Below are 102,732 nucleotides of genomic sequence, written 5' to 3' on the forward strand. Positions count from 1 at the left end.
GTACAATTTCAGAGAGATCCATAAACTTGAACACAAGTTATTGTCTGGAAACTAGAAAAATGCTTATTTTTGGCCCCTTTTTGGCCCCCAATTCCTAAACGTTTCGGCAATTACCCCAAAACTCAATTCCAGCTATTCTTTGTGATATGGAACCTTGTAGTACAATTTCAGAAAGATCCATACACTTACACACAAGTTATTGTCATGAAACTAGAAAAATGCTTGTTTTTTGCCCCTTTTTTGGCCCCTAATTCCTAAAATTTTGAGGCAATTACCCCCAAAATCAATCCCAGCATTCCTTTTGTGATATGGAACCTTGTGGTACAATGTCAGAGAGATCCATACACTAACACACAAGTTATGTCTGGAAGTTACAAAAATGCTTATTTTTTGCCCCTTTTTGGCCCCTAATTCCTTTACTGTTGGTACCATAACCCCCAAAATCAATCCCAACCTTCCTTTTGTGGTATTGAACCTTGTGGTAAAATTTCATAGAGATCCATTCACTTAAACTAAAGTTAGAGTGCGAAAACCAATGTGTCTTCGAACGACGCCGGACGACGCCAGACGACGACGACGACGACGACGTCATACCAATATACGACCACAAAAAATTTTTTGCGGTCGTATAAAAAAGATGGTAGATTCATAGACTGTTTGAACTCATGGGTGTTGCTACATTACTGTATGTTGTGTGTACTCCCAAAACACAGGTGGAGAAGTGTTTTAAACATAAGTAACCAGCCATTGACCTACTACAATAATTTGATCACACTGATAGTAATTTTGATCCCCAAGAGGCAAGACAACCCATAAAATATCAAAACTAATGACCCAGTAGCTTAAAACCCAAATCAATTTCATTAAATTTGGAGTAAAATTCAAAGTGCTATTGAAGGGTAAGCATTGATTACTATCAGTTGAAAGGAGTAAGTTCTGTAAAGGCCATATTCTACCCCAATTAATAAGTTCAATATTCCAAGAAGAAAAATGTTTTTAAAGTGATGAATAGAAAAGTTGAATAGAACTCTTTATGTACGAGTTTTATTTAAAAGCATTGATTTTAACATCCAAAATAGACCAAAAATAGAGATTTTTGCAAAATTTGAAAAAATGTCTAGATTTCAACCATATTAAGGCCTAGGAAACACAGCCCAGGCGTCGACGAACAAAATATTTTAGTTAGATCTGTAAAATGTCAGCAGACATTATGTGAAAAGATCTTTTCTGTTGACACATGCACTCTATTTTGACCAGTTTTCGTTGAAGTTGTCGTGGAAAATCAAAATGAATGCTATTTGTAACGCCATAAATAATACGCAAGTACGTAAATTTTCATCAAAAAGACTTATTTCCTATCCAGTCATTTTATTAGCTATGATTCATTGTGATATTGGTCATTAAATCCTTATTCTAAATTGTAGCTAGAAATGGGGGCTACTTTAGGGCCTTATCGAACTTACTCCAGCAACAAGTGGAAAGGAACAGGTGAATTGCCACCAGAAATGCTGATTTATTAATTTGTTTTTGTCCTGAATAAGCATGGTTAAATGTATAACAGCATTCAGCAATAAACAAGCAGTAAATTATTAAATGGTCATCTATTTACAAGTGTTTAGTATCAATATCAAATAGTTTCTATAATTCTAATCTGAAATTTACTTTTTACTTTTCAAAAGGCAGGAGTAAACATCAAATTCTCCGTCATCAAACTTTACTCTGCTCAAAGAACAAAATTTGTGCTCAGAACACCAAATTCAGTACTTTGGTTGATATCTATGTCCTAGTAAGAAGTATGAATTGTACTAAACATTTTTATGACTAGTAAAAGGCTAGGTAGTCATATTTTTTGTTTGTTGATAGATTGATGTCTGTTTAACAACAAATATTGCATACACATTCTGAATGGGAAAAAGTAATGTATCCTGCTTTGTACTGGACTTCATCATTGAGTTAGATTATTATCATTTTAACTCACAATGTAACATTCCTCAAGAAGCAATAGGGGTCTCGGTGGCCGAGTGGTCTAAGCAGTCCAACTACTGTATCACTAGCCAGTCAACACTGAGGTTGTGAGTTCTAATCCTGCATGGGGTAGGTGCAAGACTCCAATCTTAATTTTATAGGATTGTCAGTTTTCCTACCAAAGGTCGGTGTTTCTCTCCGGGCACTCTGGCTTCCTCCACCAATAAAAACTGACCGCCATGAAATAGTACAAGAGTGTTGAAAGTGGTGTTAAACACAAATCAATCAATAAACAATATTCTACCTGAAAACTTTATTCGTACTCTAGCAGACTAGCCTGCTCTTACTCCTTAATCCTATGTGGCTGGTGGAGAAGCAAATACCAATTTTCAGGTTTTGGGTTTGACCCAACCAAGGATTGATTTATTGACACCATATGCATGTCATCAAACTACCATGTGCTCACGAGATTAAATGACAAGTACAACACAGATTTAACAAATGACACTGAAGCATTAAACTAAAGGAGAATAGGCACATCTCAGAAGCACTCTCCTAAGATAAAATATGAACAATCATCTTTCAGAGCTTTTCAGTTCTATCTGATGTTCCAAAATGACCAATAACGACTCAGATTTTACACATGTTACTGAAGCATAAAATTAAGGATCATTGGAAAAAATATAGAATACTGTGGATTCATTATTAACGTTTGTTGTATACAAATATTGTGTTGATTTCATGGGTATAGACAAATTGTGAATATAAATGTTCAATGAAGTATGAAATTATCATAGGCTTGTATGCAAAAATTTGGCAAAACTGCAAAAATGAAGTGTAGGCAGAAATACAATTTGTCATCAATTCACCAAACTTGAGTCCAACATATTATCATTTGTACATCTTTCCAGTACTTCCATTCCTACTGCTAAGTAATATCTATTTCTTGTCTTCTTTGTACAAGTGACGCAGCCAATTAAAAAATAAGAAGACATAATTGCATGGTCTCTCTGATATTTTATTAACATCATATATATATATAGAGCCCTCATCACTACAGTTGACACAATACACAACATTACAACACAGACGCTCCTGTGTAAAATGATTTTTATATTACAATATTGCCAAATTGTCTTTTGATTGTGAAATGTGTTTGTGGTTTGTAAACATAAAGAAAAAAAAAGATATGATGATGATGATGATGATGATGAGGGCTTCGAAAAATAAACAAAAGAAAAACAATGATTTATCTCCCTTTACATCAATGACGTTCATAAAAATATGTATACGGCAATTTACAAAGCATTGCAGATCTATAAACAATGAGTAATAAATACAAGTTTTGTTCAACAAATATATATATATAAACAAAATCATTTATCATCCGTTAGTGTTGACAGAATTGCATTTGATATGCTTTGTATGTTTTGTTTTTTTTTTATATAAAAAAATGATTTCATACAAACAAATGGCGTTGGTCACAACTTAAAATTTAATGATGCGAATTTGGTCATTTAACTATTCTAACTGTCTGACATGAATTATGATTCTTATGACAAAATGCATAATTTTAATAGCTGCAATAGTATCAACATTAACCTATGATAAATGTAAACAATCATCACATTTCTATGACCTAAAAATAAATAAGAATGGGAGACAACTCTTCAGAGACTTTGCGTAAACTATGGTGCAGTGGATTTCACTGTATGTGGAATTTGACAGAATATTTAAAATTGAAGGTTTTACTACTGAAAAACCCTCAATATGAGGTAGTCTTCTTATGGCATTATATTGGGTATGAAATTTGAGGCCTAGATTTTAATAAAACCATTACAAAATGAAGCGTTGGAAAAGTTTTTGAATTATAAATTATATTTACCTATATATAGAGGTGAACTGTTTTCTGGTTTAAAATGAAAATTTAACTTTTTTTTTAAATGTCAAATTTAAAGTAAGAAAAATGGTTGTTTGTGGCATTTTATCGAATAAACAGGGATGAAAATCTAGAAAAAAAGAAATAATGACATTTTCTAGATTTATAATTACACAAATTTTTGAATAATAATAACATGAACTGGCAATAACTCATTTCTCCAACCTTCTAGAAACACAATAAATGCTTGTTAAATTAACATTTTGTTTTCAAAATTTGTGGGCAATGTAAAGGCTATATTATAACTTAACAAATATAAACATCACAAATCTTCATCAAATATTAATCATAAAAAATTCTGTTCCACAGATTAATTTAAAATTCATCCAAATTATAATAATAGTTTATCTGAAGTAAAATCAATTTTCTGATATGTTGAAAAGATTAAACTCCCATAAATAAAAATTTAATAAATTGGCAGTTCAACTGGATTATTTGCTATTTTCAAATTGTGCTGTTTTCAATTCCCAAAGCCTATATGACACTTGTAAAAATATCAGGGATGACTGTCTTCACAGTTTTTAAACAGCACTACTGCTACTAAATGGACAACAAAAATGTAATGTCTACATGGTTTTTTTCCATAATCAAATATGACACCAAATCTACAGTTACTATGGTAACACAAATGTCATTTGTACATATGTTGTTTATAAAAATTTAAAAATTCAGAACATTTAACTTCACATGAATGTACAAGTATTGCAAATGTAACTACATGAGACTTTTACTATAAATAAACACGATGCAATTTCATTCTCTCATCTTTTATTCCCTAAATCACAACAACTTTCTTCCTATCTGATGAATGATTTTCATGGTACAAATATAAATACACTCAATATGAAATTTTATTCATACAATCGTACAATGGTTATCTGACACACAAGTTAAGTCATCTGACCAATGTCACATGGGAGATCACATGTGATGACAGTCACATGATCCATAGAGTAACATGTTCAATACATAAATGTAAATATGAAAATTCCTTACAACCTAAACAAAAGAAAACTGCAACCAAGATCAGTACAACTTATAAATTGTCTTTAGGTCACATTAAAATGATAAGGTGAATTATAAACAAGTGAATATCAAATACAGAAGTTGATTGGGTGCCCTAAAAGTAAATTAAGGATTTATATTATTTAAAAAAAATTAAAGGCTTTAAAGAAATAAAAGCATCATCGTTGAGATTCCTAAACTAGCACAGCTTAAGGTAAAGAAGTAAAGTCTTTGGTTTTGAAATAAAAATAACAGAAAAAAACAACTATTATGCCAAAATGAGATACCATTATTCAAATTACAACACATTTTGGAAATTTAATGATTTCATATAAACAATTGTACCAGTTCAGATAAATGACATATTTATGATTTCCCCACATTTAAGTCACAACCACAGATCTTTAACAAAAATTCGCTACAATGTTAAACCCACAGATACTCAGTAAAATTCAAGAGCTGTGGTTTGGAATAAGAAGTATAGACTATAAAGAAGTAAGTAATCCAAGTTAAATATTTAACATCATTAGTAAGAAAGCAGTTTGGTCAATTGCGACAACTACAAAAATATGTATATCAGTATTTAATTAGTTTCATGAGAGGTCAAATCTATTTTTGATTGTTACATGGACTATTTAAAAAGCTGTTGAAATAAAATTTAGTCAGCTGATTCAGGTGAAGAGCCTTAATCTAACGTTCTGTCCGAGTAACTTTGACATCAACAGCTTTCATCGGCTGTCTACTTTGACCTCAACAACTATCAAATTGAACCTCCACAGCTCTCAAGATGGACATCAACAGCTTTCAACTTACATATCAAAATTATTAAGTTAAAATAGCCCAGCAACAATCTGAAAAATAATTTGCACTCAAAAGAAAATGTGTACAAGACTGAGAGGTCTTTGCAAAGAAGGCTGCACAAGAAATAAATATCTTGAATCTTTCACAAATTCCTTACAGTAAATAAGATTAAGTACAAAATATTATCTTTCTGTTTAATTACTTTTATCCATGGTGGTTTCCTATCAGAGCAAATTTTGTGGCCATAAAGTACAATTTTCTAAACAATCAGTCGGTAAAAATTATCAAAAATACATGATTGTTTTAGCAAACTTTACAATAACATTTGACAAATTTTATCTGAAACATTAGTCAAATATCAAGGTAATTTTTGTTTTTACCTAATTCTCAATTGCATCAGAAAAAAAAGAGAATTTAGACTTACCTTGACAGTATTAACACCCATAAAGATGGCCATGATTATCTTTCTTTACATTCTTTGGTTCCGTTGGGAGGAAACAACACCATGGATAAAGTACAACACAATATAATCTTATAATCAGTCTACTTAAAGTGCAGATCGGGATAAACCAGGAAAATATCGTACAAGTCAGATGTTAAAAACCAAATATTTTTTGTAAAGTAGTATGCCCTTCCTATGTTGAACCCCTTTCAACTTCAAATAATTTATTTTTCTTATTTGACTTGTAAAGAGTGCACTTGTAAATTGACTTTAAAAATCTTTTGTGTTTTAAAAAAAAAATTCTACTGTAAGTCACTATTCCCTGTTAAGAACTTGTATCAGGATTGTACTCTTTGCCTGGTTTATACCATTTTTAGGATGTGCAAACCTAAGAATAATCTCTAAAGCCAAAAGCCAAGTGTGAAGATGGCCATCAAATGGCATATTAGTAAATAGGAAAGCTGTAAAAAGTGGAAAGACTATCATATAGTAGTTAGAAATATGTTTTAACAATAGCAATAATTATCTGTGGTCTATGTCTTGACATCATGAATTTCAAAACATTCACACTTTCCAAACTTCAAATAATCAGCTGGAAATAATGATTATTTTTTTTTTGCATCATACCCAATTTTTCACATGTCCATCATTTTTACACAAAGCCCATGAAATGAAGGGCTTCATCATCAAAATGGTCATGCAGATTAACAAAAAAGGAAGAAAATGAGTATAAAATTCTGTTAAATCATGTTAATACTAAAGCAAAAGACATAATTAGCTTCTACAAGCTAAAATGATATAACATAAAGGCAGCTTTGGCTTAAAAGACTATTCCTTGTTCAAACAATCCTGATGTTCCCTTATAAAATAACCTGACAAATTCAATCTTGTCCACTTTAAAACCTTTGAAACCTTTTACCCTTTGCTTACAATGCAAGATTTGACCAAGATAAGGAGCGAAATAATTCGTAAAATGAGTAGTTTTATGAGTTATAAAATGCATTTTTTTTCTTGCACCAAGAAATTCAAACAAAAGCACCCTACAAACCATACACCAATGAAATTTGGCAGTTCTGAAAAAATATGATTTAATATAAAGTGAATAAAAACAAGGAGAATAGCACTTAAACAAAAGCGTTCATGGTTAGGCACGACAATCAGGCGCTAACGACTAGAAAATAAAATGGTTCAAATAAAAAATTTCCAAAAACACAAGAACAGGTGTTAATTTTGACTTATTTGATTCTAAACATGACTTTTTTGTTCGTACTGGAATGATGTGTACTAGGCTCCCATCTTTAGTAAAACCATCCAATTATGTAGCAAATGATAAATGGAACAGCACCATAGAGATATCATATTTCCCCCCTACCCAAACACATACATTACGAGAAAGAAATGCATGCTTAACGCGACTGATAAAATGTCATATGTGTACAAAAAAAATTATAAATAACAATTATAATTTACATGACTATTGTTAACAATTCTACGCGAGATTTTTTTATCATGGTGCCATAAAGTTATATTCTGGGTGATCGTCTTTTTCAAATCGTTTTGCCTCTTCCTGCATAGATTCTTTTATCTTTAGGATTGCAGCAGATTCATTGTGTTCCTGCAAAGGTACAACAGATCTATCAGTTGAGGTCCCACACACCTGTCAAATGCACCTTATAGCAGGTTGAATCGAGTGCACCCATCAATAAACTGTGACCAAATGTGCAAATTTTGATAAAAACAGTACTCCCCTACTGATAACTAATTTTTGAACAATTTTAAGTTTCTTTTTTGACAGGTATGTGAAAGTTTAAAAATTATCACCTGTCTTACTTTGGCATGCTGACAACAAATGATTTCTACAGACGTTAAGTCATGCTATAAAATATACCAGAAGAAAGACAGTATACTGGATGATTTGAAAGTGAGAATTTTCAGATGACTTTGGATTAGGATGAGAGATGTATATTAGTTGGTGCTTCAATTGACATGCTTGCACGACTGACTTGAGAGAAACCAGCACCTTTCTGTTTCTAATTGACTTTCTCTTATGTGCAGACATGCTCTTTTGGTGATGTAAACATGTGTGATTTGATCAGCATTCCAAGAACTGACGACCATACTAGAAAACATTGGGCAACAATTTCATGTTATAGGTGTGGATCCAAAACTTCATCTACAAAAACTCCCTCTAATCCACTTCACTCCATGTTAGTCCTCTATGTCGTCTTGGATCCACACCGAACTTTATCCATCAAGATTGTTTGATTATATTCTGTCTTTATTCAGATTAAGCAATATAAGTAAATAAAGAAACTAAATGAGTCAAAAATATAAAAAGAGGAAAACAAACTGAAAATGACAAGCAAGTTATGACAGAAAGAAGCTATTTGAGATCTGGCATGCAAAGAGATTAGGTAGCCGTTGGTGAAAATGAAGCATGTGTTGTGATGGTTAAAGAGTCATACACACAGACAAAACACCGTATATACAGTAACATACAATAAATAAAACAATATCATCAATTTACAATCAGATTAGTACAAAAGAAAGAAATTCTTTCATCAGATCTATTTTTAAAACGAGATAAGTGCCTTCTGAGCAATGTTGATTGAACTGCGCCTACTGGGAATCAAGCCATACCTGCAAATATGGTTGATTTCATTCATTAAATGAATTTATATGCAACTGTAGGTGATTTCATCAGATCTGTAAAATGTACATGATAATTCTACAATCTTTGATGATGTATCTGTGCTTGTCCATAAACCTGGCAATTCCCTCTCAATTATTGCTTAAGAACCGGTTCCTGACTATATAAATACAAAATGAACTACTACTATTTAAAATGCTTTGATATTTTCCATCTATTGAAAACACCTACAGATGCACAAGTAAACTGTAGATTGTCCGAACTAAAAGTTTGATAAAAACAAGAGAAGGTATTGAATGAATGGTTGATACAAATCACATGACAATCATGTGACAAAACATTGGAATTATGTCCCACATCATGGTTTTCTTTGAGCATCTTGTCAATTCAGATCTTTTTTTCACAAACTGATCTGACTTACATTATCTTGGTATGCTAGATTATATGCACCCATATCGCCCGTCCCACTTACAGGAGGTAAATCATCCCGCGGCGTTCCTGGACCATTTACTGGAGAATTTTTCATTCCATCTATATCACCTACAAGGGAAGAAAACATACATCCAACTTGCAATTAAACTTCAATAAAATTAAACTTGAAGAAACAAACATTATTTCAAACAAATTCTTATGCTAATTCGTTTTTTTTTGTAGCTGTTAAAAAAAGCCCCATGTCTTACTAAAGGCTTTTCCAACATTGATTGTGGTGGAGGATGGGAGTTAATGAAATTAATTGATTGTGGGAGGTTGAATTTTTCTTAGAATTATGTTAGAATAAAGAATAAAATGTACATTTTATATTATGGGTGGCTTGGGTCCAAAAAAGTGCCTCCCATGCCAATATTTTGAAACATTTACCATTATTTCATGTGTATTAACATTTGCATTTAGATCAAAATGTTTTTAAAACTAAGATGAATATACTTGCTCACTTTGAGGTTGTTACATTTCTTTTAAAATCAATATTTTGAGATCATAAAAAATATCTTTAGTAGTTGTGTACATCCTCAAACAATGCATTTAATATAATGAAAAACAAACACCAAAGTGCCTAGGAAAGTCAATTTAACCTTTCTGATAATGGCCCTTACAAACACCAAAGTGCCTAGGAAAGTCAATTTAACCTTTCTGATAATGGTCCTTACAAACACCAAAGTGCCTAGGAAAGTCAATTTAACCTTTCTGATAATGGTCCTTAGAAACACCAAAGTGCCTAGGAAAGTCAATTTAACCTTTCTGATAATGGTCCTTACAAACACCAAAGTGCCTAGGAAAGTCAATTTAACCTTTCTGATAATGGTCCTTAGGCTGTTAATTATCTTGCTCAAGTAACTTGGTTAAGGTTTTTCATTGGGATGACTATTACCGGTATATCTGTCACACTTACCATTCATAACATTCATTTCTGGACCCATCACTAAACTACCATCGGGTCCTCCTGGTCCCATCCCTGGAAAATGCTGAAAACAAAAAAAATATTGATCTAGAGAAGGGTTTCATTGGATTTGTTGAGACCAATCATTAAAATAAATGAGGTGTGATAAGAGCCATTATTTGGCCCCTGTAATTGCAAAAATAGTAAACTTATTCAAACCGTTCATGATGATGCAAATTTTTTAAATGAACAGGTTAATATAATCTGGATACTAAAGCACAGAAAGGCCACTTGTGATGTCACTATGATGTCCTAAAAATGTCAAATTTACTTATTTGGCCTAAAATGACCATCAAATTCAAGGAGCCAAATCAAAGTGCTTGTAAGCACTGTGAGGTAAAGATTGCTTTTATTTTGCAATAAGAATTTAAAATAAAACATTGAATTGTATTTAGCAAGGCAAATCATAAATTTGAATTTGAGTTATCTTCCTTTGTTCATGATTGTACATTTGTAGTTAAGCTCAGATTCATGTGCACAACAGAAGTTTTCTTGACAAGTAAGGTTAATCAAATTCACATCATATTGTAATTAAAATATCTGATATTAACATATCATTAATAAATTGCATGACATTAACTGGATAGGAATGTTAACTTCAGTGCACTATTTTGCTATAAATATCAATGGAAGTGATAAACCCCAGAAGATAAAGATATCAAGCCAGTAGCGTAAGGTGGCCTTAGCATACTTTCACCTTTTACTGAGGATTTGTTAATTTATTTTATTAGGGAGTTGTTAATTTGATTGAGGAATTGTTTACTGGCTCCAAAATAGTATCACTTAGTAAATAATTTATGATTTCAGGGGGGTGCACTCTTGAGGTCCCTTTTTTTACTTTTTGAAAATAATTACTGTGACTGTTGATTTATGATTGAAGATTACCTGTTTATATCCAAAAATATTTCAATTATTTTTTTATATACAAATCATCAATTTATGATTTCATAGATTTAATAGCATGGTCTTATTTTTTTTCATTAAAAAAATCCTAAAAACCTAAAACAAACAAAAATCAACCGGGCCTTGCTATGTTTTCTTAGCATCAGAGCTGAAGTATAAATTTACCAGTACAGACAAAAGGTTGAGTTTCTGGGTATAAATTCATCTATTCAACAAAATATCTGATAAGAAGGGCATTCAGCTACATCCAAGTCTATAGGGTAACCTAACAGATGAAAGAAATGAAATCTTACCCCTGGCATGCCTGGCATACCTCCTTTCATCATACCATACATTCCATCACCTGAATTTGTAGAGTCTGAAATAAAAGAAAAATAATTCTCTTATTTTACGTCTTATTACTTTCTTTAAGATAAGGGTAAGCATAATAGGATTTTGTATAATTGGTATTGATTTCTACATCTTTAGCAATTAAAATCTAAAATTTGGTCTGCTTAAAATATATAATGAAGACATATATAACATTACTCAATTCATTCTAGTATATCTGAAGCTGATTCAGTTTTATCATGTAACAGGGAAATACTGAGTTAATTGTACAGATTTGTACTGACATAAAAAAAAAAAATTTCACAATTTACTTTTCAAAATTTAACATAAAATAGTCTAAACTTTCTTCATCTTTGATTCAAACAATTTTCTGAAGTTCCAAAAAAACCAACAAAAGTTAATAAAAGAAAAATATGAAACGAAAGAGAACTAATTCTAATCTATTTAAGTGTAATTTAGTACTTCCATTAACTGTATTTTTAACAAAGAATTTTAAAAAGAGGACTACTGACAGAAAGTTATCCCAGTGATCATAACAGCATGTTCAAATTCAAATAACTTGAGTTATCTCTCTTACAATAATAAATACATTTTCATTTAAAACAATTCAAACTCCAACACACAACATTAATTATTCAGTATAACAATTTTTATTTATTGAATACAACAACACCAAACATCAATACAGGTCTTGTTTATCTTTTAAAAATCATGTAATAAAGAATCACATGAGGTCATATTTCTGTGATTATTAATAGAAAATCAAATAAATATATAAAGAAGATAGCAAAATTGTTTTATCATCTATTACATATGTGAAAAAAAGAGAGAAATAAACAAATAAAATTATGGATTTATTAAATAAATATCATACTACTATTTGCCCTATTCACCACATTCCTAGATCACACAGACTACAGCTAACAGAAACATTTCCAATTCTCATCTCATATGTCTCTTAATATTTTTTTTTTAAATATATAAATTAAATATAGGCATCAGTTTAAATGACCGTAGGAATAATTTGTGCAAAACATGGTTTTTGTGCCCTGAAGCCTCATAACTTGTTGAATGAAACACAAATTAGTTATATACAATATAAAATATTCAATTTTTACAAAGCATATTGGAAGAAGGAATTAAATACTATCCATGTTTGCATAACAACCAAGCATTAATAGTGCATGCACAAGGTATAAGCATATATTATTAGTTTACTTGCTACATATTTTTTCCTTTCTTTTATGTTTCATTTTACTTCCTTCTGACTTATTTACTTTTACAACAATAAAATACAAAGCACATTTAATTTGGTTTCTACTTTTTTATCCCTTTGAAGTTACATTATTTACACAATTCCCATTATAATGCTAATTTCAGTAGACATGCAAGTAGGGTATTGTGGTTTTTATTCATGCCATGCCAAGTAAAGTCTGACTCCAAACCCAAAAGACAACATAGCACCAAAGTGTTGAGTGACAGCCTTACCTAAACAGAGCATCTTTTGGGGTTCAACATCATCTGAGCATAAGAAAAGAGGAATGAAAATTTATATTTATAGTGACCAATCACAGCACAGCATTTTTGTAGAAAAAAGAAGCATTCTTTAATTTCTCCAATATTCATCCATTCAAGATTATTTTGAAATATACTTTTTAACCAAGTTTCCAAATTGATAGTTGACAAAAAAAGATAAACTACATGTATATAAATCTCAATTTTCTTTGATACTAAATCATTTGTTTGTTTTGAGATTGAAATGATGAGAGCTACAAATTTGAAGTTCAGAAAATCTGTCAATCTAGAGCAAGAACAGCTTTGCTTCATAACCAGAAAACAATACACAATAACATCAGAACAGAAGATAGTCTACAGTGAACATAGAATGAAAAAGAGAACAAGTGTTCCAAACCAGTGGAAGGTGCCCCAAAACATGTGTTAGTATTTCATAATTATATAACACTGTTACCTTTATATTGTTGGAATATAAGAGCTACCAACATTTTTAATTTATTTTTAATCTGGCATGGCCATCTTCTTTTATTGTTGTCATCACAAAATTTTAATATTGATCATTTTAAAATGGCGGCTCTTCTACATTTAAATTTTTTAACAGCATTTACTAGTACTTCTACTACAGGAGTGCTTAAAACCTTGACTACCCATGATGGTCTCGTACAGTCAGATTTTGTAGCATGTTCTTGCTTTTATATTCCATTACATTATTATTAACTGATTGAATGAAAGAAGTTTAATGCTGCACTCAGGTTCACATGTATTATGAATTCATAACCAATGTCTTTAAGCTTAAAAGGTGACCACAAATTAAAGCAATCCACTAATTCTAGTTTAAGTATATTACGTTAATTGAAATATCGGGGGATTGTTAACAGAGCTTTCTTAGTTCAATTTTGTATATATTAAAAAGCCAGTAGCTAACAGCTTACTTCTTGTCTTTCAAGCATATTACAAAAAAACATTATTCATGCTTGTCTGTTATTTAGGGTTTGAGACATTAACTTTGATTCTTTTACAAAAATTAAATGCTTTTCTTCATACTCTGAAGGTACTAATACTTTGATGAGAGAAAAATCGAAACTATAAAATGTCTAGTCTCTAATCATTTGTATTCTTCTTATACCATGACCTAACTTATGAAGAATAAGGGAATAAATAAAGGAACATTGGGCAAAAGACAATATATTGTACTTGATTTGAATTTTTCAAAGATCAAGTATGTCCCGTTTTTTCCCCACCTATTCTTGTGTAAATTAGAAATTTAAATTCCATTTAATAACTGTGTTATATTTTATTGTAAGTGCGTAACAGAATTTTAAAATATCAGTCATTCTTCGGATAACTGAAGTAATCCTCAAACATCTAATGTTTTCCTGAGGTTAGACTGCATGCTTACGTTAATATAATTAGACATAACAAAAGTTTCATGCTATTTTAGCTTCATGAATACAAACAGAATGTTTTGCCAGCAGTGTTTCTGATCTTGTGATTTCGATGTTCAGTATTTCATCCAAGAAGACTTTATTTAAAGATTGTTTGTTCTATACAGATGTCACTGGCAAAACAAATGTGTATTAGTTTTTTTTTATAAGTACAAAGTATTGTGTCTGTTAATTCTTACTTCGTAAGAGCAACCAGAGGCTGATCTTACTTGACATACTGTTATTCTGATGACGAGGTATACGATAAAGTGCAACCGTAGCCCCGAAACTGATAATGATGTTTACATATAACAGATCTGGCCATATTTCTTTTATCGTAAGATGCATTCCTCATTAGGTGTGCTAAGCATGGCACTAATAGAATATGGTCCCATGCTACCAGATTTTCATCTTTCCATTTTGTAACTTTCAAGATTGTCAAGTTTTAATTGTCCCCTTTTCTCAACTTTATATTAGTGCAAATTTATCTGTAATAATTATTTTTATTAGTATAACATGTGATTTGTGCGTTTTATGTTTTTAGAAGCTTATCAGAATTTTGTCAATAATAATCATTAAAACTAAAATAAAAAGAACAACAGATGTAAACTAAACTATTCTACAGATAAAAACAGAAAAAAACTAAAAAGTGAAACAGTTACAACAAAAATAAGAACACTCAAAAACAAAAATACGGGGTCAATGGGCTTTTGTTAATTTCCCTAAGTATCCCCCAGGGTGGGGAGAAAAATCTGAGAGCATGGTAATACCCTGCATACTGTCGTTATAGTAATCACCTGGTCTGGAACCCATACGCTGGTGGCTGGCAGGTGAAAATGGTCCTTGAGACCCTAATAAAATATATGTACCATTTCATTTTTCAAGACAATGATTATTCAAACAACATTTAAAATCAACATTTCATAATAAACTAAATTAAGCAGTGAAACTCTTGGATAATTTTTACATATAATATAAATAATTGCACAGGAGCGCCAATCTACATGTATATCATTCTGCTGCTTGGTAATTTCTTGCTAAATTTTAAAGATGAAAGTCCTACATATCTAGATCCACATATCTGAAATTCTTAAAACCTTACGAGAAAAGGTCAATTCAAGTTATTAAGTAGACAATAATGGTTAAAAATTCAGGAACCACAAGTCTAGCAATCCTTAAGATTTGAACGGAGCTTGAAAAAAGTATGATTGTGATGTTTTAACTTTAATTTTCAAGAAATATACAGCTTCACATATTAAATATGACTTTGCATCATATAACAAACTTGTACTTCTCTGTATAACCTACAGAGCTTAAAAAAACAAGAGTTATCTCCCTTTGATCATTAGAATAAAATGTCATTAGAAGCAGTATGCAGTTTGGTGCATTTATGATGATCTTACCCTGTGGACTTGGCATGATAGGTGTACCTGGTGCTCCTGGGCCCTGAAATACAAAATTATCCGTAAATACTGTGTCCACAAATTCAAATATGCCAAACTTTATTTCACTTTCATTTTTGCAATACAAGCATTATCATCTTAAACAAATTTTCTAATAACTGGCAAGCTAAAAAAATATGACATTTTTCAGTCATGAATAAATTTAAAACTTTAGCCACTAAATTTATTATTGGAATTGAGAAGGCTTAATCTTCATGGATGAAAAAGCATCCTTTTCAAAAAACTTATTTGTCTTATGAGGTATACAAAGTGAAAATCTCCATGAAACTGATATTCATGGGAAAAATCAAAAGGAATACTTACGTTATAACTACCCGGCGATGCTGATGAGTAATTTATCTAAAAACGAAAATAAATTTTAATGGAGTCATTGAAAATATATACATGTTTGTGCAGCATATATTGTATAACCAAATGGACAATATCTATTTCAAACTGTTGTCGACAATAGTCTTTTTTTCTGTGCTCAAGTGATGTTTCTAAAATGAATAAATTACTTGTAGTCGTGAAAGCAGTATAGATGTTTTATAATACCGGTACTTGTTTTGGGGTCTTTTTATTTCAATAGATATATCAAACAAACATTTCCTATCCCTAATTGCTTCATAAAAAAACATTATATTAGTTCACATTTTCCAAAAAAATAATATAGATTAAAAATTATCAGTTCCAAGATTAAGTTTTTTCAAATTTACTCCCATAAAAAAATACATTTATTTTACAGCAGATTCCACAACTGAACTATTAACATGATTTCACAGCATTTCCACCCTCAAGTGATATAGTTAAATATTTTATAAAACTGGTCCTATATAGTGTGTACTTGACTGTCCTAACCATTACACAATGTGATTGACTTACTGATGATGTTGTTGGTGGCCACCGATTTCCCGCTCCACCAGGCCTGAAAAAGACAAGGTGCCATAATAATGAAATATTGTCTTCAATAAATGTCTTATCCTTTTGTTACTGTTGAAATGAGAGTTACCTCCCCTATTCTATAGTCTATTTGGTCATTAACAAGGGCAGATAATTGGTTTATCCTGTCATTTGGATCATTTTCAGCCGACATCCTCATAAATATACGTTATTCAAGACAAATTTGTAAGCTTTGTTACATAGACAATTCTTACTATTACTGATGGTATAAAAGAATAAAATCAGTTATGTCAGCCAATGTAAAAAGTCCTCTTTATATTTCACCTCCTACTATACACATTATGATCTCTTGACTAGCTAATATTAATATATATATATATATATATATATATAGTTAATATTCATATTACATTAACATGTTCTCATCTTGAATATGCATATTAATTTGCCACTGGACATTAAGCAGCCATCCATCATCATCATCATCTTGACTAGCTCATCAATCTCATATAGGGTTATAGTTATAGTTATTTATAGAACCAGAGTCTCAAAGTTAAGCCGTTGGATCTTCATGAATACTATACAAATAATCAGCATGTCATTTTGAACATTAATTAATAACTGGGTTCACTTATGTTTGTGTGTACAAAATGAACCAACTTTTGTGGATCGATGAAAATCTGATACTTGATGTTGTGGTTTCAACAAATTTTCCATAAAAGTCTAAAAATAAATGATTATATTTGTAGTCAACATTGACCGATGAAATCTGCAAAAATTAGTATTCCATGAATAATTGTGTGTCCAAAGTATCTGAATGGACTACTTAGGTACTTACATTGACATTGGTGGCATCCCACCTGGACCTGGACCAGGTCCCATACTGTTTGGTGGTGGTCCTCTCATTCCATAATTAGGCATTGAATCATACTACAAAAAAAAAATCGAAATTGTCTTTTTTTTTTTTAAACATAAAACCATAACTGTAAATCTAATATTGTCACTGAATTATCATGTAATTGCCTGTTTCAAATCAAGATGAAGGTGCTATTTATAAATAAGCCATTGTGTTTTTCTGTTCCTGGATTCCACAACACTATCAGCATGCTCACTGAAAATGACTTATTAATTACAAGAGAAGATACTTCAAATTGTTCCAAGGGTATGGGTATGCATTAAAAGTAGTATCTATAAAGCAGACATACATAATTGCTTACATTTACTTTATTTGAACTGTTGTCTTATTGGCAATCATATCACATCTCCTTTTTTCTATATACAGATTATCGAATGAACCATAAACATTAATATTCTTCTTTTCTCAGTTCTTTGTTCATTTTTATTTTTACACTTCCCTGTGTTTTAACTTTTTAGGCAAAATGATAATAATTTCGTAGAACTTACAGGATTCATTGGACCTGGCATCCGTGACCCTGGATGTCCCATCCGTGGACCCATCATTCCAGGATGACCTATTAAAAAAAAAGCAAGAAATATTAAATGTGTATATACAACAAGCATTTTTTTGTTAATATTCATGGTCTTCATTGAATTGTTGAATTATCAGCCATGTGCTGACTTTTCATATAGGATCAAATGCTTTTTTTTCTGGTGTGTAAATATTGGATCGTAAATTGGTCCAGTTAATACAACATCAATAAACTCTGAAGAAAATACTTAATCTTTATAGTTCTTTATCCTTTTTTTTTTTTTTTTCAAAAACCCATGTGTAAATATTGTTTGCATGTTTCGTATCTGTAATGTCTATTCATGGAAGTAATATTTAAAAGGAATAACAACGACTAATTAGCATGTATTAACAACACGCAGAGCTCTGTACTAAACTCATATGATTTTATCCAATTATAGTCTCAGCGGCAAGACCCCTTTGGTTACTATCTGTGATACCGCGGTTGTAAAATGGCATCTGGAATTTCTTATCAGTCACGTGATTTTATCGAGTCCGGTAATTATAAAGCACCTGTGTGAAATCCGAGGTTTATTAATAAGAAGGTGATGCTGTATCATATAAAACCTCTACCTTCAGAAAGAAGTCATATGGTGTAAAAAACTTGAAAAACGGACGAGAATTGTTCAACCTACAACAGTTTAGCATGGAAAATTGTATTTAATTTAGCATATTTTTGCTTTTTACCGTTTGTTTTAAACTGTTCTAAAAGTGTTTTCCGGTTAAAAGCGGATCCCGAGTAAAACAGTTAAATACCGATGAATGGATCAGGTTTCACATGATGTTTAACAAAATAATGTAGACAAATCTAGACATAGATTTTTTTACTGTTGAAATGTGCAAAGTTTATCGAGAAGTATTCTAAATTTATGTATATGTCATAAATGTCATTGATTACATTAATGAAACTGGACAGCTAAAATAGGGATATGTTCGTAAACATATATTTTTAAAAAAATGTTTATTGTGGAATACTTGTATTAATATAACAAGCTACAGCAAAAATTAAAACAAACCGACAAAATGAGCTTGACGCTATCTGTCTTACGGCAAATTCATTTTTACACGAATTAGTTTATGTATCAAGAACTATAAATTAAAGGATAGAACAGTTTAGAATTGTGAATATTTTAATTGACTAATACACGAAAGACTTAGATTATTCGTATTTATTAAAAGGGGGTCCAAACGTATTTTTTGTACAATCATCTTCTTAACTTACGGAAATGGCTTTTCAACTGTCTGTAAATATTAAAATTGAAAATGACCCAGCCTTGTTCTCCAATTTCATATGTGATAGCTGTCGGTACTATTAAGATCGAACTATATATATATAACCAGAAATAGGAAGATTGGACTAAAATAAAAATTGAACGAATGACTCTATTCGGCAGCGTACATCAACGGAATGTTACGAATGGACTATTCGGGTTACTTCGCGCCTATATACGACAAAAACTTGTCTGTTCGTAGTTTTCCGTGAACACGAAAACGACCGAAAAGTGTCAGTGATTTGATCGATCACATGCGGAGAATCAACTTTCATGCCAGATATTAAACCAATTAACGAGTTATCGAAAGATGGACAGTAACGCAGATGAAACCTTTCGAAGTGACAACGCTGTTATTCCTTTTAAATATTACTTCCATGGTCTATTCAAGTCACTTGATCTTCATATTGGTTACAAAAGTAGTTCAGTAAATACAGTTTATAGAAAAATACCCTGTCATAAAAATCACTACTGTACCTGAAGCTCCTGTAACCTAACATATCAATCATTCCAAATTATGCAAGTTATATAATTATTATCTGATAATTAATCATTCATTGCACATTTATATTGCCACTGAAATGTCCTACAGAAAAAAACTATCTTGCACAGAATCTCATGTGTGGTCTTCAATGAAAGGGAAATAACTCTAATCCTTTAAAATAACTGTAATGGATTATATTTAGTATACATATATGCGAGTGAATTTCAATTTGTGATTATATATAATAATCTGAAGTACTCTCATATGAAAATGTCCTTAATATGATATCAAACAAACCTTTTCATTGTAAGAATAAAGGAAATTTTATATCTTCAGTAAAAGCTCTTAAAACTGATGGATTTAAACCCCATTATCAAATCCAGTAGCTTAGAATAAATTGGTTTGAAATTTTACGATAACAAATAGATGGTTTTAAAAAGAGAGAAAAAAAAATCGGCATGTCAAAACGACATGATTTAATCTACAAGAAAATCCCAATAATTTCATTTTGCACTAGTCCTTATATGAAACAAGACGGAAACCAATTACACTACTCCGTAGGGGATACCAGGATCTTTTAACATTATTACAAAACTATTCACAGTACTCAGTGGAAGTGACAAAACCTATTTTCACTGTCTACAGATCAACTATTTCAAGATAAACAGTGTTTGTTTGACAGATTTTTCATAGATTTGGAATTAAAGTTATAATAATGGGATTTAATACGACCAAGGTGTTTTTCCATTCTTCTTTTTCATTTCCTGCAAGTAACAAGTTAATAACTGATAAAAGTATTTTTTTTGTTTTCGTAATAGTTATTTGATGAAAATGCAGCATGTTGTCTTGACTGAGTCTTATCTTACAGGTAGATTTGCGAGTGTAATTAAGTATTATTATAGAAATTTCATCAAGGAAAGCAATCCTGCAAGGCAAGAGTAATTTACATTACAGCTTCATTAACGACAGAATGACAGCCTGAAATGCCATGTAATTATATGAACTGCCATGTCTGTGTGTTCTGCATGCAAGTCATATATACTTATATCTATATCAATAGACAGAATTAAATGGAGATATCTTTATTTAGTTCAGAATCACAATTGCTAATACTAGATAGATCAGATTGCATAAAACAACAGGAGACATAGAGCAAAGGAAAAAGATGGAGAAAAGATGGATTTATCAGCTGTTCATTGCTTAACATTCAGTGGCAAATATTTCACAGGCAGCATCAAAGAGATCATAAGGTACCATGGGCTATTCAACACCAGAGGACTACTGATTGATCAGACAAGAGACAGGTAAAATTCTTTTAATGAAATCCAATATTCATTTTTATGCCAAAAGGCAAAATTCATATATTTTAAGAAAATGAAAAAGACAGAAACATCAAAACTTCAGAAACTATAATGATTTTGATAAAGCAAAGCTATAACTTCAACTTTTTAGGTTTGTAATTTTTTATGAAAGTATATTAGTGAGCAATCTCACACATACCCCATGCTACAACATCAATAACAATGGGGAACCTCTCTTCAGCTTTTCCAAAACATTGGTTAGCAAATTTCTGTTTTTCTGTTCATTGATCTAATTCAATGTTTAAAACCTAAAAGCTGTACACAATGTGATGAGAGATTGATTGACAGGTGAGAAACATTTAAAACCAGCTCTCCATCTTTGTTGCACATGGTGTAAAAATCTTTTTTCACCATACACATTCCGGTTGCATCTTTGTACTAGAAATAGTTTTGATTACTAGAAGAATATATATCAAACTTCACACATTATTGCTGTACAATTCAACACAACAGTTGTTGGTTATCCAACACTAATCACTGTTGACAGGCTATAAGCCTTTGAAATCTAAAGCTGAAACTTGTTATAATCTATTCCAGTATCATTTATCAATTCTGAAAAAATACATTTTTCTTAACTTCAGATATTTATTGCCATTGAGGGAGAAATAATGTATTCCAAGTTTTACAAAATTGTGAATCAGAAAATGTAAAGATAAAACGAATCATTAGGGTCAATACAAGCATTCTCCATTTAAATTGGAAATATGTGTTCAATTTATTACATTATCATATAACAAACAGTCAACAGCTTGTTACAAGGAGCCCTCATATCTAAACAAGGATTTCCAATTTACCAAAAGGAAAAGCACACCAGTAAGTATTCTTATTTCATATTTTTCAATTATAGTTTTCACATAAGGATCCTCTTGCACGGAAAATTAAATTATAAAATTTCAAAAAGAGAACAAGTTGGTTGATTTATTATTGAAATCGGAGCCTTTCATATTCACCGTCTCCAAAAAAAATGTGTACATGATGAAGTATAAAATGATATCATTTTCCCAAATTTAGCATTAATACGGAGAGAAATGAAATTCTATATAGTACTTGTTATCCTTCTTTCAATAAAATCAAAGAGAGATTTGTAATTTATATTTTCAAGACTTTATAATGAAGCATACAGGATTTAATTTTCTTTTTTGAACAGGGTATTCTGACAAGACATCTAAAACGACGTGACAATTATATGACATGAAATATCAAACAATGGTATTAAACCCGACTCTAAATGATAAATTTTTCAAAAGCTTTGATATTGGTGGACTTTTTCTGTAACCGAGAGACAATCTGTTATCCAAATAATCAACACCAAACTCATTTTAGTATTAATTTTCAAATGGTAGTTAATAGTCCGTGTTCACCAGATACTGCACTGCTTTGAGATATGTCATGTCTCCATTTTCTTAATCTGTTCGTTTAATAAAAACACAAGAAATTCATTGTAACGCAGGATATTACCGAGGATCAGCAGGCTAAACAATCTCTAAACTTAATGACATTGCCTTGGCACAGACAACAAATTTTCATAAGCAATTTTCTACTGTCAACATGCAATTACATTGAAATATCCTCCATCATGTGGGAATAGAGAGTGGATTTTAGTTATGTGATTACTCTATTGTAATTGTGAAGGACTGTTATAATTCTTCTTCATTAGACAATATTTACAATGGAATGTTTAACAAGGGAACAATTTCACAGGTAATATATTTTTATCCCTTTTATTTTTCATATTATTTATCATTGCACAGACTAAAAATAGTGATTGAAGATACACATTCATTATAAAATTTGGATAGATTAATAAAAAAAAAAAAACTCCCACTGCTTCCGTAAAAAAAAGGTGTAAAATATGTACTTTTGTGGAGAATGATGGATATAATGACAAACGTGTGTCAAACTTGATGCATTTTGCTCAACTCAGCATAGATATTTCAGTGTTGTGGCACAATACTAATTCTGGTTCTAATACATTAATGGGATTTTTCATGTTGTCTGAATTATTGGAGAAAAAATTGGAACAGAGCACTGTGAGTTAAAAGCAAAGTTAATTTATGATTTCTATTAACGTCTTATTATAGTAATAGTATGGATATAAAATTCATGCAAATCATTAAATGTATGTGCTGCTGGTCCTTAAAAAAGAACATTCATTACCAGCCTGAGCTCAAAAGACCAAGCATGATATTAATAAAGCATCTGAGCTCAGGGAGGAGACAATTTCATGCTTCAATGAATTTACATTATTAATAATACCACAACATGTTTGGAAATATTAGGGCGACTTTATTTGACATTAAGAGCTGGATATTGACTGCATCCACAAGAACATATTCCATCAATTATCTGATCAGAAACCATCAAAAGACTGGAAAATGCAATGCAATATATTCCAGGAGTTGTCAAAAGGAAACCATCAAAAAGTTGGATCGTTCTCAGTAAAACTAATACCCTACTAGAGAGATAAGAGTTTTCTCCTAATTCATCAATCACAGAATCGTTCTCTCCAAGATCATACACTTCTGTTTTCTCAATAAACATATTGATGTTTTTTTGTAGAGGGATAATTTTCCAACCAGATTTAAGTATAACCCAGGAGGGTTGCCTTTGTGTATGTATTTATCACTCTGTGTTGCTTTCATTAACCAACGATGTAAATTAAGCATGTCTTCATGTAACTGTCTTGTACATTTCATACAAAGTCTTTAGTATGAGTCTAGATCTTAAGGAATATAACATTTATCAAACCACAACAAACATGGCTCTTTCGAGAACTCTTATGACTTTTTTGTTTTTCTTAACAGAAGAATTGCATTACTAGGGGAGATAACTGTCTGAAGAAACCACCAGGGAGAAATGGATACAAATGAAGAACATTATAGCAATATGAGTAAGTATCTGCATGTATAACAGGGTGTGAGTATGCCTTCATTCTTAAAGGATACATGATAAGCTCTATAAGTAAATTTTTAGTCGCTTTATATTATTGGGTTGCTGTTTCATTGACATTTAATACTCTGCCTTTAAAATTCAGATTTTGAAAATTATAAAACTTCTCCAAAGCATCCTCTCTTCTTCAAAAGCGTAAGAATGGCCCTTAAACTAAATTTATTTTGATGCAGAATTGTTCCTGCAGCTTGTTTGTGAAACTTTTTTGTTAAAGAATTTAATAACTATTAGTTATAACACAAAAACCATTTACAAAATCCATTAGATCTGACATTCATCTAAAGTCCTAATCTTTTGAGTATTGCATATAAATGTCAAACTAATCAGAATTTTTGAGTATTTCAGATTATAGTTGTTTTTACAATATGTTATTACTATGAAGGCAGGTCCTCAAAGAGCATTTCAAATTTCAGTTAATTGAACAAATCAGGGCGGTACATGTACATACAAAACATTAACACTAACAATATATCTTGCATTATGTGAAATTAGAGAGTCTTTCATGAATACATAATAGGTTGGTATTTATTTTTTTTAAAAGATTTTTATCATTGGACCATATAACAATAATTTTATTTGAGCTTTAGAGAATGTTTACCTATCGTACAACAGATAGATGTCCTATCCAAAACAGATCCCATTTCTTGGCCATTGTCAGCGATGTAATTTTAGAATGATAAGATTAATGGATAACCAACTTTCAATACTTGCTTGACTCCTCACAGAGTCAATTTTCTTATTCACGTTTTTTTCCCTTCAGATTCTACATTAGAAGACAAACAAGTCAACATTGTGTTTGGACATAAAAACCAATGTCTGACTGGTTTTTTGTAATAAAAATTTGTTTTTATTACATTAATATGGATGTCTGTCAGTGCAACATGCAAGTTAGTGAATTTACAAGCCAGCTGGAAGACTGAAATATCTAGTACTATGATTAAAACAGTAAGAGAATATTTTTAATAAAACTTCCAATTTTTAAAAAGCTATTATGCTACGGCTTTCTCCCTTCAGGATAGCATTATAATACAGACATATCTTTTATACATCAAATATTTTAATGTGTAATATAAAACAGCCAGAAGTGTTATATCAAGTTCATAATTGTTTTACGATAAATGGTACAGTTTCAATTCGCGAAGCAAAATTCACTGTATTAAATCCCTTTTTAAAATAGAACATGATCGTAAATTATCTTTTAATAAATCAGCTTTTTAAATTCAATATAGCCAATATTCATTGCATGGGTAAATTACATCGTACTTGCATCAAATGAGATATCAAATAGCCCCAGTAAGTGCTTTGAAATTGTTATCAATCTTAAGTGATACCGACCCAGTGGGATATCAGCTGAATATAACAGACAGGATTTTCATTTCCCTCCATAAACGGGGAAAAAAACTTAAAGGATGCTTCAACCATAGAGGAGCTGAGACATTGGTCTGTTAAAGGTGCTATCAATGATGTTATAGTAATGCATGTTAATTATAGATACCATGTAATTTTATTGGAATTTTGATGGTTTGATAGGACATTAAATAGCTTTGATATGATGCAGTAGTATCAAAAGAAATGAGAAACATAAACATTGGGATGCACCATCAATTTTATAGGATTGTTCATACACACAGGTAGGACAATTTTTATTTCATCTTTTTTCACAGAAGATTCTTTTAAGAATATGTTTAGAAAGCACAGTTAAGACCAATTATTGTTATCTCAAATTAAATAGGCAGCCACTTATGTTTCTATGAATATTTTAGTTATATCAGTTTTTCGACAAACAAATTACACCGAAAGACCCCATAACCAAAGCTTTTAGCCTTAATAAAATTTATTTCAGTTTCATTACGAAAACCATCAATTTTTATTTCACTCCTCTGGGATGTTCAAGGCTTTTAAGTAACTTCATGCAGTTTTAATTTAACAACTTTCTTTCATTCAATCTTAATAGTTTAATAATGCAAATCTTTCCTATAATTACAATCTTCATAAAATCTTTCCCTTATCCCATCGAGAATGTCATATGACCTTATCAAAGCTAGTTGAAATGCAATGATGATAAACTGACTGAAATTGACTATGGTTTTGTATACAGACTAATTATACCTGAAGAAGCTATAGTTATGTCACTGAAGGATTGTACAATTCTGTATAGATAGGACACCATCTTAATTACCTCATTTCAAAAATAATTTACCAAACAGCTGCTTCTCCATTAATCATAAAAACATACAATTTCATTTTTTTTTTTCTAATTTGGTTTGGTAATGTTATTGCACATTTGACATGCAGGCTTGTTACATGTGTTTCATTAATTAGCTTCATCATTATAGATATGGAGGTTGTTGTAAACACTTGGGAATTCTGAAAAATAATGGAACTTTCAAAATACAAGACTCATATTTCTTTTCAGATAGATTTTTGAAAAAGCATTAATTTCTTCGCAATGAATAAGAACTTCAAGATGCTGAACTGATTAGGCAAACATTACCATTTTGATTTTACAGTCATTACGATTAGGATGTCAGGGAAAAATAAAACTTGACGAAATGGCCAATGTACAAAGCACTTCATCTGTACACAACTTTACAATTTAACACCATCTAAATTATATCAAATTTTGTTAACGACAAGTAACTGTTTAGCTCAATTATACATTAAATCAATGACTATACAGGAACTGCTTCTAGCATGTACAATAAACTTCCCAGTCATCCTCCATGATTACATAAAGTCAACATGCAAACTCATTATTTCTCCATTTATCAGTAATTACCCATGCCTTTAATCAAGGCAGATCAGAATACAATGATAGGATATCAGGTGGGCTATCCTATATTTCAAGGGACTAGGCTATCACTTCAAACATACAAGGTATAATGATATTGAATGGTAAACTTTATATAAAATCATATTACATTTTCTCTCTTCCCCTAAAGTAATCAAAGTTTTTCATGTTACATGCATGAACTCACTTAATTACGGATAATTTACCACGAAATTTATGATAGTGTATATAAAGGCTTTGAAACAAGTTCAAAATCAATTTATTATGTTTTGACATTTGTAATCACAAGGACTTCATTTATTCTAAGAGAAGTATCAAATATTTATACAAACATGTATTTTCCCAGTCTCTGGTTTCTTTATATTGACAGAACTGTTTGAGTGAAGAGGTGTGCTTAAGAGCCGTTCTTTACCAGACATGGCCATTGTAGATTATGTAGCTATGAGGATTTTTCGATGAATAAGAATTTCTAATAACACTATAATAAATCTAGCTGAAGGATTTATTCAGACCGAACAGACTAATATTTGGTGCAGATTTTATTATAAATTGGAATGTTTACATTGTGAACTAAGTACAATGCATATAGATGGGAGATATCGGAAACCACAAAGTACATTTGGCGACATTTTTTCTATATTGATGTCACAAAAGTCAGTGACAAATTGACATAATAAACGTCATTATGGTTATTATAATCTTCCCGATTTGTTCAGGACACAGTGATTATTTCATAATGCTATCAGTCATGCTGTATATGTGTATATGCATAGCAAAGAAGCAGGACCTCAATGGAACAGGAAATTCGAAATTCTATCAGGATGTGGATACAGAAGCCACCGGAATACAAGCATTTATGACATTCTGTATGCACCCTAGCAGTGAAACAGAAATGGATAATAACAGACTGAAAATCTCGTCTAAGAACCTGATCATCACAGACAAGTAAGTTTGATGGACATAATCAACCATTTTATCACTACTACTTAAGCTTATTAATTGAGAAATAAAGTAACCAGAATCATAAACGTCTGTACAAAACAGTCATCTTTGATGTGCAGTTTTATAGGAGAAAGAAAAAAAGATAAGTTTTGTTAAAGTCAATTTATCTTCATCAAACATTGGGTAAAGTAATGGGTTATTATAGGAAAACTGTTAGAACTATTTACATTTAGATAGGCTTGTGTATAAGGCTATTTATTTCATCTAATGGATTGTGGGGTTTCTATAATATAAACTATCTTATTTCAAACTCCACTATATAAAGTAGACTGCTTACAACTCTTAAATTCAATCAGGAAAAGAAATATTGGTAAGACTATGGTTTATAATTTAACAAATGTGCTTGGGCAATTCAAACTGAGCTGACACCGACTTTTATAAAAGAAGAGATATTTTTCCAATTTAAAGGCTCAGCAAATATTTTGTAACTCGATCATTACAAAAAACTAACAATTACCAAAACAGGACATGCAATTATGTCTGCTGGGAGACTTGATTTTGTCTGTTTATTAATAAAGAGCTGTGTAAATTGAGTTTTGAGAAGAACATTGTTGTAAAGCAACTCTGTGGAAACCAATGACATGAAGATGTTCTCCCACATGGTTTTGGCAATTGTATCAATCAATTCTGTTATCAGCTAGCACTAACTTAGGATAATCCCAGAGAGTTCGTTAATTGACAGGTTCCATTATAAACAAGAATGAGACCAAAAATACAATCTCCTCGGAAATATGAATAATAGGAATACTGCTATACATCAACAAGATAGCAACCCAACAACACAAAAAATGTTTTTTTTTCTCTCAAAATATTCCTATACAACATTTTAATTTATTTATTTTCATGTGTACAGATTTTTTGAATATAGGAAAATGTTTGTGGATACTTTATTTCATTGTTCTAACAAATTAAGCAAAGAAGCCTATAGAAAACTTGTTATTTGTTGATGATTAGCCTTAAACCACCAAATCAAAGAAAATAAATACTCATAGAATAATATTGAATGGAAAGTATTGGCTGATATTAATCTTCTTCACAGAAGACATGAAACAGTTCTATTAGCTTCTAAACAGATGTCCATTGTCTATAAACCACCAGACAAACAATTCTGTATATTACTACACTAACAAACTTCTTACATCCAATTCATCTCTGTATAAACAATCAGTCTACTTTTCATGGATAATAAATGCTGTTTTCAATATAATCTTTAGAAAAGCTGTTTTCAAAGCTTACATCAGGATAACAGATTCTCATTAAGGGTATTAAGAAATCCCACTATGTAAAAAACATCACCAACTTGAAACTTTAAAATGTTTATCAGATTTTATATATACTATAAAAAATTTCCAATGAAGCACTCCCGATTCTCCTTTCTTAGTTTCTTTCATTTGAATGGTAGTTGGAAGTGACATGAACAGCTACAGGGCTTTACCGATCAGGAAACAAGATTCGTTTATTTAAATGTTTTCAACACATTTCAGCTGCAGTTATCAGAGACAAACAAATGGGTTTTAGTTCTAAGGATTTTCAATCACTTTACCGATGATAAGAATGGAGTATTAATGGCATTCTATATAATTGAAATCTTCACTCACAATCCAATGCCGCTCTCGTTTGGCATCAAAAACTCTCATATAGGATTTATCTGGTGTTTGTGAAGGCCTATTGAGGCAAGTATAAGACAGATATAAAGAACAGGACTAATTGATTTGCTTCTTGTATTTTATGTCTACAGGAAGAAAGGATACTCCATGGAGAGAAGCAAGAAAGTGAAAGTTAAGACTGACAATGGGTAGAATTGGTTCAATTAGGTTGGGAATTTACGAGTGTCAAGTGATGATCACGTCTTGTCATCAATGATATGGTGAGATCATACAACATCATGGAATACAACATGACACAGGCAAGTTCAACTAATTTGTTTTTCTTCTAATTTTTCTAAAATATTTCTTTTGTAAGAAACTTTGCATAAATATGAGAGAAAGAGAAAGAGCACTGATGACCTATTCAGAGTTAATTCAGTGACAATATAAATGCTGAAAAATAAAAATCAAGATGTTGGGTTGAATCTCTTAACCTTTATAAAATGTTGCTACTGTAAAACTGTTTTATGTTACATGTATTAAAATATTTCCTGAAAATCAGGACAGCCTATTTATATAGTCACTTCCAACCTTTTTATCTTTTAGAGAAAATATTGCAAGAACTTCTCATTTGCTATAAAACAGTTTTCACAAATACTTGACTAGAATGGTACATGTATTACTCTATATATGTAAAATTTCCTGACTGTGGTATAAATTGAAAGGATTTTGATTTTGGTCCCTATTCATCTGGTGTTGATGGCTCCAAATGGTTCATTTGTTTGTTTGGCCTCAGGTATTGAGAACTTACCTCCTTAGAAGTAAAATGTTCCATACGGTAGTTGATATAAGCTATGAACTACCTTAGCTGTGAATCTGTTCACTTAGACTGGACAAGAACCTCATCTAGCGCTGGTTCTTGTACTATGAACTTACACGATTATTTCATCATTATGATCATTAATATTAACGATGGCAGACTAACAATTAGCTGTGCAGGTTATGAACTTAAATGCTCAATGCTTTCTACTGCAGCTCTGGATAGAACTCCCCTAACATAATTATTGAGGTGCTATGAACTTACCTGGCCGAGAATCCATACTGTTCATTGGAATTTGACCTCCACCTCCTCCTGGTGGCTACAAAAAATATAATATTTCATTAAATTCAAAACTTCTTTACTTTAAGGATCCCAACCGATATAGAGCTACACTAAACTACCCTTAACCCTAAACCTTACTCTAAATCTTTTACCTAACCTAACCTAGAACATCCCCTAACTTAACCATAACCATAAATGAACCTTTAAACTTTACTGCAATTCTCCATGTAAATTTATACTTTAAAAGTTTTTTATGATCAAAGCGTAGCCTTCTTCTGATGTTGGAAAAATCTTCTTCATGTTCTATATGTTATAGCAAATATGTAAACAATGATTTTACAGACCAATGAAGGTTCAATATATACATGCTATATAACATTCATCAAACAAACACTGAATTAACTAATAGATTCTTTTTTCTATCAAAAGTCACTTTGAACAATCTGTTTTTTATTGTATGTAATTATGTAATTATTAACTTCAGACAATCCAGGCAGTGGACCTGAATCAATAGCATGTTATTTCACAGCTGTTTATTTCACTAGAATTTGATTACAATCAAATGCCCATAAGAGAATAAACTACTCTTGGTTAGACTGATAGATATCTCTATTTGGAGTAATTATAGGATGTATGACTGAGTAAGAAATCTCTTGTCAGGAAACCAGACAAGTTACTTTTGATTAACTATGCTCTCTCGACAAAACTACTACTGTTTATAACCTCTCATAAAACATTTTTTTACTACTCATCTTGAAGAGGTCTTGAATTCTTTCATATCTGCTTAGAAAGACTTTATTTTTTGCTTTACTCTGTGTACACGGAATAAGTATTTACAATTTTATGGTTCTGAGAAGGTTCAGTCCACTAATAGAGCAATTTTGCGAAAAACCCAAACCTGTTTCATAATCATTTTCAACATCTCATTTTCCTCGCAGGAAGTTCAAAGGTTTTCAGAGGCTTAAAATTTCTTAACTTTTTACCTTGCAGATACAGATATATAAAACACTTACATTAAAATCATTTGGTGGCATCCGCACTGGCCCAGGACCTCGTGGGCCACCTGGATATCGTGGGGACATAAATGGCTGAAAAAGAAAAAGACAGTGGTTTAATTATCTAAAGAGCCTAAAACTTTTGCCTTATTCAGTCAAATATGACTTTTAAATTTTTCAAATTATGATGGTTGTTTTGCCTTAAAGTGAATCACCATTTTGGCAGTTTCATACCCCTAAACCTTTCAACTAATTGACCTGTTAACCTCTTGGTTTTCTTATGCCTCATCATCACTCTAAACTTGTGGGGATGAAGCTATATTGTTACAAGCGGTCATCGATTTGGCGCAAGGTTCTGTTACAGACCTTTTAGATATCTGCAGGTCCAAGACCAGCCAATTATATAATTAAACATTGTCTCATGAACACCCTCCTCATACCCCAACCTACCTAAAGATATTTCTACATTTTCTACATAGCAATTCATTCCAAAATTTCTAAGCAAATTGAAGACACATATGAAAAAACACTTTTTAATTTATAGACAGCTGAAGTGAAGTGTTTTCTCTTCAATCAAGGTAGTTTATGATTAATACGATGAAACGACAATCCTAACAACATCTAAAGGTATACAGAACATGTTTAGCATTCAACACAAATTACACTACATAATACAGGCATGTCAGTGAGTTTTATCACCTGCAAATGCTTAGAAAAAAGTAGCAAAAAAGATCCAAATTCTATTCAAAACTGACAAGCAGAATAGAACATTTAGTTCTTTTGATTTTTGATGAAGATTACATGTGCGCTGTTGGAGTTAAATGAAAAACGTTCCATTCTGCTAACAAAACTTGAGCTCTTTTGCTATCTTTTCTTAAGATTAAGCATAAGCGTCTATCATCTATCACCAATATTTCAAATCTTGATAATTTGAAATTTTAATTTTGTAGATACTTATTTTTTCCCCTGAAAATCCATGCACTTTGATGATATTAATATCGTAAGATTAGATTTCCTAGAACTTCCAGTCCCTATATATGTTAACCCTTTGACATTTTCAACTTAATGAAGAATTTTTGTGATCCATCAGACAGACAGAATCTTCTATAGGCATATTAAAATCATTAATTCAAATTTTCTGATCAAATATAATTTTGCTTTTCGATTCTGTCAGTAAACTAGAAGCGAACTTAATACAATAAAAAACTGAGTCAGAGACATTATGTGATCAGCAACCTTTTTTTTTAAAAGATAACTCTGCCTTTGAGTCCTTTTTTTTTTTTGAATAGCAATAGAGTTAGCAATTACACCAGTGATCTTCTTACAAAAAGGGTCCTTATTGAAATTGTCTGGTAATGAAAGATGGACTTTGGTGAAAGTTATCCTAAGTATAATAGATCTCATATTATAAAGTTAACCTTAAAACCTAGATTTAAATAAGTGTTGGTCCCTTACAATACAAGCAAGTTTTGCATGTTAATCTGTAATAAGAGAGTCAAAATCATTGGGCATTATGCATCTGAAAAGTGCAGTTAGTATAAACTCTGTGCTGCTTTAGGTACTTTTCCCCAAAATACTGCAAACAATTACCAATCTATTTATAAGTCTATTGGGAATCCAAAAACGAAATTAATTCATATTATTCTTATAAACCAAAAACTTCCCCAATTGAATTACACAAAGAAGCTTTCTGTACAAGTATACAAGTGAATCCATGCTAGGTACAAAAGAAGAGTTGATTTATTTCCTCCTGTATTAGATTGAAATTCCACTCTTGCTTTGCATGACATATTAAATTAGTTGACAGGTTCTCATTTTCCATGGATCATATTAGTTAGACAAAGGTAGGTTTTTATTAGTTTTCAACAAATATCAGCTTTAACTCTCCATTCTTTATTATGACCATTAAATGTTCAATATTTGAGAAAACTTCAATCTCTCTTGAAAATAGATTTTAAGAGATCATATTAAACTATGACATTGAATGCTTTTAGCAAAATCGGAAATTCAATTTCATTTTTTTTTTTTACTCACTTGAAAGGCTTAAATCATTTCGTTTGAAAAAGCAATCACTTGAAATGTTCTACAAGAGTCTTAAATGTCTTGCACAAACACATGTTTAAAAGAGGTGTGTATTATGATAAATTATCCAATACAAATCCATAAAAATGTCAAAGTTTTTCAAAAGAGACGTTGAAGTGTACATTTCTAATTTCGTGAAATGATTCTGCTACACATTTAAGACAGCCAAGCATAAAAAGAAATTTAAATGCAAGTCGTATTCCACAACAGGCAATTGGCCACTTGAGCTTGTAAAATTAATTTTAGTGGGTTGAAAGGCTCTTCAATTTGGAACAAGGATCATCCTCAGAGTGATTAATGAACCAACTTCTAAGTAGTGAGCAACTTGTGAAAAAGCTTACCCTATCATTACTGAACACCTTAAGTCAGTCACATACCTGGCGCAAGGAAACTAAACAAGTCATTATGTAGTTTTAACATGCAACCAGCTTTTCTGTATGTTTATCACATGGAGTTGCCTTTCAAGTTTTTTATCGCTAAACCAGATAAACAAACAAGGAAAATCTATTTTCTCTAGCTTTGATGAATTACATGTAATTTTTCCAAGAGAAATTGGTTTTTGTGCTTAAAATTAATAATGAGTACCTTTGAACATAAAGCATATCAGGTTAAAACGTAGATTCATTATGTAGCTAGCCTGAAGGCAAGTTATTGTGCAGCATAATTGTGGCTAAATTTCATTTTACTTTTAACACAGGATTAACAAAACCAGCAGGGAATCAGTGACAGTATTCATTGGAGAAAGAAATTGTGTCTAAATTTTCTAAAGAGTGGAATTTCCTCTAAGCTGTGATAGTGTTCCTATTCTGAATATATATTCAATTCTAACAATGGAATTTGATTCGACTTGGATCTATATATATATCAGTAATGTAATAAACTGACAAAATGCTTTCAAGGATTACAATCGGAAGATCTAATGAGATAGGACGGCCTTCAGGTAAGACAATTTTTATTATCCTTTCAATGTAAAAGATGATGGGACAGAAAACCATCAAATTAATGAGACAACTTATATTCATAAGCAGCAAATAGGTAATGAAATTTTGCTGTTAAATGTACTGACAGAAGTGTCATCTTTTTTTCCCCATCTTGACACCACAATGCACTAATCAATTGATACAAATCAACTTATTGATTACTGTAACTATGTCACCTATGCAAGCTATGTATACATTTTCTAAATTTAAACCTCCTCATAGTAGCCAAATTTGTGTCAGGTAGGTATAAAAATAGCTGTTATATTATACAGATTCTCATCTATAGGGGCAAAGCAGAAAATCCTGTCAGATGTCACTGTTTAAATAGTTTTATTGACCTCTTGCCATAAATTCAGAAAGAGGAAAAGACAAAATTATCCTTTCATGTAACATTTTGTCATTTATGTTAAAGAATAAAATGATCAAGTAATTGTGAGAAACATTTTCATTGGACATAAGCTTAATAATTTGAGGTAACTGTTGCAGGAATTTCTATTGTTTGCCCCTATAAATCTATTGCTATATATATAATTGCAACTTAAATGACAAAACCTAATTCATTTGGATCCATCGATAATCTGGATATATTCACTGTATCCCATCACGAAACTGTCCTACGACAATGCCTTTAAAATTGATGCTGAAATTTTGATTGGGAAATCCAGTTTGCCCAATGTGGGTGTTTGTAAAAAAGTGCAATCCATCTGAGGTGTAGTTTTTATATTTACTTTTATAATTCATGCAACAAATCTTATATGAATGAAAAATGCATGCAAGATTTTTTTCCATATCTTCAGTTCGTAACAGCTCTTAGTGCTGCAGTTACTAAAATTCACAACTCTGTGTGGCCATTTTTCACTTGGGACTTGTTTGGGGTTACACTTTTTGAAAGTCTAATTACATTATAATCATTCTGACTAAACAAAGCCATAAAACTGTCATAGCTTGACATTAGCTTTAACTAGCTGTACTGAACTGCTTACCAAATACATCTTACAACTTGTTTACAAAGTACATTAAGTACTCTCATTAAGATATGTAATTACCACTAAACAAAGTCCTGTGGTTAATCTTCTTCATATCATAACAACAACTGGTGAATCCTGAGTGGGGTCCCATCCCAAATACATATTCATCCAAAATCATAATATACTGAGTTAAAATAAAGCCAACCCACTAATTCAAAGGATATCAAAGACCCTGGCCTTGCTTCTTTCATATGTGATTGAATTAACCACCAATTAGGCCAAGCCTATTGCATTATGCCAAAGATCTACAAAACAAAAATTTGGGGGAGGCGTATCATCCCCTATGTGCTGACAGCACCAGTTTCAAAATTTTTCTTTTGAAAAAAAAAAAATCAACCAGATAAACCCCCCCCTTTTTTTCCAATTAAATAAATCCAATATTCAGTATTGCCAATAACATTTTCAATTTATACTCATAGTTTGTCATGTTTCTAAACAGTTTCCTGATAATATTACTCCCTGGAGATTTGTTTAAATTAATTCTACCAAAACCCCATCATAAAATTCTATCATTTTTCAACTATTTTATCAATATTTTAAAACATTAGTGTACATTGGGTGTGTTTGATAACAACATTTGCCCAGAGATATGCATCATATTGAAATGCAAATTTTTCAATATTCAGCTTTGTTATCGCTATTTTAAAGCTTTAAATTACACATTTAAGATACTGTAAATTATAATAAACACTTTAATAGTTATATCACAATTCATCAATTAAATGTCAGTGGTAATGAATGGACTGATAAAGACTTCTAATAAGATAAAACATTTCACAAACTCATAGAACTTTGTTTTATGAGGGTAATGTTAAACATAAGAACCAGTGTAGGGTTCTGCCTCTGAATTCTTTTATGCAACTGTTGATAATGAAGATGACAAACGACCTAATGATGGCTCTATAGATCAAAATCATACTTCAAAAGCTTTCATATCCAGTCCAGCTGTTGCATAGCTTATTATGATGGATCTTTGCCTTTCCAAAGATTTGAAGAAGAAATATTGCTTTACTGATAAATATGTTTATGAATCCAGTTCACCCAGTAAAACTTGGTATTCATTATCTCTCATATACTGAATATGCATGTGATATTTGCTACTGGAAATTAAGCAACAAGTGTCCCTTTAATTTCAGTTCACATTGTTTTACAGCTTACACCTCAGAGCAGATCATGTCATTATGGATTTTTTTCAACTTGAACAGGAAGATCCTTATTGTCTTGAAAGTTTGGTTATTGCAGCTTTCCAAAAGTTACTCAAAGACTCTTGAAATTCTGATATCATGTCTATTGTCTGGGTATTCCTTGGTCAACCAAAAAGAGTTTTAAGAGCTCCTGTCATCATAAAAAGTGCACCTCGACCATAAAGCTCCAAAGGGACAAAAAGTAATTTTTCTTCATTATCATTTCGTTTTGTAGGCAACAGACTATAAAACCCACATAAAAGAACCATCTTCATCAATGTGTACCATAAAGTGCAGATCTAATGATTTATATCTGATTAACAAGACCCACATTAAAGGATAATTTTCCTCTATTATTAAAATATGTTGGAGCCTTATTTGTATTCATCATTATGTCTTGGGTAACTGGTACAAAAGACTAGTCTTTCTGTATTTTTTTCAATACTTTTTCTAATTAATTGTCCATGTCATAATTTCTATAATTTACATTCCAACCAACACTTTATACATGCACCTGACACAACAAGATGAATAAATTAAGTACTAAATCATAATTTTTTAATTTATTTTCAAAATACTATCTTCATATTTCCATACATACTGAAATTACATCCGCAGTGAATAATTAATGTAATTAAACTCATAATTCAATTTTTGTAAACTTGATCAAAATTTTTTGTTATACCATAAATTTTCTAATAAACACTACAACATAAATTTTTGTAAGCCTTGTATAAATTCTGCATACTGTATATCTTCCAATAAACACTCGACATAAAAATTTTGTAAACCTCTTAAAATAATTCTGTGAATAGTTTCTCCTCTAAAAACCATGAAAAAATGAAATATTATCCCCACTGAAAAAAGCAAGGATATATCATGTCCAAATATATTGTTTTTTTTGTTTTCACGACATTGACAAACCCATGACGGCACAATTTTATTGAAAAGCAAACTGTTTATGATTTTATAGAAAAAACAAAATTCTGAGCATTTCTGTAAAAATGTCTTTTGCAACTTGACCAAGAAAATTTTCCTAGACTGTTGTTAAAGCCAGAAAAACCATCCATATGAAAAGCACTAGTCTTCAAACTTAAAGTAACTGGGATCTTATTTTAAATTTGGCTTTGTATGTAAATTTAGCGCAAGACTTAAAAGACGGAATCTAAATCAACAGATCTGCCAACGTCTTAGGCACGTCTGTACTACATGTGCTATCTGTATTCTCTCTTGCTTTTCTTGCCTTCACACCTGTTCTTATTTTCCTCCCTAACCATTATCGTTAATTAAATGTTTAAATGTATCGTTTACACCTGGCAATCACTATTTTTTTTCCTTCCAAATTTGACATATATTGTAGATATAAGTGAACTGCAATCGAAGATATTTCCATCAGTCATTAACAACTACATCAAACTTTTGATAATTATTGCCAGGTATTTTACCCATCATCATTTTAACATTTGTTGCATGCCAGTAATTAACGAAAGTCGTAAAAAGTTAATTACAGGTACCACTGTAGATTTCAGGATTGTACAAAACTTATCTTTCAAGATGAGAAAAGATAGATTGTAAATTGTTCATTACGATTGGAATGAAAAAAAGTTTTGACTGAGTAACTTTGAAGTCAGTGGTAACAGAAAATATCAATTTTAATCTTTTCATTACAAACGGAAAGACGCTAAAAACTGTTTTGTTCCTAACTCTCTCTTAGAATTCAAATTAGTAATCTTCACAATTTCTTGATTAAGTTTCTTGTTTTGATAATTCTTTTATATCTTCTTACAAATAAAGAGTACATGTGTCAAATTATTTGAATTTCTCTGTCAAGTCCAAATTACATTATTGTGGGACTTCAGTTAACATAGTTTCCATTCCCTTTAATGTAACATAAGCACTTGAAATAACTGAACTAAGTAGGTTAACATTCTCAGCTGTATAATTTGTGGAATCTAACCCAGTTAGTACAGATATTACTTTTGTGACTTGAAGCAGTATTATTTTTCTAGTATTCGTTTTCAGAAGGCATTCAATTTTTCTCCATACGTACCCGACCTTAAAAATAAAATAAAAAATTCCCATATGACCTAAAAATTGTTCCAATCTGGGTGAATTAAAACCCTTCAAATTTTGACTTCATGACCTAACTAGTCTGTATGTCTCCTTTCTAAGTTTCTCAGGTTTTATTTCTCCTATCTGTAACCAAAAGCAGTAAATATTTCTCCTGCGACTCCAAGAAGATGGTACTTCTCCTTAAATTCCCTAAAGCATTTCATATTTGCAGTTTTAAGTAACTGACCTAAAAAGTAAAATTTTCCTGTCAGATCTCAAGCAGTTCAACTTTTTTTCTTCTGTATACCTTAAAAGCATTGCAGCTCTAGCATATTACATAGTCTTTTATATTCTCCTTTCTAACCCATGTAGTAGTTCAGTTGTCTACTTATTATAAGTGGATCAGTTTTTCTATTTTGTCATGTTTGTGTTATGTTCTATTCCGTAATACATGCATTCCCTAGTCGTCAAAGTCAATCATAACTTCTTTGACAACTTAAATTGTATTTATCAAAGATTTTCTTTGTGACACACATGTAAAGCAGACAAGACTTGTTTTACATATAAACAAGAGTTAAGATAGTCAAGGTGCAGGATTTTCTCACTGTGTTGAAGACCCAATGATGGCCTTGGGCTGTTTTCTGCTCTTTGGTCTGGTTGTCGTCTCTTTGACACATTCCCCGTTTCCATTCTCAATTTTAAGATCTCTCTCGAGTGGCATGTCAGTAGTCCTGCCCTTTTTTCTTTCCATAATCCTAATAGTTCACATCTCTCTCCAATGCAATCTATTGTAGTTCAGAATCTTTTCTTTATGCAATAGCAATCAGTTCCTGATATATCTCTGATGAGATCTCAAGCTGTTTTACTGTTCTAATTACTACTGTTTGTTATGGCAGAACTATTTCTCTTTCATTTAATTTCAAATCAATATTCATAAAGGTAAAAAAGACATTCTAGATTAATCTTGCACATGCATTTCAGCCTTTTAAAGCTGGAATAATAAAATTAAAAAGTCACTTGTAAGTTAAGGCAGCCTTGATTTCTTTCTCAAGCGGGATTAAACAAATCAGGCCTCTGGCTTATGTGATTTAAAAAAGAAATGCTTCTTAGTATTAAAGCTGACGTTATCTCATGGTTTTGTGTGATTTGAAGCAGAACTTCTGTTTTTGTGGGATGTAAGCAGCATTACTTCTGGTTTTGTAGGATGTAAGCAGCATTACTTCTGGTTTTGTGGGATGCAAGGCAGCATTACATCTGGTTTTGTGGGATGTAAGCAGCATTATTTCTAGTTTTGTGGGATGTAAGCATCATTTCTTCTGGTTTTGTGGGATGCAAGCCAGCATTACATCTGGCTTTGTGGGATGCAAGACAGCATTACATCTGGTTTTGTGGGATGCAAGGCAGCATTACATCTGATTTTGTGGGATGCAAGGCAGCATTACATCTGGTTATGAGGGATATCATTGGCAGAACTATTTACAGCATCATACAACCTATTGCATTACTACATCTGGTTTGTGAGATCCAAAGCAGTACTACACCAAGTTTTATGTCATATAATATGGAAGCACTTTCTTCTTTGTTTCTTTTAGTAATCTTATATATATATTATAGACAGTACTACATCTTGTTTTGCCTGATCGAAAGGAGTATAATAACTTTCTTTGATTGTAGCAAATGCTAATTTATGTGTTATTACGTAATGTGTAGTTTGTTAGTCTGAGATTTCTCTGATGTTTGGACGACCTTTTTGGGTGTTGCTGGGGCCCTAGAAGTTTGAACGCATTGTTTTGACATTTTAATGTCTTTCTGAGGTGTTGCTGGGTCAATGGGACACACTTCCCATAGCCCATGCAAGTACCTAAAAGCTGTCAAACCTCAGATGAATCTTGGGACTATGATTTCTTGTCATCCAAACCAGTACTATTTGTGGTTTTGTGCATCCTTGACAATACTTCATACTTTGTGTGATGTGGGGCAGAACTTCTTGTTTTGTGCATATTATTACATCATCTTTTGTATGATGTTATGCAACATTGCTTATTGTTTTGTACCAAATTATTCCATTGTGTCAGTTGAGCCAATACAGATTGTTTTTTTATGTGATCAAATTTTGCTTATATTTAACATTAAGTTGACCTAAACAACTTCATATACTTGTCTTTAAGTGATCTTTGGCAGTATAGATTGGTATGAGCCTTGTATGATGGAGGCGCAATAAACAATCTATCTTTGGGTCATTAAGGAACACCAATTTTGTTAACGTTATTTATAATGTTACAGTATAGATTTTTGCTAAATCTGATCATTTTCAGCAGTTCATATTCTTAGGATGGGACAACTACAACTGTTTTAAGTGTCTACAGTATGAAAGAACCAACTCGTTCCTTCAATAATTATACTTGCAAAAACTTAATTCTACAGTTCTACCACTGAAACAAAGTCCGCCTTAAGCAATTTTCTGTTGACAAGACACCTTTATTTTAAATTACTCTTTCTTTATGCCAATTTCAAATTAAATTGCTTTGTGTGTTTTTACATTACTTTGTTGCATAACCCCAAGTTGACTGCAAATGTGCAGACTTTATTTACACCAGGTACAGCTTTAAAAGAAATATCAGTTAAGGTTTAAATTCCTTTGAGGTTTTGGATTTAAGCAATCTTTTGAAGATATTTATGTACAATGATTGCAGAGTTTTATTATGTAGATAATGATAAAGTCAACATAATATTGCAATTTAACTGATACATTTCTAGGTGCATTGTTCACCCACACAGCATGATATGAGCATAATCAATTACCCGCTCATTTTAGGCACTTTGGCTCTTCTGAAGAGGATCTCAGACTGCCTCTGATATATTTATATATGAAACTTTTTCAACTGCTGAATACTTTCTGTCAAATAAAAAATGAGTCCCAACTTTTTCTAAATTGAAGTCAGATGCATCTTTGTTTCAAAATTGTTAGTCACTTTCTTAAATGTTACAGTGAATAATTACCATGAAATTCAACACACTGAATACTGTGATAATTGCCTCCTTATTAAAGGTTGGGGCAAGAGAACACCACTTATCACACAGAAATATTGTCTTTTATATGAATTTTTATGGTTGGGTGGATATGGATTTTGTTCAAATCAGCAAGTGTGCATTTTCAATCAGATTATATGTAAAATTATGCCTTGCATTGGAAGATATTTTGGATGTAAATTTCAATAAACCTTATCATTATGGGTTTTGCTCATTGTCGAAGGCAGCATAGCGAACTGTAGTTGCTTTAATACCACATCATTAAGACTCTAGTGGATTGGTGTGACTGTCTCATTTGCAATCATACCACATCTCTGTATTTTATATTAGCATCAAAGCTTTTCTATGACTTGTTTGACAGTTTCTTTCTGTTTTGCCCAAGAAAACATGTATTGTCTAACTGCGACTTACTATTTCTATTTTCATTCTTAAAACTATGACCCTTTTAACCTCCAAGTCCTGTTCTATTCAAATACTCACATCTTTACTTAAATGTAAGAAACAAGAGAGTAGTTTTCCTTTAACATTATCTTTATACAGTATATAATACAATAATCTATCGTCATAAACACTACCGTAATCTTTTGACAGATGATTCTCTTGAGAATTTAAGTCGCCTTTTGTTCTTGACGGGGATTGAAATGTATACCAAATAGTACAGCTCGATTATTTTCACAAACTTTATTTTGAAGTATATGAATTAAGTACATTCAGTCAAATTCTCATGTGCTCTATCTTGCACAATTTGTATATTCAAAATAGATTTACCAGTTTTGTAGATCAGTAAACTTCTAATGCCACTTGTTTAATGAATAATTCAAATCTATAAACAAATTTAGGGTAAATATGTCCTAGTGTTTTGAATTTTTGACAATAATTACACATTATATGAAGTATCCTGAATTTTGATAGCTGGTGTATTTTTGCATTTTTTTCATCAGGTTACTTTTGATCATATTTCACCATGGCCCAGGTTTTTTTTAAATTGATAAATCTTTTACTACCCTTTTAACCATGGAATTTGTCAAGACTTGTATCTTTATTTTTTTCACCTTTCAGAGATGCTGGAAAATTTGTGCGCTTTATTGACTACAGATAGTCAAAGAATAACTGAATGCTTAAAACTAAACCATCTCTATTGATATTTGTGAAATTAAACAGATATATTATGTTCAGGATTTTTACAGATATCACTTTTGAGAAGAAATTTTCTTCACCTAGAGCCTTTGAAAATTTTATCTTCTCCAGTCTGGTATTTTTCACTAATATCCCTCCTGAACATAATTTATCTGTTCACTAGACCAAATTTCTCTATTGTACAAAGCATTACAGCTTATGATATAGGTTACATCCTACTTTACTGAAGGGTGCACTCAATTCACTGTTGTGTGAATAGTTTGCCAGATTTGGCAAACATCAGTTAACTCTTGCAACCAAAGAGTCGACCACTTGATGCTCCAAGAAGCCTGTTTGTTGAGCTAAATATGGTGCTCAACATTCATAAATTTGCTTGTTTGACCATTTTTATATCTTTGATTTTATCTGTTTTGAGAAGAAATTTTCTATATTTTTGACATTTAAAAGAGATAGAAACAATTGTTAAGTTTTGTTTCCTGTAGTTTTCGCTGTTGGGAAGTAAAAGTTTTCAAGTTAAATCCTTTGAATTTTTGTTTATGAGTTACCCCAGTATTAATTTTTTTTATTTTTTTGATGTGTTACCTGTAACAAAAAAGTCAATGTTAATCAATCAAAAGGAAATGGTCCAAGCATAAGATATGAGAACCATATTAATCCAAGCACTTTAAGCAATTTCCTAAGCTCTACATCCCAAAGGAACAGACTTTTCTCATATCAATAAGAATTCTGTTTACGCTTCAGGTCTTTAATTTACTTTAGTTGCAAACTTCAGTTAAGCTTATAAAAAAAAATGTATTGTTTACTTATTGAGGGGTGATTGACCCTTAGTAATTTAGATTATAAGTTGTGACTTATTGCCAATACTACTATGAAAATTTAGACACTGGACAAAAATACTTGCACAGTGGGGATACAGCCAAACCAAACATTTTTCCTTCCCTAAAGGCACTTGTTTATAAAGTATTTTTTGAAATTTTCCAACGTTGTATTTCAATTTGACTCACAGATTTTAGTTACGGAGTCAGTGGTAAATGAATCAATTACTAGACTGCTCAAAACTATGAAGTTTCCCAAGTAGAATTTGTCATGCAAAAAGAGATAATCTAATTACCAAAACCCAACAAATTTTCAGAAAGATAATAGATTGCATTAACATGTCATAAGCATAGACTAGGGCTGATGTCTTCTGCAAATGGGTTAGTGTTTGGTTTTAAATGATCACAGGTTGATATATGGCCACTTCCACAGATATGCAGATATATCATGCCCTTTAATTGATTGTTGGTGTTTAAAGCCATTTTCTGCACTATTGGCTATATCCTGGCAGTGAGTTTGTATCGGCGAAGGAAGCCGGACTGCCCAGAGGGAACCACAAACCCTCAGTTCGATCTCATAACCTAAAGTGTTGACATGCTAGTAATACAGATGAACTACCAAGACCACTCTGTGTATAAGGCCCTTTAACCAAAGTAATTTTTGATTGGACACAAAATGCCTTTCAGTTTTAGGTGGCTTTTTTTCAAATATTCATAGAAATATGGATTGCTATAAATATTCCATAAATTAATTTAAAAATAGTAACATCAGCATCGAAAAGCAATTCTATAATCTATTTTTCCATGATAAATTTTTTTTTACAAATATTTTCCAATATGGACACCATGGGAATGTTACAATCTTGAAAAAAAAAATGCTTTGAAAATATCTAGTGAAATATGAACATTTATCCTATAGCCAGCTGGCTAAGTCGAAGATTCAAGCAAGCTTTAAATTAGGACTTTTATCTTTTTAACATCCTGCAGCTGTTACCCTGCAAGAAATTAAGTGTTAACATTCAAAAGTTAACATTCAATTTGAGCAGACGTCTGCAAAAAAATGGTCAAATCTCTATGTAAAAATAACACATCATGAAGTCTCAAATGAGATTCAAAATGTATACAGGTATGTCACAATGATCAATACTGATTTCTGATTCAACAATAATTGAAGTGAATAGATGAATTAAACATGTTAAGTAGCTTGTCAAGAAAACGGAAAGCGTCTAACCAAGCATGTATTGCAAATTAAACTTTTGGCCTCCAATGTATGTGCCATCATTCATCAAAGAAAAATCCAGTCCTGAATCTAAACCCTTGCATCCATAAACATTCTTTCCAATATAACTACACACAGATCCCTTTCAAGTTTCACATCCAATTAATTTTCTTTTCCCTAAGAGCATGGATAAAGTCGTTTTTCAATAAAATATAAAAGAAACCTAGTGTAATATTTATGATATAATAAACCCATATCTTCAGACGACTTTTTTGAAAGAAACTTAATGTTCCTTGGTTGCTATGAATTTTCTATATGATGGTTTTGACAAAAAATACAAGATTTATTTGTTCTTGATATAAATTTCATTTCTGTCTGTTGTCACATGGTATAGCAATTTACATACAGCTTTCATGATTTGTAATCCTAGCACACATCTAAGCAAAAATTGATATTATGAATCTTAATAGAAACCAAAATGATTTGTGGTTGGATTTATATCTGCCAAAATTAAGCACTTTAAGTAAAACATCTTCTCAAATTGAGAAGTGTTCATCAAATGATCATTTCTCTGTTTGTCTGACAACAACACTTATTTATAAATGTAGGCATAGATCCAGAAACTTTCAAAGGGGGAGCTAGAGATTTCTATTTTGGAGATTCTAAGATTTCTGTGTGATTGAAAAGAATATCTAAAGGAGGAGGGTTGGAATGCCCTAGGATTTAAACATTAAACTTTTCATCCAAATTATTATCTTATTTCTGCTGCAAGGAAGATATTTTATCTTTATTCACATAATAGAAAGTAACAATACATATACTATTCCTCTAAATTGCATAGAGTCCAAATGACAAAAACTTAGTCTAACTTTATGACAGAAATTACATCTTTGATGTTTAATTTTCTAGTGGCCTTGACCGTTGACCCATACTTGATTAAAAGTATCGTTCAGTTGACCTGACTTCTACGGAGTCCAAATGACATGTAATTTCTTAACCAAACTTTCCGCCAAGGTGTTAATGTTCAACTATCTTGTGACCTTGAAATTTGACTACTAATCAATCAAAATCTTTAGTCCCTATACTGGACTGTTGATCTTAAACTAGATTGTGACCTTGACCCAAACCACCTTGTGACCTTGAACTTTTTGACTCTCATTGATTAAAATCTTTACTTCCAAGACTTGAAAAATAGATTAATTACTGTAAGGGTTTGTAATACATTTTTTTTTCTCTCCAAATTTAAAAAAAGTGACTTGTTTATTACAGCAAAGAGTTTTTCTGTTAAATATCTACATTGCTGGATTACTAAAGATAGTAACTTGTATTGTGGGATTACACACCCTTAAGCATCTCCACATTTCTCTTGTATTCAAGGGAAATCAAATATTTTGTTCACAACTACTTACTAAACCTCCATCATAAACACCAGATTAGATCATAACTACCAATTGCCCTCATGTAAATAATTAACTAGTAACAAAGTTATCAAACCCTTTAACTTCAAACAAACCATGCAACATAACAATGACTGCATGGAAATTTACTTTTAACAAGAACAAATACATTTTCTGACCAATTTAATAATTCCATTTCCTTCTTCCCTGACAACAAAACTATTTCAAAAGATAATTAATCTCTTTAAATGGCATGCATGCAATATTTAAAACTAATAATGCATTTGTTTGTGATAAACTAGCATTTCATAAAATTTAGAAGAATGTACACCATGTTCTTCGCAAATCTCTTAAGAATTTGATTTAACAAGGTGTTGAACCTAGGATCCTTCACTAGAAAAAAAATCTATTGGATCTTCATTATTTTGACAGCCTTTCCTATGATCTGATATGGCTTAATGACATTTGATATAGGAAAAAAGATCTTAGATCATACATCATTCTTCAAATCAAATTTTTCCTAATCCCAATATACATATTACAGCACAAGATTATCATCAACAGCAAAAAGCAAACCATACTACAATTAAAACCCCAAAATCCACTGGCTTAGAAAAAATCATCATTCCATTTCAAAATATAATTTTAATTCTTTTACGGACAGACATATAATACACAATAGTTACCTCATACTGTGGATTCATTATTATTCGTTGGATACCAATTTTCGTGGGTTTCGTGGGTACAGACCAACCACGAATTCAAATGATCAACGAATAAAAGATTTATGTTGGCTTTATATGCAGTGATTGGCAAAACCACGAAATCTGATATCGACGTAAACGCAACTTTTTATCAATCCACGAAAATTGGTACCCACGAAAATAAATGAATCCACAGTAACCATCAAGTAGTATGAAAGGTAAACATTTGTGCAATTTTGGCGGTTTTTTTTTTTGTCTGCCTATGAGAAATAGAGTCTCAAGCAAAGCCATATAAGTACTACAATCCCCTTTCTTCTTCCAAACTGCTTGTGTAATTTTCTAGCTTGAGTAGGAATGCCAGACCAATACCATTATGATGCACTAATGACAAAAGCTACTTTTCTAATCAGACTATGGCCATTTTGTGATCAATTACAGGTAAAGGTTTGACATCTAAGGTTTTAACAACAGGAACTCCATTTCCTTTGTGTTCTGGTTATACAATAAATCCAGGACCATATGCAGATGGGCTGTCATGTAAACTTTAATTGGACAAACTACCTCCTCCACAAACTGTATGCATAGTAATTGATTCCACAATAATCTATAAATATTGGCAAAACAAGCACTTGTTGGCAACTGTTATTTGATATCAAGTCTCATGCATGGTCTAGAGAGCAAAAATTGTGCAACAAGTTGTCTAAGTGCTTACTCTAATCATCTACTAAGTTTTGGTGTTTGTTGATGTCATATAAACTTGAATATACCTAGAGTACAAACAGATATGTAACTTGACAAGACTTTCTCAATAGGGCACTCAGACGTAACTTCACATCCAAGACAAAATTTCAAACTATACTTGCAACACAAAAACTCTAAATGAAAAGCAACAATCATCAATATGTTATAAACCACAAATTAATCCTATCTTCTTGATTTTTCAAACAAAGTGTCTACTAGATAAATTTAACTTGTTGCCTTGACCTTGATATTGACATTCCAATAATTGAACCAGTCTGTGACATTGACCTTGTGGGTATTTGCTTTTAAATCCTGTTAAGAACACTTATTTCAAGGACCATGGACAGTCATACTCTTTGCTGGCTAAAGACCCAAGAAACAAAGCTCCATAGGGTTCAATGAATGATCTGTTATAAATTTTGAGCATGAGAGTTCAAGAGGAAATTTTTCCAAGTATTGATGCCATTTCATGGGCAAATCCAGGGGCTGGTCAAAGCCAAATAGTTGTGTTTACTTTTTACTTTTTTTCAGATTTTTGACTGCTTTCCTGTTTTCAATGGGAAATTGCTGCATCTGCATCTGCGTTCAAACTCAAATTATTATGTTATGTTTCAGTTTGTATCTTAATATTCAGACTATCAACTTGACTTTTAATTAGGGCATTCTAACATAGTGGCTACAAAACTCATCATGAATCCAGAAAATTACTGTCCTAGATATTTCATTTTCCAATGAGATTAAACCATGCAACTTATAAAAACTAACTCAATTTAATTCTGTAAATTTACTGACAAATTTACCACCAGCCTAAACATGTAAGTTGTAACCAAGGTTTATGAGCATATCTTTGAATGATAACAACCCATCCTTACCAATTCAAAATAATTAACCATTCTACTCTCAAAATTCAATCATAATGGATAAATAAAAGTAATTGACATTATGTAATCAAATATGAAGACTCAACAACTCAAGTTCAAAATATCAACTTAAACGAGATGCAGTTAGCTTTAAAGCTGATGGATCCCATATACTATCTTTCAAATATCTGATTTTTTTGCTTGACTTAAGTCCTATCATTCAAAAGACAGATAATTCTAGTCAAGATGTCATCTTCATTCATTAATATCAGATTAATAAAATCTTTTGATGTGTTCATACATTTTTCTTGGTCTTCCTTTTATACTGAGAACCTATAGATTTGCCATTAATAGCATTACACAGGTCCAATTATTTTTTCAAATGGATTTTCTTTCAAGTTTTGTGGAAAAGTTCTTATTACTTTAAATAAAGATTATTTCCTCACTGTCAGAGCTGTTAAATCTGCTAGGATTCTACTTCAAAGACCTTTACAAAAAGATGTAATTAGTTCATACAACTTAAATCTAAGTGCTACAAAGCAATGCAATGTCTTTTTGATGTAACTTCAATTACAAGCCATGTTGTAGTCTCCATAAACGAATACTTGACAAGACCTGATATCAAACTCAACTAAATGCTATTTTATTACCATTATCATGCATTAATATTTACTCAATAGTAATATATCTAAGTGAATTTATATGTAGTCTAAGTGTATTTTGAAATCACAGTTCTCTCTCCCTATCTACCTCTATAATTAACAAAACAGTTTTATGTTCACATATTGAAATATAAATTATTACTATTCATATCAATTCAATTCTGTTAAAACCAGATCATTTTGTCTTGACAGGTACTCAATTTATAGTTGCAAACAAAAATTGGCTGATATTGATGTGTTACATGCATGTCTTTATGTGTTGTTTTTGTTGTTGTTCTCATTGACATCTTTTATTCATATGATGTGTCATGGTTGAGATTTTATATTCCAGTTCTGTTTCATGTTTTGCATGAATCCCATTCCAATATATCAAATGTTCACATCCATTTTATATGCCTATATTTTTAACACTGTCCTTGAATCCATAAAGATTGATGGCTCTTAGTGCTACTGTCATTAGTCAGTCAAGACTGTCCATTTCAGTTGCTTTAAAAGTGATTTTGATGAAAAGTTAACATTAAATATGGGTTGAATTTCAGTATGAAAGTTATATGTTTGACTCAAGAGATGCACAATTCTTCAAAATATTCCAGGAACAATCAGGTTGCTCTTGTGAGGTGACATCATCTAAGTTTCTGCTGAGGTCTTTTATTTCAAAGATTGCAACAAAATTTGTATAATTAGAATGAAAATCTTGTTTGAAAACTATTAATGACATTGGGATAGTACTTAATTTTTACCTTTCTGCGTGTGGTTTCTGCAGATTGTTTATACAGACTTTTTAAAGCTTCATGAGACAGACAGTAGAAGTCTATTAGATATTCATATGCTGTATGTTCATTCATATTCACAAAAACATCATTTTTCAAGACATAAAACAATATAACAAACTCATTATGATATTTTTTATTTTATTTCATACATATTCATTATGATCTGTAATAATAAAATAATAAAACTGAGACAATAAAAAACAATATTGAATCAGGATCCACCAGGAATTAGACATATTGTGATACATATATCAAGTGAATGGATCAATAATGGGCTACCAAACCTTCAGAAAATTCTTTACTTTGCAATTAGTGTGAAAGATTTCTCTGTATAAAACCTATTTGGTTGATAAATGAGATCAAAGGATTGTAAATGTACAATAAATAACTAGATGATTCGGTTATTAAAAACCTTCCACTGAATTCTATTGACATTACATGCAAACTTGAGGATAAAAGACTGAAAATTCAATACCACCTGTCAAACTCAATTAGATCAAAAGGCTTAACTTTGTAACAATATAGCTCCTGTGAAATCTTATAGGCAATCTCAATGCATATAATGCTGTCAGATGAGATGATGGAAATTATTTTCTTATATTTTCAGGAATATGAAGAGGATATATTCTGGAATATGAAAAGGATATTTTCTGGATCCATTTACAAATACGAAAGAAAGGTAAATTATTATTCCATATTATAATATAAGGCTAATTTTTCTTTTTTTATCATATTTATATATATATTTATATCAACCCTTGTGGTAAAGTCAAATGTACTTTAAGTGAATTCTATGGTATTAAATACAACTGATAAATTATAATAACTTACCTCCCTTCTCAATAATGATTAAGGTATACAGAGTTGCCTCCCCTTTTAAATATGTTATAGGTTGACTGGAGTAGCCTCCCATGGTGTTAGAATTTATCAACTATGATGTTAAATTTTAGTAAACTACCACAACAATGATACATTTCCACACAAAGCAAAAAGCAATTGTTAAAATTTTAAAGAAGATTACAAGAAGAAAGGAATGTAAAATGTGAAAACAAAACAAAAATTCATAAATAGTAATTATTTTGTGTATTTCTTGGTATTTTCAAGTGCACCTTGTCTCCAGTATGTCTGGTGGTATAGGTAAGATGACTTGAATTTTAGACATATATAATAATTTAGAATTTTTAATAATTAACAAAATAAAATGTCAATCCAAAAAAAAAACAAACATTAGATGCTTATTGCAAGTGAAAGAAATTATAAACAGAATGGTATGACTATTTTTTTCAAGATCTACATAAGGAATAAGCATGAATAGTAAAATAGGCAGTGAAGCTACATGTAAGTTGCAGCTTTACCACAAATCAATTTTACAAAATATGGAGTAATTTCAAAATTGTGGTGTTTCCAAGGACTTCAGATAACTGGTCCACTAAGTATCAACAACCTTTTGCAGCCAGGTGCAGTGGTCAAAGTAAACATGAAAATTCTATCATTGGTACCCATAAGTTCATATTGGTCAAAAGTGACGACTAAGTCTATTTTATAACAGACTTATGTGCAAATACAAAAATGTATGTAACACTCAGTCCTTTTCAAAATTGATAGTGTTTTAACCAATGTTGACCGGATATCATAATTGGATGGTATTTTCCTATCTTTTTTTTTGACAGCATCTGGTACATATATCCATAGATGTTCCTCATTAAACCACTAAACCACAAGCTTTTCCACTTTAAGTGCTGTATCTGATAGCTGCAACCCTTTTTAATTTTTGTAAAACTGATTTGTCATAAAACGCAACTCACACTTCACTGCTTGTAAGATGAGAGAAGAGGCAACAACAAGATGTGACAACACTGATGTATAGAAATGTATACATTGTTGTTTACTCACTTGATTTGGCCCCATCATAGGGGGGTGAGGAGGCTGTGAATGGGGGGACGGCTGTGATGCTGGCGGCTACCAATACAAGGGACCAACATTATTTGATGGTGCTTTAGTGCAAGTTTAGTGCAGTCAATTTTAAGGCAATACAATGTCACATGGAATTAATCAAATTTCTATTTTATGCAAGTCCCTAGTACAAATGTACTTATAAAGCCCAATGTAAGTTTCTTATTTAGTATTACTGAAAACTTCCACCGTTATCATATTATCACACACAAACACACTGTCACACTTATAAGATAATTGCTATGAAATTATATAAATTCTTATTTTTCAAGATAAAAAGCTTATTTTTTTATTTTGTTTGAACAGGAATTCAGCACAGACCAAGATTATGGAATTTGCATACAAAGGGAGTTAACACCATCACAAAATGTTAATACATATAACAAGGAAAGCAGAGTTGTCTCCCATGCCATATTATTCAGCTTATGTTAAATGGGATTTCTTGATGAAATGATGGATGAAATTTGTGTTTATCAAATGTGTTTTATCAAAAAAGAATGGAAGAAGAAAAATACTTACAGGGAAAAAACCAGGAGGCATTGGCCCCCCTGGTGGCATTCCATCCTGTGGGGGCATTTGTCCTAAAGGACTTTGTGCTGCTGGATTCTGAAAAGAGATAAAACAAAAAATGTAATAACATTAAAAGAGGGATATATTAAGGATAATATATATTTGATAAAAGAAAACAACCTGAGGTTGAAAGGATTATTACTCCTGAAGGAAATAATGTGATTTCTCTTATGTTGTAATCTGAAAATTAAAAGAATGCAGCTATGTCTAAACTTCTTGCTTATGCCATGAAATGTACATCTCATAGAAAGTGACAAATTCAACTATTTTTTATTAAGTCTATTCTGCATATATTCAGCAACCATTTCAATTTGTTAGCTAAACCCAGTGATAAGCAATAAAGCAAATGTCTCCGGAATTTAGCCTATTGGATCATCTCCTTAAAACAGTAAGCACACATAATAAAAGGTTAAAGACACATGCATTTTTGTCATGATTTAAATGATTTCTTTAAATCACAACCCTTTCATCTGGATGAAAAGAAATGTTATGAGAATATTCTACCATGTCCTGTTGATTACAATATTCATCCACTCAAAATGGTAAAATCATCAGTTAATGTTACATTTAAGTTTCAAAATTGAACTACCAAGAGTGGATAAATATTGTAGTTAAATGGGTAATGTGGTAGAATCTGTTTTCTCTGCTGATCAAATGGAAAATGCTAAGTGCAATATTCCGAATATGGTGGGAAATTACACAAAAGAAATAAAATTAACAAATGGTGTATCAAGATTTATCAAATAGTCCAGAACCGATTTTATATGCATACAGAAATCAAGAAAACTTTCATATGCAATGTATAAATTTCCTGAATCTCCTAAAATCCATATGCATGTCCAACTTAATTTATGAATTGTCAAGGTTGTTTTTTTGGGTTGTTAAATATGAAATGAAGCACTAGCTGATCTCTGTTTAAAACACCTCCTTTCCTATTTTTTTTAAAGATAAGTTAGTTATTCTCATTTGAATGCATGTTGAACCATGATATTGAAAAAAAAATATGTCTTTTTTGATAGGATTATTGACAAAGACCAAAAAAAAACTCTTTTGAATCACACAAATTTCTGTTTTGGTAACAATTTGGTAAAAAAACATCAACTGCTAAAAGGTATGGTACTATAATTTCAATGTCAGCATGTATAGACAAGCAAATTTAAAAAGATAAGTAAAATATGTGAAAAATATGCATGGTAGTGATAAGAAACTTCATAATTACATGAACTAATATAAATTTTTTTTTCAATCATTTCATATCTGTACTTTGCTTTTAGTTTTCTCTTTAAAAAATATGACAAAAATTTGAAAAAAATAAAATAAAAGCTACACACCACCACTGTTTGCTTTAATATGCTCAAACTGCACTTAAATATGCAATACTTCTTTTATTAAAAAGAAATATATGTGTCTTATTTTCAAGAATTGTATGCATTGTACATGCATAAACACTAAACCTTGTAGATTATAACCAGTACATTTGACTTGAGCTATAAAAAATTTCAGAGTTTGAAATTTAGAATGAAATTTCTTACGTAAATTAAGAATGAAAATTTCATGCTTTTTTAATTCATACTGAGAAACTTAATAGTTGTTTCCCTTGTTTAAAATTAAAGTTATTCCCCTTTGATCAATTGCTGACTGATCTAGAAGTTGGTTTTTTTTTCCCATTTTTTCATTTTCTTTAAAACTATTGTAATTAAACTTTTTGACCCTTTCCTTGATTATTTTTCTTGGTTTTTACATCTATAAACATTTTTCAAATATAACACAAGTATTGCTGAAAATGCTACATTTGGTTAAACCTCTGTATCATGTCTAGCAGTTATCATGTCTCAGAATATTCTAGAAATGGATGAATGTAGTACCAGAAACAAAATTCCATCTTACTCTACATGTTACTAAAAACAGTCCATATCTGAGAAAGACCGATACATGGAGTAAATCAACTAAAGATTAAATAACAATATGCACTTGTTATAAAACCAGGAACTTTATATCATGATCATTGACCATCATTTTGACCTGATGTTTTAACTTCAAGTTTTTGCTATTCATAGTTGCATATGTAAGTACTGTAAATTTAGAAATTATTGCGTGCATTTATAATTGCGATTTTGTCATTTTAGACTAAAATGCGATTTCAATTTTTGCGATATTGAGAAAAATCCTGTTTAATTCATATAAAAAATTTCAAAATGCAAGTTCAAATTATTGCGATTATAACCAAGTCGCATTTTTCGCAATAATAAAAACATCACAATAATTTCTGAATTTACAGTAACATCATTTGTCTTAAGAAGATCAATGCCTTACCCTTACAAGGTTTTATTTTTAAATTGTCAGATTCATCTTAAGTATAAATTGTGATAAGGGTGTTAATTGGCCTAATTTTTCACTAAACTTTATACTTTTAATTTCAGAATTCTATTTCTACATGTGTACCTACATATTTAAGATGACATGATTTACCAAAAAACATTAGGAATAAATGTACTTACAGTGCATCAAGTCATAGAAGCTCACTTTTGAGCCTTTTTCATGCAAAAACTTTACTTAACTATATCAACTTGCAACAAACAAAATCTCATCTTTAATAGTCACAGTTCAAACAGAATGTCCACTTTAATAGTGCTTATTTGTTTTCAAAGGTGGGTTTGTCTGAACCCCTCGAACCCCCTGGCTATGGGCCTGGTTTTAATTTCAAACTCTGAAGTTTTAATGAATAGCTCAAGTCAATTGAACAGTTTTTTACAGTACAAATGCACTGGCTATCATCTACAAGTTTTACGCTACAATTCATAAAAGTAACACCGATATTCCTTTTTCAATGTCAATAGCCTTTACAGTAATTATAAACAGTTAAAACTTCAACAGGACTAAAAATGGGCCACTTTTTACACCTTATGGCATTTATTTCTTTTAAAGACAAAGTATATGATTTGTGAAATTTTCATGACAGAGGACAATACAAATCGAGAATAAATTGTTCTTAACAATGTAACAGCTGTCGAATACACGATCAATGTTATTCCACACTATACATGTGTCTGACATCCTCAACTGTCTGCATAAGTGTATTAATGATAATAATAAACCAAGTTTCATAAAAAAAAAAAAGTCCTGACAAACTACCGTCTTCTATCTTCATACTGTCTACTGAAAAAACATAGTCATGACAAAGAGTTGAATGAAAATATGTCTGGATCAAAAGATTCAGCCCACAGAAAAAATGATGAAACTTTATTTCCACTACAACACAAGGCAAACAGAAAAACATAACTGTAAACAAAAAATTCAAGAGGCTGTCAATATGACAGAAAACCAGGTTTTTATTACATTTATAAGTGTCTTTGTTAATGCAATGAAGTGCAAAAGTAAAAATCCTCATTATATTACTTCACCTTGATATTGTCATCAGTAACTAAACATTAAACTTTGAAAATCATTGGTTGAACCATTTTCTCAACTTATTGAACAGACACAACAACCATGTGGTTGCCTATGGTTGCTTAAGTCAGTTTCGTTTGAGTTCTGGTGGATGGTTGTCTGATTGGCAATCATACCAAATCTCCTTATTTTTATATACAATGCCCTTTTCCAATCAATCAAGGACCACAACTCCTAAATGGCAAAAGAGAAAAACATCCATATCAAACTTTACCTCAACATAATAAAATTTAAAAAGCATTGGTTGAACCGTTCACAAGATATTGCATGGAAACAACTGGAGCTGTCTATCTGTCCACCGACCTACTAAACAACAAATGCTGTCAGAAAACCTGGTTAACAAAGAAGATATAAATGTATAGAAAAAAGTTTCCCTTGACCTCTAATGAAACACTAATATGTCAAGTTCTGACTGTATACTAAAATTGGAAATGTAGTACCGATACATTTCACATACACTGTTACCAGGACCAGACAAAAATATATGAGGAAGGAATGAAAAGTGAAGAGACATGATGAGCCAAAATGTAAATAGAAATTTTTCCTTCGGCCAAGAAAATTGGTACCAATGAAAATAAATGAATCCATAGTATTACACACTTAATTGCACAAAACTTGTAGCTGTGTATTCCTCATTTGTTCAATAAGCAGTACAAAGAAACTAAATGTGTACGAACCAAATGAATGCCAAAACTACAGCAAACTGGGGTTTTCTTACATTTATAAGGGACATTCTTAAAGCAATCAAGAGCCATAACTCATGAGTGGCAAAAGTCAAAATTATCAAAAACTAATCTTGACCACCATTTTCTCATTAGAAACAACATATGACAAGTGAAAAAGAATTTGATTCAGTGTTCTGAAGTAATCACACATAATTGACATAAAGTCCCATTTTCAAATCAATCAAGAACCATAACTCCTAAACAAAAAGTGTGAAAATTGTATTCATCAAACTTGACCTCTTATGTTCTCAAGTTACAACTTACTGCATGGAAACAGATTGACCTGCCTGGCTGCTGTACTACCCCAAATTTAAAAAAAACAAGATTTTAAAAAAAATATGTAAACATTTGAAAATTTCATGAAATTATATGGGTCATATTTCTGTCAAAATCATATTAGTTTATGCAAAAATGTAAACTTGATGTTTACAATAAATACTATTTAACTACATGTACATATCAAAATGTAGCCTAAATATCTGCAGGCACAAACAAAAAATCCAGCAAGTCCTGACATATATAACTTTCATGAATTTTCAAAGTAAAAGCACCATTATTTACTCATAAAAGTATATAGAGTGTGCAATGAATTTTGTATAAGAATAGATCAAAATTCACCTCTATATCTGCAAACTTTATATAACTTGAGTTATGTCATTTAAGGACAGAATGATGGACATGGGTCAAAACATATGGAGTGTACACTTAAGAAGCACATTTTTTTGCTCATATCTTTGTCCAAAATAAAAATGTTGAAGTCTTTTGTTTATCTTAATATCCCTCGACAATCAAAATATAAAAGTATAAGACAAAACAGGACATGATTTTTTTTTGCAGTGACACAAACTATATCAGTTCTTACAGTACAACCAGTTCAAAGGAATTATAATGATGGAAAATACAACCTGACAACAATTTTATTTTTTGTAACATAAATGTTATGGCATAAATTATTTTCATGATCTAAATATACCTTGGAATTCTTAACCATTCCCTTTGTTATAATTCATATACAGTCATGTGATTTCAGATAATTCATCCTACAGTGAAACCATTTTCAACTAACTAGGTTATTCCTGTTGATGATATGTAAACATTGATCTCCAAGATCAGTATTTTTGTTTATAAGAATTACACCACTATATAGATTTAAATTTTGAAGCTTTGACATTTAAACACATACACACAATACCAGCTACTGATAATGCAGGTTGTACTATACCTACAAATAAAATCAAATACTTGGGAGGCTCACAAAGGGAGAATTCTATTCTGACAACAGATGATTGTTGGAGTTCTTGGCAAACAGCGATAATTATGCAATCAATAAAACAAACAGTAGAGACTGCTTGCAGAAAGACTTTTTAAACATCTATATTGAAATGTATCACTTTGTTACTTAACAGAATATAAAGTTATCAACTTCCTTTTTACTATAGCTATGATCAGGCCATCCCATTGATATACTTGTGTATTTCCTTAATATTACGGTCACTTATAAGTTGTGCCAAATTTTGTGCATTTGAAATTGATACAGGTAAAAAATAACAGTACATGTATTTCAACACCATGAAAGCAGCCAATTACCTTCCAATTTATAGGAAAAAGTTAGGTTTTGATAGAGTTGAGAGCAATTATCAAATTGTTACTATGAATAGCTACATTAAAACACCTTATATCTCAAAATAACAGAAAGCCAACTCTGGCTAAATGCTACATTTTAAAATCCATAAAAGTTTTGCTTTGCTTACTAATTATATAAAGATAATATGGTTCTAAGTTTTTCAGAAAAAAATGTGGAAAATAAAACTTTCACCAGCTGTTATATAAAAAAAATTCTGATCCATAAAATATCTCAATAACTAAATAGATACAGGTTTGTTTTGTGTTACATTATTTTTTGTATAACCATAAAAACTTGACTATCCAACTAGTAATGAACCATTTCTGTATTTCATACAATAAATTATGATCAAGTTTTTTATCAAATTAATGTAATTTGACAAATCTTCCATGCCTTTAGATCCTGTCTGATATACCAGGATTCGTAACAGAGCTTTCATAAAATAACAAAAAAAAAAATTATTTTTTTTAAATTTCATAGATATTTTATTTAGATTACTTCCCCTTTTACAACAAATGATTTAAAAACAATTGATATCAGCATCTTCACCCCTCCTTAACAAAACATTCTTTAAAAAAACAAACATCTTCAATTTTTTACTTTTTGAATTTAAATAATAATTCTCAGTGAAATAACCTATGTTGACCTCATTAAATATCCAGTAATCCTGAGGTCATTTCCAATACAACAGGTTTCCGCATGTATTTAAACCACCTAAAAACTACAATGAATTTGATGGTACATTACTTAAACCTCCCATGAAGAGCCCCAATAAAATACCCTACATCCTTACATCAATGATCTTGGCTATTGATTTTGTTGACCCAACCCATGAGTGAAAGTGACAAACAAAACTGTGTAAACATGTTTATGTTCACTCTTTGTTTTGTTCAATAAATCAATATTCTTAATAACAGGGGCCAAATACTAAAAAGTATGGATTATTTCTAGTGCAAACTATTGCATACCTGGCCATATGTACTATAGTAAATGCCTATTGGTGGTAGCACATATAAGCCTTCAAAAGAAATTGTCAAGAATTGAAATTTTGGGCCCCAAGACAAAATCCAACCAAGCATAGAAAGTGGGTCAGAAAACTTCTTTTACAATGAAATGAGCAACAACGAGTCTTTCATATAAATAGATATGATAAATGTCATTAAAATATCAAAGGTTGGAATACCCACAGCCCTAAGTACTACTGGTTCTTTATTCACAAAAAAAATCAACTAAGGATGCAGCAAAGGCAGACATTCATTTGTATGTGTTTTCAATACTGTCTTACACCAGCTCATCAGTATAAAAAACAGAGCTTGGATTAAAAATTAAAAAAAACAGGAACAAGATACTAAGAGGGAGAATCAAAACTCATAAGTCAAGGAGAGATAAACAGAATCATGGCAAAAAACAAAAATACAATAAACTCTTGACACAGAGATATGTCTCGCCTGTCTGCATCAAATTCAGAAGACAATCTGATGGACAGCAACATGATTTGTTATTTCAGTCCCAGGACCATTGTCTAGTAGGCAGGGCCTGGAAATAATTGACAAACTGATATGTACTGATAGTAATGCAACTTTATACAAAATAGCACTGATCTATCACAAGTAGTTCTTATCAAACTGACTTCAGCAGAAAACTTAACTTGAAAATTGCTAATTAATTCAAAGTTGCTGGACCATGACCTAGGGGGCAGGGCCTTGAAATAGTTGTCAAACTAATATGTACTGATAGTAATGCAACTTTATATTAAATATCAATGATCTATCACAAGTAGTTCCTATCAAACTAACTTAAGCAGAAAACTTAAAAATTGTTAGACGGCGTCGCCAGAAAAGCAATCCCTATGTCTCCCTTTTTGTGACTTTCCCACGACTTTCATCGCAGGTGAGACAAAAAACTACATAAAACATCAAAGATTGACCAACAGGTACTCTACTAAAAACCTAGGTGATCTCATGTGCTCCAGAAGGGTTAGGATCTCATGTGCTCCAGAAGGGTTAGGATCTCATGTGCTCCAGAAGGGTTAGTTAGTACCTTTATTTGATCATGACTTTTCAATATGAATATTAATCTAAATACATTCCAGAAAAGAGGGTTTAAGTTTTAACAGGTCTTTTTCAGAAGTACTATGGAAACATGTACCATAGGGTCAAATCGACTTATGGTTTATAATAGACACCTTAATAATTCAACATCTATGACGTTTTTCAAAACGTTCTCCTTGTGCCACCTTGGATTGTCCATTGCAATAAAAATTCCCAGAATGCCATATTGGACTGTCCTTTGAAACGACAATCTACCATGATGCCTCCTTGGATTGTCCTTTAAAAACAAGCATTCTGAGAGTATTGCATGGCAATACATAGTCCCCTTAGTACCGGGTAAAAATTCATTTTACTGTAACAAAATGCTAACTTGTTCTATAACTTGTCATGGCGTAAACAAAAAGTAAATATGATATGTCAATATCTTCAAGCATGACTAAAAACAGTGTGGAAAACTGATTATATGAGTGAAAAAAACATTAGATATGATTAATAGTTCTCTAAAATTAGATATGATGTAAAACAGTGTATATCTATTTTCAAATTATAATCAAATATAATTAATAGTTCCAAATATTTTTTCTTTCATTTGTTACAAACTAATATAGATTTGTAACTTATCTATAAAATGTCAACAACATTTATCTACACAATGTAATGTATTGAAATATATACATTAATAAAAATAGATTATTATCATAATTTTTTTTTATATCTATAGCATTCAGAAAATTAGTTTATACTAAATAACAAACAAACCTGCCAAAAAATTCTTCAAATAATTTAACAAAGAATGCCTTTTAAAAAATGAGTTATCTCCCTTTGTACAGAAATATGGTTTAACATAGTACTCAAACATTAGATATGGTCCAGAGTTATGGTCCATAACTCTGGATTAAATCATCAGACCGAAACAAAATTCGAACTTGATCTATAACTTGTCATGATAAAACTATATACCAAATTTCAAATCAATATCTTTAAGATCGAAGAAAAAAAGTGTGGAAAGCTGATTTGCCAGACTGACGGATGGACAGACGAACAGATGGACAGACGGACAGAGTGCAAACCTAAAGTCCCCTTCGACTTCGTCGGTAGGGGACTAATAACTATCTCCCACAATGCCATCTTGGATTGACTTTTGAAATAATAATCTCCGAAGAGTTTCCTTACAGGAATTATAAGTGTCAAAATATCTTATATTTAGATCATTACAAATACAACTATCTCCCATAAACTCTTCTGCAAAATTAACTTGGAAGGAATCGGAGAAGAAAATGCAAACACCAACTATGAATGATACAAATTGATCATGAACACTAATTAAGTCCTTTGGACCAGGTTTATCTAAAAGGTCTAATTTGTTAATCATTTCCCCAAAATATTGAAGTCTAAAAGTTTAACACTTATGCAGTTAATAATCCTGCAAGACTTCTCAAAAGCAATATGTATAATAAGTTACTGTATTTCCATTCTATTTCTTTTTGCAACTGCAATATCAAAGAAAATAGGTACCAACTAGTGCACATCCTTGCACTCTTCACCAACCAGTTGACCTACTTTACAAATTCCATATCAGTGTAAATAAACACGGTGAAGATGACATACTTTACAAATGTTAAAATCACTGTCAGTAAGTTCTGAGAGGAAAATCTTCTATGTAACTGCTAGAAAGTAAGGTAATGTGAAGATATTAGTTATGAAATGACCTAGTAACACACAAATATTAGCAGCTGTACCAGTTAAAAAACATCCAAAACTTTTCTTATGCTAGTGATTAAGTAACCTAATTAGTACATTTAATATACTAAAAATCTTGCCTACTGTCTATAATATTAAGTGCTATTTTGTGTGACCTTGTACTTGGTATTTGCCTACCCAATATATGGACACAAATTTGCAAATAATAGAAACCATTCATGCAGAGCCAAACAAATCTTCAGACACTAAAACAAAGGGAGATTATTGCATTAATATAAGCAGTGTACAAATAATACAAGAAGTTTCATGGTCTGATGGATAAGGGCCAAATTTAGGGTGGATAAAGTCCAGATAGAATGAGCTTATAGTAGGTGGGATATTAACATGTACAAAGTCTGATTGACAACGGCAGCAAAAACTAGACCAGAAATGACTGAATCGGTGTATTATCTAAAACCCAAAGAGGCAAACATGAAAGTAAAACAATCACATAAAAATTCTCAAGAAAAACAAAGAGAGCTTCAAATGTGTTAAACAAGAACATGTGTCCTTAGGACACCATGCATAGCTCCAACTATCGCATTTCCATGTTCAGTGAAACAGGAAATCTGGGTCAAATCATAATTTGGCATATTTTTTAAAAGGTCACATCATAATGAACATATATGTATAAAGTTTCAAGTTCCTTGAAATGTACCTTGATCAAGCCAAACAGAATAACAGATGGACAGACATGAAGACATGAACATAATACTACACCCCTACTATAATAGAAAGGGCATAAAAATCAGAATCATAATATAAAGGATAAGACTAAGCAAAAACTGTCTAGTGTATAGTCAATAAAGGAAGAAAATAGGAAATACCAACAGAACATATTCCAACCTAAAGCTGTAGAAAACTAGGAGATTTACGAGAAGGAGACTTTTTACACGATTGAATGTTCAAAGTTAAATAGAATACAAATAAAAACAGGTAAAACATGAACAAAGTGAACCATTTTAAATAGATATCAGCTTATGAAAGTTTTGATAATCCTCCATCCTAATGCTCAAATAAAGAACTAGATAGTATCTATAAACATGGTACTGATAAATCAGTTAGAGATGAAGAAAAAGTAGGTCACCATGTCCTAGATTTTGTCTTGATTCTGACTTTCTCACTAAAGCTTTTTTGTATGAAAAATAAATGGGGAATGTGTCCATGGGACACAGATAATGCCCCCGCTTGCATATCATATAAAGTTATAAAGGGACATAACTGAAGAAGAGTAAAAGAGACGCTACCAAAATTTGTACTTGATCTGAGTTTTGTGGTAATAAATATTGTGTATAAGTCTCATAACATTTGGTTGAGGCTAACTTAAGTTAGAGAACAGAATGTAAACAGGCATAACTCTAGAATGGTAAAAGTGACACCACCAAAATTCATACTTGATCTGTATTTTGTGGTAATAAGCATTGTGTATAAGTTTCATAACATTTGGTTGAGACAAACTAAAGTTAGAGAACGGAAATGAAAAATTCAGCAACTTTTATGTTTATAAAGGGGCATAACTCAAGAAAGGTACAAGTGATGCCACCCAATTTCATACTTGATGTGTTTTATGTGGTAATAAGCATTGTGTATAAGTTTCATAACATTTGGTTGAGGCAAACTAAAGTTAGAGAACGGAAATGAAAAATTCAGCAGTTTTTATGTTTATAAAGGGGCATAACTCAAGAATTGTAAAAGTGACGTCACACAATTTCGAACTTGATCTGTATTATGTAGTAATAAGCATTGTGTATACGTTTCATAACATTTAGTTGAGGTAAACTAAAGTAAGAAAACGGAAACGAAAAATTCAGCAATTTATCTATTTGTAAAGGGGCATAACTCTAGAACAGTTATAGTGATGCCATCAAAATTCAAACTCGATCTGTGTTTTGTGGTAATAAGCATTGTGTATAAGTTTCATAACATTTGGTTGAGGCAAACTAAAGTTAGAGTAGGGAAACCAACTTTGGGACGTACGGACAGACGTACAGACGTACAAGGGTAAAACTTAATGCCCCCTCCTCTATGACGGGGGCATAAACTAGAGGCTCTAAAGAGCCTGTGTCGCTCACCTTGGTCTATGTGCATATTAAACAAAGGACACAGATGGATTCATGACAAAATTGTGTTTTGGTGATGGCGATGTGTTTGTAGATCTTACTTTACTGAACATTCTTGCTGCTTACAATTATCTCTATCTATAATGAACTTGGCCCAGTAGTTACAGTGGAAAATATTTTGTAAAAATTAACAAAAATTTACAAAATTTATGAAAATTGTAAAAAATTGACTATAAAGGGCAATAACTCCTTAAGGGGTCAATTGACAATTTTGGTCATGTTGACTTATTTGTAGATCTTACTTTGCTGTACATTATTGCTGTTTACAGTTTATCTCTATCTATAATAATATTCAAGATAATAACCAAAAGCTGCAAAATTTTCTTAAAATTACCAATTCAGGGGCAGCAACCCAACAACGGGTTGTCTGATTCACCCGGAAATTTAACGCCAGATAGATCTTGACCTGATAAACATTTTTACCCCATGTCAGATTTGCTCTAAATGCTTTGGTTTCAGAGATATAAGCCAAAATCTACATTTTACCCCTATGTTCTTTTTTTAGCTATGGCGGCCATCTTGGTTGGTTGGCCGGGTCACCGGACACATTTTTAAAACTAGATACCCCAATGATGATTGTGGCCAAGTTTGGTCAAATTTGGCCCAGTAGTTTCAGAGGAGAAGATTTTTGTAAAAGTTAACGCCGACGACGACGGACAACGGACGCCAAGTGATGAGAAAAGCTCACTTGGCCCTTTGGGCCAGGTGAGCTAAAAATCAGATAAAAAAGATACACAGTATGCTACTGTCAAAGTATATATTACTGTACTATCTGGAGACTTAACGCACACACATGCATCAAAGGAGTAACAATAGTATCTATCAGTATCCTGATGTCATACTGTCATACAGAAACACTTGCAATTGATCCAGGTTATAAAAGGCATCAAATTGTGGAAACGGTGAATGATGCATGCTTAGAGGTACCAAAACCGTATACAGAATTGTGGTGAAATTAATTATGTTTGAATAAGAGAATCAGAAATGTGTATTTATAAGGTACATATAGTCTCCCAAAGTCAGGAAGTGAGATCATCAAAATTTTGAAACCTGAAACACATTACATATTCAATTGTCACAAATATTGAGATATGGACAACTCTGACAGAATGAAGACTATTGTTTTCAAACAGTTTAACAAACAGAACATATTTTAGACATATATTACTAGCTGAAATTTCACTTGAGATCTGAAAACAGGACAGGGTCAAAACTTTCGAAAGTAAGCAAGTACTTCCTGTTAGAACCTCATTAAACACACTTCTGAAACTGGTGTCCCATTTACAGACATCACCATGTTTTCCTGAAAGTTGACAAGGACATAGTATTGTCTAGTCTTATTTAAATTAATGAAAGCACTGTACACAAGTGATGAATCTTACAGAAAAAATAAAAACCAAAACACCCCTGATGATCTTGAGATCTCCCAATGCCAAAACAATGTCCACTAGTCCTACTACAATGAGAAAATGGTGGTAAATATAATTAAGGCAAAATACTTGTAAATATGGTTATTTTAAATGTCAAATGGACAAAAAATATCACTGATTTTCAACATCAATATTTGAAAACCTTTCCTCTTCTTACAAAACCATCCCTGATCAATAGATGCAACTGAGGCACACAATTGGGGAGTTAAGTATTACATCTGCCACAAATAAAAATCATCACTATTTGACTTTCAGATGTTAGACTGTCCAGTTTTGTTCCATTTCTTTTGCATAAGCATCTCAATTGTTTTATTTTTTTCTCAGTTAAACCATTTTCACTTATTTAAATTAAAGCAAATTAATTCCTAAGAATTATGCAATCAATAATCCTTGGAATGATAAATTTTATAAACCCTTCACATCTCCCCTAAACACATTATGTACTGGTATACAGAGTGAGGCTAACTAAAGGAAGTTTTCATTCTTTTTTGGTTTAAAATCTATCTAAAAACTGCCTAATTAAAATTAAATAGATAAATTAAAAACATTTTTTGTTTGTTTGTTTAATCTATAAGCTTTAAAAAAAAATACTGGACACACCAAGGTATTTTCATGTTTTTAAAATTGTAAACAAAGGTAACCTTAACCATGTGTTCAGTAGTTCTGTATTTTAACTCATAAAAATAGCATGGAGTGGCCTATATCTCTTGTACATTAATTTATACACAGGTATTGTATAGAAATCTTTCCAATGGCCTACTTTCAAGAAGCATTAATCATGTTTAATTTTTAAATACATTTTCATCATCTTTTTTTAAGTTCTTACATGCATTAACAATTATATTCCTCATTTTACAAAACAAAAGTTTTATTACAAAGAATTCCTGTTAGAACCCCCAGGGATTCCTCAATTCTATTGATTTATCAAGTGAGTAAAGTTTCTATTCATAGTCCAACTTCAACCTGCTGAAAATCTGTAAACATTCTATTATTCATGCATGTATACACCAAGGCTAGGGTAGGGAGAAGATCCCCAAATTTGGAGCATTAAAATCAATTAGCCTGGCTGGTGTTTACTAATATTATTTACTACATACCATTGTAGTATTGGTAAATATTCGGTAAATAACAGATATTTGAATTTTACAATGGTGTCACATTTAACCAGTGAAGCATGGCATAGCAAATCTTTTTATCACCTTGTTCGACCCTTACCTTTAAAAGATTTTTATCATGTATCTAGCCTTCTGTGACAAACAGCTCGGATCATGGAAAATTATTCAGAAATTCCAATAATTAAACGATTTTAAATGATCTATATGGTCCATATTACTTTTAAAATTAGGGGGAAACTGCAAAATCAATTATGAAATTAAGTATTTAGTTTTTAAGTCTTACTTCTGGTCAGTTGTAACTGGTCATTGAGGTAAATTTCTAGTTGTCCTTATATTCTGTAGAAATTTTTTAAATTATTATTCCTTAAGGTTCATCACATTTAAAAATTTGAAAATGATTAAATGAATACAAGTGCAAGAAATATATTCAGAATTAATAACCTGTCTCTGATTTGGCAAATAAAGTGTAAGAAACTATCCTAAGTTAGTCACAAATAAGTGACAAAATGATTTAACATGTCCACATCATTTTAAAAATGCTGGTACATTTGAGCTATATTTTACTGTGATGAATTGAGAACAACAGATTTCAAGTCTCTCTTTTTTCAACACAAACTTAGGATGGGACAATTAAACTAACTGTGATAACCACAATTCTAGTATTTCAAAGACCCATAATGACTCTTAAAAAGAAGAAATTAAGCATGTAGATTTGGACCAAGTTCCACGATAAGTTACTGTTATTCTGGTTTGATGAAATATTTCAGTTTGAGGTGTGATTGGCCAAAATTGAGCTTAAATTTGACTTATAAACTTAACTTTGCTATTTTCAAATTTCTTTTGTTTAATTTAGTATATCCATCCAAGATATCAAACATTCCAGGTTTCTGTCAAGTTTAGCAAAACACTGCATATAGTGAACAAAAATGTACTAATTGAAATAATAAACTTATTTATTGTACTTACGTGTGCCATGCCATTGACACCGTACCCTGAATTTACAAAACCCTGAAAATAGACAAATAATTTTGGTTACAAGAAAAGTTTGTAAATTACAGTATATTGATTCTAACGCATATGAATAACAGAAGAAGGGGATACACTTCATTCAAACAGCAACCAAATGACAAATATAACTAAAAGACATCTACAGACTGCACAGTCTTCAACAATAAACTGGTATATATCAAGCTCTAAATCGTCCCTTAGTCTAGAAAAGTTGTGAATTAGTTTTTACAGAAAGAAAAATCAAAGATCTGCCATTAAAACTCAATTCTCCAAATACAGAAAAACAATAAAATTTGACACATGACAACTACTGGCTATGTTCCTGACATGGTAGGCATAAGTGTGCAATGTTTTCCACACATTAAAAATGCTTTGAAGAATAACAATATCCAAATATATAGTGATTCAAGAAATATGTACATGAAGACGGTTAAAAAAGAGTCCTGCTTGCCTTGATTGTGACAAAACATTACTCTGACAACAATGCCAAAGACAAGCTGAATATAGTTGATGCTGAGTATTTGTATGTTATGTTACAAATTAAGAGATATACCTTAATAGATTTGAAAGCAAATATACAGGCTCTATGACTGTATTCGTTCAGTGTGAAAACCATTTAGTATTTTTGAGCAAGCAACATGTAAATTGAACCAAATAATATGTTTGCTGAAAGAAAATGGCCCTTCATTACTTTGTAATTTTATAGTCAAATACAAAGTGTTTCAGTTAAAAAATCACTTATGTTGGTGATTGAAGGTGATAAGAATGTAGCCACAGCTCCCTGAAATAATCATTCACCCCTTATTTTCAAACTCATCCTAGATATTGCTGATGTAAATCTTTGACATTATTATATTTCACTCTGATGAGGAATGTAGGTGTTAGTTGATTTTACATATTATTTATGCTTCCAGGGGCAATTAAGTCCCAAAAACATAATTGATCTGGCCGATTTAAAAATTTATCTCAGATATTGCTGATGTTAACTAATCTGACATATATTTCATCGAGGTTAAAAAAAAAACATTGGCATGAGGGCACTTACAATGTTGAAGCAGAAGAGGTACTGGGAGAGCAAAGCTCAGAAAAATAAAACCCCATCCCTTTGTATTCATCTTAATATACAAAATATTAAAAGAAAGATATTGTCTTCAAGGAAACCAAATTATACAGCTGTCAAAATTTGTACATTTGGACAAGTTAGTGACCTTGACCTTCCAGACATTTCAACCTTATTTGTGATATAATCCATTGGTGGGCAACACTTACACAAAACATCATTTAAAGGTATTTTATAGTTCTGAGGCAGACTGGAATTTGTTTATTTGAAATAATGTTATTGACCTTGCAAACATTCCTGCCTCATTACATCATCATGCTTATAGCCCTTGTTGCTTGTAAAAATCATTCCACATATCCACAATATCATCCAAGGCAGCCATAATTATACAGTGGTCAAAAGTAGTACACCAATCAACTCTGGATATTTATGACCTTGATATTCCAAACAGACATTCAAACTTTATTAAGGACATACCCTCTGGTGGTAGGTATAATTAATATCTTTCAATGCACTCAAAGTTCTTAACTAAACAAAACTTCCCCAGCTATAGACAGACAGAGTGATTCATAAATGCCCCCCAACCCAAACCCAAACTCAAATTTCACCACCATTGTATTCATGTACTGGCATCCCCCATTTTTAGCAATCCATAAGTAATACATTTACAACTTAAGATTATTGTCTCAAAATTAGAATCACAAGAAGTTAACTTTAAAGGTGGGAAGCATAGCTATGGATTTTTTATTATTTGTTTATATAAAGACCAGAAAACAAAAAAAAATAAATCGACTTGAAAGGTGAACAAAACATGGAATTTTCCCTAATCAGTTCCACTGAAAATTCTAGAAATAACCAAATTCTATTCATCCTGAAATTAGAAAAAAATATTGATCTTTTTTTATAGGTGAAAATTTCATCTTATGAACATATTCCCCTTTTTGTCAGTCCATAACAATATAGCCAGATATTTAATATGAAATAGAAGCATTACTTACACAGTATATAATTTGTTTAATGAAACTACAGGCAAATTGTAAATAAAAAAAAATATCTATCAATCTCCCTTCTATTAAACTATTTTTTTTTGTCAACACTAGACTCACCACACATGCTTTCTTCTGTTGTAATTATAGAACTCACAGAAATCGACGAACACATTTAAGTTTAAAAATCTAACAATGAAGTCAGCAAGCAATCAGTTAAAAACAAATATTTAAAAGTAAAAACAGTTTTCCCCACACATCCTGTCTTACATAATACCAAATCTTCAATGTGTACATACATGTACTAATTCATGTGCCAACGATAAGTGTGATAAGTTTGGGGAAGAAAACAGTTACAGTTAGGACCCTTACACCTTGTTTAGAGAGATGTCACATTCAAATCAATAAACACTACACACAATACCAGTGTGTATAGATTTAAAGCTCAGATATTGATTTTTAGCTTTAGAATATGTGTTACCATCTTTTTTAAACATCAAGGAATAATAACTATCAACAAAGCATGAAATATCATTAAATAATTATTGTTACTTAGTAGGTAAATAGGAAGCTGTACCTCTGTACCTACATAACAAAGGGGTACAATCCATGTATTCACAAATTAATCTTTAAGTGACTTAAAATGCGCTTAAATAGTAAATGTTCCTTTCTAGAATATTCTAGGACAGGTGTCCTTGTAATCTTTCTGGTAGATGCTTTGTTCTCAAACAATGGGATATATATATATATATATATGTGAGAAATTGGTTGTTGCTGTTTTTCAAGTCCATTGACTGTCCTATAAGATTAACTATTTTGAAACACAAGCCTAACAGCATCACCCCTAAAACCAAACCATTCCCCACAAAAAAAAATATATTGCAGGGCCTTTCAGCATGTTCAGATAAGAGGATTTGCAGAGTACCTATCTTGTTGGAGTCATTCTAAACAGAATGCCTTCCCATCTAGTTTCTTATTTTTATTTTAGCTTTTCCTGTCATACATGTATAGACAATTACCACAATAGTAGGGCTCTAATAAATATTGAATGCTAATTTAAAGTCAAATGTCTATTTTCAACTGACTACATTCTGACAAAAATTTAGAGGCATTGGACCATTATGTCTTTTTTCAGACCTACCATTGTTTAAATATAATTTGATTTTTCTGTCAGTACTATAAGAGATGACCCGTTTTGAGCTTTGAGTCTCACTGGACCAAGTGCCAAGTAATCAAAAAAACTTTATTCAGGACCATTCTTGTTTATCAGGATGGCCACATTCAAATCTGCAAAGCCTTTTTAGCAATCTTTACAGCAAATGGCCCTTCAAAAATGTGTTCATTGATTTTTTTCCCATAATACTTAATATTCATTTACCATGATGAAAATGCTTGATGGTGACTGGGGTCAATTATCATCACCCTTTCAAGAAAAATTCATATGTACTATTTTCTTAAAAGTTTGTTATCACTCACTATATTTGTCATGTTTATGGACTCTTCAAAAGTATCATCGTATAAATCCCAAGATGAAATAAAGACCTCTATCACAATCACTTTGTTATTCCAAATAAGAAGAATTATCAAACTATGTTTGAATAAATACAAAATGTATGTTTCAAAAGAAGATATCCCTAACCAATGTGATTCACACATTATATTTACTGCTGCATTTAAACAGACCTTACACAGCAACCTTAAATCAACATAGATTTTCCCTTACCAAAAGGACAGAAAACATCAAGATTTGTTGGAATATGGACTGAATGAAACATGTAATTCAGTCTTGGAAAATATGGGTTGTCTTAGTTGAAATTAGCTAAGAACTATTTTTAGCTTTTAGTGACAGTGAGTACTTTTGCTTTTTGTGTTTTTTGTTATGTGTAATTTGTTCTACTTGCCAATCTGATACATGTAAGTCAAATCCTGTTTAATGAATTTTTACAGTTTATTCTATGTTGTACTGTTACACCACTGCCATAGGAAGGAGAGGATTGTGTGCTCATAAACATGTTCACCCTGCCACATTCTTTTTGTGTCTGTAATTCAGTTGGTTGCTGTCTGCTAAATTTGGTTATTTGTTTGTAAAAAGAGCTATTCTCTTTTGATATGTTTCCATTTGTCATGTTAGGGTTTTAAACTTACTATACAGTATGGGTTCTGCTCATTGTTGAAGACTGAACTGAGACCTAGAGTTGTATACATTCTAATCCTTTACTCTCTGGTGGGTACTTCATTGGCAATCATACCACATTTCCTTATTTTTATAAATAAGTCACATGCGTTATATATGATGTTCGGTTCTGTTAATAAGCAGTTTATTTACAGAGAACATTTTTAGTTATGAGCATACCTGTGGATTATTCTAAAAATAGCAAAGACTTAAATTCATGAAAAGATGCTTATACAAATAAAATTTTCTCAGAACTGATCACTTATAGCTGCTGTGACCTTGATCTTATACATATATACATGTATACTTAGTTATCTCAAAATCAATAGAGGTTCTCCTCCTATAATGGGGAATTATCCTTTCAAATTTGTAATAGATTGTAATAGATTATGCATAGTTATATATAGTTAATGCATGATTCAAGACTTTATCTGGAATTTCCAAATACTAATGTACAGACAACTATTTCATGGGTTTCATTATCTTTCATGTTGACTGGTACTTTCCCCATTTGTATGTGGTACTTTTCATTTTATTCCATGAATACTTTATATAAAAATTCCTATATTTAGGAGGTACTTGTCAATAGCTTAGGTGGGTAAAAGTACCGGGTACCGCCTCCTAATGAATGGCCTGCTATTTGATCCATATACTCCACTTGGGCCCAGACTCCCAGACTTTAAGCTGTCATCATAGTTAAAACCCAATTTGACATCTTTTAACTATAACCTAAGTTTAACTAATACTTGTTAAAATCATTATCTTAAAACATTATTAAAAAACTTCAATTGAAATCAAGTGTAATAGAATCAAAAGTTTTAATACACCTTTTGGAGCATGCTTCTGTTTTTTTATTTCAACAATTGATTCATCTTTCAAACATCATTTTACATTGTTTTTGTTTTGTTTCTATTTTTTCAAAATTTGATTATACATTTAACATTCAAATATATGTATATAACACATGTAATCATCAACTTCTGCCTATATTAAAACTAACACCAGTAAATGCCTTAATCTTTTGGTACTTTGTTATCTGGGTTGTTTTTTTTTAAGGGGGGGGGGGGGGGGGTTTAGTGCTCAAGCGTCTTGCAAAAATACTATATCTCATACATTGAAATTTGTGCTCAAAGATGGTTTTGGTACATTAATAATGTCTCTTTTCAACCAAACTATCCAATTTGACCATATTAACCAATGTAATGCAGCATTTATTCCTTCACATTTCAACTCTAATCATGGTTCCAACATGTTCCCATGGCTAAGCACTTTATAATACTACTTATCATGTGGATTTTACCAGGTTTTTTCAAAAGAAGGCAGTCATCCCTTCTCAGATAAAGTTTTTATCTATCATTTTAAAAACAAACAGATTAAGGGTATTGCATATATGCGATACAATATCCCCTACCCGTTGCAACATTTTACTTGGATTAATTTACTCTTACATGTATATAAAAAAAGCATTAAGTTGCTACTGATTTAGCTGTAAATTTCTATCTAATTATTAATTGTGTTTAAAAATTAATTTAAAGATGTGAATATTATTAATTAATGCAAGACCAACTTAGCCTGTGAAAAGTCAAATTTTTATTCCTTTAAAAGCTCATATCTAAAGCAATTTTCTATCTCTAAGAACCTCAAATCCTAGAAAATTGCTCAACAAGGAATGAAACAAAAATTTTGAGTGGTTTGGAGGGCAACCTTGCGATCTGATGTCACATTTCAAATGACCTGTGACATTTAAAATGTTCAAAACTAACAATTAATTTCAAATTTGCTTAAAAGAAACCTGATGATCTGAAGTTATTTTAAATGTGAAATTGTAACCTGAGGGGGTACCCTACTAAGCACCAGTTAGGGGACTAAAAAATAATGATCTAAAACTACATCGATCAAATTTACTGATCAATTTTATTATGAAGTAAATAAACTTTATTTCTACTCTGTATTGTGGACACGTTCTAACAACTTGAAAGTGCTCTTCATCCTTTGTCCAATCTGTATTGTGGACAAAGTTAACAACATGCAAGTATTGTCCATCATGTCCCTACTCCAAATGTGGATGAAATTAAAACTTTTCATCTAAGTTGTTTAGTAAATTACTTTAATGAAGGTTACATACAACAAGATTGATGAATACTGACTGATTCATTTCTCTTTTTTTGTTTGTGTACAACTTTTTCTTCAAATCTTTTTGCGTGACTGTAATACACAATGTTCCCTAAAATCACTGTTAACATGTAGGGTGTCATCACATATCCTCAGTAATAATCGGAATTTTCAAGAACTGTTATAATCAAATTGGTAATATAAAACTCTGTCCTGTTACATGTACCAAGATACTCATAAAATGACCTTGAGTCAAGGTCATGACACATCCTTTGTCATTGACAACATGTGTGTGACATTCAACCATGATACAAAGTCATTGACTCAAAACCAGGAACCTTGTCAGTAGTTGTATTTAGTATTCTCCTAATATTTTTGTTGTCCTGCAGGGGAATTTTAGTATTGATGGAAGCTTTGAAAACTTTATTTTCAACTTTTCTAGACTGGAGTAGATATAGAGCTTGACATATTGCATAAACAATTGTCTAAGTATGTAGACCCTATGTTTAACTATAAATGTCTTGTGGGCTGCCGTTTCACTGATATGTATCCCAGATATATTTTTATCCATTTGAAATTGGTTAAGACCCCAAAAATGATCTTTGCACAGGGGAACAAAAATTGGTAACACATAAAACACAGAATAAAACAAAATAACGGCACTCCATCAAGAAAGAATACCCTGATGTCAACTCCATGTGTACTTCGTAGATGAACAGAATAGGACCACACACCTTAAGGCCCTGGTTATGAATACTTACATAATCATGAAATGCTTTGGCTTCACTAGAATGATCACATGTGTCCCTTCGTTCTGGAGCTGCACAATATAAATCCCAAAATACACTGAAATGTAAAAAAAAAATATGTCATTTTCATTTAATTTCAGACTAGTTGCACATAAATAACCAGAGCTCGGTTTTTCAGTCAAAAGAAAATTTGAACTTGTATGAAAACTTCAACCAATAGTCAAATCAAAACATATGATGCTCAACAATAAGGATCAAACACAATTTCATGACCAATAGATTTCTGCTACTACTTTTTCCATAAATGACATCGTGGAAATTTATATTTTCAAAATAAAATTGAGAATGGAAAAGGGTAATGTGTCAAAGAGACAACAACCCTACCAAAGAGAAGAAAGCAGCTGAAGGCCACCAATGGGTCTTCAATACACATGAAAATCCCGCACCCGGAGGCGAGCTTCAGCTGGCCCCTAAACAAAAATGTGTACTAGTTCAATGAAAATGGACGTCACACTAAACTCCTGATTTAAACTATCAAACTTTAGTAACAGTATGAAACGTAGGGTTATAATTTTGATGGATTGAGGTGAACAACAAATCTAAGTTTTCCACAAAATACAAATTTCCTATCTACATGTAGCAGTTTATATACAGCATTTCCAAAAATCAGAAAATCAAGTACCCATTAAATCTCTAGTTTTCCTTAATCCACAAAAATTGGTACTTAAGAAAATAAATCAATCAACAACAATTGATGTATATAGAAAATTACCACAGGAGCCATCTTGATCTTAATGAAAGTTGTGAACTTTTTAAGTCATCTTAAAAGAACTCCCAGCCACTTTCATGATGAAGAACAGCAATTAAAGAGTCATTACTATCATGTATTGATTATTCCTTTGCATTTCACCAGTTTATTGGCTCGTGTCTATCAAAACATTTCACTAGTACAAACATGCACATAAACATGTGACTCAAAATATGTATAGTGTTAACAACACACATGTTTCTGAAACAACCTTCATCAGACACACTCAAAACTAAAAGTTCAGACAATCAAACAATATATTTGAAAACAAAAAAAAAATAAAATGGCCAAAATCTTACACGGTCAAATTTGCCAGAGGAAGCTGAAACCTAAATTTTATCACATTTACATAATTTAATAAACCTGAAATTTTCAGTTAAAATATTGAAATATGGAGTAAACAACTTAGTAATTGTTTGTTTAATATGACGCACTGTTTTATGAAAAATGAAGAAACTTCGTCATTTAAAAATACACACAAGAAAATTACCCAGCTAGACAATTTCTAAATCTGTGTTTACTTAAGAAGAATTATTTTGTCTTTGTGATGACCCAAATAGCATACCATTACTGTCATGACTTAGCTTTGGCCTTGACAATAATAGCTGTTGTTTGTTAAGTAACATTGCTTATGGAGCTTTTTTTAATGACTCATAGAAAATCATGTTAAAAATATGGCAGTTTCCACTGTAACTAAGTTTAGGACAGTGTCAGGTTTTACTGCTAAGCAAAACCATTGACTATTGCAGATATGCAGGTGTACAAGATTCTGGTTGGTTGACTGAGGAAAACTATAGCAGCTCTAAAATCAATACTATCACAAAATCAATATGTCTTCTTTAACCATCAGTTTCTATGGAAAGCCCTGCAGGCCATAACCACTCAGCCATGTCCCTCATACATAATATATACAAAGTTAAAATTTCAATTCTTCAAACTTTCATAAACTGACAATGATGTTATGTCCTTGGGTTAAATATGAAGTGGGACGGTCACTATAGAAGACCTACATTCTTGGACAAAGACTTGAGCCAATTGGGAAAACTTCTACACATGTCTAAAACTCAGAATGAAATTTATAACAAACGCAAATATATTTTTTAAATATTTTTATAAGTAATTCATTTCATTTGCATCTGCATCTGCAATACATATATACAATTTACCTTTATACATGTATGTAACATTCTATAAGACTATATATTGAATCTACAAACCACCAGAAACATAGATTATTACAGTAACTGAAATGTGTATTCCATAAAAAATGCACTTGATGAAAGCCAGGTGGACTTTGTGATTGACCATCAAACTTAGTGAAAAGAGACCAGAAATATCAACAGAAAACTGTATCACTATTTTTCCACAAAAAGATTTCTACGTGTGTAAACTTAATTACATTAACCTGATAAATAAGCTGCCTTTTTTGCAAGCACAAAACTTGACAACTTTAAATTAAAACAAAAAAACCCAAAATGTGTACATAAATCATGTTTGTTACATCTGTAACTGTTGTATAATATACATGTTTTACATTGATTTTTTTTCTGAATCTGAAGGAAAGGTTCTAAAAGGAATGTATATCTATAAAATGTATTTTTTAGGATTAGGAGGTGAATAAAGACTCAAAGAGTAATTATCAAAGAGAAAGCCCATCTTGGAATCATTAACTTATGGACTCAAATTATTTATCATTTGAAGCAAACTAACTTATAAACATGGCAAGGTAGTATTGCCAATTTCTCCTTAATTATTCTGCACTTGGACCATTTTCAAAAAGTCCTTCAATCCAATTTATCACAGCTCTAAAGTTGCAAAAAATTATAGTTTGTCATTTTCCTGAACATGTAACCAAATTATTAATTACATTTTACCTAGCATAAAATGAAAGATTTTAACAAATTTGGAGTATTTATTCAAAATTCTTAGCCAAGATCAAAATTAAATTGCATTGTCTTTTAGGAATAAATTAATTCAAATTGGTTATATAGGTCTGCCTATCATTGAAATTTTTGCAAACCTTTGATATGATATGTTTGCAATATTGTAACAAAGTTGTCTTCAGCTGCAATGCATAGTGCCCAATTTCATTTCAATTTAATGGAGATATGTATTGTAAACTTGATAGAAATCTTTTAAGCATATTATGTGTAGACTTTAATATCAAAGTTCCACTAGGTTTTATCACCTTTCTAATTTTTAACCTGCGAGTGAAACATATTTAGGCGAAATTGGCCTTTTTGTATTAAATACTGTAAATCAAATTATTTTCGGGGGTATTTTAGTTAGCGTTTAGCCCTTTTCTGCAGCAATTTATTTTTCTAATTTTCCTGATGTATTTATAGATGAGAATACCGAAAGTGTTATATTTTTGCAACAATTTTTTTAGGGCGTTATATATATTCTACTCCCAAGATATGCTTGAATATATTGCAGTTACATTTATTTTTAGTAAACAGAGTCCATGTTGAAGTACAATTATGTACAACCATGTACACCACATGCATAACTTCACCAAAAAGTTCAATATTTTGTCATTTATGGAAAATTTGAGGAAAATCAAAACCCTGTTCATAATATGCACACCTTTAATATATTTATTAACACTCAGTATGATATAACAGTTATAGCTTGAAAACTGTAGGAGTTAGCTGGACAAACGATGAACCCTGTATGCATTTTTTTACAGAAGTTCAACAGCCTTTCATTTGTGGAAAACTCAATAAATTTTAAAATCCTGATAAAAAGGACACTCTTAATAAATGTACAAACGAATCAGCATTTTTCTCCAAATCTAGCTTGAAAACTAGGGGAGTAAGCCTGACAAACCTTGTACCCTATGTGGGGTGCATGGAAAACAGACAGACAGGGGTTAATCAATATGCTCAAAAAAATAATTGTTGAGGGGGCATAAAAATGACTAGATTACTGATTATATTTTCCTTTTTTTTAATTTTAAATTGGATGAGCGTGAAGTTGAGTATAGGGATGGTGGCCATGAACTTGAACGACAGGGGTATTATATAGAGTAATATAGAATTTCTAATAGGACTGATAGGGACAATATTTGACTCAGAGCTGACGTAAAAGAATGGTCAAGACCTGTGAAGTAAGTTAAAATGTTGTGAATAACAAGAAAGACGTAAATAAATGGTAAAGACCTGTGAAGTAAGTCAAAATTTTGTGAATTACAAGAAAAACAGTGAAAAATAAATGCCATGAAAATTATCACATTAACAGCTTATATATATATATATATATATATACATGTACTTATATGATATGCTTATTGTAACTTCTGGATCTATTTGACAATCAATTGATTTATCAATATGCAAAAAAATTATATCTCTCTCTCCACAGTTTATTGACGACAAAAATTTTGATTTTTAATATTTTTTTATATCTGGGCTTTTTGCATCATACATAGCCAAAAACCCATACATTTTTGTCTTGTCAAATTTTGAGACAAAAGTTCTGATTTATAATATTCTTTTCCAGGAAAAGTTTTCCTACTTTCTTTTTTTGCATGACAAAAGGCCATACGTTTGTAAAGTCCTTGTATCATCCCTTTCAAGTGTTTAATATGGTTATTACTGCTTTTCTTATTTACAATGCAGAAAACTGTACATGTGCAACAAGACTTACATTCATGAAATTATTATTCATTGTTTGGAATTTTGAATGATTCTAGTCATAGATTTGATGCTTTGAATATTGCAATACCAAAATCTGTTGTAAACTTTAATGTCTTCATTTGTATTAATGGGCTGGTAATGTTTATGCAGTAAGACGTAATACCCTGGTAAAGCCAGAGAACTTCCAAAGTTATTTGTTTTGACATCTAAGGTGGACATTTTACTTACACAAGTCGTCAAAACTGTCTGCTTTAAACTTTTCAGCCATTTTGCACATGTAAATAGTGCTGGCTGCTCGTGTTGGACCTTACACGCTATACATGAAGGACACTTTTATATAGGAAAATTAGGTGGGTACAGGACCGCCTTTTATAAGCAGTTCCCTATTAGACCAGGTTTGACAGTATATGTTATAAATCAATTTACATGGTTTTGATCTTATCAGAAATTCTTTGATCTCCTCGACAGACTTCATTTTACAAAGGAGGCTACATTTTTCTCCGTTTGCTTATACCAAGGCATTTTTCAAAAAGCAAATAGTGCCAATAAAGCACATGGGTCACAAAACTTCAACTACATGTATTAATAATTGACTATTTGATATATTCTTCTGTTTAGTCCTCTTCCAGCAGGCTGGCACATGAGGCCATCACCAGGTTATTAATGGATAAAAATATTAGTTGAATCTGTATGAACTGCCTCAGTGGTCTAGTACATGTGGTAGAATGCTTGACTTATGTTTGAGAGGTTGTGGGTTCAATCCCTAGCTGAAGCAATGAAAGACTTTTAAATTGATAGTTTCCGTTTCATTTTCAAGCACTCAGCATTTAGTGTAAGAGCAAAGACGTGGTCAACTCATGACCAGAATAATGTGTGCGAGGGAAGTGGTATGTCTTCCTGCATACCTTGTTAGCTAACAAATTTAAAATCTGACTTAGCATGATGCAAGACTAGTATAAAACACTTGTATATTCATAGAATCATATCTCATTGACATGTTATCATCCTTTAATAGTATGCAACCATCAATCAATCTCATGGTGTATATGTACCTTTTCATGCCACTCACAAACCAGACAAAGTATAAACAATGATACACATGACTGAATAGAACACAAAAACTTATCCCGTCCCATATGTGGCTTGTGATGTGTTGCTCATGGTAAGATATACAAATTTGATGAAAGTGCTCACTCACTGATGTCACAATCAAACACACAAGAAAAGGATTGAGTATATTTTGGCTGACAATATTAGTGGTCACAGATGTAACACAAACTGGAGTCTACATGAAGTATGACTGCAACTACAGAGAAATATTTCAAGGTGCTAGTTATGATGGAATGTAATTACAAATGAATACAGAGACGATAATGCATGTCTCTTTTTCACATCAAGTTGATAAATACTCCTGAAATTCCAATATTGGGGAATCTCCATAATTTCGCTGACTATTCTTGTCCCCTAGAGATACATTGTACATGTAAGAAATGTCCCCTAGAGATACATTGTACATGTAAGAAATGTCCCCTAGAGATACATTGTACATGTAAGAAATGTCCCCTAGAGATACATTGCAGTGTTCTTCCTACAAATTTCATATAGCATCCTGGTAAACAAAAAACCCATGAAATACCATCTTGTTTCTAGAATTTATAGCATCACATCCATAACACTTTCTATAAAGGAAACATTTTTAATAGCATCACATTCAAGCAATATAGCATCACATTACCATGATGCTAAAAGGCCCTGGGGAGAACACTGCATTGTACATGTAAGAAATGTCCCCTAGAGATACACTGTACATGTAAGAAAGATTTAGTTTCTCAATTCCTACATGAAATTAAGACTCAACAGAACATTTGTGTGCTTCGTGCAGATCTGATGAGCCCAGTACTTTCCAACTGTGTTTTAGTTTGTTCTAGTATTGTGCTGTTTCACATATGTCCCAGACTCCTAGATTAGGGGAGGGTTGAGAGCTCACAAACATGGTAATGCCTCCACATCCTGTATGTGCCTGTCCCAAGCCAGGAGCCTTTATTTTTGTGGTAGTTGTTTATATTCATTTTTCTCTAACAATAGGTGGATAGTCATACTCTTCAAAATCGCTGTCTGTCATATTTGTTTTTCGTTTGTTGTTTTAATAATAAATCAGTGGTTGGTATTTTTGTTTTACTTTTTTTGTCAATGTCTGTTCTATAATAGCTCACTTTATGGAATATTTTGCTCATTGTTAAAGGCTGTACATATATATCAAACATCAACATCATTTGGTCTGATAATTATCTTATTGACAATCAATACGCACCTCCCCTTTTTTATCTGTCCAGTAAAAAATGTGGCAGCCAGTTGATCCATATCTATAGCAGTATTTATTCAAACTCAAAAACTTCAAATACAGCTGAAAGTTTTGATCTCATCTGAACCTCAACATCAATTTCCAGGTTCATTCTAATCTTGAAGGGATAAACATGATCACCTGTCATCAAACTTTTAATCATTTAGAGACAGGGTTCTCACTCAGACAAATCCTATACATTTTAACTCATGAAAAATAGTTTGGAATCAAAGACTGGTCTAGTAACCAAGTTATAAGTATCCCGGCTACAATGTACATTTGTACATGTAAAGTGTGACAGAAAAAAAATCTCTCAGTATTTCTCCTGTTGTCTCACAATGGAAATTGGTGTAGATTGTTTTGACATTACACTCAGTACATGTACAGAAGACACTGTTAAAGCATACTTTAATCACAGTCATATGAAGTGTATGTATAGATTATCAGGTTTTCTACATACTGATATCATAAAATATCACCCGCGAGCCACAATATAGACCTTTTTTGGCGAGTGAGTGCAGGAAACAGACAAAATGGCTTTACATTGTGTCAAGCGGTTGATATTTTTACGATATTTATACATAGAAAACCTGATAATCTGTTTATTGTTCTATTACTGGTCTTTTTCCCCTCCCTTCAGGTCAACACTTTTACGCTAGAGAAAAGCAAGCTTGATAATGTCTCCTCAAAAATTGAGAGGTCGTTGATAACTTCTCAGACATTGTGATGTTGCTGATAAGGCCTGCTCACATCTCAAAGCCGTGACACAAGAATTACGGAGGGACAGAGCAGGATGATATAGGCAAGGGGAAGGACGATTAATGTACTTACCACCACCAGGAATGTAGAAACCCAGGTGGTTCTCCTAATGTTATGTTCTTTTCCCATCGTATCTGAAATTACCAATTAAAATATCTCAATATCATTTTTCACTTATTGATTATGACATTATTTAATTGTTTTTCCACATTTGAGAGTTGATTTATTAAAGGTTTACAAACATTAATTCAGTCCCATAGCTTTCATGTATATCTGTTTACTATTATCTATGACAGAGTGAAATCTAGAGTGCAATCTTGCAGCATTCCTACATTTCTCCGAGTCTGAACATGGATTGTTTGGGCATGTTAACAAAGTTGGGAAAATGTCAATCAATTGCTCTCTAAAAATTTTTTGTCTACACCACACAATATGTAACAGAAGGTTCAAAAAATCACTGTTGGTGTAATAAAGTTATAAGATAACTAAGAAAACAATATATTCAGAGAAATATCTGATATATACAATGTATATTAATATATGTACCTTGTGGAGTGAACAATCATCTATTAAGCTGTTTCAGGGCTGCCAAGTCTCACGCATTTAGCGTGAGACTCACGCATTTTCATTTGATCTATTGTTTTTTCTCTTTGATCTTTACAATTTTGGCCAAATCTCACTCAAGTTGGCAGAACTGCTGTTTGGTGATTTCTTTTTGATGTAGCATTTACATGTATATAGGACATTGAAATTGCATAAGCATCAGATATTTGAGAAATTAATTTCTTATCATAAAAATATAACAAAATGATACTACTATTCGAAAATCACATAATTGTCTTCATCGCAGCTCTGCACAAAGGGCTGGACATACATAACATGTATATGCTCCCAAAGTATTGTCATGAGTGTTTTATTTAATCTCTGTGCCTCTAATATTCTAAGAGGGTAAATTCTCTTGCCATGATTGTATGGGTAGTCTTTAATAGGCTGGCTTCAATACCCTTTTGTAAAAAGAAATTTTAAAACAAAATTGCCACAATGGCAATCCAAACCAAACTTGTATGCAACCCTAATTGAAGAAGTGTTGATGTAGATAGGTAAATGATAATTTGTTGTTGTTTATATAACATTAAATATATTCATACCTCTGATAAAAACGTCTGTGCACTTTTCTGTGCTCCAACGTGTAACAAATATTCATATACATATAGTGCTAATCTGAAAGAAAGTAATATTTTTATTTTCAAACTGGGCAGACATTCAGAATCTGTTTCATTCATATGTTTATTGGACACAGGAAGTTGTCGTGAATTCATTGTTTACGTGTTGTGTGCATCGTAAATTTGTACATTTATTCATATGTCAACAACTCTAACAGTCACTGGAGTCTTGGACGGTTAAGTACCATTGTTATTTGTTTAAATCATGAAACATGCATTTGTATTGTTGAAAGTTTAATAACCGGAAGAGCCGTGTATAATACACAGTGAATGGGGCATCCCCCAGTACAGGTGGAAAACGCTCCGCTTCACGGAATCAAATCGAAATTGCGCCCTAATAAAATTCTTATTTCGTATGAAAATGATTGCTTTCTTTCTTAGATATGTTATATGCTTATAAAAACTTACTTTTCTCTTGCTTGAGCGTCTGATGGTACCGTTGATCCTTTCCCCTTGGCGTACATGCTGGGAGCTGAACTGTCACGCACCTGTCAAACCATCAAGGACGACACTGACCCCGTCGTTGTGGTAACATCAAGTTGTGCTGTCCAAAGAAGACAGTTGATTAGTCAGTTATTTTTAGAGAATGAGAGGATCTAGAAACTGATCAACTAGAACTAGTGTGTTACAGCGACAAAGAGTAGTTGGCACAAAGCCAAATACAAAAGACGTATATTTTTGTACAAGTTAGCGGCGAGAAAAAAAATAATGCGTCAATGAATGTTTACGTATTGTTAATCTAATCGACATCGCTTAAAATTAACAAGCATTGTGTGTTAATACACATTAATTGCAATTCCTTCTAATTGTAACATTTTTACTTAATTTTCAAAATTATGACTATTTCAGCTTTTTTTTTTTAGTTTTTTCCCCTCAAAATTTTAAAAGACATAGAAATAATATGATAGCAGTTTTTGACTTTAAAGAAATCTTTAGATTAATTTTATATTAATTTCTATATAACAAATTTTGTTTTAAAGCAAAAATGTTTAGATGGTCATCACTTTATACAACAAAGGTCCCACAGCAGGCTGTTGCAGAGCACAACCTGGAATTTTCACCAAAAGTTTCTCCTAAATATTATCTTTCAAACCTTAAAAATGATTGTAATTAAAACATAATATCAAAATTTTCTTCAGAGAACAAATGAAATATTCGTCTCTATTAAAATCGACCAAAACTTTATGAATTTATAATTTAATTCCTGTTGTATTTTTGTAATAATTTTTGTCCAAACTAAAAATTCGCACATTTCTATTAAAGCTATTAACCTTTTTAGTAAAGTTTTTCTTAATTTATTATTTTTTTCTAAAGTAAACAAAAAATGTTATATACGTGGTCAATAATATGTATACAAAAATTTTAAATAATAATGTGATATAGTGTTGACCTATTTGCAGCAAGTTAACTCAATAGATATGGGGATCTAGAAACTCCACAGAAGTCCTGAGGTTTCCTAGGGGTACCCAAATAAAATACTTTTATATATAACCAAGACGTATTTCTGTCTTAAAGCAATTGCACATTTATCAATATCGAAAACAGTGAAGAATCATCCAATTAAGTTACCTAGCTGAAAGTCTACATTTACAAACAATAAAATCAACGTGTTATTCACATTCGGCCTCTCGGTAAATACACACACACTACATCGATCGACCTGTATTTTTTGTGTTCTACGCTTGAATTTAACTCCCACGTATAAGACCAGATTTATGTCATGGCGGCAGGTTCAATCTCTGGTGATGAATTTGTAAAGTTAGCACATAATTTCCTTGTTTTGGCTGAAAAGACAAAGGATTCGTGGAAAATAAAAGAAATACCTGTAAGAAAAATAAAGTTTCAATAACCTGGAAACTCTTTGTCCTATTTTTGGTGGCTGCAACTCTTTAAGTATAGCTCCACACTTCCGTTATGTTCGTAACACTCTTCATTTAACGTACGGGTTTTCTCATAAATGAAATATTCTGTTTAGGGGCTTCCCAACGAAGAGTTGAAAGAGGGTTTTGTAAACGAAATAACGAAATAGGGGAATACTTTTTTTTTAAATATAGATGAATTTTAACAAGCACGTTAAGCTGGTTCAGACCTTCAAATAGATATACAAAATAAAGTCGTAAATTAAATAAGTCCCATGTCCATGATCCATGATCCATAGATGAGGATTACCCCTGACCCAAAAAAAAAGGGCTATGTTTTCTATTACAGGACTAAAAAACTATTTTTAAAAAGTGATATTTGTATTTTTTTTAGTGAGATTGACATTTTTAATTTCCCAACTTCTAAATAATACACACAAAAAATATTGGATTATACAAACCAACAACTTATAGGCCCCTGAATATTTTTTTAAGTTCTGTCTAACATTTTTAGAAATTAAAATAATATTTTCTAAAATTTCATTTGTATTGCTGTTATTCCTAAATAGACCTGTTGAATCACCTGGGAGCACAAATTATAACAACTGAAATATTCTGCAGCAAAATAAATTATTTTCCAAGACATAAATTAAATCATGCAGTTTATATGAAAACAAATAAATTACTATGATGTGAAAATTTTTAGTGTTCAAGTAAAAATAACATACTTCTTGTCCTCAAGATGTCCTTTTTCTATTGTGTGTGTCCTTGCTTTGATGTCTCATGGATGCATATTCCACAACTCCTGATTTTAGACAATTAAAAAATGCTCAAATAGCGAAGATTTAAATTTTCTTTGCATTTTTGAAAGGGTTCCAACGTAAAACAAAATAACTTTCATAAACCAATGGCTGATTGTCAGTCTTTAACCTTTGTTTAGGAGTGAGCATCATTTGTCTAATGTTGAAGGTCTCACTGTAATGTCAAGATGAAGAACAGCAAAAAAAGAAATGATTTTCATTTAGTTTGTCTTTTCCAAGCCTATGTCATGAATAGATACATCTTAACTGCTCTTTTCAATTTACATTAATTTAAGTTTTTGACAAATTAAATATTGTGCTTAATTTGATTAATTCCAGATCTGTTGGGTAACTTATTAATCACATGTACTTTTTAAATGCAAACATGATAACATTGTACATATAAAATCTAGTTTGCTCTTTTTCAGGACAAACAGTATTATCTTTCCAAGAAAGAAGTGAAAAAGATATCAAGACAACACATTGAGCAAAAGCAGGTTATTAATTCCATATCATCACACTGGTCCATTAAGTAGGTGTGCCTGCAATGCAGATGGATACAGGTATCAAGTGAAAGTACTAAAGTATGGTCCACTTAATTTCATCATTTGCTCTTTAGTTATCACTCTGTCCAAATGTTGACCATGACTATTTATGTTGTACTGTTACTCAAATTTGCTTTGAAGGATTTTTATAATTTATATGAAGTAATGGGCATGAGGAAATGAAGCTCCCTTTCAATTTGTAAGATTTTGGTGATGTGTTGTTTCAGAGTTATGGGACTTCAATTCTCAAAAAGAGTTTTTCTTTGATGATAGCACAAGTTTGCTTTTCTGGATATATACTTTCTATACAGAATTTTTTTTTCATTTTTATTATTTATAACTTCCAATTTACAGCATGATATACACAAATAATAAAGCAAAATATTATATATAAATCTATTAATATCTAATCAATACATCTGTCTAAGGAAGAATTTTTTTTCTAAATATATGTATATAAGATAGAGAGTAAGACAGTCTGAACACCAGAGAGAGAGAGAGAGAAAAGTGTGGTGAGTTTAACAATATAAATTCATCTGGACATTGAATTATAATTCAGTATAGTAAATCCTGCATTTTCATTTATAGCAGTAAAAATATATACTTAAAGTAACTTATCAAAAATATTCCATTCTCTGTGAGACTGATGTTCACTTTTGTTTTTCATAGCAATATTTTTATCAATTGCATACAAATATTTCATCTTCTCTTTTACTGAGTATATTGACAGTTTTTTTAAAAACATCTGGTATTATAAATATATTGTTTTATGATAAGAAAAAGAGTATTTTTATATTTTTTGATTCAGAATTTTGATCTTTTAACAAATTTCTCATTTTGTCAATCCATGGATTGTACACTTAGCCAGCCATATAATTTTGTGTGAAAATGTAGATTGGAGTTTGACAAGATCAGAGGACCATATTTTATGGTTTTGCTGGCTTAGATTATCATAACTTCAATATTACCAGTCATTTTAATGTCAAAGTTCAGTTCTAGTATATCAGATGAAAGTCATCATGAAACTACAATCATACAACTTGGTTTTAGAAACAAGGAAACAATAACTCGGGTGGAACAGTTTGTGAAACATAAAATCTTTAATAATACATAATATTTTAACTTCGGGAAATATTAAAAAAAAATAATCATGCGTTACTTTTTCTTATTGTAGATATAATTTTTATAACACTTAAACTAAAAGTGCAGGAATATACTTAATGATTTGATAAATTTGAAGCGTGCAAAGCATGTAGAATTATGAATTACACAGCTGCACAACTGAGTTATCTCCCATTGAGATTTTTAAATCTAGAAAAGCATTGAAAGTTCACATCTTATTATTTATAAGTTGGCAGTAACTGTGTCTAATAGTTACAGGTCTACTATGAAATACTTGGTAAAATCATTAGAAAAACTCTTTAATTTAGCTTTGGTCATACTCAAAGATATGTTGATAATACTGATTAACAGTTCTATCATTTATTTAATTAGATCTGTTACAAAAGATGTAAGTTACCAATGGAAGTCATACTTTATTTTTTTCTATGGAAAATCAAAACTTTACAGTTCTCACTGTAAGTAAAATTTCAGACTCCTACAAAGCACTTGATCAATTTTGAAAGTGATTTTTTTTGTGACCAGCTGTTATTAAACTTGTCTTCAGTATGATATTGAGTTGTAGCACAAGTAGATCTTCATTTTAAGGTAAAATATGAATAAAAAATGATCAAGTGAAAAAATCAGTGCGACAGCAACCTAACTGTACAATAAAACCACAAGAAAAAACATCATACTCAGAAATATTTTACTGTTAAGCAAAGAAAAAAAATCATATGCATGTAGAACTTATAACATGTATAATAAAGTTTTCACCAAAATTATTTTGCTTCTTTACAGTATGAAGAATTGACTTGCATAGATAAGGAAGATGATTGTCAACTGGAATTAAGTTCTACAGAATGTGTTACCTACGAGTACCATGTTGTATACAGCCACAGTTATAATGTCCCTGTTTTATATTTTAATGTGTATCACCAGAGTAAGATTAAAAAAGTAACTCAAAAACATTGATAATTTTGTTTTTCTATTCAAATTCAAATGGGTTGAAGTAAAGATTTGGCCTTGACAGTTGTTATGACTCATAATAATCAATTACATTTTTGTTCCACAATTTTTATACGACCGCAAAGGCCCTATATTGGTATCACGTTGTCGTCGTCGTCCGAAGACAGTTTGGTTTCCGGGCAATAACTTAATAGAAATCTATGAATTTTAAAGTTTAAACACAAGGTTTATAACAACAAAAGGAAGGTTGGGATTGATTTTGGGGGTTATGGTCCTAACAGTTTAGGAATAAGGGGCCAAAATGGGGCCCAAATAAGCATTTTTCTAGTTTCAAGACAATAACTTGTGGAACGGTGTGTGGATCTCTCTGAAATTATACCACAAGTTTCCGTACCACAAAGGGATGGTTAGGATTTGCTCTTGGAGTAATGGCTTAAACCGTTTAGGAATTAGGGTCAAAAAAGGGGGAAAAACAAGAGTGTCCTGGTTAATGGACATTAACTTTAGTACAAAACATAATTTAAAGCAGTGTAAGGGAGGTAATTCAAACTCATCATTTGAATTACCTCCCTTACACTGCTTTTAAATGGTAAATGGACAATTACTTAAGACAATTTAAAAGCAGTGTAAGGGAGTTTTGATTACCTCCCTTACACTGCTTTTAAATTATGTTTCAAGAAATGCATATTTATAAAGGAAGACCAGTAAAAATATCTGCAAATGTTGCATCTTTTTTTTTTTTACAAAAAAATCCATATGAAATTTGAATTAGGATTATGACCATATCTTGAAGTAAGAATTTTTTGAGGGAAAAAGGGGGGGGGGGGGGAGGGTAAAAAGAAATTGGGGGGGGGGGCAATTTTTTCTCATTTTAGATTTCAGAAATTAAAAAGAAAAATTCTTCAAATATTATTTTTTTTGCAAAAAAAAAGTGGGGAGGGGGGTTAATACGCAACAGCATAGTGTATTGCACAAAAGCCAAAAAAAAGGGGGGGGGTAATTTTTTTTTTTTTTGGGGGGGGGGGGGGGGGGGCTGGGGGGAGGGGGTCAATTCACAACAGCAAGGTGTATTGCACAAAAGCAAAAAATTGAATATAAATTCAAATCATATAACCAATTCTAAGTTCTTTGACTACAGTTATTCTGTGTCAGAAACCTTTTATGTGTCAAATATTTAATTACAATCCAAATTCAGACCTGTATCAAGCGCGAATATTGTGTCCATTTTTGCCCCAACTGTTCAGGGTTGGACCTCTGCGATCGTTTCCAGCTGCGCTCGGCGAAGCAATTTATTAAGTTTGAATTTTAGATACAAAATTCTAACTTTAAGGCTCTTCATCATAGAATAATTGTTATTCAAATTTTAGAATAGAATATTGTTTAATAAACTGAGAGTTACACCTAAATAACATATACAAATTTTAACCATAAGAAATCATGGAAATATGTTGAAACAAATTTTTAATTTTCCAGATGGAAAATTATTGAGTCTTGATGAAGTTTGGTCTGATATTCCTGAATGCTATCGGGACAGATTGTTAGAAGAGCGCTGGAGTTTTATAACACAACAGGTACTATTACATATTGATAATTCTTGTATGATATGCACATCTACAAATACATATATATATGTGATTACTGATTTTACATTTATAGTCTTAGAATTCAACCCATAAGAGGATCTCAAAACTTAAAACCTTGGCCATCTACAAATAAAAAAGTATTGAACAATTAAAGAACACTGCTTCAAGCAAATGACAGCCCTGCATCAAAATAGTACTAGTTTGATAGACAAACCCATTACATATATCCATGTACTTCATTTAATGGGTGTAGATAAAGTAATATTTCAGAATAAGCATACAAGAAGTGATGTACTCTTTAATATGAATAAATGGATATATGGGTCAATATCCCTAATGCCCCTCAGAGTGAGGTACTCAATTATAAATAGAAATAAAAAAACCTGTATGCAATGAAATTGGACATGATGCTATTTTTAGTAATTGACTGAGCTTAACCAATTGTGCTGTTTTGAAGAGCAAAAGACTGTACAATAAAGATGTAAAAACTTTGGAGTTATTAAATGTTTGTACAGAACTGAATTTCCAGAGAATTTTACTGTGTGAATAAGACTTTTCACTCGCTGAAGCAGGATCACGTGGGGTCATCAGGGGGTTGCCCAATTTGTGAAAAATTTAATATCACTTCGTACCCTGAAAATTTAACCAAATATGTGAAAATGTCTCAGCTTCGAAACAAGCCATCATACATATCCAACTTTACGATATGGACAGAGGAATGGAAGAAAAGGTTACCATTGTTGCCTATAGGAAATTAATTGCGCATCTTGACCCAAATGTTGCATGTATGTCATTAATGAGGAAGCAACCTAATGAAACAAAAAACCAAAATCATATGCCTATTTTGTGTTTATTGAAAAAGCAGCTTGTATTATACAAAACTGGGGTCGCTGTCTTATTGACATTTACCAATCATCTTTTATTCATGAGAAATAGGCAGTTACAAAATGTATAAATAGTGTCATAGAACTTATAGAAATTTTTCAGGATTTGACGAAGAATATATTAATATGTTAAATCCCAATTTTGACAGGAACACCCTTTACTTGGACGTCCATTTTTCATGCTGCATCCATGTCACACCAAAGATTTGATGGCACAAGTTACATCAATACAAGACGATGGTCAAAGGTATGTCAGTGTTAACAAATACAAGATATATATATCAAGTTTACAAAAAAATTAAGAAAATTATATTCTTGCTGTCTAGTTTTTGTGATTTAAGACATTATCTATACATAAGAATTCTGAATCAAGCCGTTTTTTGAAGGAAAAAAATAACTGATTTGTCTGGCATACAGTTTTATCCTTACATCTCTTCTTAAGTATACTGAATAGTCTTTGGTCAATTCTAATGTATAATGTTTGTAGCTTATGTGTTTTTCTCTATTTGGACTTTTTGTAAGCCTTTATGTGTAGATTCTTGCCATTACTACTTTAAAAATTATGAAAGAAATATTTTATTTGTAGAAAGTTTTTAATCAATAATATATTTATAAAAGTTTATTTTTTGTAATATCCAACCTTCATAAAATTATGCTAAAGCTGTGGGGTGAGAGACAAGGATCTGGAAATTTTTTCACACAATTTCGGTCATCTTGAGATGACTTGAAATAACAGGTCTTTTTTTTTCGAACTCTCGAAATTATTCACACTAAATAATTTCATGGCATCAATGAATTTGTATTGACTGGTTTCATCGCATTTACTTCATGAAGTTTCTTAACATTTGTCAAAAACGTTCAAGAACGATTTATGGAAAGTAACAGTTTAAAATTGAAAAGATTTTAATGACTCAAAACTGTAAATTTCTCTGGAATCGGTGATGCTTCTTTAGATTTTGAAGGTAAAAATAAAAACCAGAAGTTTCCAGTTAATACTAAATGATGAATGATTCCAGATTTATTTTATTTAATTTATTTACGGGATTCGTTCTGTTTATCAAATGGCAGGAAATCATTGTATTTTTAATTTTATTATCTGTAAAAGTGTTTGAATAAACTGAATATAGTTTCACTCATTTAATTTAGCATGAAATAGTTTAGCATTTAAAATTAGATGCCTAATCAGTTGAAGACAATTTCACACATGTGTATTACATAGTAAATAAAGCACATGTTTGACTATTTTTTTTCAAAGTACATTTAATAAAAGTTTTAAACTTTAAATCAGAATTGGAGATTGTCTATACTGGAAAGTTCTTAAATAATGAAGTAAGTTTTAATAGAAAAAAAATTCTTTAAAATATTATTTCTGAGCTTGATTACTACTGTCAGGTGTGAAGAAGACAGGTAAAAAGTGATGAGCGATCATTAGCCAATATCTTGCGGAGACATTAATATTGTTATTAGGAGGGCCCTCAGGGTTATCACACTATACTGGAGTGGCAGTTTTATTACCGAAAAAGCATTTCTACACAAAATTTAGTGAAAAATAATGTTTAGGATCTCAATGAAATGACCGAAATTATTTTTGAATAAAATAAAATTTGACCTAAAACCTTTCAGTTTAGGTCATGACTGGGAAATATGACCGTTTCTGGACCCTTGGTGAGGACATTAACAAAGTTAAGGGAATTGGTGTTCTATGTTAAATAAAAGTCAAAGCATAGTAATAATTAGTGAATTAATTTGTTGTTCGGTCACTTGTTGAATATTTTTCTGTATTTGAATTCTTGGATTTATAGTTATTCTACAATTCAACTTATGTGTTCTTTCATCCTTAATTCATAAGAAATAGATATCTATTGTAATGTATTTATTTTCAGAAACTACCTCTTGAGCTGGTTATGTGCAGTAGGCCCTGTGGTTGGCTTGAAAATGTCCCCACTCTATGGATATGAACATGCCAAACCTGGAGATTAACAACCTTCATGGGTTGATGAATGATGGGAAAACTAGAGTGAACTTCAGCTGAACTGGTGATACAGTGTCAAAACATAAGAAATAGAAGACATGGACAAATCATTCAGAAATGTTATGTATCCTCAGGTTTCTAAGAATCGGAAAGTCCAGCATGTTGACTTGCTCATGGTTCCAGATAAATGCCTTCAACATAGAACATGCTTCATCAAAGAAAGGGCAAATATGAATGTCGTTATTCTAGAAAAAATATACTGGGCATTGTAGGTGAATAATGATATACTAAAGTGGTATCATAAGATCCTTCACCTCAAACCCTTTTTTTCATCAGTAGGACAACTGATATACTATGTTGACACTTCACAGACAAGACATTGAGAAGATTTGATATGTCAGCACTAAGATGCAATATGTCAATGGACATGTCAAAAAGAAGGGTTTGTTATGTACTGAAATCTCTGAGTGTGAAGAAGGCTGTGACCTTGACATAGACTTCTCTAATGGTACATGTTTACATGTCTTCAATAAATAGTGAAAAAGTTGTTGTCTTCGATAACTAAATCATTTAGTAACATAAATTATTTGTTAACTGTACACATGGGTCCACTCCTGCACTTTGAAAATATTTAATGATCATTATAAAATGAATCTTATAGTATATACCATAGTATTTTTAAAATGTGCCCCTTATACCATTTGTTAGGTTGCCAAATGCATGCTTCCGTAGCTTCTCAGTTCCATCTATTCAAAAGCTGCATATTCAGAAATTAATGCAATGTTTTATAATTCTTATGAACATCACATTTATTAAAACAAGCATTTTGATTTATGCTTGAAATGTTTTTCAAGAGCATGTCATCCTGAATATGTTTCCACTAATGTTTAGCAAACAACAATCAATCAATCACGAGTATGTACAGAAATTGCATTGATTAATCTCACATAAGCATTGGTTATCAAAGATTGTAATTATATTTATACAATGTACACATCAAATCTTTTTTTCCACAGTAATAGAAATAGCCACATTGTGACAAATATCACTTAATAAGTCCTCCTTCATGTTTAAAATCCAATGGAAATGAAATGTAAATATGAAAAGTAATGCTTATGAAAAACATTTGCCCAAGAGATGAGTAAATTAAGAAAATGTATATTGCAAATTCTGAAAATTTCCGATGTTTTTATTATTGTAAAAATTGAGACGGTATAGGTGTTGCAAACGTTTAAACTCACAATTCGATTTTAAAAGCATTATTTGTATGTAGTACTTCATGAAAAAGCAATAATTCATCTCATATTTTTGTACATTGTTTTAACAACTGCAATAACAAATGAATGCCAAAAATTCTGAATTTACAGTATTAAGAAAAATTATTTCAAGGATCAGAATTTATATTTATTATATTTCAATGTTACTGGGTAAACATCACATCTGTGTAGATATTGAATAGCTTTGTTTCCAATACAAGAACACAGATTTAGGAAGTTGGCAACTTTTAGTGCTAAAGTCTAAATGTTTGAAAAGATAAATTATACAGCTGTAAAAATGACAAAGGGAGACAATCCTAGAAAGTTATAGATATGACAAATGTAAACTGAATTATTTCCCTTTATTAAGATAATTGTGTCAGATGTCTTGCTTTAACTTGTTGGTATAATTTGTTTCATCAAAGGATCTCTTTACAGAAAATCTGCCTTTTTGTTTCAAACTTCTTGAAATTATAGTGAAGAATTTCATATTTTAAGCATGGTGGACCTTGTTCACTGATAATATGTTGTAGATAAGATAGATGAAACATGAAATGATACAACTTTGTCAGTAATCCAGTAATCTAGTTGTAGTTAAACCTTGCTTCAGCTATAATACCCATTGCCATGATGCTTCCATTAGGAAATTGTCATTATAGTTACTTGAAAGAGACAAAAGGATAGAAATCAAATTAGAAATAAATGAGTCAGTTTTAAGTACTTTCAGGCAAACTTGCAGGGTTCTAATGAGCCAGTTTAATTCAAGTTTATGTATTGGAAAAACACAAATGTACCAAACTATATGGTAGTATCTAAAACATAAGTGAAAAATCACAGGCGAAAAGGGAAAATGAAAATTTTCTAAACAAGATGTGGCATTTAAATTTTGCCAATTCACAAGCACTTTCTACTGGGGATTTGGGACAGGCATAGCTCAGTGTAGTCACAGAAAAAATTTCAAATAGCCTTTGAAGATGTCCTAATTATTTATACTAGTGTAACTGTACCATTTAAGAACAACAAAGATATCAAGTAGTAAAATTTGAGGTCAATCATTGAAAGTTTTTTAAAAAAAAAAAAACACAACAAAACATTGGTATAATTTTTAATCTTTTATTTATCAAGCTTTCTGGAACCCAAGGTGCCAGCAACTTAGGCTGAGGCAGACGTGTTTCTTCCAATTAATTCTGCTCATTTGGGTTAAGTTTTGAGCAGAATTAATTCCAGCCCTTAGGAACCCATAGGTAATATATGTGATATATCAACACAGAAATCTTGTATACAACACTCTTTTCAATACAGCTGAGTCACTATGGCCTTCTTTTCATGCTTAAGTTACTGCTTAATTTTAAACTGAAGTTTCATTTCTAAAGCTTATATATTATCAGTGAAATTTTGCAACCACTTTACAATTCAATTTTGGTCAGAACGACAACCTACCGTTAATATCACTCTTGAGTGACTTTATTTCACAAACATTTTGAGTTTAGGGCCATTTGTCAGAAATCTTCAGTAATATATCAATGACATTTACAACTGTAGTCTCCTTGCATAATACAGCACTGCTCAGCATCATTTGGGTAACTATGTCATAAATCACACTTTGAAAGTTAGGTTAAGTTCTGGTCTTAATTCCATTTACCAATCAATGATATTTCACTACTACACTCTTTCAAAAGTGCAACATTGGCCAGTGATGTTTTGGTCACTGTAACCTACATTTCACACATGATTGATTAATTGGTGTTGAGCATTACTTTCAGCACTATTGTGCTATTATATAACGGCCAGTTTTAAATGGTGGAGGAAACCATAGTGCTCGGAGAGAACCAATTACCTTCGGTAGGAAAACTCTCAATCCTAGTCAATTACGATGGGAGTCAAGCCACCTGCGGGATTCAAACTCACAAGCTCATTGCTGAAAGGCTAGTGATACAGTAGTTCGACTACTTAGGGAGCTACCATTTGATTTTTATGGGGGGGGGGGGGGGGGGGCTAGGATGAAATTTGAAAAAAAGGCAGGACAGGAGTTTTGAGTTAAAAAAAAAAAAAGGTAGGATGACAATTTATGTAGAAAAAGGCAGGACCGAATAGAGTGAAAAATAAAAAGGCAGGACAGAGATTACAACTAAAAAAAATGCAGGGCAAAATTTTTCATCCTAGCCCCCCCCCATAAAAATCAAATGGTTTTAATCCACTGGGCCACCGAGACCCCATTTCACACATGAGAGTCTGGTTAATTTGCAGCTAGGATTATCTCTTGAACTTTTTGTATGTAAGCAACATTTAATCTTCAGAAACACTGACTTACATTGTACACTTGTGATTTTGTTCCTCTTCATGGCTGAAGTCAATGGAAATTTATATAGTTACTGTTAATATGGTATTATTATATAAGTTAGCCTTTGCAAGGATTTGTATAATATTTACTATACAAATCCTTGGCCTTTGTGATTGTTATTTTATTTGTATGATAATTCTTTAATTCGATTGTATTTTTTTCTTATATAAATATGGTCATATTTGTTTGCAATTACTGTGAATTCCTCTGTTCAAGGACGTATATTAGATAGTGAATTCCTCTGTTCAAGGACGTATATTAGATAGTGAATTCCTCTGTTCAAGGACGTATGTTAGATATATTAGATAGTTATTCGTTTGCTTTGTTACAAGAACAATTGTACAAAGTGTATTATTTGGTATTGATTTTATTAAGTTGACCTTTTAATTCTGGTTTGTTCGTACTATTAGGATTCAGTTTTGTTGTGGTGATGATACTACTCAGTTGTTACGTTGAGGTTTTCTTGGTATCGGTATAATGCTGGCCTGTACAAGAATCTACTAGTGCAAAAACACATATACAACAAATGAAAGTTTTATTTGAGTGAGGTAAAAGTAAAATGGACCTTTTAACTATCTGTCCCCTGAAACAGCTTCTAGATATGTGCCTCACAAAAGTTTTTATTTATAAGATAACATCTGCCCCATTTGATATTCACTAGATTCGAAACGTTTTTACATACAAAATGTAAATTACATATAAGCTCCAAAAATAAAAATACTTTAAGCCTGTCAACTTTTGCTTAATTTTAAACAATGTTATAGCTTGGACCAATAAATAAGATTCATGTATTAGTTTCAGGTTACAGTGAGTCTGTACAAGAAAAATTCTTATCCATTTTGTCAGTGAGATTCAGAATAAGGTTTAATGGCATTTTGAGCCCTACAGTTGTCTTTTGATGCTGCTGCTCATAAACATTAAAGGAAACATGATTTGTCAGTAGTGGCATGAAAATGCGGATATTGTTTTATTAAAATTTGCTTTTGAATAAATTTGGAAATCATTTAACTCTGATTCCTTGCCCTAGTTTGCCTTTACTTTTTGTCGAGCCTGTGACTTTTGTCGCAGAAATCTCGACATAGGGATAGTGATAACTTCTTAAAAGCTTTTTATTTTAGAAGGTGGAAGACCTGGATGCTTCATACTTTGCATATAGATGCCTTATGTTACAAAGTTTATGTCTGTCACATGTCCGTTGTCCTTGACCTCATTTTCATGGTTCAGTGACAACTTGAAAAAAAAGTTAAGATTTTTTGTAATGTTAATGTCTCTCTTATTATGAGTAATAGGATAACTATATTTGGTATGTGCATACATTGCAAGGTCCTCATGCCCTTCAGACAGTTTTCACTTGACCTCGACCTCATTTCATGGATCCGTGAACAAGGTTAAGTTTTCGTGGTCAAGTCCATATCTCAGATACTATAAGCAATGGGTCTGGTATATTTGGTGTATGGAAGGATTGTAAGGTGTTTTGGTCTGTTTTTCTAATACTGTATGCAATAGGTCTACTATATTTGATATATGGAATGATTGTAAGGTATACATGTCCAACTGGCAGGTGTCATCTGACCTTGACCTCATTTTCATGGTTCAGTGGTCAAAGTTAAGTTTTTGAGTTGTGGTCTTTTTTTCTAATACTATATGCAATAGGTCAACCATATTTGATGTATGGAAATATTTTGTCAGTCGCAGGCTTTATTTGACCTTGACCTCATTTTCCAATTCATTGCTCAGTGTTAAGTTTTTGTGTTTTGGTCTGTTTTTCTTAAACTATAAGCAATAGGTCAACTATATTTTTTGTAAAGAAGGATTGTAAGATGTATATGTCTGTCTGGCAGGTATCTTCTGACCTTGACCTCATTTTGTTGGTTCATTTGTCAATGTTAAGTTTTCATGGTTAAGTTTGTTTCTTAGATACTATAAGCAATAGGTCAACTATATTTAATGCATAGGTTGATTGTAAGGTGTACATGTCTGCCTGGCATGGTTCATCTGACCTTGACCTCATTTTCATGGTTCATTGGTCTATGTTTAGTTTTCTTGGTTAAGTCTGTTTCTTAGAAACTATAAGCAATAGGTCAACTATATTTAGTGTATTGAATGATTGTAAGGTTGATAGTTGTAGTAAAGCTGTATATTTAGGACTATCAACATAATATCAATTGTTAGTAAAGAAGGCGAGACATTTCAGTGTGTGCACTCTTGTTCTTCGTATCAGCTGTTCAGTGTCTCTGGTTAAATCAGGCATATGCCTAAGTACTTGATACTTTTCTTAATCAGTGCGAAGCAATCCAACATTTTGGGAACAACATCTATTGGCTCAAACAAATTTGAAGCAAACATAGGTTATTCGGAGTATAACACATGATGCACTGCTTTCTATGTTCAGAGTTTTTTGTTCCGTGGATTATACACGTCATTGATATTAATTGATATTCTTCGTTTTACGTCATGTTATAGAAAAATTCTGTAACACTTCTTTATTTTCCAGTTTTCTTGCAGTTTTGATGGATTCCATGAAAGTCTACATGTTGATTTTTTTGTGTGTCTGGTCCAGGTCTGATGTTACATGTGTGCGTGTTTTAACAAATGCCCTGCATCAGAAACATAAGATACAAGTTTATAAGTTTCAGTCTGCATCATTTAATGTTCTATTAGCATCAAGTTTTTTTCTCTCAAAAGAATCGTCCCTTTTCGTGCAACTGGGGACGATTTTTTGACTTGGACGTTCAAATCAAATTGTATCGATTGAGAGGAGTCCGACCTTGATCATTTGAATTGAAATTAAATTTAGAATTAGATTGACAACTAAATGCTTGAAGGGTATTAACATATACATAAACTGATTTTAACATAGAGTAAATCTCTTTAAAGTTACATATACACGAACATCAATCGGCAAACCCACGAACAATATGTGTATTTATTCAACTACTTTGTGTGACAGGAAATCATTGTGACTAATAAGTAAACTAAAAAATAATTATTATTGTGCTATAACTAATTGCAACATGGTATAAGTATTACGTGTATACCTACATAAAACATAAATAAAATATATAAGTTGAATGCCATAATTAACTATCAAAAAGTCTTCAATTTCTATTTTTCCTGATCTCGATCAACTTTCAGTTTTACAATGCATTGCATTGTTTCTTCTACACAATCTTTATGCACATGTACGTTAGTAAATATTTAACAGAATATTGCACGTATAAAAATATGAGTTACTATGGTAATAGATTCTTCCTCCATCACATATTAATATGTTAATGGTTACCCTATGAATGCTGATATTTCCATCCTAGATCTTAGTTCATTGGCAAAAGTCCACACTTCTCCGATGCATGAAAAGTTGGGTTCAACTTCGATAGAAGCAAATGCAATAATCAAAACATCCTGGCAAATGTGGCCGACGAAAAAGTCTGTTTTTGTCCATCCAACAATAGTGTTCTTTGTGACACGAAAGCATATATAACGATGTTCTCCAAAAAATAATCCAAAATGGGACTGAGTTAGTCCTTTAAATTCTGTCCCTAGATATTTAAAAATAGTTGTAGCTTCGTCGGCAGGGATGCTCCGTTCCTTTTCACTACTAGCCAAACATTTCCCTTTTAAGTCGAAGATTGCAGCCCTTTTTATTTTTCCCTTTCCAATGAAATAGTTCATCATTTCTATCCAGTTCATCCTTGCTGGTTTAGAAGGTGGATTGTCTGGGGTGACAGGCTTTTCGGATTGTTGCACTTCTGCCATATGAGAAGTACACCTTTTAAATGATAATCCTTGTTTTTGTTAAAGTTTGTAAACACACCCTATAACTATAGTGTGTGTCAGCTATATAGTCATTGAACTGCGAACTGTCAGTACACAAATATGTTGTTATACTTATACACTCCGACAATCATATTCTTTGAGATTTGGTATATTACATCAAAATTCACAGGTGAATGTGAGCCGTGACTTTCACCTGTGTATGTTAATAACATACCAAAATATACAGGTATGTCGGTTTAATTGGTAAATAATTTATTTGAAAAATCAGAGACATATATTAAAAGAGAAATACACAACATCGTCTTTTGAGTTTTACGAGAACATTATGACATAAAACTGAAATATATTGCTGTTCCTCTATTATCAATTAGTTGTTCACCCCTCCCCCTCCCTCCCCCGCATTATGTTTATAGGCTATAACGAACTAGTATACATGATAAGATTGCGACAAACTCCGGGGAAAAAATTGAAAACGAAAAAGATATTCCATTCTTATTTAATTATTCCTTCACGGGTACTGCAAGTAGCCGTACCTGTTTAAATTCTACCCCTCCCCCTCCCCTTAAAAACAAAACCGTTGAAAAAACACATACTCTGCGCCTTTTTAGCACCATACACTGGTTTTTGAAGATACTATAATGTTCGAAAGAAATCGCACTTAAAAATACATGAATCAATATGTAGTATATATTGTTCATGGGAAGAAGTTAGATTCTATATATGTTCAGGGAGTTCCGCTGACATATTATTTGCCTTTATTATATATATAATGCTGCAGCCAGAAATCATTTGAGATCACGAGAATTTATCAACAAGTTAGGAAAACAACTTATAAAGGCCATAACCCAAATAAACAACCTAAACCAGGGTATTAAATTCGAGCCGACTATTCCATAACACTTACACAAGACTGGCGACTGGTACATATTTTCACGTTTTATAATCGGTTATGGAATCTTGAAGCTAATCAATACACGTATGAATTGTTTTATCGTACCTATGACAGAGAGATACATGTATTTGCCAGTCCTAGAGCGGTTCGATATTATCTATGGCAAAATTACCACGTCATCATAATATTTTGTAACATTATTGATGTAGAAAATTAAGAAGATGTGGTATGATTGCCAGTAAAACAACTCTACACCAGAGACCGATAGTATGTTTCTACTAATGATTGATTGTTGTTTGCTTTATGTCCAGTGGCAAATACTTCATTCATGTTCAGGACGAAAACAAATTAGTACAAGTAATAAATGCAATAGATAAGTCTTGTAAAATGGGTCACCAGGATGAAGGGTGGGTTTGGACTGCCACTTGAAAATGAGGGTATATTGGATAGGGACAGAAATTTAGCCTTGCAACAGGCCACCCACAGTAAGCGATACATAGGGAAAGTGATCCGGCGGCGGCGGCCACGGCAGCGTTAACAAACTTCTTAAAAGCAGAATATTTCAGAAGGTAGAAGACCTGGATCCTTCATATTTTGTATATAGATGCCTTATGTTATGAAGTTTTCGTCTGCCATATGTCCATTGTCCTTGACCTCATTTTCATGGTTCAGTGACTACTTGAAAAAAAGTTAAGATTTT

At 31.5% G+C, this 102,732-nt stretch overlaps 2 protein-coding genes and 2 long non-coding RNA genes across 14 annotated transcripts; 3 read left to right on the top strand and 1 right to left on the bottom strand.

Annotated features, from left to right (window-relative positions):
* Positions 1 to 2,962: 2,962 nt before the first annotated feature.
* Positions 2,963 to 85,989, bottom strand: LOC127708467 (single-stranded DNA-binding protein 3-like). 11 transcript variants are annotated; one of them, XM_052213409.1, is made up of 21 exons: positions 85,880 to 85,989; positions 84,465 to 84,600; positions 83,982 to 84,054; positions 82,906 to 82,967; positions 75,300 to 75,384; positions 68,166 to 68,207; positions 52,897 to 52,983; positions 52,318 to 52,383; positions 31,779 to 31,853; positions 30,748 to 30,802; positions 18,156 to 18,223; positions 17,590 to 17,681; positions 16,734 to 16,776; positions 16,176 to 16,211; positions 15,813 to 15,855; positions 15,180 to 15,260; positions 12,959 to 12,991; positions 11,434 to 11,498; positions 10,190 to 10,262; positions 9,275 to 9,342; positions 2,963 to 8,792 (listed from the first exon to the last, which is right to left on the bottom strand). In XM_052213409.1, the coding sequence occupies exons 2-21, from the start codon at positions 84,518 to 84,520 to the stop codon at positions 8,772 to 8,774; spliced, it is 1,224 nt and encodes a 407-aa protein (XP_052069369.1). In that variant the 5' UTR covers positions 84,521 to 84,600; positions 85,880 to 85,989; the 3' UTR covers positions 2,963 to 8,771. The 11 variants fall into 11 exon arrangements, with proteins under 11 accessions (XP_052069369.1, XP_052069378.1, XP_052069360.1 ...); XM_052213418.1 differs by having other exon boundaries at positions 2,963 to 5,760; positions 85,880 to 85,988; XM_052213400.1 differs by having other exon boundaries at positions 2,963 to 5,760; positions 9,224 to 9,342; positions 85,880 to 85,988.
* Positions 20,518 to 29,980, top strand: LOC127708867 (uncharacterized). Its single transcript, XR_007985410.1, has 7 exons — positions 20,518 to 21,278; positions 21,917 to 22,148; positions 22,483 to 23,036; positions 24,140 to 24,225; positions 25,045 to 25,229; positions 27,446 to 28,020; positions 29,816 to 29,980. It is a non-coding gene; the product is annotated as an uncharacterized LOC127708867 (long non-coding RNA).
* Positions 34,540 to 53,153, top strand: LOC127708861 (uncharacterized). Its single transcript, XR_007985409.1, has 3 exons — positions 34,540 to 34,782; positions 51,032 to 51,103; positions 52,684 to 53,153. It is a non-coding gene; the product is annotated as an uncharacterized LOC127708861 (long non-coding RNA).
* LOC127708728 (ubiquitin-like-conjugating enzyme ATG10) lies at positions 85,741 to 97,190 on the top strand. The gene is made up of 6 exons (XM_052213855.1): positions 85,741 to 85,881; positions 87,144 to 87,212; positions 89,160 to 89,301; positions 90,801 to 90,898; positions 91,944 to 92,041; positions 93,678 to 97,190. The coding sequence occupies exons 1-6, from the start codon at positions 85,777 to 85,779 to the stop codon at positions 93,772 to 93,774; spliced, it is 609 nt and encodes a 202-aa protein (XP_052069815.1). The 5' UTR covers positions 85,741 to 85,776; the 3' UTR covers positions 93,775 to 97,190.
* Positions 97,191 to 102,732: the final 5,542 nt, after the last annotated feature.

This window comes from Mytilus californianus, unplaced genomic scaffold, assembly GCF_021869535.1.
Source record: "Mytilus californianus isolate M0D057914Y unplaced genomic scaffold, xbMytCali1.0.p SCAF_1, whole genome shotgun sequence".
Lineage (NCBI taxonomy): Eukaryota > Metazoa > Mollusca > Bivalvia > Mytilida > Mytilidae > Mytilus > Mytilus californianus.

Excerpts from the sequence above, each read along its gene's own strand:
- LOC127708728 (XM_052213855.1), top strand. The coding sequence starts at position 85,777 with ATGGCGGCAGGTTCAATCTCTGGTGATGAATTTGTAAAGTTAGCACAT. Across the intron at positions 87,213-89,159 it reads AACACATTGAGCAAAAGCAG|TATGAAGAATTGACTTGCAT; the intron begins GTTATTAATTCC and ends GCTTCTTTACAG. Across the intron at positions 89,302-90,800 it reads TTTTAATGTGTATCACCAGA|ATGGAAAATTATTGAGTCTT; the intron begins GTAAGATTAAAA and ends TTAATTTTCCAG.
- LOC127708467 (XM_052213338.1), bottom strand. The coding sequence starts at position 84,520 with ATGTACGCCAAGGGGAAAGGATCAACGGTACCATCAGACGCTCAAGCA. Across the intron at positions 82,968-83,981 it reads CACAGACGTTTTTATCAGAG|ATACGATGGGAAAAGAACAT; the intron begins GTATGAATATAT and ends TGGTAATTTCAG. Across the intron at positions 15,856-16,175 it reads CATCGCCGGGTAGTTATAAC|GGCCCAGGAGCACCAGGTAC; the intron begins GTAAGTATTCCT and ends TTTGTATTTCAG.